Source organism: Polypterus senegalus, chromosome 12 (genome assembly GCF_016835505.1).
Source record: "Polypterus senegalus isolate Bchr_013 chromosome 12, ASM1683550v1, whole genome shotgun sequence".
Classification (NCBI taxonomy): Eukaryota; Metazoa; Chordata; class Cladistia; order Polypteriformes; family Polypteridae; genus Polypterus; species Polypterus senegalus.
This window is the reverse complement of record NC_053165.1, coordinates 156,821,537-156,963,728: the sequence shown is the minus strand read 5'-3', so window position 1 is coordinate 156,963,728 and position 142,192 is coordinate 156,821,537. Positions and strand designations below refer to the sequence as shown.

General features: G+C 41.2%; 3 protein-coding genes across 6 annotated transcripts; 1 reads left to right on the top strand and 2 right to left on the bottom strand.

Annotated features, from left to right (window-relative positions):
* Positions 1 to 7,073: 7,073 nt before the first annotated feature.
* LOC120541211 (C-type lectin domain family 4 member G-like) lies at positions 7,074 to 49,196 on the top strand. Of its 2 annotated transcripts, XM_039772639.1 has the most exons (9): positions 7,074 to 7,205; positions 15,413 to 15,535; positions 16,410 to 16,472; positions 27,169 to 27,246; positions 31,952 to 32,005; positions 35,653 to 35,718; positions 36,241 to 36,392; positions 46,184 to 46,296; positions 48,905 to 49,196. In XM_039772639.1, the coding sequence occupies exons 1-9, from the start codon at positions 7,121 to 7,123 to the stop codon at positions 49,086 to 49,088; spliced, it is 918 nt and encodes a 305-aa protein (XP_039628573.1). In that variant the 5' UTR covers positions 7,074 to 7,120; the 3' UTR covers positions 49,089 to 49,196. The 2 variants fall into 2 exon arrangements, with proteins under 2 accessions (XP_039628573.1, XP_039628574.1); XM_039772640.1 differs by lacking the exon at positions 46,184 to 46,296 and having other exon boundaries at positions 48,905 to 49,003.
* A 16,121-nt stretch (positions 49,197 to 65,317) lies between these two features.
* LOC120539999 (N-acetylmuramoyl-L-alanine amidase-like) lies at positions 65,318 to 85,380 on the bottom strand. The gene is made up of 5 exons (XM_039770428.1): positions 85,144 to 85,380; positions 79,068 to 79,952; positions 74,495 to 74,705; positions 72,825 to 73,119; positions 65,318 to 65,670 (listed from the first exon to the last, which is right to left on the bottom strand). Exons 1-5 carry the CDS (start codon positions 85,226 to 85,228, stop codon positions 65,635 to 65,637), a joined length of 1,512 nt encoding a protein of 503 aa, XP_039626362.1. The 5' UTR covers positions 85,229 to 85,380; the 3' UTR covers positions 65,318 to 65,634.
* Positions 85,381 to 94,170: 8,790 nt separating this feature from the next.
* LOC120539998 (C-type lectin domain family 4 member E-like) lies at positions 94,171 to 128,312 on the bottom strand. 3 transcript variants are annotated; one of them, XM_039770424.1, is made up of 9 exons: positions 128,131 to 128,312; positions 114,148 to 114,258; positions 111,315 to 111,377; positions 109,011 to 109,085; positions 108,682 to 108,753; positions 107,326 to 107,406; positions 104,046 to 104,203; positions 102,961 to 103,067; positions 94,171 to 94,922 (listed from the first exon to the last, which is right to left on the bottom strand). In XM_039770424.1, the coding sequence occupies exons 1-9, from the start codon at positions 128,228 to 128,230 to the stop codon at positions 94,760 to 94,762; spliced, it is 930 nt and encodes a 309-aa protein (XP_039626358.1). In that variant the 5' UTR covers positions 128,231 to 128,312; the 3' UTR covers positions 94,171 to 94,759. The 3 variants fall into 3 exon arrangements, with proteins under 3 accessions (XP_039626358.1, XP_039626359.1, XP_039626361.1); XM_039770425.1 differs by having other exon boundaries at positions 104,046 to 104,200; XM_039770427.1 differs by lacking the exon at positions 102,961 to 103,067 and having other exon boundaries at positions 94,805 to 94,922.
* Positions 128,313 to 142,192: the final 13,880 nt, after the last annotated feature.

Genomic DNA, 142,192 nt, shown 5'->3' with positions numbered 1-142,192 from the left:
TATCTATCTATCCTATCTATCTATCTATCTATCTATCTATCTATCTATCTATCTATCTATCTATCATATAGTGCCTTTCCTATCTATCTATCTATCTATCTATCTATCTATCTATCTATCTATCTATCTATATATCTATCATATAGTGCCTTTCCTATCTATCTATCTATCTATCTATCTATCTATCTATCTATCTATCTATCTATCATATAGTGCCTTTCTATCTATCTATCTATCTATCTATCTATCTATCTATCTATCTATCTATCTATCTATCTATCTATCTACTTGAGTAGTCAGCATTATTTATTGGAAAATATTACTGTAAAAAGTAAGAACAAAGGCTAGTTTGCTTAGCCGGTTATAAAGTAGTTCTAATACGTCACCTTAAGATCAAGGTTTGTGAACACACATCAGACAAAGTTAAAAAGAGATGAATTTCCTTTGTTAAAATTTGGGGTAATTTGGGGGGAAAGGTTTGAATGTTTTAAGAGTAGGACAATCTTTACCTTACACTCCTGAATATGCTGGTTCTTTAATGGAATTTTATGGTTCTTTACTGGGTTGTATGGTTCCTTGTAAAACTATGGCTTGACAAAGCACCATTTCATTCTGGGAAAGTTTCTCTGAATATGAATTTGGTTGTTTGTGCTTTGACAACTTAGTAATATGTAGGACAAAACTGGAATTTTTAATGTATATTACAGGCTGCAGGACATCAGCAGAATAAAAGCCCGAACTTAGCCTGTGTTCCACTATGCAGCAATAATCCTTTGAAAATCATGAGCCATGAGTATTTCATAATCATTTATCCATGGTTATTTATTGTATTGAGCTGGTTACGCATAGAAATAAATAAAGGTTCTTTCTGAAACCTTCTTGTGGATGTGTCTTTCTGGAACCAAAAATGGTTCCCCAATGGCATTGCTCTGGCCCCTTGATTGTTAAGAGTGTAGGTATGGGGGGTAAGTTATTTTACCCCAAAATATGGGAGTAGAATTATCAAGCTGACTAATCAAAGAACAACCCAGGCTGCAGCCCTGTGATCATACATTACAGACTGTCTTATCTATTTTTTGGCCGATTACAGAAACATTTTTAAGAGTGAAGGAATCTTTAATGTATAGTACAGTAGACTATGGGGTACAACCAAAAACCTAAACTTAGCCCATGTGATTGTATGCAGCAAGAGTCTTTTTAAAATCAGGAACTCATCTGTTATCATGACGGCTATTTATGGAGCCCACTACTGATCTAAATAAATTAAAGGGTCTTTCTGGAACACAGATAGGTCTTTTTGAAACTTAAAATGTTTCCCCGTGGCATCACTCTGAAGAACCAGTGTGACACCTTTATTTTTAAGGGTTTGGAATTAAAAGTAAATCATCTATCAGGGATGCCTGCATTATTAACTTGATTATAGAACATAAGAAATTTGACAAACAAGAGCAGACCATTCAGTTTGTTTAGATAATAGCTAAAACTTACATCACGACAACGCAACGTATAACTGCCTGTGAATGGATATCGTTTCTTTCTCTCTAATAAATAAAATAACTTTTTTAAATGTTTGTCCATGCTCTTCTCTTCTTCGCTTAGTCGATGACGTGTCATATACAATGTATACAATTATTGTCCTGATAAAATTTATAAGAGCTGAGAGCGCAGGAGCGGTGTCGGACAAAAGCATTCACACGACTGAGGTTAGATGACGGTGGTTTGAAAATAGTTGTATGTTGGGCGCGACTTGAAAGAATCTCATATTAAAAGTCTCCATCTCACGGGACTTCATACCGTGCCAACATTCTTTGAATCTTTTAATTCTCACTGGCAACACGAATTAGACGATCTACAAGTCTCCGACTTAAAGTTGAAATCCAAACAATATATTTGTTCTCTTTTCGCTGTTCCGTTATTTCGCCGTGTAATAATTAGCGGTAATGCGATCTTTCCTTCCCTTTTTTTGAAACTTTGGAATTTTCATACTTCCGTTATCTCTAACCTGCTGTACATGTGAACCGCGCCAACATTTTTGAATTCTTTATAATGTTCTATTTTGTCACGTACTCTTTGTCCTTTATTTCCTGCCCTGGGCTTGGTTAAATCTTTTTCTTGTGGGTCGTATTCCGCTTCTCGCGTTATGCAGGTGGGGCTGTATGCACACTAAGGAGATACGGTCAGATCATCTGCTGTCTTACTGCTGCTGCTTGCGAGTTGCGTTTTCTTCTTTTCATGCTGCGCACCGATCATTTATAAGCCTGTACAGCAGCTGTCCTTTTGCCACTTTGTGTCCCTTAGGCATGGCGAAGGGCTGATTGCACGCTAAGGAGATTCGTTCAGATCATCTGCTGTCTTACTGCTGCTGCTTGCGAGTTGCATTTTCTTCTTTTCATGCTGCGCGCCGATCATTTATAAGCCTGTACAGCAGCTGTCCTTTTGCCACTTCGTGTCCCTTAGGCATGGCGGAGGGCTGATTGCACGCTAAGGAGATTCGTTCAGATCATCTGCTGGCTTGCTGCTGCTGCTGCTGGCAAGCTGCGTGTCGATCATTTAAAAGCCTGTACAGCAACTGTCCTTTAGTCTCGCGGGACGTCAAAGTGTCTTCCGAGAAGATCACGTCTCGTCTCCCTCATCTTCCTGCCAAGATTTTTTATTTAATAGAGAAACATGTCTTAGTACGGTACATCTGACACTATCCCTTTAGGTGAGGTAACATACTGAATGGTTTTACGTTCGTTCACAGGTCAAGAGATATTGGTTCATCTTCAAACTGCTTCTAAAAATGTGGGTGAGTTTTACATTCTTAGAGGTGCTCATATTAAACATTAGAAAATAATCCTGTTCAATTATTTAAGTAGGATAACATACTTCTTGTTCATAACTGTTTATTTATGAGCATGTATTGTTTCTGGGGAATTTTTATTTAATAATTGGTGCCCAAAACTAACACTTGTGCACTGAAAAAAGTCTAACATTGATGTTGTTCATTCAACATAAATTTTCTCTTTGAAGCAACTTAAGATTAGTCATTTAGTGTTGTAGCCTGAAATATTTGGTTTCAGATCTCAATCAAAGTAAAAAAAATTGTTATGGTGGAGGGAAGAAACGTAAAAATCCTATTTCAGTTAACCTAATATTTTCGGTTGTTCGTGTGCTGTGTGGGAGGCCTGTTTGTAGTTTCTTCCGGTCGAACTTTCCAGCGCGTTGGCTTTCCAAACGGCCAAAAAAGAAGAAGACTTTCCTGAGTGGAGTGGACGTGGCTGTCCAGGTCTGGTCATCTTCAGCAGCAGATTTTCATAACGGAGGATTTCTGGTAAGTAACCCTGTTTGTCAACTGTGAAATTTTAAGTATAAGAGCTCGTAATAAAACCTACTTTCAAGAAAGCTGTAGAAACGTTTAGTAATTTTTTGTTTTATATGTAAGATTTACACTACAAGATGCTTGTGTATTTGCACTAGATTTTTAAATAAATGTAAAACGTACAGCATTGGAATGTGTTATGTTCATAATATTTCTAATAGCATAAAAACTGGTTACGACCAATAAACCATTTGAAATTGTAACAACTTAAAAAATAGATTTACTTCAGTATAAAACAAGTGAATTACACCCAATGACTCTAAATGATTTGCCTCAACTTAAACATTGTGGGTTTAACAACATAAAAATAATTCTATTGGTTCATATTGAAAATATTAAGTGTGAATCATTACCTTAATTATTTTAAGTTGAATGGAGGTTATACTTTTTTCAGTGTAGTAAGTGTTTCATTTCTGCAGTGGGTTGGCACCCTGCCCAGGATTGGTTCCTGCCTTGTGCCCTGTGTTGGCTGGGATTGGCTCCAGCAGACCCCCGTGACCCTGTGTTCAGATTCAGCGGGTTGGAAAATGGATGGATAGATGGAAGTGTTTCATTTACCTGCTAAACTCTAATAACATAATTACGTAATGGTGACAGGTACATTTTTTTAGTGAAGTAATAAGTAAAGCTTGAAACTCAAGACCCTAAGTAATCATTAGAGCCATTGTAGGATTATAACAGTTAATCAGGCTACTAATGATCTGGCAAATCCCTAAAATATTACATTTTTCACAGTATGTACATTCTACAGTTATAAATTGCTGGTAGCAAAGTTGCCAATAAATATTGTAAAGAATTACAATAAATAGCAGTCCATTACTGTAATTACCGTACAATACACTACTGCATAGTTCACAGTAAACTGCTGTAAACATCTCTGTTAACTGTAAATTACTGAAAAATAAACTCTTAACAATCACCTCACAATGTAAAAAAAAGATTGTTAAACTTTAATGTTTTTTTTTATTCCAGAAAAATCAAAGAAGTTAAAATTAAAAGCCTATCATTAATATTTGATCAAACTATTACTCCAACACACACGTGTACAGTATGTCAATGGTTAATATTAAATCTAGGTAAAATGTATAACTTTTAATGACGATGTTAGTTGTCTCACTTTCAGAAATTAAAATAAATTTATTAGGTTGCATGCATGTTGTGAGTAGGGGATCGGTGCGTATACTCTGTATGACGTAGGGTATGTGGCAGGGTTACTAGTTTATCAGAAACAACCCACCATAAATTATCTTCCACCATCACACAAAACATGCAGCACTCAGGAAAATAAAAAAGTTTCCCAACTCTGTTTCTTTGCCACTGACCAAGCATGTGAGGTTACAAGAAGTATTTGCAGCTTTACACCATATTGGTTCCACTAAGGACATACATACAGTGGTGTGAAAAACTATTTGCCCCCTTCCTGATTTCTTATTCTTTTGCATGTTTGTCACACAAAATGTTTCTGATCATCAAACACATTTAACCATTAGTCAAATATAACACAAGTAAACACAAAATGCAGTTTTTAAATGATGGTTTTTTTTATTTAGGGAGAAAAAAATCCAAACCTACATGGGCCTGTGTGAAAAAGTAACTGCCCCCCTTGTTAAAAAATAAGCTAACTGTGGTGTATCACACCTGAGTTCAATTTCCTGATTACTGCCACACCTGTTTCAATCAAGAAATCACTTCAATAGGAGCTGCCTGACACAGAGAAGTAGACCAAAAGCACCTCAAAAGCTAGACATCATGCCAAGATCCAAAGAAATTCAGGAACAAATGAGAACAGAAGTCATTGAGATCTATCAGTCTGGTAAAGGTTATAAAGCCATTTCTAAAGCTTTGGGACTCCAGTGAACCACAGTGAGAGCCATTATCCACAAATGGCAAAAACATGGAACAGTGGTGAACCTTCCCAGGAGTGGCCGGCCGACCAAAATGACCCCAAGAGCGCAGAGACGACTCATCCGAGAGGTCACAAAGACCCCAGGACAACGTCTAAAGAACTGCAGGCCTCACTTGCCTCAATTAAGGTCAGTGTTCACGACTCCACCATAAGAAAGAGACTGGGCAAAAACGGCCTGCATGGCAGATTTCCAAGACGCAAACCACTGGTAAGCAAAAAGAACATTAGGGCTCGTCTCAATTTTGCTAAGAAACATCTCAATGATTGCCAAGACTTTTGGGAAAATACCTTGTGGACTGATGAGACAAAAGTTGAACTTTTGGAAGGCAAATGTCCCGTTACATCTGGCGTAAAAGGAACACAGCATTTCAGAAAAAGAACATCATACCAACAGTAAAATATGGTGGTGGTAGTGTGATGGTCTGGGGTTGTTTTGCTGCTTCAGGACCTGGAAGGCTTGCTGTGATAGATGGAACCATGAATTCTACTGTCTACCAAAAAATCCTGAAGGAGAATGTCCGGCCATCTGTTCGTCAACTCAAGCTGAAGCGATCTTGGGTGCTGCAACAGGACAATGACCCAAAACACACCAGCAAATCCACCTCTGAATGGCTGAAGAAAAACAAAATGAAGACTTTGGAGTGGCCTAGTCAAAGTCCTGACCTGAATCCAATTGAGATGCTATGGCATGACCTTAAATAGGCGGTTCATGCTAGAAAACCCTCAAATAAAGCTGAATTACAACAATTCTGCAAAGATGAGTGGGCCAAAATTCCTCCAGAGCGCAGTAAAAGACTCATTGCAAGTTATCACAAACGCTTGATTGCAGTTATTGCTGCTAAGGGTGGCCCAACCAGTTATTAGGTTCAGGGGGCAATTACTTTTTCACACAGGGCCATGTAGGTTTGGATTTTTTCTCCCTAAATAATAAAAACCATCATTTAAAAACTGCATTTTGTGTTTACTAGTGTTATATTTGACTAATGGTTAAATGTGTTTGATGATTAGAAACATTTTGTGTGACAAACATACAAAAGAATAAGAAATCAGGAAGGGGGCAAATAGTTTTTCACACCACTGTACATGCAGTCACTTCTTGTGTGTTTCCTTGCACCCCCCAAACACACTGCACTATGTCATAAGACCCATTACTAAAATGGTGGCAGAAAAAGCTAAACATTAAACAAAAAAATAACAACAATAAAATCATTCGACAGGTCATGACTGGAGGTTAGCACTGGTGCCTCACTGGTCCCTAGGCCTGGATCTGAATCCTGTTTCGGTCTCTTTGTGATATATTCACGTTTTTCTACATATTCTTGGGATTTTAGGCTTTCCTCTCCGGTTCCAAATGGCGCATGTTATATTAATTTTCAATTTTACGTGGGAGCGTGCGAGTCTGTTTGAAGACCGCAGTTTTCGGCTTGTCACTTACACCCTAAACTCTGGCCCCCCAATAATCCTCAGCTGGACAAAGTAAAAACAGAAAATGGATGCATGCTGTGAAGTAGTCAGAAAATTAGAGTTCTGTTACTAAAATGCTTTTCATTTGCAAATAATTGTGCAGTGAATGGCATCAAACATAACCACAAGTACAGTCTTGCATCTTCTAACCATAGTTTTCAAAACGGATATTCACCTCAGTGCCGTATCTGCTGCCGTGATCGCTGTGAGCCGAGAGTGTCTATGAGAAAATGCCGCAGTCTTTGAGCCATCAATCAGCGATTGGGTGGGCCGAGAGTTTAATTCTTTGCTTTTATGTTTCCTCTCAGTAACAAAATAAAACAGGCAGTCGACATCCAGCAACTTGCTAGATTGTGTCATTGTAAAGAAAAACATCTTCTAAGTTCTCCATGGCTTTGGAGCATCAGCCTGGTGACATTTGGTTGAAACCAAGACGACAGCCACTCTGGACCTTGTCCTTAACTGACAGTACAGGTAAGAAGAGTCTCAGTATGAGAATTTTTGGGTAGGATTTAACAGTGGATTAGAAGAGCAATCAGTCATATCAGGATGTTAGCCAGTAACCATATTATTCATACTGTAACAATGGAAAACAGAGGAACACTTCAACTGATTGGCAGTTTAGTTCTTCTTTTAATCAGGCATGTCCATCCATCCATCCATCTATTATCCGACCTGCTATGTCCTAACCACAGGGTCACACAGGGTTATGCTGGAGCCAATCCCAGCCAACACAGGGCGCAAGGCAGGAAACAAACCCTGGGCAGGGTGCCAGCCCACCACAGGGCACACACTCACACACCAAGCACACACTAGGGACAATTTAGGAATCAGGCGTGTTTGTTGTTTTATTAAAAACTCTGAATTCCAGTGCAAAGTTTTAGTTGTTAGGGCTATCGGGAATATTTACAAAGGAACAGATATGAAGAGGGCAGTTTCTAGGCATAAGTGGGCTGTGCAACCGCTTAGGACCCCATGGCCAGTTGAGGGCTTCCCAACCATCATACATCCATCCATTTTCTAACCCGCTGAATCCGAATACAGGGTCACAGGGTCTGCTGGAGCCAATCCCAGCCAACACAGGGCACAAGGCAGGAACCAATCCTGGGCAGGGTGCCAACCCACCGCAGGACACACACAAACACACACCAGGGCCAATTTAGAATCGCCAATCTGCCTAACCCGCATGTGTTTGGATCGTGGGAGGAAACCGGAGCGCCCGGAGGAAACCCACGCAGACACGGGGAGAACATGCAAACTCCACGCAGGAGGACCCGGGAAGCGAACCCTTAGGGTCTCCTAACTGCGAGGCAGCAGCGCTACCACTGCGCCACCGTGCCGCCCAACCGTCATACAAAAGAGGATAAATAATAAGTGGAAAATTGTTGCTTAAAAGAAAGATTCATCAGTCAGTCAGTATCCAACCCGCTATATCCTAACACAGGGTCACAGGGGTCTGCTGGAGCCAATCCCAGCCAACCAAAAAGAAATTAAGGGGGTCTCCTTTTTGATTTTCCATCCCTATGGGTTGTACTAAACCCTCTCCCTTCACCTTGTCACTAGTGATCCTTTAAATTATACAAGTAAAAACTGAAATAAATATCTTTATATTAAATGACACCCTAAATAACATTTACCACATTACATATTGTGCATTAATTGTGATTTACATTTCAATGTTTTTAAAACTGAGCTAGCACTTGCTGTGTTAAAAACATCTTTTTTAAAATGTAACTGCGTTAATCAATTGAGGAGAACAAATGAAAATGTAAAACAAATTATAAAATGATGTTCAGGGACTTTGTCTGATTTAAAAGTTGGAGAATTTTTTTTTTAACTTATTTCGGAGAGTCAGTTATCACATTTTTGTTTCTTAAATATTTTTCTAATAACGAGTCATATTCAAAAATAACAGCAACAATAGAATGTAATCATATGCTTTAATAAACTACATTAAATCCACGCTTTTTGGCAACATTTTACAATGTCATGCCTGCTTATTTTGGCTTGGTAGCTTCCATAGACAGCAGAGTCCAACACAGTCAGTCGGTATCCAACCTGCTATATCATAACTACAGGGACATGGGGGTCGGCTGGAGCCAATCCCAGGCAGCAGAGGGCGCAAGGAAGGATCAAACCCCGGGCAGGGTGCCAGCCCACCGCAGGACACACACACACACCAAGCACACATTAGGGACAATTTAGGGTCGCCAGTGCACCTCACCTGCATGTCTTTGGACTGTGGGAGGAAACCCACGCAGACACGGTGAGAACATGCAGACTCCACGCAGGGAGGACCCGGAGAGCGAACGCTGGTCTCCTTACTGCGAGTCAGCAGCGCTACCCACTGTGCCACCCTTAAATGAGCGATTCTTCTGAATTTTTTATTTCTGTTCAAAGCCCAGTCTTTGTGCTTTTAATGTGTAAAAGCGTCAAACATTGAACTTGCAGCAGCAGCTGAGCTCTAATTAGAAAAGAAACCTTATGAAATGTTGATTAAAAATTAAAGCAAAGAAACTTTATTAACTTGTCAGGATGACTGTTTATGACAGGCTCTTACTTTCCCTCTTTAAAACTTTTCTCCTTTGAGTTTTGAACCTGAAAGCTTCATTTTATGAGTTAGGTGGTTTATCTCTCTATTTTTTAATGGCCCTTTACTGGGGTGTGTGGTTCCTCATTGCCTAACAAACAAACATTTCATTCTGTGTAGGGTTCTTCACATAGGAAATTGTGTCCTTGGGTTTTGACAACCGTCCTAAAATGCGGACAAAACAAAAATCTTTAATGTATGATAGGTTACCTAGCTGGATGCAACAGAACAATAAAACCTGAACTGAGCCGAGTGATTGTATGCAGTAAATTCATCATAAAATGAATCATAAATTCAATGGGATTTCACAAATCTGTTATTATGTTCTCTAATGGCTATTTATGGATCCCATTACAGATCTAAATAAAATAAATGATCTTGCTGGAACCTTCATGTGGTTTACTCACCCATGGCGTTGCTCTCAATTTTTAGAGTACATTTGCAGGCGTCTGTAATTTTTAACATCTGAAATGTATGAAGTCTTCAGTAAAGAAATGAATACTAAATCTACATAGCTACACGTTAACAGATTCCACAATTCATTGTTCAAATTTAGTTAAAAAAATTAAGCCCAACCATTTTATATTTTAGTCACATAAAATTACTAAATATTATTCTTAATTGATTTTTCTTTAAAGTGGACTAACATATGAAAAAATACATTTCAGAGGTATTGCTTCTTGCATTTATTTTGGTGGATTCCTATACTCTACTGTAGTCATGTTCTAAACTGGGTGAAAGTTGAGTACTAGACACAGCCGATTTCTCTTTATGTGATCAACCATTGTTTATTGATCAATTCAAGAACCAAAAAAAGCAAATAGTACTTTATCGATATTTTTCAAACAATTTACATCAACCGATTATTTTTGGTCTGGAACAAAATATTGATTGGAACCTACGTAGACGTCTCAGAAGGAAAATGACTGGATAAACACTTTAGGCACCTATGACCCAGATGGACTGAATGAAAAACGATCCAGTTTGGGTATAGGGCTTTTAGTTTTTTAACAATTTTAGGGGATTAGGTACTAGGATACATATTTATTAACTAGGTAGGAATCTTTTATTATTTTTATTTATTTGATTAATTTTTTTTTTTTTAGATTAGTTCTTCCAGGTAATTGATTGGAAACTATAACAAATTATGATATAAATGAGAGCGTAGCGAGCCAGGGCCAGCAGTATATCCCCTACCCTAAACCTAACCCTAACTACTTTTATTTGAACATTAGAATCTAAGCTTAAAATAGCAGTGTGTTTGCTAAAATGGTTTTATTAAATAGAAATATGCTGCATTTTATTTATTTTATCAACAATCTTTTTTGTCAATAATGAATTCAATTTTGAAATATAAGTCAATGAATTCGATTACAGTTGAACACAATCTTTATTTGATCCAGGTGATCAAAGATTTGAAACCTTCGTTTCTTCAGATGAAATTGTTTGTTGATTTACTCTACTTAAAAACAAATGAATTGCAATATTCTTATTTTTCTATTGAACCGTCTATTGATTAATCAATCAAAATAATTAAAATAAATGAAATAATTACTTCATATTATTTCTTTTTAGAAATTAAATTTGCATAATCTGTGGTTTGAAAACCCCACAACCCTGTTCAGGACTAAGCGGGTTAGACAATGACTCAGTGATTGGTTTTGAAAACAAGTCCCCTCTGATAAAAATGTCATTTTAAATTGTATTCTGTTCATTTAGATAGTCTACCACCTGATTTCAGTCAAGTTAACTTAACAGATTAATCAATTCATAAAATCGTTATTGGAAAATGGAAATATTTATTTGAATTATACAATTGACACTTTATTACACTTTATTAAGATAAAGTTGACATTTCTGATCAAATCTAAATATATATATTGAATTGTGTTTATTATTTATTTAATCAATCATCCATTATTTAATAATCTTAATTTTAATGATTTAATATCGTAATATTCTAACCGGAGCAGCCAAAAGAAGAAGAAAAAGAAGAATGCACTTATTTAGATAGATAGATAGATAGATATAGATAGATACTTTATTAATCCCAAGGGGAAATTCACATAATCCAGCAGCAGTATACTGATACAAAGAAACAATATTAAATTAAATAGTAATAAAAATGAAAAGAATTAAAATTAAAATTAATGTTCGCATTTACTCCCCCGGGTTGGAATTGAGGAGTCGCATAGTGTGGGGGAGGAACGATCTCTTTAGTCTGTCAGTGGAGCAGGACGGTGACAAAAGTCTGTCACTGAAGCTACTCCTCTGCCTGGAGATGATCCTGTTAAGTGGATGCAGTGGATTCTTCATGATTAACAGGAGTTTGCTTAGTGCCCGTCTCTCTGCCACAGATGTTAAACTGTCCAACTTTAATCCTACAATGGAGCCTGCCTTCTTAACAAGTTTGTCCAGGCGTGAGGCGTCTTTCATCTTTATGCTGCCACCCCAGCACACCACCGCGTAGAAGAGGGCACTCGCCACAACCGTCTGGTAGAACATCTGCAGCATCTTACTGCAGATGTTGAAGGATGCCAACCTTCTCAGAAAGTATATCCCAACACCGAAGGCACTTTCCATAGATTTCACCACATATTACTAAACATGTAATGCAAATACTTCCAAATTGTGAAAAAATGTCAAAACACTATTTGAAAAGTCTTAACCCATCATTTGACTTTGGTGAGATCTTTCCTGAAACTCAAAAGGAGACAAAGCAAAGGTGAGAATATTTTCCGTCAGGAGAAAAGTCCGTGAAGCATGAACTAAAAGAACATGTCTCCATTTTATTTCTCTATGATCTCATTGTTGTCTAGGAGAAACCAAAAAAGAAATTAAGGGGGTCTCCTTTTGGATTTTCCATTCCTATGGGTTGTACTAAACCCTCTCCCTTCACCTTGTCACTAGTGATCCTTTAAATTATACAAGTAAAAACTGAAATAAATATCTTTATCTTAAATGACACCCTAAATAACTTTTACCACATTACATATTGTGCATCAATTGTGATTTACATTTCAATGTTTTTAAAACTGAGCTAGCACTTGCTGTGTTAAAAACATCTTTTTTAAAATGTAACTGCGTTAATCAATTGAGGAGAACAAATGAAAATGTAAAACAAATTATAAAATGATGTTCAGGGACTTTGTCTGATTTAAAAGTTGGAGAATTTTTTTTTAACTTATTTCGGAGAGTCAGTTATTATATTTTTGTTTCTTAAATATTTTTCGAATAACGAGCAACAATAGAATGTAATCATATGCTTTAATAAACTACATTAAATCCACGCTTTTTGGCAACATTTTACAATGTCATGCAGGCTTATTTTGGCTTGGTAGCTTTCATAGACAGCAGAGTCCAACACAGTCAGTCGGCATCCAACCTGCTATATCATAACTACAGGGTTACGGGGGTCTGCTGGATCCAATCCCAGCCAACACAGGGCACAAGGCAGGATCAAACCCCGGGCAGAGCGCATGCCCACCGCAGGGCACACACACACACCAAGCACACACACCAGGGACAATGTAGGATCGCCAATTCACTCAACCTGCATGTCTTTGGACTGTAGGAGGAAACCCACGCAGACACGGGGAGAACATGCAGACTCCACGCAGGGAGGACCAGGGAAGTGAACCCACAGGTCTCCTAACTGCGAGGCACCAGCGCTACCCACTGTGTCACCGTGCCGCCCTTCAGCCTGGGTTGTTGTTGATAAATTGTTCCTCCTCCTTTAATTCCTAAATGTGTTTTATTGTGATTACTGAATTTAAAACTTATTTCTGCAGTTTGAATGTTGGTAGGTGTTGCTTGTTGCTCAGATATGTAAGAATTTAATTGTGAGGTGGATTATCCAGTGGTGGCTGGGTGCTCTTTTGGCCTTTAACTCCTGCTCATTTTTTTTCTTCTCTCCACCTTAATTTGATTTTTATTTTGTTTTGTTTTTCTGTCCTCCCCGCCATCTGACCTTATCATTATACTCATCAGTAGAGACTTACAATATCATACAGTAGATAAGGACGCTACTTTTCTATTAATGTGTTAAATAACTCCATATGTGCATATTTATTTAATTATTTGTTTCTTATTCATACTTACAGTTCGGTCCATAAATACTTGGACAGAGACAACGTTTTTCTAATTTGCTTCTGTACATCACCACAATGAATTTGAAATGAAACAACTCAGATGCAGTTGAAGTGCAGACTTTCAGCTTTAATTCAGTGAGGTGAACAAAACAATTACATAAAAATGTGAGGCAACTAAAGTATTTTTTTAACACAACCCCTTCATTTCAGGGGCTCAAAAGTAATTGGACAATTGACTCAAAGGCTATTTCATGGGCAGGTGTGTCGTTATGTCTTCAATTAAGGAGATAAAAGGCCTGGAGTTGATTTGAGGTGTGGTGCTTGCATGTGGAAGATTTTGCTGTGAACAGACAACATGCGGTCAGAGGAGCTCTCCATGCAGGTAAAAGAACATTAGAACACTCTAGACGAGAACAGGCCATTCAGCCCAACAAAGCTCGCCAGTCCCATCCACTTATTTCCTCCAAGAAGCCATCCTTAAGCTGCGAAAACAGAAAAAACCCATCCGAGAAATTGCTACAATATTACGAGTGGCAAAATCTACAGTTTGGTACATCCTGAGAAAGAAAGCAAGCACTGGTGAACTCAGCAACGCAAAAAGACCTGGACGTCCATGGAAGACAACAGTGGTGGATGATCGCAGAATCATTTCCATGGTGAAGAGAAACTCCTTCACAACAGCCAACCAAGTGAACAACACTGTCCAGGGCTTGGTCAGCGTATCGATATCCAAGTCTACCATAAAGAGAAGACTGCATGACAGTAAATCCAGAGGGTGCACTGCAAGGTGCAAACCACTCATAAGCCTCAAGAATAGAAAGGCTAGATTGGACTTTGCTAAAGAACATCTAAAAACGCCAGCACGGTTCTGGAAAAACATTCTTTGGACAGATGAAACCAAGATCAACTTCTACCAGAATGATGGCAAGAAAAAAGTATGGAGAAGGTGTAGAACACCTCATTATCCAAAGCATACAACATTTGTAAAACACGGTGGAGTCAGGCAGTGTGATGGCTTGGGCGTGCATGGCTGCCAGTGGCACTGGGACACTAGTGTTTATTGATGAGGTGACACAGGACAGAAGCAGCCGAATGAATTCTGAGGTGTTCAGAGACATACTGTCTGCTCAAATCCAGCTAAATGATGTCAAATTGATTGGGCGGCGGGCGATTCATGATACAGATGGACAATGACCCAAAACATACAGCCAAAGCAACCCAGGGGTTTATTAAAGCAAAGAAGTGGAAAATTCTTGAATGGCCAAGTCAGTCACCTGATCTTAACCCAACTGAGCAGGCATTTCACTTGTTGAAGACTAAACTTCGGACAGAAAGGCCCACAAACAAACAGCAACTGAAAGTAAAGGCCTGGCAGAGCATTAAAAAGGTGGAAACCCAGCATCTGGTGATGTCCAGGAGTTCAAGACTTCAGGCTGGCATTGCCAGCAAAGGGTTTTCAACCATGTATCATAAATGAACATTTGATTTCCAGTTATTTAATTTGTCCAATTACTTTTGAGCCCCTGAAATAAAGGGATTGTGTTACAAAAAACACTTTAGTTGCCTCACATTTTTATGCAATCGTTTTGTTCACCTCACTGAATTAAAGCTGAAAGTCTGCACTTCAACTGCATCGGAGTTGTTTCATTTCAAATTCACTGTGGTAATGTACAGAACCAAAATGAGAAAAAAGTTGTCTCTGTCCAAATATTTATGGACCGAACTGTATTTGCTGGTTAGTTGCTTGTTGATTATCTTACCTCATTTTCCTTTCAAATCTTTGAGCTCCATTTTCTGTATGAAATTGTGCTACAGAAAAAAATGTAGTTGTTGTACTCTGCATACATGACAGCAAGTTTAAATTTAAATTTGAAGTGACTTACTCATGCTCACACACCGGGAGTCAATGTGGATTGAACCAGGAACTTCTGTGCGGTGTAGCCACTAGGGGGAGACATCTATTTAAAAGAATTCTGCCGTGATGCCTGTCTCATTTTTAGGAGCTAATCTCCACTCTCAGTCTCCTGATTCACCACCAAGACGTCCTCCTCGTTGCATCTCCTGGGCACTTCTTCTGATCTTGTTCTTGGATGTGTTTCTGTTGACAACTGCTCTTGCATTATGTGAGTAAGACATCTTCAGTTCAATTTATCTTTTTATAAAGGTCTTCATGTTTGGTTGTCCTAGAGCACTGTGTGAAGGTATAATGAGCAACATAACTACTCATGCCACCTCAGCAGTGTTTGTGTTTATTTATCCTTAGTTTAACAATATCAGTCTATTAAAGGTGTTTTGTCCACAGTTGCTGCGTGTTTTTCTATTTCTATGTAATCAGACAAATAGGAGGTCTAACTTGAGTGGAGGTGGCGAGCTGACCCTTAAGGAAAGCAAAACCTCAAGGGTGGAAGGACAGCACAAGCCACTAGAGGGAGTCCTAACCTGGTGTCCCTGTAACAAATTGAAAACCGTACCTTACCCTGGAGGTGATTCTAGGGCTTGTCTGGAAGTGACCTCTAGATGGAATTGAAAGGTGACTTACCAAAAGAGGGTCAAGATAGAGAAAGATAAAGAAAGGAGAGTAAAGTGGGTGAGCCATCCCACCACAAGACCTGAGGAAGGCAGTCTCAGGCAGGATCCATGGTTTTGGTGTCCTTGCTATTTATCAGTACTTTGAGTGCTGCGTTTTGTGTATCCCTCCCAATACTCATTTTGGTAACAGAGGCAAAATATTCATTTTCATTGTTAGTATTATTCCTAGATATACAGTGCTTTCAGAAGGTTCACTTCCTATCATAGTGTATTTGCATGGCTCTGTGTGAATGTAATTTAATCATGTTCTCTTCAATGGGAGTCCTCAAACTCTCCCATTGGGATTAGCTAATTACTAGGATTATTTCAAGTGTTGAATGCATGTCACTTTGCCTTTATCAGTTCTGCTTGAAAGCTGATGAAATGATTAATGAAGTGTTATTTATTTTTGTATTTATTTTTTGCCAGTGTTATGTCTATCCAATGAGCAACGGACCATGCAGAAGAATGTCTCTGATTCAATAGCGGAAGGTGAGCTACTCACACACCTCTGAAAACATTATGTAAGAGTTAATGGTGTGCAAAGGAAAGATGGCCATGTGGATAGCACAGGTTAGGGAAGGGCACAGCAGGAGGCCATTCAAAGATAGAAGAATGTGCAAAGCTAAATGAATGGCATCTCTGCATGTTGGTGCTGGTTGATGGGAAACACCTTGAAGGGGCAGCTTCTGAGACCACAGATCAGAAGGGGTTATGGAACGCCTACAGATTTTGGGGTTTTTTTCTCCAGCTTAACTGCAGTTTTTTTTGACATCTGACCTTATCATTGGACTGTCATTTAGAAACATTAAAAACAATGGACTCTACTTTTATTAATTGTATATCTTTCATATGTAGGTGTGCATTATTTATCTTTCATGTACTATTTATTCCTTATTATTCTTATCTAAATTTCATTTGTGTACTAGGGCTGGACCCCTAGTAAAAGATCAAAAATAACATCATAGTTGTGATAAGTGACTTTGAAATACAGTAATCTAAAATGATGCCCCACATGCTTATGTTTGAAATTTGTCATTTGTAAACTTCTGGGACTGGCACTTACGACAGCAACAACAACAATATTTATTTCTATAACAGATTTTCATACAAATGATGAAGCTCAAAGTGTTTTACAGGATGAAGAATGAAAAACAATGAAAAAAATATCAAAATAAAATCAGGCAATACTAATTAATTAAATTATGTGAAATTCCCCTTGTGATTAATAAAGTATCTATCTATCTATCTATCTATCTATCTATCTATCTATCTATCTATCTATCTATCTATCTATCTATCTATCTATCTATCTATCTATCTATCTATCTATCTATCTAGCTATCCCTATCTATCTATCTATCTATCTATCTATCTATCTATCTATCTATCTATCTAGCTATCCCTATCTATATCTATCTATCTATCTATCTATCTATCTAGCTAGCTATCCCTATCTATCTATCTATCTGTCTATCTATCTATCTGTCTATCTATCTATCTATCTATCTATCTATCTATCTATCTATCTATCTATCTCTCTATCTCTCTATATCTCTCTAAACATAGAATAAAAGTAAGGACCGGTGGCCAGGACAAAAAAAAACAAAAACAAAAAACTCCAGAGGGCTGGAGAAAAAACCCCCAAAATCTGCAGGACTTCCGAGGCCATAAGACCACCCGGCCCCCACAGGGCATTCTGCCTAACATCAATGATCTCAACCAGTCCTCATGGTTTTCAGGCTTCACGTCAAGGAATTAGACAATGCTGGTAATGTGGACCTCTGGCCTTCAATCCATCAATGTATGGACTGCATGGCGCCCTCATCAGGTGGTGGTGGCACAGATCGCCATCACAGAAAACTGGAAAAAGAAAAGCAGAGAAAGTAGGGGTCAGTACAGATTTCGGAGCCATGATAAAAATGACAATTAAAAACATATACAGAATATCAGGGGTACACTAAAATAAAGCTATAAGAAAGCCATGTTAACATTATTCGTTTTTAGCAGTTTTTTAAAGTGCTCTACCATATTAGCCTGGCAAATTTCTATCGGTAAGCTATTCCATATTTTAGAGGGCTAGGACCACTGATAAAAAATCAAATATCAAAAATATGATCATATTAATGATTAGCAACCTTGGAACAGCATAAAACAACACTCCACCTGTGAGTAATACTGATTCTCATTTTGTTTTAAGTTTTGTGAAAAGGAGTAACTTTAACCACTTTTATCCCATTAGAGGGTGAACCTCTGGGTCGGCTGTTGTGGCACAACTTCAGGTCCTTCTGATCCTTACTACTGACGACTCCTATTGGTTTACTCTTTTATTATAAGGGTGTAATTTCCAGCATAAAATTATGGCACAAAAATGGCTTAAAAACAATGGCTTTTTGGGTTGAGAGGGACAAAAATAGAGGAGAACCACATAAAGCTTCATGTCTTGCCATATGTGTATTGATCTCTGGGCTTGTTACTAACACATGGCTGACGTCTGTTCAAAGTGTGATGTCATCATGATGTCATCAGTCTGAGAGACTATTTGGATCAAGTTTTACAGGACAAAGGTACAAAATTGAGAGTTCCATAGGAAAGTTTTCCTGCTCAAAAGTTGATTGTTGATGGCTCGTGAAACTTTAAAGAGATTCTCAGTTAGGTTTCATTTAAGAATCTAGTTTGTCACAGATGTTTCTCCTAACATTCCTTCAGGAAAAAATGAAGACATGAGACACAACTGAGATAAAAGGAGTGAAAATCGAGAATTTGGTTTGAAAAAGCATAATATATTTTGTGAGTTCTCTTTCTAGTCCTGTTTTAATCTCTTTCAAGATTTCATATTTTAACTTATTATTGTACTGATTACTTTATTCAAAGTGACTTTCAACCTTTGAGACACGATTGGTTATATTTCTTTTGTTTTTCCAATTGGAGTACCTGGCAGATGAAGTGACTGGGTCATGGTGTCATTAGTGGGATTTGAATCCACAAACTCTGGGCTTGACATCTGTTTTATCTTGGTAGAGTAATATATGACTCTGCTTTCCCCCTTTGTATTATTAATATGTAGCCTTTGTCAGAATGCTTCAAATCTCACAGACTTACCACTGTTTATAAGGTATTATATTATATAACTTCTCCCCACTTTCCCTTCTACATCTATAACCTCTGGCAATTAGGTGTAGGAAAAAGACAAGCAGGAGTTAAGTTACACATAAAATAATGTATTATTAATAATATTCATAAATAATAACAATATGCAAAGTACATTTGAATATTGGCAACCATACAACCTGATTAAATGGTGATGTGTAGTTCAGGTGGCACACAGACTTGTAGATACTTCAAATGTCTCTAGTCAAGGTATCATTGGCGCTCAGCTTTCAGCCACATGTCTGTTCAATATAGCTGCCATATTGTGTTGTCTTCATCATCAGAGGTTAGTAAGAGAGAGATAGTGTGAGGTTAAGCAAGTAAATTTATAGATGTTCTGTCCAACCCCTAGAGCCAATAGGGAGTCATAGTACTTAAAGGCCTCTGAGACAAGCCAATTCCAAACAACCATACCTCAGACCAATGGGGGGATAGAACATCTTAACACCTGCCATCCCCCCAAAACCATTTGTTGAGCTAAAGTTTGCCAGTTAGGCAACCTGGCTTTTTGTGGGGGTTGAAAGACTTTAGCAGAGAAACACTCGGCAAACTGGTTTAAGGCACATCCCCCAACTCTGTCGTAAAATTACAAAGAGAGACTCAGTCGTAAAGGGGGACATGAATGCTTCTCACTAAAGTAACACTAAATTACATTGCTTTGCCTAAAATACAAATAAAGACATACAAAATATTTATCAAGTTATATGCAAAATCTCACATCACAACATCCAAAGTCTTAACCAGTATGCCACCCTGCCTGTCCTTTCTTCCAGAATGATTAAGATCTTAATTGGAGCACAGCAATATAAATTAGACCAAATAATAGTGTTATTCAGAAGCAAGGATTATAGCTTTATTATCAAAACAAAGTGTTTTATTACCAAAAACAACTGTCCACACTTCATCCCATATTACTAATCATGATATGAAAATACCTTTAAAATGTAAAAAAATGTCAAGACATTATGTCATTACATTTTGCCTGAAGAAGGCGCCTGAGTTGCCTCGAAAGCCTGCATATTGTAATCTTTTTAGTTAGCCAATAAAAGGGGTCATTTTGCTTGACTATTCTCTACATTCATAATGGCTAACATGGTACAACACCCTAGTACTAAAGACATTACTTAAAAAGTCTTAATCCATTGTGTGACTTTGCTGAGATCTCTGCTGAAACTCAAGAGGAGACTACTGGGGTATGCGGTCATGGCCAAAAGCTTTGAGAATGACACAAATATATAGAAAAAAATATAAAGTGGCCTCGCGAAGTCCAACGTTTTCCTAAAAGTGGAAGTGCAGCTTCACCGCGTGCTCGTGTCGGCGGGGGTGCTGCTTAAGCACGAGCAGGCAGACTCAGACAGGGCCGATTTGATTTGACGTTATTTTTTTCCCAAATACAAATAATTGGCAAAAAATTCATACAAAATAAATATTCGTAAATATCCATTATTTGTGCTTATCCGAATGCCGTATTCAGATTCGGCTCCACCCCTACATTACAGGGTAAGGCAAAACGTTTCATCTGCACCTAAACCAGATCCGAAATGTCACCTAAAACTGAACTAGCTCACGTTCGAGTTCTTCACCTGTGAATACGTTACGTTAAGTTCACCGCTCTGAGACAAAGGAGCTTGTTCGATGAAGGCGCTCTTTTGGACCTGTTCATGCACGGCACTACTGGTGCACAGAAGCTGGAGCCAATTCCAGCCAACACAGGGCGCAAGGCAGGAATAAACCCGGGCAGGGTGCCAGCCCACCGCAGGGCACACACACACACACACACGCACCCACACACCAAGCACACATAAGGAAATGTATACGTGCATATTTCTTCAGAACAGTTGACAAAAATACAATAATACATTTTTATTTATATAGCGCCTTTCCCATGCTCAAGGCACTTACAGAATATAAGAAAGAACGGCAGGGTATACAGTATATAGCATAGTACAAAGCAAATAAATAAATAAGAAGATTAAGACAGTAAACTCAGAGAAATCCTAACAGACAACAGAACTGATGGTCTAGCACACACACACACAAAGGTTACATGAGAGGTAAACTGAGAGAAGGGTAAAAAGTCAGGTGGAGCTAAAAGCCTTCCTGAACAGATGAGTTTTGAGTTGTTTTTTAAAAGAATTCATGGAGTCGGCTGATCTGATTAATTTCGGTAGGTCATTCCAGAGTCTGGGCACTCGCTATACAGCTGAAGGCCCTGTCACCCATGGAGTGTAGATTAGTGGGGGGCACAACAAGATGGCCAGAATCAGAGGACCTTAGTGGGTGGGCAGGCACATAGTGATGGAGAAGGTCACTGATGTAGTTTGGCGCGAGGTTATTTAAGGCTTTGTAGGTTATTAGTAGGATTTTATATTCGATTCTGTAAGACACAGGGAGCCAGTGAAGACGGAGCAGGATGGGTGTGATGTGCTCGCTGCTGCTGGTTCGAGTGAGGACTCTTGCAGCTGAGTTTTGAATAAGCTGGAGCTGTGATATAAGATTAGAAGGGGCACCTGCCAGCAGCGAGTTACAATAATCGATGCGGGATGTGATAAAAGCATGGACAAGTTTCTCAGCATTAGAAAAGGAGAGGAAGGAGTGAACAGGATATGTTATGGAGGTGAAAGTAGGAAAGTTTCTTAATGTGATTTATGTGGGTGGAGTAAGAAAGGGAGGAATCAAAAATGACACCAAGATTCTTTGCAGTAGAGGCAGGTCTGATGAGATCACCACCAAGATGGACTGGGAAGGAGCTCATTTTATTAAGTTGCATTTTAGTCCCAATTTGCAGGAGTTCAGTTTTGTTGCAGTTTAATTTTAAAGAGTTCTGCTCCATCCAGGTTTTAATTTCACTAAGGCAGGTTGTGAGCTGAGAAAGCTCTGATGAAGTTCCACTTTTAACATTGAAGTAGAGTTGAGTATCATCTGCATAAAAATGATAGCCCAGTCCATAGCTACGAATAATATGGCCAAGGGAAGCATATAAATACAGAAGAGAAGAGGGCCGAGGACAGAGCCCTGAGGAACTCCTTGTGTGACTGGCGCCGAGCTGGATCTGCTGTTGCCAAGACTAACAAACTCTTGCCTATCAGTCAGATAGGACTTGAACCACTGGAGGGCAGTGCCAGAGATACCCAGCATGTTCTCCATTCTGGACAGTAGAATGTCATGTCTGACAGTGTCAAATGCTGCACTGAGGTCTAACAGAATTAATATGCTGGTTTGTCCAGAGTCTGCTGCCATAAGCAGATCATTGGTTACCCGTAGCAGAGCAGTTTCACAGCTGTGCTGCACCCTGAAACCAGACTGAAAGGGTTCCATCAAATTATTAGATGTTAAGTAATTGGTGAGCTGGGAAGCTACAACATGCTCAAGAGCTTTTGACAGGAAAGGTAAGTGGGAAATAGGCCGGGAATTGTTAAGATTGTCAGCATCAGGACCAGACTTTTTAACATTGGGGTTACAGAAGCGATTTTAAAAGTGAGCGCACAGAGCCAGTGTCAAGGGATGAGTTTATTATTGTTGTAACAGTCGGGATTATGGCATGAAGGCAGGATTTAAGTAGTGTGCTGGGGATGGGGTCCAGTATACAAGTAGTTGGCCTCATCTTACAGAGCAGGTTATTAACAAACGCAGATGTGACTGGTGAGAACTTAGAGAAGGAGCTGGATGGAGTGGGAAAACAGGGAGAGATATAAACAGATGATGTATTTACATTAGTTGAATTTTGTTACGGAAAAAGTGGAGGAAATCCTCACAGACTTCAGTAGAAGAGGTAGTTGGGCCAGATGCAGGTTCGAGTAGTTTATTAACTACAGAAAACAAAACCCTTGGGTTATCGTGGCCACTTTCTATTATTCTGCCATAGTGGGTGTTCTTAGCAGCAGTTAGTGCTTCTCTGTAAGCTCTTTGGTGGTCAGAGAAAGCCTGGATGTGCACGTGAGGCCAGTCTTACGTGACATTCTCTCAAGGCGTCGGCCAGCTGCTTTCATAGATCGCAATTCTGAGTTATACCAAGGAGCTGAACGTTTAAAGGAAACCTCCTTATGTTTTAAAGGAGCTGTTTTATCTAATGCTGAATGAAGGGCTGAGTTATAGTGGTCAACAAGACTATCTAGTGTTGACGGAATAGGTGCAGACAGTAAAAGATCAGAAATGGATCCAGAAAGGATAGAGGGACAGATATTTTTAAGGTTTCTGTAAGAAATTTGTCGTTTACAGGTAAGAGGAGGTAAAGGCAGTGAGACAGTAAAAAATACTGCTTTATGGTCAGAGAGTCCCAAATCAGTGCTGTAAATATTGGCAACAGATAGTCCAGAAGTGCAGATCAGATCCAATATATGACCACCAGAGTGGGTGGGAAAATCAACATGTTGTGTCAAGTCAAAACAGTCCAGTAAGGATAGGAATTCATTTCTCAGTTTAGATGTAGTAATGTCAATATGGATGTTGAAATCACCAAGAAGGATAATTCTCTGAGAGTAAGAGCTTAGGTGGGTTAAAAGTTCAATCAGATCAGATAAGAAGGATGCATTGTATTTTGGGGGACGATAAAGAACAATGAGTGAGACAGGACCTGTTTCCGTTATTAGTTTAAGAGCCAGGCACTCAAAAGACAGTGGACAGTCAATTGGGATTCGTTTGATATTTAAGTCTGCTCTGATAATTACCGCTAGCCCGCCTCCTTGTCTAGAGCTGCGAGGTTCTGTATGGAAAGTGAAACCAGGTGGAGTCGCCTCCGTGAGAGACGTCAATTCGTTTGGTTTTTGCCAAGTCTCCGTTAGACACAGTATATCAAGTTTGGTGTCAGTGATGAGTTCTGACAGCACCAATGCTTTGCCATTAAGAGATCTTGAGTTAAACAGAGCAATGTTAGTCAATGAGGCATCTTTTGCACAGAGCTGTGATCAGGGTTTATTTCCACACAATGTAAATTTGGCACACTGACACTTGTATTTCCAGGGCCATGAGAAGGAAGGCTTATTCCTGAGCAAATGCTGCCGGTTGTCTTTTCATTCGCAGCCCGGCGGTGGCGGCGACCTGACCCGCGATGTATATATTTCGGGCGCTGCAAAATACCGGCGTCTTTTAGGATGTTCCAATCAGACCATTTGCTCTGGACAAACTGTTTAATAAGAAGGAGTTTGTCATGAGAGTATTTTAGCATGATACTTGGCAATACTTATCTAAAAAAGCAGTGGAGAAGCAGCGCAGCATAGTGGAACCATTTGGATTAGATAGATAGATAGATGTGAAAGGCACTATATAATAGATAGATAGATAGATAGATACTTTATTAATCCCAAGGGGAAATTCACATAATCCAGCAGCAGTATACTGATACAAAGAAACAATATTAAATTAAATAGTAATAAAAATGAAAAGAATTAAAATAAAATTAATGTTCGCATTTACTCCCCCGGGTGGAATTGAAGAGTCTCATAGTGTGGGGGAGAAACGATCTCTTTAGTCTGTCAGATGAGATGAACGGCGATAGCAAAGCAGCAGAAAGCATAGCAGGAGGAGGTAGCAGGATTTGCAGGTTCCAATACACAGCCACAAACAGTAACGCTTGGTAAATTCATGCGTGATCGCCCCGGAGCCATAAGCCAGGTTAGTATGAGCATCAGATCAGATCCCAGTCGTACAGTACTGTAAAATGAATCGGGAGCAGATCAGCATAGCGAATATAATCCCGGAGACAGATCATCCCGAGGTCATAGATCGCCAGGTACAAAGAAATGTTCGTAGGTCTCGTCCCGCGATCCACAGACTCAGCTGTTCCCAGTCAAAGTAGAGTCCATAAAATCTGTAAATATTAAGCCAAATCCATGCAATTCAAGTCGGCTGTATCCACGAACTATACGTACAGTAAAAGAAATAAAACAAGCGTGAGAAAGTGTAGAATAAAGGCGAATTTTGTGAAAATTGTTGTTAACAGGGAGGAGCGGCAGCAACTTGCGTGCGCCAGCGTCCCCTCACCTGCCAACTACTACAATGAAATAAATCAAGTATTCTGTTATCCTAGCTCTCTTTCTCATGGGTAGGGTTGATCTGATGTGAACTTAGTTTTGTAAAATTTGTAACTTCCTTGTATGAAATGTTATTTGCTTTTAACAAATTCAATAAAGTGCTTTAGAAAAATAAAGTATACAATGCTTAGCAGACAACATAGATATATAATTCTATACACTATGTATTTGCAACTATTATATACCAGCTGTGTAAGCCCATGCTGCAAAAAGCCCGGGCTCCTAGAAGCTATTGAAATTGTCAGAAAAAAAAACTGAAATGCAGAGTCGGCGGTTTCATTTTGTGGACATGCTCGGCCCCCTTGTCTATCAAGCGAGTTTCTCTCTCGTTTGTCTTTCGTCAGTGGTTTCACTTTGGTGACAGGCTCGCCAGCCAACACAGGGCGCAGGGCAGGAAACAAACTGTGGGCAGGGTGCCAGCCCACTGCAGGACACACACACACACACCAAGCAAATACTAGGAACAATTTAGGATAGCCAATGTACCTAACCTGCATGTCTTTGGACTGTTGGAGGAAACCCACGCAGACAACACGCAAACTCCACGCAGGGAGCACCCGGGAAGCGAACCTGGGTCTCCTAACTGCGAGGCAGCAGCGCTACCCACAGCGTCACCGTGCCGCCTCTATCTAACATAGATGTTCTAAATCAGCTCTCATGGTTTTCAGACTTCACATGGAAGAAATTGATGATGATGGTCATGTGGACCTCTGGGACACCCGCCATTCAATCCATAAACACTGGGGGCAGTATGGTATCTTGATCAGTTGGTGGTGGCACAGATCGCCACCATAGAAGAACTGGAAAAGACAACAGAGAATAGTACAGATTAGTGTAGACATCCATCGACAATCAAAAGACATCAATCGATTGCAACAAGTGCAGAATGCAGCTGCTAGGATCTTAACTAGGAAAAGAAAATCCGAGCACATCACGCCAGTCTTAGCGTCGTTACACTGGTTACCTGTGTCATTTAGAATTGAATTTAAAATACTGCTGATGGTTTACAAAGCCTTAAATAATCTGCTCCATCTTATATATCAGAATGTCTGACACCTTACACTCCAAATCGTAACCTTAGATCTTCAAATGAGGGTCTGCTTAGAATTCCAAGAGCAAAACCTAAAAGAAGTGGTGAGGCGGGCGACCTTCTGCTGTTATGCACCTCAAATCTGGAATAGCTGACCGATAGGAATTCACCAGGTTAATACAGTGGGGCACTTTAAAAAAACTGCTGAAAACACATTACTTTAACATGGCTTTCTCACAGCTTCATCTTAGTTTAATCCTGATGCTCTGTATATTCAATTAATTATCATTATTATTCATGGTGGCTCCAAAATCCCTATTAACCCCTACTTTCTCTTCTGTTCTTTTTCTGTTTTTTTTTGTGGTGGCGACCTGCACCACCACCACCTGATCAAAGCACCGTGATGTCCCTACATTAATGGATTAAAGGCCAGAGGTCCACATGCCCATCAACATTAAGTTCTTCCATGTGAAGCCTGAAAACCCTGAGGGCTGACTGAGAGTATTTATGTTAGGTAGAATGCCTAGAGGGGGCTGGCTGGGTGGTCTCGTGGCCTTGGACCCCCTGCAGATTTTATTTTTTTCTCTAGCTGTCTGGAGTTTTTTTTTTCTGTCCTCTCTGGCCATCGGACCTTACTTTTATTCTATGTTAATTAGTGTTCCCTAATTTTAATTCTTATTTATTTTGTCATTTTTTCTCTTTTCTTCATCATGTAAAGCACTTTGAGCTCCATTATTTGTATGAAAATGTGCTGTAGAAATAAATGTTGTTCTTGTTGTAGTGAGGAATTGGAGAACCCAGAGGAAAATGATAATTCAATGCCCATACATTGTAAAAGGGATACAACTAAAATGTAGCTACGATAAAGCCGTATTAAGCAAGTGAATATTTCTGGCTAATATGACCAAGGCTTCACAAATTTACTTTTGGCACCAGTTTTAGGATCTTCTGCTAACCCCTCCATATTTCCTGATTTCAGTTCAAGCCATGCTTGCAAAATCGGAAGCAGAAATCTTCCCTGGATTAAGCGAGCAGCTTTTGTTACAACAAGAAAACAGTAAGTTTTAATTCCTTCATGCTATTATACACAGATTTAGGCCATTGGAAACTATTTTGTAATTGTGGGGATGCTTCCAATTTTTGGGTGCACAGAAATGACTTTGAGGGGGCCCAAATGTGGCACATTTTGTGTTTTAGTTTGCTTACCATTCCAGGAACCTGCGCACATGTCTTAGTCTGGTAACTTCATATTCAGAGTTTGCTCATTCCCATTTGGGCCGTGAGTGTTTTCTCTGCTTTTTTTTTTTTACTTTTTTATTCCATGTTCCCAACCTGTGTATGTTAGGTTAGTGTACAAATTTAAATAAGCCCCGTGCGAGGGAATTTGGAGTGGTGCACATGTTTTCCTGTCAGTCAGTCCTGAATATCTCTTTGCTGCTGCTGTACAATCTGACCGTCTATGACCCTGGATAGATGTATTACCTGGATCGTGAAAAATTGTAAGAAACAGCAAAAGAAAATGAAACAGCACAAGATGAGAGATAGAGTGTCCATGTGAGAGAATGTGAGCTCCCCTGGTAGACAGGATGAAACAAGCAAGTCATGTCTCTACTATTGTCATCTAGTCTTGCACGCCTTTTTATTATTCAGTCATTTGTTTTTCTTCTTGGACCAGTTAAAGTGTTTGGGACCAGCAGCTGGAATTTCACCCACCAACTCACTCATTTTCCTCTTTTCAGCTTCCTACCTTCTCAGAAATCTCAGATCTCGTCTGTAAGTCTAAGCCATCCACCTGTCAACTGGACCCCCTCCCTACAGTTCTGCCTCCCCTCTCTGGTCCCCCTTATCTCTGCTATAATCCACTCTTCTCTCACTACTGGTCCTGTTCCTTCATATTTTAAAACTGCTGCAATAACCCCAATACTGAAAAAACCCAGTGCCGATCCGACTAATTTCAGTAATTTTCGTCCTATTTCTAATCTACCCTTCATTTCCAAAATTCTTGAAAAAATAGTGGCTATTCAACTTCTTTCTCATTTATCTCAAAATAATCTGTATGAGCAGTTCCAGTCTGGTTTTCGTCCCCTCCACAGTACAGAAACGGCACTTATAAAAATGACTAATGACCTCCATATGGCAGCTGATTCTGGTTTCATTCCTATTCTCATCCTCCCTGATCTGATCTGAGTGCAGCCTTTGACACCATTTGTCACACGACTCTTCTCAGTAGATTACCTTCGATTGGCATTACCCACACTCCCTTAGACTGGTACAGATCCTACCTCTCAGGCCGCACTCGGTTTGTTCAGCTTAACATTTTCACATCCCAACCCATCGCTGTTTACTTCAGGTGGGCTCTGTCCTGGGACCCCTTCTTTTCATTACTTACCTCCTTCCCCTTGGCAGTATCTTTCGTAAGTGTAACATTAGCTTCCACTGTTACACTGATGACACCCAGCTCTACCTCAGGAGCAAACCTACTTTTTCCTTTCCACCCTCCTTGCTTATTAATTGCATAGCAGAAATCAAATCCTGGTTTTCTTCAAACTTTCTTAAATTAGATCGTGACAAAACTGAGGTGCTCCTCATTGGTAAAAAATCAACATTATCTAAAACTGATCATTTATCATTTGTTAAATGATAATTCCTCTGTCTCCCCTTCCCCACAGGTTAAGAGTCTGGGTGTCATCCTTGATAGGACTCTGTCTTTTCAGTCCCACATCAATAACATCTCCCGGTCTGCGTATTTCCATCTACGTAACATTAATCGTATTCGCCCCTCCCTCACTCCCCACACCACGGCTATTCTTGATCACAGCCTTGTCACTTCTCGTCTAGATTATTGTAATTCCCTTTCCTTTGGTCTTTCTCGGAAATCTCTTTATAAGCATCAACTGAATTCAGCACGCCCGCATTCATTTCTAGAGCCCCCTCTATTCACCATATCATTCCCGTCTTGCAGCAGCTTCACTGGTTTCCAGTTCAGTTCCGAATTCAATTCAAAAGTCTCCTACTAACATTTAAGGCTCTCCACAACCTCGCCCCTCCATATCTGTCCGAACTCCTCCATGTTGCCATTCCCTCCCGTACCCTTAGATCCTCTTCATCCACCCACTTGACTGTCCCCTTTGTCCGTCTTACCACCATGGGGGGCACAGCATTCAGTTGCTCTGCTCCCCAGCTCTGGAACTCACTACCACCTGAGCTTAGAAATATTGAATCATTTTCACTTTTCAAATCTAAACTTAAAACTCATCTGTTTAAGACGGCTTTTTCTTTTTGGTTACAATTGCTCTGTCTGATTTTAACTTCTGTATTATACTTTTGTTTATAATCTGTGTCTTGTCTATTGTTCGGTGTCCTTGAGTGTTTAGAAAGGCACCTACAAATAAATAAAATGTATTATTATTATTATTAAACATGATTCACAGCATGATTCAGCTTAACACTTTCACATCCCAACCCATCGCTGTTACATCAGGTGGGCTCTGTCCCGGGGCCCCTCCTTTTCATTATTTACCCCTTTTCCTTCGGGAATATCTTTCGTAAATAGAACATTAGCTTCCACTGTTACGCTGATGACTTGTGAACCTGTACATACTAAAACAAATTCCAATTGAAACACAGCATATACCGTATGCTTATTGGATTCTTCTCTCTGCGGTGTTGGCTCTGGGTGTCACACTGGTGCACTGGTTAGCACTGCTGCCTCACAGCTTTTGGCTTGCATTCCCAGTTTGGTCGTAGTCTGTTTGGAATGGAATTTGCATATCTACCTGTGCCTGTCTGGGTTTTCCCCCAGGTATTCAAGTGTTTCTCCCAAATCCCAAAGTCCTGGAGTTATGGATGATTGGTGAATTCAAACCAGCCCCATAAGAGTGAGTGTTAGATTGGTGCATCATGTAGTTTTGGTTCCTGCCTTGTGCCTACTGCTGCAAGGGTAGGCACAGACCTCTTGTCACTCTGTTTGGTGCCTATAATAAAAAAAATAGTGCTGCAAAAATAAATGAAAATATACATCTTAAGAACTTTTATCATTAAAGTGGACAGTTAATGTAAAAAAAAGAGAATATAGAAATTAAACCCTAAATCATAACAACCTGAACTGGAATAGGGTGGGTGGTTGGGTAGGATCGCTGGGTGCTTCACTCCTCCTATCAAAGAAGTAGCTTCAGTTTTCTGTCTAGAACAGGGGTCCCCAACTCCAGTCCTGGAGGGGCGCAGTGGCCGCAGGTTTTCATTCTAACCCTTTTCTTAATTAGTGACCTGTTTTTGCTGCTAATTAACTTCTTTTGAATTCATTTTAAATGACTTGTTTTTTTAAGATTTGTTCCCCCGAAATTTCTTCATCGTTCCTCTGAATTTCTTCACATCTCCCCTTAACTTTTTGAGGGCTGAATACTTTTTTCCAAAAAACACAAAAATCACAACAAAGTATCTGTTGCTTTGTGCTTTGGCTGCCAGTTCACCAGGAATGCGCAGCTGTGTTTGCGGGGTGTGAGAGCGGCAGTGGCGTTCACGGTGCATCACAATCTGGTTTGCACTTCTCATCATTGTAAGTGGCGGTCCAGGCAGGCGAATGTTGCCGAAGGTGCGTCGGCTACATGAACCCGTTCAGCACCACGACCAGCTGATGCTGGTACCTCACATTCATTTTCGATCGCTTGTATTAAAATCAGAGTCCGACAAGTCAGAATCCAGTTCAGTGATAATATGCAAAACATCGTGCACAGAGCATTGGCCTTGATCTCTCGCCAGATATCGATGCCATTTTTGTCGTTGTTTGTGCCTCGCTACTCACGTGATGGTAGGGGATCTTGGTCAAACCAGTGAAGCTAACTTTCATCCTACCAAAGAGAGTCCAACTAAAGCAATAACGGCGGGATTTGTCTCCGTTTACAGTTGATTACCACCGTCAACCCCTCCTGTTGACAAAAGTCGACATCAGCCCTGAAAGAGTTAAACAGAAATGACATGTGAAGTGACGGAGCCAACAAAAGATCAACTAAATCAGGGCCTCAAACTCCAACCAATTTCACTCCAACCAGTTGCTTAATTAGGCCCTGATTCTTGTCGCTAATTAAACCCGTTCTTTACTTTCATGGCTTGTTGCAATAGGATACATTTTCAAAATTGTTGATTTTATCTTTACTTTTCTAAGGGCACTGTTCAAATGTTTTTGGGCTCCTGAGCAGATCAACATTACTGAGACCTTGACCCTTTTTATTTTCACCACCACCGTTTGCTGGTCATGTTTTGGCTCATTTTATATCTCATTATTGTTTGGCAGCTAATTAAGGAAAAAGAAACAATTGAGGGTTCTGAGTCTTCAAGAGAAAGTCAATTGCAATGAATTAAAAAGAAGTTAATTAGCAGCAAAAACAGGTCACTGATTAAGAAAAGGGTTAGAATGAAAACCTGCAGCCACTGCGGTCCTCCAGGACTGGAGTTTGAGATCCCTGATCTACAGGGTGGTCCAGATCTAATTATGCAGATCCGGATCGTCTAGATGACTTTGATTTATTTGGGGATGATTCCAGTTCGGCGCGAAGATGATTCTTCATGTCGTCAGTTCGCACACTTCTCGATGGTCCGGGATTTTTTGAGTGATTATTTATGTAATAAACTTAATAAGTTATAGCGTAATGGAAATTGGATAATTAGATCTGGACCACCCTATAGACTGATATGTTCATAAGAAATTGTTGATTGATACTGTAAGTTAATTCTTTCATTTAATTATCTTTTACCTCTTTTTCCAGTTTCCTACTACAGGCAGATCCTGGATAATATGTCTGACTTCCGGACTGAAAAAGGTACTGTGGCCTCTGGGAAAATATGGCTAATGCAGTGTTCACCAAAGCAATACATGTCGTTTAAAAATGGTTCTTGTAAATGAGCGATACTTTCTGGTAATAAAGGTGCTCTTAAAGCTTTAAGGGGATCTGGTAATAAGCTTCAGGAAGCAGCCAAATTATTAGTAAGACGAGCCTTGGTCCTGGGAACGATATACACTGTTTGGTAAGGTATTTGGAAAAAAATCCTTTAAGTTTCAAATCTGAGACAAGAAAATGTGAAAATAGTTTAGGTTGCTGACCTGTGTAAAAGTTACATTTCCAATCGCCCTAAGTCAGCCACATTCTTAAAATGATCATACCATAGGCAAATACAAACAATTTCATTTTCATAGAAATCCTCTCAAAATCTGCTCATAATTTGTAAGTATGTAAGCATTGAGAGGCAGACTACATTTTTCTGGGCTCCATGAAAAGAAAGATTACAAGAAAGTTACAACCAATTCAAATAATAACTACAGTTAATTAAAAGCAATTTAAGGCCAGAGCAGGTTGAGGTCCAATGAAACAGGTTATGATAATTTACTATTATCCACCACCATATTTAAAAATGATCTGAAACTTTGCCGAAGCTGCAGTATAAAACTTGTGATGGAGTCTAAAACTATGGATGGACGTACAAACTGTTAAATCTGACAACAGGAACCCCTGCCTTCAAGGACCACTAAAGGGCAGGGTTAGTACCAGAAATCCCACCTGAGAGTCAAAGAAACACGCAAAGTGGGTCTTCAAAAGGAATAAATCAGTCGAGTTAAATAAGCAGTGCAAGACACCAGGGGTCGCTGTCGCTTCTTTAACCCCAACAGACAGACGCTCAGGACACGAGGTAATAGCAACAAGAAGTATTTTAATACTTTTTCTTCTTGAAACTGTGCTGTCACAGTTTATCCACAGTAAACAGGTAATTAAATAAACACAATAAACACAATCCTCCCCTCCACACCTCCCAGCAAGCGTTGTCCACCTCCTCCAGACTCTGGCTCGCTTGCTGGCTTCCCAGCAGTCCTTTAAATACAATACAATACAATACAGTTTATTTGTTGTATAGCCCAAAATCACACAGGAAGTGCCGCAATGGGCTTTAATAGGCCCCGCCTCTTGACAGCCCCCCAGCCTTGACTCTCTAAGAAAACAAGGAAAAACTCCCAAAAAAACCTTGTAGGGAAAAATGGAAGAAACCTCGGGAAAGGCAGTTCAAAGAGAGACCCCTTTCCAGGTAGGTTGGGCGTGCAGTGGGTGTCAAAAGAAGGGGGTCAATACAATACAATACAATACAATACAATACAATACACAGAACAGAACAAATCCTTAAGACAGCATAATAATAAACATTTTAGAAGTACGGTTTAACAGTAGATGATATGACATAATTAGGTTTGGATATTTTAAGAGTCCTGGAGACCTCATCCATCAAGCTGCCTCCCCATTTGGCCATGCCACGGCTGAAATGTTGCTCCGATGAAAGGACCCCTCTTTCCCACGATTCCTGCAATCCTCCATCAGGGATGACTTTACCACAGGCAGGCAAACAACATGGCAGGTGGGCCGTGGCACCAATGGCCACATTTGGGTACAGAGAAAAGAAACAGAATAGGTGAGGGTTAGTATTCAAATATAATTATCATGTTACTTATGTTTTAGTGCTAATGACTAACAACAGAGATGCAGTCTGTTCAGTTAATCAGCAGCTCTAGTCAGGGTGTGCTAAACTGAAGTAGTGAGTCTTCAGCCGGGATTTAAAGGCTGAGACTGAAGGGGCATCTCTTATAGAAGCAGGAAGACCACTCCACAGTTTAGGGGCCCTGTAACTAAAAGCTCGACCTCCCTCTGTTATTTTATTAATCCTTGGAATCCTAAGCAGACCGGCATCTTGAGATTTTAATGTGCGCTCAGGTTTGTAAGTCATGATAAGTTCAGACAAGTAAGCCGGACCTTGGCCATTTAATGCTTTATATGTTAAAAGGAGGATTTTGAAATCTGCCCTAAACTTAACTGGGAGCCAGTGTAAAGATTTAAGAACTGGGGTTATGTGTTCATATTTTCTTGTTCTTGTAATAATTCTTGCAGCCGCATTTTGGATTAACTGGAGGCTGTATAGAGAACAGTTTGAACATCCAGTGATCTCGCAGCATTGCAGTAGTCAATCCTACTAGAGATAAATGCAGGAATTAATTTCTCACAATCCTGTTTATTTAGAAAGCGCCTTAATTTCCTAACATTTTTAAGATGGAAAAAACATGTTTTGGACGACTTTGTAATATGCGCTTTAAATGACCTGCTAGAATCAAAGATAACTCCGAGATTGCGGGCTGATTCAGTAAAATTAATTGGGATTCCAACTGAGTTAAATGACGACAAAATATTGCTGTGATCAGCGTCATTCCCTCCAACAATTAACATCTCTGTTTTATATGTATTTAAAGACAATTAGTTCTCATTCATCCATTCCTTTAATTCACTAACACAACTAATTAAAGACAACATCGGAGAAACTTCATTTGATTTAAATGAAAGGTATAACTGGGTGTCATCTGCATACGAGTGAAAATTAACATTATGTTTCCTAATGAGAGATCCCAGTGGAAGCCTGTAAAGTGAAAACAGTAAAGGTCCCAGTACTGAGCCCTGCGGGACACCATATTGAACTTCTGTGTAAAATGATGGAGTCCTGTCAGCACATTTCTGTACATACTGGAATCGATTTGATAAATAAGAATTGAACCAAGCGAGCACGGGGCCTGTAAGCCCAACATCGTTTTCTAGTCTGTGCAGTAAAATAGAATGGTCAATGGTGTCAAACGCTGCACTTCAGTCCAACAACATAATTACAGTGGAGTTTCCTTCATCAGAGGATATCAGAATGTCATTTACAACCCGTGTTAGTGCCGTTTCTGTACTATGACCAAATAGTTCTTGACCCAGAAGTGCTTCTGTCCTTCCATCCCTGTGACTTGCCAGCACTTCCAGGTCAGTACTTCGGAGCTTCCATCCTCTTGACTTGAGAGTACTTCCAGGCTATGGATGAGGCATGACTCCTCCGGTCCTCTTGCAGCGTCCCCTGGTGACACCCACAGTACCCAGCAGGGCTGTGTTGTTAAACTCCATGTCCCATAATGCACTTCTACAGTCCAGGGAAGCTGCCATCTAACTCTCTGGGGGAAGCAGTGTCTACAAGTAGCTGCCTTCCCAAATCCTTTTATTCTTTAGGCATCCCAGCTGGGTTGAGCTGTCACAACAGGCATGAGTGCTCCTCATTCTGGATACATTCAGCCCCCTACAGAAAAATTTAGAAGAACTTTTAGCCATTAGTATTTTTAGATGAAATACCTTCTTACTTTGCTTTGCTTTATATTGCATTATTAACCCATAAAATGTACACAGATGCTTGTTCTATGAAATCTGCATTCAACAATTCAGTTTGCTTGATTTCTGTGCTCCTCCTCACCAGTTAGCTTGTGTAGAACATCAATGCATACACTGATTGATGAATGTGCATCCATTCAAAATCTGACACTCAGTGCTACTGTGCTAATCTCTGTGCACCTTGGTCTTCTCTTTGTGTCTTGATACGTTCTTTCCAACTGCTCTTTTCTCCGACTTCCTTTTAGATCTGCAAAGCGTAATAGAAATACTACCACGGAAACATACCTGTCAGCAGAACAAGAATGGAGAAGGTAGGATTCTGTACGTCACAAAGAGCAGAGCTCTGAACATTAAACAGCATCGCACTGGGTGTGAGAGTTGTGGTCGACAATTCCTAAATGTTGTTGTCCTCTTTGTTCTTATCGACCTCAAAGTATGCAGTAGGTCTACTAAAATTTCAAAGCTGACTTAGGATTCTACAGGGTGGTCCAGATCTAATTATGCAGATCCAGATCATCTGGATGACTTTGATTTATGCGGGGACGATTCCAGTTTGGCACGAAGACGATTCTTCATGTCGTCAGTTCGCACACTTCTCGATGGTCCGGGATTTTTCGGGTGATTTTCTATGTAATAAACTTAATAAGTTAAAGCGTAATGAAAATTGCATAATTAGATCTGGACCACCCTATAGGTATTTCCATTCGACTGCATTATGTAAAGTAGTGGTAGAAGAACCATATGGCCACTTGTATGCTCTGAGCACACCAGAATAAAAATATTTAGATGGTCCCAGATAACCAGGATACTTAACATGTATAATCCTTTTTCAGTGTCCTCCTGTCTTCCATGCGGTGCTAATTGGCTGGCTTTTAAAGAGAGCTGTTACTACTTTGTATTGGAGAGAAATGACTGGTTCAGTTCCAAAGAGTTCTGTGCAAACCACAAAGCCACACTAGTTGTTATCAACAGTGAAGAAGAGCAGGTGAGTGTCTGCCATTATCATGCAAATCAACGCACGTGACGGTGTTCTCTCACCTTTCTAGTCTCTGTATGTTTCAGGCCTTTTTATGTCACAGATGCAGGAAAAAAAAAACAAAACGCGTCATCTGCATTGTGAATATTTCGTTTTCAGATTCAATGTTCCTCCCAACTTCAAAACTGGATGCAGGGTTTAGAGCATGTCATGTTACCAAAACAGATTTAATATATTCATAAAATCAACAAATCTTCCAGTAGGCCAGTGGTTCTCAAACTGGGGGGCACGCCCCGGCGTCGAATAAATGACATCCATCCATCCATTTTCCAACCCGTTGAATTCAAACACAGGGTCACGGGGGTCTACTGGAGCCAATCCCAGCCAACAAGGGGGCAAGGCAGGAACCAATCCCGGGCAGGGCGCCAACCCACCGCAGAATAAATGAACATGGCATCAAAATTAATTTTTTACATTTTTATTTCAAATTTAAATTGAAGGCAACGAATGCATTATAACTAAAATAAAACATTTCTAAGGCATCGATCTAATGACTAATATGTTTTGAAGTACAGAGCCTGTCCAGGTTTGGTTTGATATTTGAGCTCCTCTTCTATTTGAAGTTTGTTTCTGTGACGTCGCTGCTGCTGCTGCTTTTATAGTCGCGTATTTTCAATCCAGAAAGTTCGAGACGTATCGGTATCTGTCGTGAACATTCGGGTAACCGTAGATCAGGCGATAATGCGGCACGACTGCACCACATTGGCAGCGTAGCCAAACTTCCCAAATTGAGTTTGATAATTTACCGCGTATTGGGTTTTTTTCATGATACAACTAACAGCGGTGTAATATTTGTCGTCTCGTGCAGATTGACTTCATCGGTGTCCTCGTTTCGAGATTTTTTTAAAAATTAAAACATATTTAATCGTTTCTTTACATAAAAAAATAATTAAATAAGAATAAATAATTTATTCTTTGTTTTTGGGATTAGAATTACAACCAAAAACCACACAAGGCATTTCAACTTTACTCACGTTACTAAATGTTACTAACTAACGTTATTAAAACACAATAAAAAAATGAATTGCAAATATTTCATCGAAGTTAGCCGAACACATGCAAATCTTATGAAAGTAAAAATGATAGGATACCGCGACACCGCACGAGTATCACACCTTTGTTAGTTGTATCGTGGGTTATTCTCATCTATCTTATATTATGCAGGGGGAGCAGAATTATTCCAGGTAGAAACGTTTGAGAACCGCTGCAGTAGGCATTCACTGTCAGATTGATTGCTGACTGTATGAAGTCCATCCATCCATCCATTTTCTAACCCGCTGAATCCGAATACAGGGTCACGGGGGCCTGCTGGAGCCAATCCCAGCCAACACAGGGCACAAGGCAGGAACCAATCCAGGGCAGGGTGCCAACCCACTGCAGGCCACACACCAAGCACACACTAGGGCCAATTTAGACTCACCAATCCACCTAACCTGCATGTCTTTGGATTGTGGGAGGAAACCGGAGCGCCCGGAGGAAACCCACGCAGACACGGGGAGAACATGCAGACTCCACGCAGGGAGGACCCGCGAAGCGAACCCGGGTCGCCTAACTGCGAGGCAGCAGCGCTACCACTGTGCCACCGTGCCGCCCGACTGTATGAAGTTCTTCATTTTATTATTCTTGTAAGATAATGGCGTCATACTAAATGCTTTTGTGCCAAATTTAGTTTGCTTCAGGTGTTTCGGCAGACATATCTTTTTCTAGGCCTGTTTATTTATATTTTAAATCAGGATAACCATGACAGATTGTTATGAAATTAAAGGCCAAGTGCCTCCAAGGTTTCCATTTCAATATCTAGGAAAGGTGTACATTCTCCATCCTGAAAATGAAAGTTAATAAACCATTAGTAATCAGATACTGTATGTAGAATGGTTCAGGGTGTGATTATGTACTTATGTTAATTGCGTAGCACCATTCTGCTCTTACTGAGGGTGCTTACCTGAGTTCAGTTTGTGTTCTTCTTTTTTCCTTCTTTAATAACTTTAAATATAACCTTTTACCTTAGCGTTCTCAGCACAACTGTTTCAAGGAACAAACCTTTACTGTTACTAATGTAATTTACATAACTCTACCATTAATTACACAATTTGTTACTAGACCCCACATAAGGATACTATAGTTACCTGCCAAATGTGATTTCCCTTTTTTTTTTCCTTATATGGCTTAGCCTGCCAATATAAAAAAAAAAAACACCAAAGTTCAATGGTTTAGTTTAAATATATTAACCATTTACATATATACAGTACATAACACATCCATACAAAACTATAAACTTAAATAATCCAAGAAATCCATATCGGTGTTGAACCAGCAGTCATTTCTTTGAACGAAAAAAATATCAATAAACAAGTACAATCCCCAAACTAAATAAAAGGAACCAAACAAAAGTCAGGTAAAAGGTACCACAGATAAGCGTTGCAGGCCTGTTACTTGAAGGTGACTGTGATGTTACTCAGCTGACGGTCTCTTATGCTGTAATAGAGCAGACGGGTCTCGTTTTCTGGTTTCCAACGGATGTGCGTCCACTTTCGTTTCTTTCCTAGCGAGTATCAATTCTCAGCGATAGTTGGTCAGCTGTAACAATATCCGATATCGGCAATGTAATCCAATGTCTGCCGACGTCTTCCGTGTTCAGCGTTTCACAAACAGTGCTCCCCAGCTCACAGGTTTGGTGTTCTCGACCAGTCCATGCAACCACCAACACGTCCATATATTATCTGTCCCGACTGTGCTGGAATCCAGTCTTCTTTTATTTTTTTCTCTTTTTGAACTCCTCGCTGAAGTTTACCATGGACCACGTGTCAATCCTCGCTTTCAGCACAAAAGTTCAGGGGCCTCATGCATAACAGCATGCGTAGAATTCACACGATAACATGGCGTGTGGACAAAAGTTGAAATGTGGTTACGCACAAAAAAATCCAGATGCATAAATGTGTGCGAACATCAACTTCCACGTTCTTCTGCTCCATAAATCCCAGTCAGTGTGAAAAGTAACACACGTGCACGCGCCTGCTGTCCCGCCCCAACTCCTCCCAGAATTACGCCTCTTTGAATATGCAAATCAATATAAATAGCCTTTAAGCTCAGCGTTTTGTGAAACGGCAATGGCAAAAGCACGGGGGGGAAAACAGAAGAAGTTCAGCGAATACCAAGTGGAGGCAAAGAAAAACGTACTATTTGTTGGTTTAAACAGTGGGATAAACAAGAAAAGGAAGTTGATCGAGTGACACAGCATGTCAGAGAAACTCAAAAGCTCAAGTTCACAAAGTCGCACTGTGCCTGAAATAAAAAAGAAGTTGTCAGATATCAAAGTCGCTGTGAAAAGGCGAGTCATAGCCCGCCGTCTGAGTGTCATATGAAAGCTTATTAGGGTACAGAGAAAAAAAAAAGGCACACAGTGGGGAAAAAAGCATGAAATGTCAACTTTAATGACAAAATAAACTACGTGATTAAAGTGGAAATTTCGAGATTAAAGTAGAACATCATAAACTTCATCTTAAAATCATTTAATTTACTAATTTCTCAAATCCCAACGTAACTAAAGTAGTACGTTAAATCCTTTGTTTTGTATTTGATTTTCTATGTGCTCTATGTGTGAATCACTACGTGCTTCTGGGCTTTCTCTTCTTCCGACAGGACACAGAATCCAATACATTCGTGATATTACAGCTCTCTGAATAATTAAAATACTAAGATGTATACGTGATATCATTTTCATGATGATTGGAGTTAAAGCACGTTATTAAACATAGGAACAAGGTGGCGGAGCAAATGTGCGCGACATTCGATGAAATAATTTATTGCAGCAGTACTGTGTCTTTCAAATGTACTAACCCCCAATTCCTGTCCTTCCTTTTCTTTCTCCAACAATCAGCTCTGTAATAGACGTTAAGCCATCTGTAAGCTTACAACGACGATTCTTCAAAACATTTAAGGAACATTGAAATATCTTCGTAGTACGGGTTTTGAAGAATACAGCACGAGGCAGGAACAATCCATGAACGGAGCCTGTACCTCGCTAGCGTGCGGCACCGTGTCTTCACATGTTTAATTATTAACAATATAGATTATTTAAATGAAGTTAAAGTTTTATCTGTTTAATATAATAAACATATTTTGCTGCATTTCATCTTAAAAATGATATCGTCATCATATGTAAATGCGCGCTTTATAAAGTGGCTCAGGTTGTGCGATATTATAACTGTAGTGCAAGTTTACAGTGAGGTGATTGTACTTATAAGTCCTAACAGTTCTACAAGGAGCAATTGATTGAGTGCATTTAAAGTTCTTGGGATTAAACTGTTTCTGAACCGCGAGGTCCGTACAGGAAAGGCTCTGAAGTGTTTGCTGTATGGGAGCAGTTCAAATAGACAGGATACAGTGGGATGCAAAAGTTTGGGCAACCTTGTTAATAGTCATTATTTTGCTGTATAAATCGTTGGTTGTTACGATAAAAAATGTCAGTTAAATATATGATATAGGAGACACACACAGTGAGATTTGAGAAGTGAAATTAAGTTTATTGGATTTACAGAAAGTGTGCAATAATTGTTCAAACAAAATCAGGCAGGTGCATAAATTTGGGCACCACAAAAAAGAAATGAAATCAATATTTAGTAGATCCGCCTTTTGCAGAAATGACAGCCTCTAAACGCTTCCTGTAGGTTCCAATGAGAGTCTGGATTGTGGTTGAAGGTATTTTGGACCATTCCTCTTTACAAAACATCTCGAGTTCATTCAGGTTTGATGGCTTCCGCACATGGACAGCTCTCTTTAACTCACACCACAGATTTTCAATTCTATTCAGGTCTGGGGACTGAGATGGCCATTCCAGAACGTTGTACTTGTTCCTCTGCATGAATGCCTTAGTGAATTTTGAGCAGTGTTTCGGGTCGTTGTCTTGTTGAAAGATCCAGCCCCGGCGCAGCTTCAGCTTTGTCACTGATTCCTGGACATTGGTCTCCAGAATCTGCTGATACTGAGTGGAATCCATGCGTCCCTCAACTTTGACAAGATTCCCAGTTCCTGCACTGGCCACACAGCCCCACAGCATGATGGAACCACCACCATATTTTACTGGAGGTAGCAGGTGTTTTTCTTGGAATGCTGTGTTCTTTTCCTCCATGCATAACGCCCCTTGTTATGCCCAAATAACTCCATTTTAGTTTCATCAGTCCACAGCACCTTATTCCAAAATGAAGCTGGCTTGTCCAAATGTGCTCGAGCAGACCTCAAGCGGCTCTGTTTGTGCTTCCTCTTCATCACTCTCACATACAGCATCTCCTTGTGTCAAGTGCGCCCAATGGTTGAACGATGCCCAGTGACTCCATCTGCTGCAAGATGATGTTGTAGGTCTTTGGTGCTGCTCTGTGGGTTGACTCTGACTGTTCTCACCATTCGTCGCTTCTGTCTCTCCGAAATCTTTCTTGGTCTGCCACTTCGAGCCTTAACTTGAACTGAGCCGGTGGTCTTCCATTTCCTCAATATGTTCCTAACTGTGGAAACAGACAGCTTCAATCTCTGGGACAGCTTTCTGTATCCTTCCCCTAAACCATGATGGTGAACAATCTTTGTCTTCAGGTCATTTGAGAGTTGTTTTGTGACCCCCATGTTGCTACTCTTCAGAGAACATTAAACTTACAATGGACCCCCTTAAATACTCGGATTCACCTGTGTATGTAGGTCAGGGGTCACTGAGCTTACCAAGCCAATTGGAGTTCCAATAATTAGTTTGAAAAGTTTTTGAATCAATAAAATGACAACGGTGCCCAAATTTATGCACCTGCCTGATTTTGTTTGAACAATTATTGCACACTTTCTGTAAATCCAATAAACTTCATTTCACTTCTCAAATATCGCTGTGTGTGTCTCCTATATGATATATTTAACTGACATTTTTTATCGTAACAACCAACGATTTATACAGGAAAATAATGATATTAACAAGGTTGCCCAAACGTTTGCATCCCACTGTAGATGAGGCAGCGTGTGCTTGAGGCTGTATACCGGTAATTCTCTTTCCGATCAGCACTCTCAGATGCAGTGATATAAATACTCCGAGTGGTGCAGTGAGAGTAACAACGCTAAAGCAGTTATGGTATTTAGAATAGTTTGACCATTCTGTGGACCATTATATTGTTACTGGTTAATTACAATCAGATGCATTAAACTAATAAACAATTTGCGGTTAATTTCAGTGTATTTATAAAGCCGCGTCAGTAATGTGGATCTGAAAAAGAAAGATAAATCACACAGGAACAGTAGCACTGCTTTGACGCTGGGTGCCGCCAGCCTGCAAAACAGAGCGGAGAATTTGTGTACAACAAGGTATGAGGTACCGTGGAAAAGTGTGTGGCTTTACGCCAAGTTTAGGTTTTATACATCGCGATTTGAGTGTGGGAACGTTCTTACGCAGCATTTTTGTGCGTACGCACCGTTTATGCATGAGGCCCTAGTTCTCCTCTTTCTTTTCTCGCCCCTCCTTTTCTCGTCTCGTTTCTGACCTCTGACCCCCGCCCTTTGCTACTTTCCAAACCAATAAAATAATTTAAAATAAATATCAGCATTTACTTTTTACACTTAAAACCTTAGAACTATACTTACATAACTTTCTAGCAACATGTACAAAAATATATAACTGTATTAATCAAATTTATATTGCACCATTGCTATTACCACCTCATAACTTGTGTTTTGAAGGGCTACAATTGTTTTAAAAGTTTTTTTTCATGAAAGTTTATTATCAATGAGACAGACTTTGGTTTATTAATTATTTTTGTTGCAATCAGTCAAAGGAAACAATAACTGTGACAACATAATGTAACTACTGTGTGAATGCGGCGGCATGGTGGCGCAGTGGGTAGTGCTGCTGCCTTGCAGTAAGGAGACCTGTGGGTTCACTTCCCGGGTCCTCCCTGCGTGGAGTTTGCATGTTCTCCCCGTGTCTGCGTGGGTTTCCTTCCACAGTCCAAAGACATGCTGGTTAGGTGGAGTGCCGATCCTAAATTGTGCTTTGTGTGCCCTGCAGTGTGTTGGCGCCCTGCCCGGGGTTTGTTTCCTGCCTTGTGCCCTGTGTTGGCTGGGATTGGCTCCAGCAGACCCCTGTAGTTAGGATATAGCAGGTTGGATGGATGGATGTGTTAATGCAGTTTGATGTACAGTAATCCCTCGCTATATCGCGCTTCGACTTTCGCGGTTTCACTCTATCGCGGATTTTAAATGTAAGCACATCTAAATATATATCACGGATTTTTCGCTGGTTCGCGGATTTCTGCAGACAGTGGGTCTTTTAATTAAGGTTACATGCTTCCTCAGTTTGTTTGCCCTGTTGATTTCATACAAGGGACGCTATTGGCGGATGGCTTAGAAGCTACCCAATCAGAGCATGTATTACATATTAACTAAAACTCCTCAATGCTATAAGATATGCATCCCGCGCGGAGCTCGATTGTTTGCTTGTCTCTGCCTCTCTCTCACCCTCTCTGACATTCTCTGCACCTGATGGAGGGGCTGTGAGCAGAGGTGCTGTTTGCACAGAAGCTTTTTGCCTAGTGGATACGAACGCACCTCTAAATGCCGGCCGCTTTATTGCGGTGCTTCTAAAAGCACACTTATTGATTTTTTGATTGTTTGCTTTAATCTCTCTCTCTCTCTCCCTCTGAAATTCTCTGCTCCTGAAGAGAAGATCTATTTGCATTCTTTTAATTGTGATAAAGAACTGTCATCCTCTGTCTTGTCATGGAGCACAGTTTAAACGTTTGACTAAAGGGTGTTATTTCATGTCTAGAGGGCTCTAATAATGTTAACAGTGTGGGAGAGTTTATAAGGGCTTAAAATATATAAAAATAACTATACATACATATGGTTTCTACTTCGCGGATTTTCGTCTATCGCAGGGGGTTCTGGAACGCAACCCCCGCGGTCTAGGAGGGATTACTGTATTAGTAGAGTATATAAAATAAATGCTTTTCAGTAGTATTTCATATTGTGTAGTTAAAAACTAAGCCCAAGTAGGCTTGTGGTTGCTGACATAGACACCAAATTCTACCTCAGTTGATGTAATATTGTTAGTTGCTGGATGTGGAAAGCCTATGGATTATTGTAGTTCATATTTCTTGAACATAAAGGTTTTGAAAGAAACATACTATGGACAGTTACAATTGACACCACGCTGTATTCTGCGCCCAGGTGCAAGCAGCAGGAAGTGGTGGTGAGTTTCTGGCCGCATGTGACTCTGCTGACATTTCACTAGCATATATTCTGGATTTGGTTTGCCTTCTGGACTAGCTATCAGACTTGTAAAAAATAAAAATATGCAAAATCTACAAGTTCAAATAACTTCTCTCAAGGTAAACTTGAGAAAATAGGTTAAAGGTGTAGTAAGGGTCACACAAATCACTCCTCTGTTTAAAAAAAAAAAAAGATTATTTTGAAACTTCATCAATGTCTTTTAAAAGAAAGTTTATGAAGTGTCAATAACACTAGACACTGTCCATCCATCCATTTTCTAACCCGCTGAATCCGAATACAGGGTCACGGGGGTCTGCCGGAGCCAATCCCAGCCAACACAGGGCACAAGGCAGGAACCAATCCTGGGCAGGGTGCCAGCCCACCGCAGGACACACACAAACACCAAGCACACACCAGGGCCAATTTAGAATCGCCAATCCACCTAACCTGCATGTCTTTGGATTGTGGGAGGAAACCCACGCAGACACGGGGAGAACATGCAAACTCCACGCAGGGAGGACCTGGGAAGCGAACCCGGGTCTCCTAACTGTGAGGCAGCAGCGCTAGACACTGTGCCAACCCAAATCTAAATTTAGGTGATCGTTTTTCTCATTGCTCTACATTTGTGAAGAAGTTTCCCTTCCTCAAATGGAATGAAGGCAGTGCCATCCACATGTTTATCTAATATATTTTAAAATGAATGTGTGTTTCTTCGTGTACAAATCAACAATGTTGAACCAATCTCCACCAAAGTTTCCACAAATTTCTCATTTGTACAGTGGAAGACAATAGGCTATGTGTTTTCTTGCCAAATGTTTCCTCTTGGGGACTTTATTTAGTAAGCACGCCGGTGTTTTATTCCAACCCAGACAGCTTTGGGTAACCCTGCTGGTATATCATATGGCCACCTTAACATAGCAAACATAAGGACAACACTCTAGTCATTGCAAAGGAACAGACTTGGCAGACCATCACATTACTAACATCATCAACAGATGACACCTGATTGTGCTTTGTGTAAACAGCTAAATGTCAAATCCCACTTTTCAGATCTCAGCACTGTTAACATGATACCATTTTCAAATTTGGATGTAAGATTTCAAAATGAGCTCACTATCTTCTTCTTCTTTCGGCTAGTCCCGTTAGGGGTCACCACAGCGAATAATCTTCTTCCATATCTTCCTGCTCTCGTCATCTTGCTCTGTCACCCCCATCACCTCCATGTCCTCTCTCACCACATCCGTAAACCTTCTCTTAGGACTTCCTCTTCTCCTCCTCCCTGGCAGCTCTATCCTTTAGTACCCTTCACCCATAATACCCAGCATCCCTCCTCTGCACATGTCCAACCAGCACAATCTCGCCTCTCTCACTTTGTCTCCCAACTGTCCAACTTGATGCTCCATTTTTAGAAACACGAGGACCTCCTCCATACTTTATGATCATACTTGACATACTCTCACTTTTCTGTTCACTTCATTTATTACTTTTGTGCATTTTCTTTTTAAAAGGAATTTATCACTGAGCAACACAGCTCTGAGTTTTTCTGGATTGGGTTAAGTGACACTGAAGAAGAAGGAGAATTCAAGTGGGAGGACGGAACAAACTTCACGACCACAGCAACGTAGGTTTCAGTAGCTGTCACCTCACTCCTTGTCATCAGCAAGTTGATTCAAGTGCTTTGGTTACCTCATCAGAAAGTGTGTGGAGTTTCTTGTTTAAACTCACAGTGGAGGTTTTTATGGTATAACTATATACGCAGTTAGAACGTCTTGTGATTGAAAGGGATATTAATATTCTAGAAGGTGCAGCTTTCTGTCAGGGACTGGTTCGACTTCTTTGTTCCATTTAGTCCCTCTTTACTGATATTTTAATTTCAAGCTTTCTGGTTTTCCTAGCATTGTCCTATGAGTATGGTTTATGTTCTTATTTATGTTCTCACTTGCAGCTGCTAACCTGCACCTTTTTCTGATTTCAAACTACTAACCTTAATTTCTTTTGCCTATGGCCTCTCATGAAGGAGCAGTTAAGACAGTGTTCTTCACTATTAGCTGCTTTTTTATTTTAAGTCTTGTCAAGCCTCTTCCTCTTGAAGGAAAGCTAAATGTGATGGCTGAACAGGCGATGAAATGTGGCTTCAGATTGTGCAGTAGCAGCAGTTATGCAACTTTCACTTAAGGATTCCTTTTTTCTTTTCAGTCTTCTTCTTTTGGCTGCTCCCGTTAGTGGTTGCCACAGCGGATCATCTTCTTCTATATCTTCCTGTCCTCATCATCTTGCTCTGTCACATCCATCACCTGCATGTCCTTTCTCACCAAATCCATAAACCTTCTCTTAGCCTTCCTCTTCTCCTCTTCCCTGGCAGCTCTAACCTTAGAACCCTTCACCCAATACACCCCTCATCTCTCCTCTGCACACGTCCAAACCAACACAATCTCGCCTCTCTGACTTTGTCTCCAAACCGTCCAACCTGAACTGACCCTCTAATGTCCTCATTTCTAATCCTGTCCATCCTCGTCACACTCAATGCCAATCTTAGCATCTTTAACTCTGCCACCTCCAGCTCTGTCTCCTGTGCCACCATCTCCAGCCCATATAACATAGCTGGTCTCACGACCGTCCTGTAGACCTTCCCTTTCACTCTTGCTGATGATACCCGTCTGTCACAAATCACTCCTGACACTCTTCTCCACCCACTCCACCCTGCCTGCACTCTCTTCTTCACTTCACTTCCACAATCCCCGTTACTCTGTACTGTTGATCCCAAGTATTTAAACTCATCCACCTTTGCCAGCTCTACTCTCTTCAACCTCACCATTCCACTGACCTCCCTCTCATTCACACACATGTATTCTGTCCTGGTGGTCCTACTGACCTTCATTCCTCTCCTCTGTACAGCAGATCTCCACCTCTCCAGGGTCAGTAGACTGCTACATTTATTGTGTAAATGCATTGCTTTACCAGTGTCTTTTTTGCCTCTTCTTGCTTTTCTTTAGATAGATAGATAGATAGATAGGAAAGGCACTATATGATAGATAGATAGATAGATAGATAGATAGATAGATAGATAGATAGATAGATAGATAGATAGATAGATAGATAGATAGAAAGGCACTATATGATAGATAGATAGATAGATAGATAGATAGATAGATAGATAGATAGATAGATAGATAGATAGATAGATAGATAGTATATATGATAGATAGATAGATAGAAAGGCACTATATGATAGATAGATAGATAGATAGATAGATAGATAGATAGATAGATAGATAGATAGATAGATAGATACTTTACTAATCCCAAGGGTAAATTCACATACTCCAGCAGCAGCAAAACTAAAGATAAAACAGAGTGCAAAACATTAAAAAAACTCTAAGGTGCAAGAGCAAACACCACTATGTACTCAACATCCTCCATCCTTCCATTATGCAACCTGCTATATCCAAACTATAGGGTCACGGGGGTCTGCCGGAGCAAATCCCAGCCAACACAGGGCACAAGGCAGGAAACAAACAAGGGCAGAGCGCCAGCCCACATACACATCCACACACTAGGGATAATTTAGAATCGCCAATGCACCTAACCTGCATGTCCTTGGACTGTGGGAGGAAACCCACGCAGACACGGGGAGAACATGCAAACTCCATGTAAGGAGGACCCGGGAAGCGAACCCAGGTCTCCTAACTGTGAGGCAGCAGTGCTACCCACTGCGCCACCCAGTAATATAACAATATACAGAAATACTGTCCCTATGCCAATGTGTACTTCATAACAGGCTAGGGTGAAGACGGGCACCATGGACGGAGTCATTATAGGGTTTGATGGCTGGGAGAAACACGAAGTTCCAACAACACTTTCTGGGACAGTCTGCTGGAATGCCAGTGGTGTAAAGTGGTGTAGGATAACACATTGTGCAGAGTATGGCTTCTCATTTTGCATGATTCTCTTTTTTTCATTTATTCAGGATGTCTGGTGTTAGTCCTCCAGTAAACCACAGTGTACAGCAGCACACTGACCACAACGGACTGGCATAACATCCTTAGCAGATCGTTCCACATACTAAAGGACTCAAGGCTTCTCTGAAATGTTTTGCACACAACGTGGGTGGTCCATTGCTAGGGGTGGGGAGTTTGTTATTAAGTGTGTGTGTGTGTATCACTAAGATGGAAAGACTTTACAAACTTACACTGCATTTGTTTTGTTGATTTTCTTTTTCTACCCGGTAGGTTCTGGAGGTCAGATCAACCAGATGATTACCTTAATAACGAAGACTGCATCGCACGAGATCCTAAAGTAGGCACCTGGAATGATGCACATTGTAACAATTACAAGTATTCCTTCATCTGTGAAAGGACAACCCTTTCACTTGATGATATAAAAATGCAGTTAACAGCGACACATAATATTTAAGGCTGAATTATGCTGAAAAAGTTGAAAGTTAAAAATCACCATCTCTCCTGCTGATGTTGTCACTGAAAAATATTTCTGATAGCAAAATACCCGCGCTTCGCAGCGGAGAAGTAATGTGTTAAAGAAGCAATGAAAAAGAAAAGGAAACATTTTGAAAATAACGTAACATGATTGTCAATGTAATTGTTTTGTCACTGTTGTGAGTGATGAGTGTTGTTGTCATATATATATATATATATATATATATATATATATATACATACACACACAAACATATATATATACATATCTATACATACAATACACACACATATATACACACACATATATTTACACAAATATATATATATATACACATACACACACACATATATAAACATATATATACATATACATACATATCTACATATATACACACACAGCTATTTCGTATCAGTGCAATACGCTGCTTGTTAAAACGGATGACTCCCGCTCTTACGTGCAAGTCTGCGTGGATATTATGAACTATCGTATTTGTTCAAGTTCTATTTAAATTTTAAATAGAAGGAATTTTTATTTAGTCGACAGAAATATGTTTGGTAGGAATGGTAAAAACAGACAGGAATATTATTCGTGAATAAATCAACTCAAACCTTAAACAACTTATAATATTTTGCTCTCAATAAAAATTTATCCTGTCTAAATTATACAAGTTAGAAATAAAGTAAACATTAAAAGAACAAACATTCAAATTTCTTTACTCTTATGTAATTTTATATAAAAATAAACTTAGATTTTAAATATCCCAAAAGATTTTGCTCTCCATAAAAATATATCCTGTCAAAATTATACAAATTCAAATATGAACATGCTGCATAACAAAACCTGGAAATATAAATAAAATGTGTTCCTTTCAGCAATAACAAATCAAATCATTCAGTTGTCTTTGCTCAGATGTCATTTTAGAGCTGGACGCCTGGCATCTTTTTTTGGCCACAAGTTCGTTTCTGTTTGCTGTGAGGTTCTGTGTTGTGGAGATTCTCAGGATGGATTGCAGGTGCTCATCAGTGAGGCGACTCCTGTGTGCTATTTTGTTAGTCTTTATCACTGGGAAGAGCTTCTCACACAGATATGTGCTACCAAACATGCACAAGGTTCGAGCCGCATGTAGACGGACTTTTTTGTTCTTCAAAGTCACCAAAGCGCCGTGCAAACTCAGTGCGCTCAGTTTATCATCAAAGTGCGTATTTGGGAACACCGTAGTGACGACTTGGTTTAGCATTACTTGGCAACAGGGAAAGTGGGGCAAGGTGCACTTGGTGCATTTGTGTCTCCCATAAAAGCAGCTTCACTTGAAATCACTTTGTGATTGTGCACGGGTTAAAACGTCCGCTGAAGTGTCAGATTCTTATTTAATTATGCTGCTTTCTGTATCTTCTGCATTGCATTCAGGTTAACCTGATGTTTTGTCTCATAGTGCCGTCTTAGATTAAATTCTGTAATTACAGCCACATTAGCTCCACAAATGAGACACACGGGTTCAGTAAACATATACTCAGCCTCCCATCGGTTTTAAAGGCTCTATTTTCAGAATCAACTTTTCTCTTCAGCATCGTGTGAGCTAGCTTCGCAATAACTTGCAGCATCATAAGCTAGACTTGATTAACTCGGTAAGTGTTCGGCAAGCCAGCTGAAGCGCTGCATTATGGGATCTGTAGTTTATTGTGTTACCAGCGCTTCATATACCCGGGCTTTAATAACAATAATACAGTATATAAAATGATCTCACAGGCGGATATAATTACGCTGGTCGGATGTGGCCCGCGCCCTTGAGTTTGACACATATGGACTAAATAGAACTTGAAAAGATATATTTTTTCAAATGTGATCGCGCAATTCAGATAGAGTTGACGCGCACTACAGCCTGCATGCCTCAATGAGTCATCCTTCCCTCGCTCTTACTTTTTTACCGTTCATCTAATGAATACACTGAGTATGGCTTTACCAAAACAATCATTGATGGCGAATAAAGTATCCATTATTCGAGTATGTAGATCGGAATATATATATACATATATATATACCCCGCGTATCAGCGAGAAGTAGTGTGTTAAAAAGGTAGAAAAAGAAAAGGGAACATTTTAAAAATAACGTAACATGACTGTCAATATACAGTATTTGTTTTGTGAGTGTTACTGAGTGTTGCTGTCATCAAGGATTTGATTATCATTATTTCTTTCAATCAGGTTCGTATTTGTAGGATGTGTTGTGTTCAAGTTACATTCCGTGTTTGTCAATCGTTGTAAAGATGACAGGTTTCATTAATCGATTCGTTTCTTACTGCATCAATAAACAGCTCGTCTTCTTCTTTATCTGAGACCTGACACACTGCATGCACGGGTTTTTTACACTGTCTTCCTTTAGCGGGACATTGACTTTTTCCACCGTGTGCTTTGTTTCCACAGTAGCTGCATTTATGAATATGCTTATCAGACGCTTCATATTTTTGCTGCCTTTTCAATTGTGTAATTCGGTTTTGTTCAGCTCTTTGGAACTGTTGCTTTTATCTGTGCACTGCGTCCAGTTCACGTGAGCCTCGGTGTACATGCATCGAAGTTTCCCAGCTGTGCTGGTGCCATCTCGTGCTATGTCCATAGCTGTATTTAATGTTACCTTAGTCCTGGCACTTACAACTTTCTCTCGCAGTTTCGCTGAGTTTGTGTCAAACACCACCCTGACCATCTCATCTTCCTCTCCATAAGCACAGTCCTTCACCCGTGAATATTTACCCGTGGCAGTTTGCTATTGGATTGCGCTGACGGACGGCCTTATATGGGCAGGCACTAAATTACAAACGCCAGCGGCAGCCTGTCTATGAACTTAATTTAAAGTGTAGGTTTACATCGTGCTTTGTTTCCGAAGTAGCAGAACTCATCAATATGGTTGTATATGTCACTTTCCGCTTCTTATTGTTTCGCTGCCTTCTCAATTATATAATGCATGTTTTCTTGAGCGCTTTTTTGAGGTCTTCCTGGTTTTCTATGTACTGCGTGATTACGTGGGAGGCGTGATGATGTCACACGAAACTCCGCCCCCACGGCGTTGAAGCTCATCTCCATTACAGTAAATGGAGAAAAACTGCTTCCAGTTATGACCATTACGCGTAGAATTTCGAAATAAAACCTGCCCAACTTTTGTAAGGAAGCTGTAAGGAATGAACCTGCCAAATTTCAGCCTTCCACCCACACGGGAAGTTGGAGAATTAGTGATGAGTGAGTGAGTGAGGGCTTTGCCTTTTATTAGTATAGATATTGCATACTTCAATAAATGGCTTGTGAATCCTTCATATTCATTAGTCATTTTGCCAACATATTAAATGTCGCAATGCACACAGATGACTGGATTACTTATTTATTGGTGCTTTGTAAATGTCATTAACACCAAAAGAAGCCTTTGTTAAGATCTTGTTACATAAAACTAAATGAGTAATGGATGCGTTTTTGGAGTACTCAAACTAAAGTGTTACCAAAGTTAAAATACACCATCTCTCTGTAATCAGAATATAAGTTTAATATGTCACTGTGCTCTGTGCAAATATTTTAAATCTTCTTTTCCTTTCTAATAACATGTACAGCTAACACAAAGCCAGATTTAGCACATAGGAGTTCACCGTATAAGAACTGCTTGGCAAGCTTTTTAAGACGAGACAAGTTAAAGACAAAGTGCAAAATGGGCAACGTGGGCTATTTCTGTGTGTCAGAGTCAGCATGACATTGGATCTTCTTTTCCTTGTTTGGAATGGCATGATCCACCTAAGTGGGGGCCTGCACATGAAGAAAGAGTATAAAACCTTGGAACATTGCCCGGCACACCTTTGAAGCCGATGGACAGATGGGAGATAACGTCACCAAATCCTGAAAATCCTTTTACTGCATGGCGAAAATGGCAGACTCTACACAAGGCCTTGTCATGGCTTCCTCGTTTGTTATGATGCATAAACAGTCATTAAAGAAAGAAAAGTTATTTCTCCTATGTGATTTCTTACCGCCGTATCACTAAGGGAGGGGTATCGCCTTTTTATATGTCTGTATAGTTTTGGGTTATGTAACATGCCACAATTACAAAAGAACTTATTCCAACCAAGGAGCTAGCACCCCCTGCTGGATACACTCTCCTGCAGGTGTTTCAACTGCAAGTAGAAAATGAGCCCTTGAGACATCAACAACAACAACAAAAACGCCTGGGCTATCTGTATGTTTTCTGTGTGTTTTTTTTTTGGGGGATGCCAGGAGTCTGTGACAGTCAAACAACAACAACTCCCGTTAGGGGTCGCCACAGTTCATATCTTTCTGTCCTCGTCATCTTGTTCTGTTACCCCCATCACCTGCATGTCCTCTCTCACCACATCGCTTGGGCCTTCCTCTTCTATTCTTCCCTGGCAGTTCTATCCTTAACATCCTTCTCCCAATATACCCCTCATCTCTCCTCTGCACGTATCCAAACCAACACAATCTCACCTCTCTGACTTTGTCTCCCAACCATCCAACCTGAACTGACCCTCTAATGTCCTCATTTCTAATCCTGTCCATCCTCGTCACACTCAATGCCAATCTTAGCATCTTTAACTCTGCCACCTCCAGTTCTGTCTCCTGTGCCACCATCTCCAGCCCATATAACATAGCTGGTCTCACGATCGTCCTGTAGACCTTCCCTTTCACTCTTGCTGATACTCGTCTGTCACAAATCACTCCTGACACTCTTCTCCACCCACTCCACCCTGCCTGCACTCTCTCCTTCACTTCTCTTCCACAATCCCCATTACTCTGTACTGTTGATCCCAAGTATTTTAACTTGTCCACCTTCGCCAGCTCTACTCCCTCCCCTCACCACTCCCCTGACCTCCCTCTCATTTATGCACATGTATTCTGTCGTGGTGGTCCTACTGACCTTCATTCCTCTCCTCTCCTGAGCATATCTCCACCTCTCCAGGGTCTCCTCAACCTGCTCCCTACTATCGCTACAGAACACAATGTTATCAGCGAACATCATAGTCCACGGCAACTCCTGTCGAATATTGTCTGTCAACCCGTCCATCACCTCTGCAAATAAGAAATGGCTCTCGTCCGATGCGAGAGATGGACGTCTGAAGTGGAGCTCCGCTAGCAGTGGTGCTATTTTTCATATTATTTGCTTATTATTCTGAGATATCCTGTATTTATTCAACCCGAGAGGGACCGCTACAGTATATGTAAACACATATAAACATGGCCAAGAAGAAGGGGGGTCCGAAAGAATCGAAGACTAAAGCTACATCCAAGCTGCGATCAGCAAGCCCTAGTTCGAGATACGGCCTCTCAGAGACAGACCTGGATCAGATGGGCGAAAGTACAGACTCCTCGGGACCACGGTCCGCTACGTCGTCGCCGGCTGAGAGCGAAAAGGGGAGCGAAGGTGCGATCGTGAGTGCAGATGTGGATAGCTCGCCGATTGGAGAGGATTACCTGAAACTGGAAAAGGCCGGGAGGTCCGCGGCTTCAGTTACGCAATCGCGGACTGGAGCAGAGGGACACCGGCTTCAGCAGAGTCTGCTGCTTCATCTACGGCACAAGAAGGCACATTTGAGCTATCTGAACTGAAAGTGTTGCTCGCTGAGCTCAGGCAAGATATAAAGAAAAGCGAGAAGGCTAATGAGAAAGCAACGGCAAAGGCACATGAGAGACTGAAACAGGAATTAAAACAGGAAATCCAACAGGCAAATGAAAGGCTGCGTCAAGAGGTACAACTTGAACTTCGACAGGTGCTGGGTAAAATTGAAGAGCGCATTGAGAAAAACTCGATTAAACTGAGCACGCTTGCTGATCGATTGGAGCATCTTAGTGAGACATTCACGAATCGGATCGAAATAGCCGAACATCTAGCTGCCAGTGCCGAGGAAAGAGCAGTAAATGTCAGTTGAATGTAAAAACTCGGAGAAAAACTTGGAGACAGACTGGCTGCTTTAGAAGATGGGAATAGAAGGTATAATGTCAGAATTGAAGGCCTGCGGAGAATCGAGAAAGTTTAAACCCGTGAAATTCGCAACTGAACTTTTTCTAAAATAATCGGGGGCGACTTTAAAGCAGAATCTGAGATAGCAGCGGCTTACCGCGTACGCGGATCAAACACCGTCAGACCCCGACCAAGATCTTTTATAGTTCGTTTTGAGCGATTATCATTTAAGTTAGAGGTGATGGAACTCCTCAGGAAAAAAAGGAAGATATTATATATGAAGATTGCCACATTCGCGTCTTCCCTGACTTCTCTCCAGCAACAGCTATCAAACGCCGCCTTCTATAATATTAAACAGCGGCTACGGCAAGCCAATGTCAAATCGGCCTCCTGTATCCGCAAAACTGAAAGTGGAATGGCAGGGTCATTTCTATGTTTTCGCTAGCAAGGAGGAGGCAGAAAATGAGTTAAGAAAGCTGATCCGGGACTATTCTGATACATAATTGTGAGTCATGGCGGTAAATGATAAAGCTAGGATTAATAATCTACTGTCTGATCTATTTGTTTTAAAATACGGGTTTTTTTTTTTATCAGCATATATTCTCATATTCTTATATTATTATTACTTACTTATTACTTATCATTACTTAGTATTACTAGGGCTAAATGTTTATGTTTTATTGTGCTTAATTACGTTTTCCTCCTCTTTTTTCTTTTCTAATTATTTCATGTGTACCCTAAATGAGACTGTTCAATATCATACCCTTGGTTTGCTGTTATTGCTATTACTGCATTAAGACTTGTTATGCTTGTTTTGGACACATCTTTAACACCATCACCTGGGTTTATTATCTGGGGATATCATCTTAATGCACTAAAATTGATGAAGATTATATGTATATGTATGTATGTGTATATGTATATATATATATATATATATATATATATGTATATATATATATATATATATATATAAGTGCAAAATTCTTTTCTTTTTTTTTCTTTTTCCTCTTTTAAAGACTATATTGGTAACAGATATCTCTATCTTTTAACCTTAAAGCGCCACTGCATGGGGGCTTGATGTGCTTTGGACGTGCTCTGTCTCTGGGTATGTCAGAGGACTGGGACTGCATGAAGTGGGTTTTAGCCTCACCTGGGGAGGCAAAAAGGGAGGGTGGGGGGTTAAGGGGGGAAGAGAAAGAGAGCAGGCTTGATCTATATCTAATCTATCATCTCAATCTTTATAATTATAACTATCAACGTAATAATAAGCTGCATGGCAACAACTCTTGGGGGAATAGGAAATTAAGACCTAAACTATTTCACTTCCAGTTAAGACTATAATATGACACCAAAAACTCAGAATCAGTGTCTCCATGATGGGACAGTTAACTTCGTAAGCTGGAATGTTAAAGGCCTGAATCACGAATTAAAGAGAAAGAAAGTACTTTCTCACCTAACAGGTCTAAATGCTAAAATAGTATTTTTACAGGAAACCCACTTACTAAGTAAGGATCAGTTCCGGCTGCAAAAAGACTGGACTGGCCAAATGTTCCATTCTAGTTTTACAAAGAAAACTAGAGGGGTGGGAATTCTCATACATAGAACAGTACCATTTGTAGCATCAGATGTAGTATTGGATCCTGAAGGGAGATATGTGATGGTCATGGGAGACTTATCTAACTGTAAAATGATTTTGATAAATGTTTATGCACCTAATGTTGATGATAAGGAATTTATACAAAATTTATTTGCATCCATTCCCAATCTGAACACTCATAAACTTATAATGGCTGGGGACTTTAATTGTGTTCTAAATCCACTTTTAGATAAGACTTCCTCCACAGGGGAACGCAACTAACACCGCAAAGATAATTACAAAGTTTATAACTGATCACAACTTATCAGATCCCTGGAGGTTTTTAAACCCAAATTCAAGAACATATTCTTTCTACTCACCAGTACATCATTGCTACTCAAGGATTGATTACTTCTTTATAGATAATAACTTCTTGCCTAAGATTAAATCTTGTAAATACGATGCTATTGTTATTTCAGACCATGCTCCGATGATCTTGGAGCTGAAATTACTAAGCCCCATACACTCACCCGCAGATGGCGTCTCAATCCGCTTCTATTAGCTGACGAGAATTGTACTGAATTTATATCCAAACAAATTGAATTCTTTCTAGAGACAAATACATCCCCTGAGATCTCTGCAGGAATACTCTGGGAAACTCTTAAGGCCTTCTTAAGAGGACAGATTATCTCATATCTTTCCCACAGAAATAAATCCGAAGAAAGTAGCAGAGATAAAAGCGAAATTACTAAAATAGATGAAGAACATGCCAGACTACCAAGCGAGACTCTACATAAGAGGAGGCAGGCTCTACATTCAGAATTAAACCTCTTGACAACTAAAGAAACCGAACAACTAATTTACAAATCCAGACATCATTATTATGAACATGGAGAGAAGCTAATAAGCTTTTAGCGCAACAAATTCACAAGCAAGATGTGCATACGCAATCTCGTAATTACTAACACGAATGGAGATAAAATCATCGAACACAAAAATATAATGTACACTTTTAGAGACTACTATAAATCCCTATATACTACTGAGTTTAAAGAAGACAATATACAATCTAATGCATTTCTGGATAAATTACAGATACCACAAATTGACGCTATTAGTGTGGAGGAGCTCGATAAACCTCTGTCATTATCAGAATTACTGGATGCTATAAAGTCACTCCAAGGTGGAAAAGCAGCAGGCCCTGATGGCTACCCTGCAGAGTTTTACAAGAAATTCTCCGCTCAGCTAGCTCCCTCCTATTAGCAACATTTACAGAAGCCAGAGATAACCAATCTCTTCCACAAACCTTTGCCAAGCACTAATCACTGTCTTTCCAAAACAAAATAAGGACTTATTACAATGTGCATCATACAGACCAATTTCACTTCTGAATAACGACGTTAAAATACTCTCTAAAATCATAGCTAGAAGGATGGAGAAAGTGCTCCCTCAGTAATATCACAAGACCAAACTGGATTTATTAGGGGCCGACACTTATCTTCAAATCTTCGACGCCTGTTTAATGTAATATACTCACCAACTAAATCAAACACCCCAGAAATATTATTATCATTGGATGCAGAAAAAGCATTCGACATGATTGAATGGAAATACCTTTTACTATTTTGGAGAAGTTTGGGTTTGGCCCAACATTTGTGCATGGATTAAATTACTGTATACTAACCCAGAAGCTTCAGTTTGCATCAATAACATTTGCTCAGACTACTTTAAACTAGAACGTGGCACAAGACAAGGATGCCCTTTGTCACCACTGCTGTTTGCAATTGCCATTGAACCACTGGCAATACATTGTCGAAATACTGATCAGATAAAGGGGATTAGCAGAGAAGGACTGGAACAGAAAATCTCATTATATGCAGATGACATGGTACTGTATATATCGGACCCAGAAAATTCTGTGCCTGCAGTCTTAGCAGCACTCACAGAATTTCAAAAGCTCTCTGGTCTCAGAATTAATCTGAATAAAAGTGTACTCTTTCCGTGAATTCGCAAGCATATAATATTAGATTAGACACCCTTCCTTTTATCATTGCAGAACAGTTTAAATACCTCGGGTAAACATCACAAGTAAACATAAAGCTCTTTATCAACAAAATTTCGTCGTCTGCATGGAAAAAATTAAACAAGACTTGCATAGATGGTCAACCCTTCATCTCACACTAGCTGGAAGAATTAACACTGTTAAGATGAATATTCTTCCTAAGCTCCTTTTTATTTCAAAACATACCAATATACATTAATAAATCGTTCTTTAAGCAATTAGATTCAACAATAACCTCATTTATTTGGAATTCTAAACATCCACGCATCAAAAGAGCGACCCTACAAAGACAAAAGGCAGAAGGCGGCATGGCTCTACCTAACTTCCAGTTTTATTACTGGGCAAATATACAGTCGATAAGAACCTGGACACAAATAGAAGAACATACACAGGCATGGACCGCAATAGAAGTAAAATCCTGCAGTACTTCTTTGTATTCCTTGCTTTGTGCTCCAATAAACACACGTTATCGGCAATACACTAATAACCCAATTGTGCTCCACTCACTTAGAATCTGGAACCAATGTAGAAAGCATTTTAAGACGGAGAAGCTTCTTTCTGTGGCACCCTGCAAAAGAACCACCTCTTTCAACCCTCACAAACATATGCAGTTTTAATATCTGGAAAAATTTGGAATTAACTTGCTTAGAGATCTTTATATAGACAACGTCTTTGCATCCTATGAACAATTACATTCCAAATTTAACATTCCAGCTACAAATTTCTTTCACTATCTTCAAATCAGGAACTTTGTTAAACAGAACCTTCCAGATTTTCCTCATCTTGCACCCTCATCCACGCTGGAAAAATTATTGCTCAATTTCAAGGAGTTAGACTCCATCTCTACAATATATAAAATCCTTTTACAATCCCTTCCTTTCAAAGATCCAAGAGGACACTGGGAAAATGACCTCTCAATTAATATATCAGAAAAGGAGTGGAAAGTAGCAATGCAGAGAATTCACTCAAGCTCCATATGCAAAGCATACAATTATACAACTCAAAATTATATATCGAGCATATCTGTCTCGACTAAAACTCTCCAAAATGTTTCCAGGGCATGATCCAACCTGCGAACGTTGCAACCAAGCCCCAGCCTCACTAGGTCACATGTTCTGGGCCTGCTCCAAATTAACATTATTCTGGACAAAAATTTTTAATTACCTCTCAGACAGTCTTGGACTCACAATCCCTCCTAACCCATTAACAGCTGTGTTTGGGGTTCTTCCAGAGGGTCTTAAAGTGGAGAAAGACAAACAAATTGTGATTGCATTCACTACACTGTTGGCACGCAGACTTATTCTGATAAACTGGAAGAACCCAAACTCTCCTCTTTAAGTCAGTGGGAAACTGATGTGTTATATTATTTAAAATTGGAAAAAATCAAATACTCAGTTAGAGGATCTGTACAGACTTTTTTCAAAACATGGCAGGATCTAATCAGTAATATTTTGAAATGATTTTATAAAGCACAGAGAATTTGTTGATTTAGGTATTTTTAAAAGCCTTAAATTTTACACCGTTTGGCTTGCTCTCTCTCTCAAGGGTGGGGATCGATCTGTTCTTAGCATAATTCTTTTTTTTTGTAAAACTTGATTGCTATGTATTGATTGTAATAAAATTAATAAATAAAAAAAAAAAAAAAAAAAAAGAAAGGGCTCAGAGCCGATCCCTGATAGATAGATAGATAGATAGATAGATAGATAGATAGATAGATAGATAGATAGATAGATAGATACTTTATTCATCCCAAGGGGAAATTCACACCTCCCACCTTGAATGCATCCGTCACTCTTACCGCAGACCTCACCATAAAGAAGAGGGCTCTATTGTAGGCACGGAGCTGGACAGTTTGATAATCTGTGGCAGAGCGACGGGCGCTGAGCAGACTCCTGTCAGTCATGGAGAATCCACTGCATCCACTGAACAGGATCATCTCCAGACAGAGGAGCAGCTTCAGTGACAGACTGAGGAGACACTATGCGACTCTTCAATTCCATTCATTATACAAAGTTATTGTCTGTTATACCGCCATTGTTATCATTCTTTAATTTAATATTGTTCTTTATCAGTGTGCTGCTGCTGGAGTATGGGAATTTCCCCTTGGGATTAGTAAAGTATCTATCTATCTATCTATCTATCTATCTATCTATCTATCTATCTATCTATCTATCTATCTATCTATCTATCTATCTATCTATCTATCTATCTATCTATCTATCTACTTCTCTGTCACTCCTGGCCTCCTCATACAACACCACAGCTCCTCTCAGTCACCCTGTCATATACTTTCTCCAAGTCCACAAAGACGCAATGTAACTCCTTCTCCAAACATCTCTCTGTATCCCAAAATAAATGTCACAATTTCCTGGACAGTGGCTGAAGTAATGCCATGCAATGATGGTATTTGGGTCCTGTTACAGTCATTGTGATATCTGCTCACATTTTAGTCTGTTAAAGAATACTGTCTTTTTTAACGGAACATGCAGTAAGGGTGCTACCTGGGACACTCCAACATTTACATTCCCAGAAGGTTCAGGGGGCTGTGGCACTATGGGTCAACTAGAGGGAGTTCTAGCCTGGAGTCTCTGAAGCACAAGCCGTGCCATCCTTGACGTAACACAGGGGTTGACAGGTGGTTCATGGCCAGATGTAACTTGAATCTGGATTTGTGAATACGGTTTGAGGCAAAGGATGAAGAGGGAGTTGTGTGTATGAGAGAGAAAGAGAGATGGAAGATGAGAAGAGCTGTTCTGCAGCGTACTTGTTAGGTGAGCAAGTGGATGAAGTACCTCATCTGTTAGGGACGAACTCATTATATGTTTTATGAAGTCCTAAGACAACAGTAGACATTCTCTTTTTTGTCGTTTACTTTGTACATTTGTGTTCTCCATCTTGCATTTAATTAGCTAACAAAAGGTCCCTTTTTTCTTTCTTTTGGGTGATTATTAGATTGCACTGAATCAATATTATGTTCAATTTCTTTTGTTTGGACAAGATATGCTTTATCTAAAGTTTGCATCACATATGAGTTGCATTTATTAGTCAACTGATCTATATTATTATCAATCTTCAAGCACAGATTTGATTTTCATTCAATTAAGATATTATTTCAGTTCTTATTCTTGACTAAGCACTGCTTGGCAAGGGCTGGAGGAAATGAAAAATAATCAAAAGATGATATGAAATGCTTGCACTGATAAGAGAGAATAATTCAATTTTAAAAGTTAAAACCATGCATGATAATTAATGTAAATTATGATTAATGAGTATTTATGATCTTTCACAATTTGGAGAAACTCTGTAGATTTGATCAGAGATAGAAATCCTTAGCTGAGGAACAATGCATTTCTACATGTTGTTACCGACGTGCGCATGGCGGACAGTTTACAGGCTCAAACCGCGTTATTTGTCAACCATATTCAGGGGTTGGCGCTCTCACCTGATCCTCTCTTCTCTTGTTCCTCTGCAGTTCAGCCAGAGGCCCTGCCTCTCAGTGTCATCACCACCGGTCCACTCTCTGTTGACATCACTTCCACATATCCCTGATGACATCATTTCTGGTACCCAGAATCCACCTTCCTGTCACCATATTTATAGAGCAAACGCAACCTGCTAGTCAGTTCACTTGTGAACTCTGCTTATGTAAAGACGTGTTTCTTTTCTTTTGCTGATTTTTCAGGATACAGGTTGGCCATCCTCAAAACTTTTCCAGTCTGCTGCTTAATTTTTTAACACAATATTTATATATATGCCAAGCACACGTTTTTTAAACACCAAATAAGTCCTACACAGCACACAGTGCCCCCAGCACCAATCACCCTCTCCACGGGTCTCTTTTCCAAATGTCCCTCTTTTATTCCCACCCGGATGTGCTTCAGGTGCTCGCTGACGTTCTTCTGGCAGTACTTCCTGGTGTGGCGGAAGTGCTGCCCTTGCACCCGGAAGTACTCCGGGCATCCCTGGAAGGTCCTTCTTCCACCCTCCCAGGTGTGACTGAAGTGTCGATCTCCCAGGCTCCACGACGCTCGGGGCGCCCCCTGGTGGTGGCCACGGGCTCCGTTGGGCTTGAGCCTCCTTGTTCCTTCCCCATGGTCCCCTCAACATCCAGGGCGGTTGCCCCCTAGTGGCCCAGGGGGTTTATAGACCACCTTCCAGGCGTCCTGGCTTAGTCTGACCCCCAGCCTCCTGTAACAATATATATATCTGAATTACTATAGAAAGAAGGATGTATCCAAGAAAGGTAATGTATCTTTCACAGATAACATTAGACACCAAAGGAGATCTTGATATGCCATTTGTATACAAACATTAACAGTTTTGTGTTAGAAGAGCTTTTGCAAAGAATATTAACAAATTACAGAGACAAAGATTTGAAAAAAGGTATATATATATATATATGTGTGTGTGTATATATATATATTTATAATGACAGGACAGGGGCCCTGTGATGTGATGAGCCCTTCTGGACTTGTATGGTCATGCATTGTACCTGACGTTTAAAAGCAGGAGAGAGCCGCACCCTATTCAGCACAGGTGATGTGTCTTCAGTGTCTAGCTGGTTGGCGATGCTCATCTTGTAGATCTCAAATGTCATCATGAGGCAGAAATCTTCTTCTGTGCTTACCTGTACACACTAGCTGTGCAAATGTGTCCTTCAAAATGTAAAATTTGTTATATCAGGTAAAGTCCAGACTTTAACACCACTAAGGTGGTCCCAGGAAAGAGTCAAGAGTGTCCGCAGCAGAGTTCAAAGCATACTGCAGAATGAGCCTATGCAGGACCCTCCCCACCTTAACATATGGGCACAGTGGGCACTGGACGGGGGTCCCAGGAGCATAGGGGCTCACAATGTTTCTGATGCCTATGTATGTTTCTGTGCACTACTTTTCCCAGGGGCCTAGAAACAAGAGCGTCATTTGGCAAGTGGCAAGTGGGGTGACCGCATCAGGGGACCCCGCTATTGAGGTCCGCGTCTCCCGTTCAAGCGGATTTATCAAGTTATATTTTCCAGTATATATATATATATATATATGCTCAGCAAAAAAAGAAACGTCCTCTGACTTTCAACTGTTTTTACTTTCAGTAAACTTAATATGTAAATATTTGTATGAACACTAAAAGAGTCAACACCATAAGACATCAACTAAAAATGTTTCACAGTGTGTCCCTGAATGAAGGGAGGCTCAAAATCCAAAGTACCAGTCAGTATGTGGTGTGGCCACCAGCTGCTTGAAGTACTGCAGTGCATCTCCTCCTCATGGACTCGACCCGATTTGTCAGGTCTTGCTGTGAGATGTTACCCCACTCTTCCACCAAGGCACCTGCAAGTTCCTGGACATTTCTGGGGGGAATGGCCCTAGCCCTCACCCTGCGATCCAACAGGTCCCAGACGTGCTCAATTCCTTTGACGATAAATACGAATCCGTCCATCACCCCTGGTGAGACAAAACCGTGACTCATCAGTGAAGAGCACTTTTTGCCACTCCTGTCTGGTCCAGTGAAGGTGGGTTTGTGCCCATAGGGGAGTTGTTGCTGGTGATGTTTGGTAAAGGACCTGCCTTACAACAGGCCTACAAGCCCTCAGTCCAGCCTCTCTCAGCCTATTGCGGACAGTCTGAGCACTGATGGAGGGATTGTGTGTTCCTGGTGTGACTCGGCAGTTGTTGTGGCCATCCTGTACCTGTCACGCAGGTGTGATATTCGGATGTACCGATCCTGTGCAGGTGTTGTTACACGTGGTCTTCCACTGCGAGGATGATCAGCTGTCCTTCCTGTCTCCCTGTAGCGCTGTCTTAGGCGTCTCACAGTGCGGACATGGCAATTTATTCAGCAGTCCTCATGCCTCCCTGCAGCAGGCCTAATGCACGTTCACGCAGATGAGCAGGGACCCTGGGCATCTTTCACAGTCGGTAGACAAGTCTCTTTAGTGTCCTGCGTTTTTAGAACTGTGACCTTAAATGCCAACTTTCTGTAAGCAGTCTTAATGACCTTTCCACAGGTGCATGTTAATTCATTGATTATGGTTAATTGAACATGCATGGAAAACATTGTTTAAACCCTTTACAATGAAGATCTGGAAAGTTATTTGGATTTTTAAAACATTATTGTTGAAATACACAGTCCTGAAAAAGGGACGTTTCTTTTTTGATGAGTTTATATATATATATATAAATGCTTCTAAGAGGAACCCTTTCAAAATCCCTCTTCAAGGTCAAGTTCCATCCATGTACAACTTTGAAAACATTTCATAGTCCACCTTCATCACCCAAAAAGGGTTGCCAGTGTAATCCCTTCCTAAAATAGGTAGAGCCCATTAGTCGCTGGGTTGACTTCTGTTTTCACTTGGGAATAACTGATTGCTTGTCACTTATGACTCCTTCATGTCCGGAGAGCCAACCATCGTTTCTTAGTCGACTCTTTGGTTCATTTTGCTACGGTAGGCCTCGTTGAAACAGCGCGGGAAGTGTTTGGTAGTGGAACGCACAGCAACGTTTGATTACTGGTTTAGCCGTATCGCTGTCGACGCCATGAGTGGAAGAGATCACGGCACACTTTTTTAATAGATTATATCGTTATCTTGCAAAAATGTAGCTGAATACTGTAATGAGAAAATCCGGTGTATGTTAACATTATTTTTATTAAAATTGTGCGCAAGTTTATACTAGTAACAGCGTTTGACGTAACCAGCCCTGCGTGTTGTTGGTCAGCTCTAGGCCAAACACACCCCTAGAATGCTGGTAAGATGGCCCTGCCAGGCTTCACGGCCTCTCCATATTTGCCATGTCCTCGTTTACTAATATGAAATTAGCGTTTACTGCAGGACCACATTTCTAAATTTCCACTTTTTTTATTACAACTTTGAAAAGACCAGAGAGCTCGTAACCGTCTAGAAATCCTGTCCATCTGATGCAGGCTTCATTGCGTAAACGCTTTCTCTATTTAGACTTCTGCTGGTGAATCTTCTGGACATCCTGGGAGAGAGAAAGAAAAAAAAATAAACAATAAAACAGTAATAGAGTAAAAAATAAACTTATTTCATGGTCCTGTAAGTACAATCCATTTTAAGAGAATGTACAGTCGATGTTAACATTTTGGTTTGCTCTGCGGTTGACGCTGCTGCCTAACAACTTCAGGTTCATTTCCTCCCAAGTCCTCTCTTTTGGTTCTTCAGAGTCTTCATGGGGTTTCCTCTTTGGTCTTCTCAAACACCCCAATAAAGCATGCATTACATTCAATGAGGAGGTATGGGGGTCTGCATTACTGTATGGTCTGCTATCTCATTAAGATTCGATGGCAAGTTTGCGTCTGAAATTAAGAGGCAGTCTCCTTCTCCCTGTTCCTCTGTAATTGAAAATTACAAACATAAATACATAAATAGAGTGACTGCTTGGTTTTCTATCATATTTTCACTCACACCTTTGAGAAAGTAGTTATCAGGCAAGTGTTGAACTGTAATTTAAAGTATCTGAAACCCGCAACTGGACCTCACAGAGTAGAAATGGAAAAATGGACGGAAAGGTTTCCTATTGTCTGCTTTATAATAACATCTCTGTTACAAAGCAGACAATCAGAAATAATCTTTCCATCCGTTTTCCATTTCTACTCTGTGATGTCCACTTGGGGGTTTGTATAAAGGAAGGCGTTATATCACATTTTAAAGAATAATGGTTAGGGATTGATGTTGTGTACACCGTTGGTTCCTCACTTTAGTCTGTGAGTTTATATCTGAATGGAAAAAAAAAAACGTTGGCCAATTATTTAATAAAAACTATATTTATCCCAAAATGCTCCTTAAGTCAAGATTTATAGGCATCCTAAAATGATAATAAGAATTCAAACACATTAACTCTTTGAGGGCTGAATATTTTTTCAAAAAGCAGTTTCTGAAAAGCAATGGTTTCACACAGAAATCAAAATAAGACGTCTGTTGCTGCACGCTGTGGCTGCCAGTTTGACAAGAATGTGCGGCAGGTTTGTGCCAGGCTGTCTTCGCATGCAGGGCCAGATTTAGATGAGAAGAGGCCCGAGGCTATTCCACTTATGAGGCCCTTTCACCTCCCATTTTTAAGTTTGTTCAAATTGCTACCAATTTGATTGTAGGCCCCTCTTGATCTTGAGGCCCTAAGACTGAAGCCTAGTTAGCCTATAGGCATGGCTCGGGCAGCAGCAGCAGCGGTCACGGTCGCAGTGCATTGCAATCTAGTTTCTTTCTACCTCTTATCATCGTTAAGTGGCACTCCTCCCTGGCGAACATTGGCATAGGTGTATCAGCTACATGCATGAACCCGATTAGCACCATGATTAGCTGGGGCCCACTCAACTGAAGCTGGAACCTCACAATCGTTTTCGATCACTTGTATCAAAATCGGAGCCAGACAAGTCATAGTTCAGTTCAGAGATACAGTAATCCCTCCTCGATCGCGGGGGTTGCGTTCCAGACCCCCGCGATAGGTGAAAATCCGCAAAGTAGAAACCATATGTTTGTGTGGTTATTTTTATATATTTTAAGCCCTTATAAACTCTCCCACCCTGTTAACATTATTAGAGCCCACTAGACATGAAATAACACCCTTTAGTCAAACGTTTAAACTGTGCTCCATTACAAGACAGAGATGACAGTTCTTTCTCACAATTAAAAGAAAGAAAACATATCTTTAAAGGAGCTCCGACAGGAGCAGAGAATGCCAGAGAGAGCGCTCGCTAAGAAAAGCAAACAATCAAAAAATCAATACGTGCTTTTACGTATACAGAAGCACCCGATAAAGCGGCATTTTGTAGAAGAGCGTCCGTGTCCTCTGTGCAAACAGCCCCTCTGCTCACAGCCCCTCCGTCAGGCAGAGAGAGTGAGAAAGATAGAGAGAAGCAAACAAGCACAGCGCGGTAAGCACATCGTATAGCATTGAGGAGTTTTAGTTAATATGTAATACATGCTCTGATTGGGTAGCTTCTAAGCCAACCGCCAATAGCATCCCTTGTATGAAATCAACTGGGCAAACAAACTGAGGAAGCACGTAACCTAAATTAAAAGACCCATTGTCTGCAGAAAGCGGCGAACCAGCGAAAAATCCATGATATATATTTAGATATGCTTACATTTAAAATCCGCGATAGAGTGAAGCCGCGAAAGTCAAAGCGCGATATAGCGAGGGATTACTGTAATCGGCAAAACGTCGTCCAACACAGTAGTTTGCTTTATGCAATCACTTTGATCTCTCACCAGATGTCAGTGCCATTTTTGCTGCTGTTTATGCCTTGCTACTCACATGACCACAGGAAATCTCGGTCAGACCAATGAAGCTAACTTTCCTTCTAGCAACGATAGTCCAACTAAAGCATAACAGTTGTTTTTTTCACAGTGTACAGTTGGTTACCATCGTCAACTCCTCCTTTTGACAATGCAATACAGACAATAGCAGAATGCTCATCTTGAGGTAAAGTCTCTCGGGGTTCAGAGACGTTATGCTTTGAACTAAAATGACATAAATCTGAATGATAAAGCAGATGGCGTATTTGTGAGGTGCAGCTGTGTGATGGCTTGAAAAGACAGAGACTCTCCTTTAGAGTGGACACTTTTTGAAGGGGTGTTGGTGGCAAAAGCTTTGCTGGGAAAAATTCTCTTTATTTCCGAAATGTGCAGCTCAGATGATTGAAATGTGCTAAGAAAGTGATTGTAATATTTTACATTTCTATAATACACTCAGTGCAGCTTAATCTGTATTAATGTCGCCGGAGGGTCAAAGTCTATCCAGGCAGCCCTGAGCTCAACGCAGGACCAAAACTCAAACAAGGCATTTATTCTTCAGAGGGTTCACTCACAGACACACTCATCCATTCATTTTCCAAACCTCAACACGCATGTGCACCTGGGCCGATTTAACATCACCAATCCACCTGACCAGCATATAATATACAATGGTTAGTGCATTCTAATGCTTGTTAGTGCCTTAACTATAAAAATAATTTTATAAAGATGGACCATAGTATTCATTCATTTATTTTCCACCACTTATCTGAAGCCGAGTTCGAGTGTCAACAGTCTTAGCAGTGAGAGCCATACGTCTTTTTCCCCCAGTCACACTCACTAACTCATAGTGTGGGATCCCAAGGCACTCCTAGGGCATCTGGGGTCTCCTCCCAGCGAGTTGTGCCCGTTAAACCTCCACAGGGAGGGGTCCAGGAAGCATCCATATCACCCATCCATCCATCCATTTTCTAACCCGCGGGGGTCACGGGGGTCTGCTGGAGCCAATCCCAGCCAACACAGGGCACAAGGCAGGAACCAATCCTGGGCAGGGTGCCAACCCACCGCAGGACACACACAAACACCAAGCACACACCAGGGCCAATTTAGAATCGCCAATCCACCTAACCAGCATGTCTTTGGATTGTGGGAGGAAACCCACGCAGACACGGGGAGAACATGCAAACTCCACGCAGGGAGGACCCAGGAAGCGAACCCGGGTCTCCTAACTGCGAGGCAGCAGCGCTACCACTGCGACACCCGCATCCATATCAGATGTCTGAAATCAGATTGTACCTGGCTCCTATTCCTCCTACACGTGATGGGTGGTGGTGGGCCCGCAGGGGAGCAGTCTCATGTGGCAAATTCGGGCTGTCCCTGACCAAGCTCTGTGGCAGGCCCGGCCACCGGACACTCTCCCATACCAGGTGGGGTACTCTTTTTAAATTTATGGCTTTGCTTGAGTCAGGGGGCTTTTGAACCTGGGACCAATTTGCCTTGGGAAGCCCATAGAACATAACTCCAAGGGTCACAGGGTTACACAGACCTCTCCACCACGATCAGGTGGCCATAGAATCAATGGTTCTAAATGATCTACGGCTGAGAGCACGTTATTCACTCGTCAGAGCACAGGAGCTTAGTGAGGCAAAGAGATTTCAGAACTTCCTATTTTTCTTTCGACTGACGGTGCATTCCTTGTTGTTGTAGTCACTTTTGCAATTTATGTGTGAATGAGACCAGAGAAGAGTAGCAGAGGGCACCTCTCTTTATTGTTGAAAAAAAAGTTCATTAGTATTTAGATACATCTCTGGATGCGCTGGGACACATCATCAGTGATGTTTCCTGAGATCATCAGGTGTTTCGGGTCTCACAACATCAGACACCCTCTCTCAGGTGACCCAGCCGGGGTTGATCACACCCCAACTTGTGTCCCAGCAGCACTGGCCCACTTTGCGGACCTCTTGATCCAAATCCACCTCGAGACTCTTTCTGCGGCTTCTGTGATGGACTTAATGGCTCTCCTCTTTGCAGCTCCTGTGATTCCAAGCCTGGCAAAGATCTTACACAGGGATCGAGCGGCAAATCCTCTGCACCCTACTTCTATGGGCTCACAGCAAGCCTTCCAGCCCTTCCTTCGGCAGTCCTCAATGAGCTCCTGATACTTGAGCCGCTTACGCTCATTTGCCTCTTCCATGCGGTCCTCCCATGGGACTGTCAGTTCCAGCAAAAGGACTTGCTTGGACGATCCATCCATCCATCCATCCATTTTCTAACCCGCTGAATCCGAATACAGGGTCACGGGGGTCCGCTGGACCCAATCCCAGCCAACACAGGGCACAAGGCAGGAACCAATCCTGGGCAGGGTGCCAACCCACCGCAGTGCTTGGACGATGCAGATGTTAAAACTATATCGGGTCTCAATGAGGTTGATGTTACAAATTCCGGGAACTTGAGCTGCCTGCCCAGGTCAACCCGCAGCTCCCAGTCTGCTGAAGATGAAAGGAGGCCTTGCTGCTTGCGCCTGCTCACCAGCCCTTATGAAGGCAATTCTTCATATTTGTTGTTGGCCACTGCATGTGAAATGGTCTCTGCTATACACTTTAGGACCCGATCGTGTCGCCAACGGTATCAGCCCTCTCCAAGGGCAGATGGGCAGCTACTCAGAATATGGTCCAGGGATCCTCGTCCAGGACAGAGTGGACACGTTGGAACTTCACTCTTACCCCAAACATACACAGCTTGGACCAGGAACTTAATACGCTGTGGCTCTGCCTTCCAGATGTCGTTCCAGGTAAACTTCCTCTCCAGCGCTCCTTCCCACCTCGTCCATGCCCTTTGCTGCCGCATGCTCGTCGCCCTGCTGGTCCTCACCTCCTCAACACCTGCTCGCACTTCCTCTAGGACCAATCCTCGTCTCGCCTTGCCCTGAGCCTTGTTGTACTGTGGCTTTAGGATTGCTCCCAGTCCTGCTCGCCCCGTTGCCACTGTGCCCACAAGTGCCTTGTGTCTAAGCCGAGACTCTGCCACCTCCAGTCCCTCTTGTGCTCTCCACTTCCTTCCTGTTCGCACTTCAATACCTACTGCTGTTACTCTAGAATCTCCAGAGCCTTGGTAGACTAGGGCCTCTCTTATACGAGAAACCCTGAACTCCTCCTCCAGGCTGCTGATAGGAAGCTGAAGCTTATTACTCCTGCCATATAGTGCTACACTCGTTAGACTGAGAGGCAGGCCAACCCATCTTCGAAGATGACAGCTGATCTTCCTCTCCAGGGCCTCTACTGTAGACATCGACACTTCGTACAGCAACAGCGGCCAAAGAATCCGTGGCAAGATGCCATGCTGGTATATCCATGCCTTAAATCTGCCAGGTAAACCAGACTTATCTACATTGAGGCCTAATCTGTAAAGAGAAAGCAACTTAACCTTTTAACATAACAGTGAATTTCATACGGGCGGCACGGTGGCGCAGTGGTAGCGCTGCTGCCTCACAGTTAGGAGACCCAGGTTCGCTTCCCGGGTCCTCCCTGCGTGGAGTTTGCATTTTCTCCGGCCGCTCCGGTTTCCTTCCATGATCCAAAGACATGCAGGTTAGGTAGATTGGCGATTCTAAATTGGCGCTTGGTGTGTTTGTGTGGGTTGGCACCCTGCCCAGGATTGGTTCCTGCCTTGTGCCCTGTGTTGGCTGGGATTGGCTCCAGCAGACCCCCGTGACCCTGTGTTCAGGTTCAGCGGGTTGGAGGATGGATGGATGAATTTCATACTTGATGACACCTAGTGGAGACAGAGAGAATCGCATTCATGGTAATAATGCCAAGTAATACAAAGGAATGGAATCCTCTTCCAACTATGTACTCAACTTTTTAAAGCCATTGTAATTGCATTCTATGCAGTATGGCATAGAGGACACTGAACAAGTCATTCAACGTTCTTTTGCTCCAGACGTGAAGAGTGAATTTAGAAGATGCGCTAATCATCTACGAGTAAAGCACCCCTGAGTGGTGTCTGCTATAAAAAAAGGTGGGTGATTATTAAGTGTTTTTAGATAAAGTTGTTTACAGCTTAAAGTAATCGATTTACTTCCCATCAAACTCATTAACGTATTCATTTTCTGTGCCCTCCTTTGTAACTCTGATGGTGTCGGGTGGGGGCTCAAGCCTATTGTGGATCTAAAAGAAGGAATCAAGATTAAAATCACCCTAACTAAGACAAAGCCTATTTAGAGCAATCAATCAATGCACAATGCACATATTGGAGTGAGTTAAGGAATATCCATCCATCCATCCAGTATCCAACCCACTATATCCAAACTAGAGGGTCACGGGGGTCTGCTGGAGCCAATCCCAGCCAACACAGGGCGCAAGGCAGGAAACAAACCCCGGGCAGGGTGCCAGCCCACCGCAGGGCACACACATGGGACAAATTAGATTCGCCAAGGCACCTAACCTGCATGTCTTTGGACTGTGGGAAGAAACCCACACAGACACGGGGAGAACATGCAAACTCCACGCAGGGAAGTGAACCCACAGGTCTCCTAACTGTGAGGCAGCAGCGCTACCCACTGCGCCACCGTGCCGCCCAAGTTAAGGAATATCCAGAGGAAAATGCATGCGGACCCCTCCGGTAGAAAATCAAACCATTGTTGTGGGGCACAAGTATTATCGACCCCATTAAAACCATATTTACATTTTGTCAAAACTGATATTTTTGGAGTATTTGAGGACATTGTAAGCTATGATTACAATAAAAGTTTGATAGATGCTTAAAAATTCATTTGCTTGCCATTCCGTGGGGTGCTAGCGACAAAGTGTCTTGTAGGTGGCAGCAGCGTTTCACTTATCACAGACGCTAAGTCCTGAACCCCGCCAGTCTCCTGTGCCTTCTTACCTTGAAGTGTTTCCAGGTGGATATCTCTGAAAATAATGCGTCACCCGGGCAGCTTGTAGCCACCAGCTGTCGGTGGCCATGTATAGTATAGTTGGGGACGAGGTGACCTTTTCGAACTGCACATGTAGTAAAACTGTCTCTGACCAGAGAAAGAGTAAAGCCTGCTGGAATCTCTTCCATGTAGTTGCCAATAAAGCTTACTCCATAACCCAAAGAGTTGTGTCCCTTTGTGTGGGCACCCACCCAGAACCATCCACGCCCCTCATAGAGATAGCCGTCGGAGCCAACCACAAAGCTGCAAAAAAAAAAAAAAGAGACATAAATGGGTTAGCATGGCCTAATAGCTAAACATCCATCCAACCATCCATTTTCTAACCCGTTGAATCCGAATACAGGGTCACGGGGGTCTGCTGGAGCCAATCCCAGCCAACAAAGGGCACAAGGCAGGAACCAATCCTGGGCAGGGTGCCAACCCACCGCAGGACACACACAAACACACCAAGCACACACACTAGGGCCAATTTAGAATCGCCAATCCACCTAACCTGCATGTCTTTGGACTGTGGGAGGAAACCCACGCAGACACGGGGAGAACATGCAAACTCCACGCAGGGAGGACCCGGGAAGCGAACTCAGGTCTCCTAACTGCGAGGCAGCAGTGCTACCACTGCGTCACCATGCTGCCCTAATAGCTAAACATTTACATAATAATATGGCTGAAAGATTTAAGGATTTTTATTTCAGTGCTGGTTCACACAGCAGGTGTCTAAGTACAAAGCATGAAAAAAATTTCAACACAAAATAAAATGATAAAACAGAACATGATATAAATATATAAAATAAATTGATTTAAAGATTTCTTTAAGAAAGAAATGCCACGTCGCTTTCCAACCCACTTAATCCAGACCAGGGTTGCAGGGGTGCTGGAGCCTCTCCCAGCCAGCACAGGGTGCAAGGCAGGATCAAACCCTGGAGAGGGCACCAGTCCATGGCACACTTACACACCAAACACACACCAGGGCCAACTTAGCATTGCCAACCGGAGTGTCTTTTGGACTGTGGGAGGAAACCCACGCAGACACGGGGAGAACACACAAACTCCATGCAGGGAGAACCCGGGACACGGACCCTGATCTCCATACTGGGAGTCAGCAGAGCTACCACTGCACCACCGTGTGTCCCAATAAATACTAAAATATTTGTCGTAGCCGTTCTTGCTTCTTACTTCATTGAGCAAAAAGTAGCAGACAGTAAAACACCATCTTGATTATTAAGACGGACACTACTGCTTGTGTTATGATCGACGGATGGTCTCATTATTTCCTGATGAGTTTCATGTTGTGTGAAGTCAAACAAATTGACCCCTTTTATTGGCTAACTTAAAAGGTTACAATATGCAAGCTTTGAGGCAACTCAGGCCCCTTCTTCAGGCGAGATGGAATCAATTGATTGTATATTGTAATCGTTCTAGTTAGCCAATAAAAGGTGTCATTTTCTTGACCTCTCACTACATCTACAATGGCTAAGATGGTACAACACCCTAGTACTACTGATGAGTTTCATGAAATCTCTGACACCTCTTTCACTTGAGTAATCTTTCTTTCTTTCATTACTGAATCATTTACAAGTTGTCACTTATGGCCTGGACATCAACAGTTACACCAAGTCACCTGTAGCCGATGTCATCCCACTGACGGTCATTCTGGTGGAACCTCTGCATGCTCCTCATGTCTGCGGCACATTGTTCAAACGTGGTGCAGGGCTGGCCGGGCTCATATGTATGGTGGATGTAGACAAACTTGAGAGGCAGGGTCAGATTGGTCGGGGTCCCTTTGTAGGGCTGAGCCCCCCACATGCAGCGGGGGATAATATTAGGACATTCTAGAGATTAGAGAAAAAGGGTGCACAAGTCAGGCAAAGGAAAAGGAATCACAAAGGACGTCACGTGTGCAGGAGAACGTTCCAGAATTAGAATACAGAGCAGCTCGTCCAAGTCACTGGCTCTAAAACTCAGCAGTGGGGCCGACAGGGGGCTTCAGTTTTCTGCTCTAACCAGTTTCACAATCTGAGTCATTTTATCTCTAATTGATGTCACTGAATTAAGTTTTTTTTCCCCTTCTGCATTCAGAAAAGAAGCATCAGTGTGATTTTTATATTCCTAAGACATTTAGAAATATTTATATTTCTGCTATAGTCTTAACTCTTTCAGGACTGATGTTGACTTTATCAAAATTCAGGGATAGAGGATGGTAATTAGCTGTAAGCTGTGGCAAAACGTGCTCTTATGTTTAAGTTTGACTCTCTTTACTAGAAGGAAAGTTACATAGCTTTGTTGATTTGACCTCGATTTCCTACGCATGTGTGAGCAGCGAAGAGCAAACAACCTCTAAAATGGCATCGACATCTGGCGAGAGACCAAAACAAATGTGCAAAGCAAAATACTCCATGGAAGTTTTACTTAGTTTCGTTTAAAACAAGTGATCTGGAGATGGACAAAAGTGAGGTGCCGGTATCATCTGATCGGTCCCCAGCTGATTGTGGTACTGAACATTTTCATGGAGCTGATGCACCTACAGCAGCATTCGCCTGGGAGGACCACCAGATATTGCGTTACACTGCGACCACCACCAACCACCCACCTGCTGTGTAAAGACAGCCAGGCAGCAGGCCCACCATGCATGCCTGCTGTCCATTGAGGTGCCCCATGCAGCCATTGCCGCCAGAGATGCAGAATATGCACCAACAGCAACCACGACACGTAGCAACAAATGTTTTCTGTTGATTTATGTGTGAAACGATTGCTTTGCGTGCTTCTCAGAAAACTGAGTTTTTTAGAAAAAATATTCAGCACTCAGAGAGTTAAACAAGGGTGGCACAGTGGCACAGTGGGTAGCACTGCTGCCTCGCAGTTAGGAGACCTGGGTTCCCTTCCCTTGAGTTTGCATGTGGGTTTCCTCCCACAGTCCAAAGATATGCAGGTTTGGTGAACTGGCAGTCCTAAAGTGTGCTTGGTGTCTGTGTGTGTGTGTGTGTGCCCTACGGTGGGCTGGCACCCTGCCCGGGGATTTGTTCCTTCCTTGTGCCCTGTGCTGGCTGGGATTTCTCCAGCAGACCCTCGTGACCCTGTGTTAGGATATAGCGGGTTGGGAAATGACTGACTGACTATACAGTAGTCTTAAACACTTAACTCTATTGTTGTTTTCCAATTAATTTGGACTTTTTTTCCGTGTGGCTACTTCCTTAATTGTATTCTAATAGTGACAATTAACAACAAGAAGAGAAGGACCCCAGCTGGGGCAAAACAACAATGAAAGGCTCAGCCCCTTCAGCGCCGGACCCACCAAAGTGCTCATTTGGAAATAATGAGGTAAATGACCAGAATGTCTGGAAAAGTAAAATGAAAATCATGATGATGGTGAAAAGTCAAAAAATGGAAAAACTCAATACCTGTTACATTCTAATAAAAATAGTAATAATAATTCTTTACATTTATATAGCGTGTTTCTCACTACTTAAAGCACTTTTCATAGTGAGCGGGGAGTCATTTCAACCACCACTAATATGTGGCACCCACCTGGCACCATGCAACGTCAGCCATTTTTGTGCCACTGATGCTCACCACAGTAAGTAGTAAAGGGGGTAAGAGAGAGAGCCCATTAGAGACAGGGGGTGATTATGGGGCTGAATGAGCAGGCCGTGGTGGGCAATTTATCCAGGAGCCTGAATTTCTTCAACATGTTGAATTTATTGGGCACCAGGGAAAGGGTTACTATTTTAATACTTGTTAAAATGCCTTATGTTCCTCTTTAAAGTTTTGACTCTAGAATTTCCACAAAGATTTAATCAAAACATACCTTGCGAGTATTAACAATAAAACATTCAATTCTACTTTGAGCTGATTTGAAGAAGCACTTGGATGTTTGGGGCTCTGGGTAAAGTGCCATAGTTTGTGCCCATCTTACCTGAAATGAAACTGGAGTATAAAGAATATTATGAAGAATAAGAGCACATTGGAGGGAAGTCAGAAGTGAACAAATATGAGAATGCAGAAGAAATACAAAATAGGAAGGTATGAGCAATGGCAGAAATAGAAGAAGGAGTAGAAATATGAAAACAGTCGAAAATAAAGACAAGTGATTCACATAAAGACAGATATGATAAATGTGAAGGCCATGAAGGAACTGGAAAACGTGTGAAAGACTAGGGGGCTCTGCCCTCTGATCGCTTTACTCGGCAACCCCCTGGGCGGGCGCTATGCACTAGCCACATCACGGATCTGCCACTCGCATATGGGGAAGCGGAGGTACAATTTAAACAGATTGTTATTTTCATGGGAATTGTTACATATTGTGGTCGGCGGTTTTGGGGTTGTGTCCAGCCGGGTTTGTGTTGACTACGCCATCTCCTCCGGACCACGAGAAGGCAGCCACCCTGGTTTGTATGGGGGCCACGGGAACGGAACATGGAAGCTCAACCCTATAGGGGCCAATGGTCACCGCCAGGGGGCGCCCTGACGCCTGTGAAGCCCTGGACGTAAGCACTTCCGCCACACCCAGAGGTGCTGGCTGAAGGAATACCAGGGACGCCCAGAGTGCTTCCGGGTGCTCATGCACCACTTCCGCCACACCAGGAAGTGCCGCAGGAAGCTCGTCAGGAGGCACCTGGAGCACGTCTGGGTGGGAATAAAAGGGGCCGCCTCCCTCCGTTCGGGAGCTGCAGTCGGGAGGAAGAGGACTGAACTTGGCAGAGAGGAGTGGAGGCAGTGAAGGACCTTTGGAAGGACTTGAAAGAGGGTGATTAGTGCAGGGGCACTGTGTGCTGTGAACTTTAATATGAATAAAAATATGAGTTGTCTGTCTGTCTATCTGTCTGTGTGTGTCCGGGGCTGGCTTCCACAATATGCATAATAGAACTAACTATTTTACATTACATCAAGTAATTAACCATAGTAAAAAAAATAGTAAAACGTAATATATTGAAAGAAAATTCTGTTTCATGTTGCGTTAGAGTTATTCGTTACGTTATACGTTTTTGTTCTGTTTGGCTTTGAAATTAACAAGCAAATACTTTTTAAATTTACGCTTTTACAGTTTTTTAAATTAAATTTTCTTCAATATCGCAATAAATTTTGATTCTGTGTTTGGACTTTCATCGTGATAACACAACGTATATCTGCCCGTGAGTGAATTCCGTTTCTTTCTCTCTAATAAACAAACCGACTTTTTCGAATGTTTGTCCCTGGGATTTGTTGTCCCAGCAAAAGCTCTTCTAATGGGAAACTGTTAATGTTTTAATACGAATGGCATATCGAGATCTCTTTTGGTGTCTAATGTTATCTGCAAAAGATGTACTACATTACCTTTCTTGTCTGCTGTTAAATACAACTAATCTCGTCCTATTCTATAGCTCATCACTCAGACATAAATTACACAATAACATTACGATACATCCTTCCTTCAACAGTATTCCGGACGGTGTTAATGGTTGTAGATTTTCTTCGTGATGTTGTAAGTTGATGTTTTCATCTTCTGCACGATCACCACCAACTGTTTCAGCGAGTCTATTGATACGCATTTAACCAATTTGCCGTGTAACCAATCGACAATTTTCATGTTAATTTGTTTGACTTCATCGTTTCTCGGTGCTAGGATTGCCTGTGTACTCATTTGAAGTAATGTGAAGAATACGAGGAAAGGCAAACCTGAAGATTAAGCAAATGGCAGCAGTAAGACGTAAGGGGGAGGACAAAGCAAAGTGTACGTCAAATGAATGAGGTGGGAATGTTTGTGTGTACAAGAGACAGACGATCAAATAGTCCATTTGAAGGATGAGGCGCTAAATGAGGAGCCACCTTTGCATTGCAGGATGCCCAGATATTCACAACAGCAGAACAATTAAACATTTATTATCTAACAATGGAGTTTTATTGGAGAACAAATGGAGAAACGGCTTGACAATAGAATCAAGGTGTAATAGAGAATACACATGTGGTAAAGGAGAATAGAAGACAGGAGCACAATGGACTAAGGAGTAACGGAGAGCAGGATTCACTGATGGAAGGTAAATTAGTGAAGAACATGGAAATGGCCACCACATCTCTACATAGAAAGGACATGCAAGCATAATGAAAAGGAAGAAAGTTTGTAGAAGGCAGAATGATAATAGAGAATGGGGAAACAAAAGGAGAAGCAAGGTGAAGTCACCCTGTGGATTTCCTTTGAGGGTCTTCACCTGTCAACTTACCAACGTATGTTTCGTAGAACTCCTGTACGCCTTGCTTCACTGGGTCATGCAGACGTGTTTCGTTCATAGCCACCAGATGAGGATCACTGCTTAGGTTCTTGTACAGAAGGACAGACGTTAGAGCCTGATCTTGCAGGACACTGACATTGACCAGAGCGGCGAAAAGGCTGCGTCTGAAATTGCTCCTCAGCTCCACGTCACTCTTTGGCTTCTTTGTCCCACTGGAGACGTAGTAGTCCTTCAACAAGGCACTTAGTTTGTAAGAGTTGGGCTTGTCAGGTTGTGAAAGGTGGGCACCCAAAACCACTCCGTCCATTGCGCCATTTATAAAGGCATCGGTCACTGGAGAAGGATCATCCAGAAGGACATAAACCTGGGCCCTAGAAATATTATCCCAACAGCCATTGGGACCCAATGCTTTGCTCTGAAGACCATTGTGGAAATTAAGGAGAGACAAGCCAAGATCTTTCCCAAGAGTTGCTGCAATCAGACTGTCCAGGCCTGTTATGACACAGGTGTTTCGTTTCAGGCCAGCTTCTAAGCCAATTATGAGAGGTGCTACAGCCACAGAGGTTCCATCTGGTGTTAAAACCACACCACTCTCCACATCTCCAATCACCTGGTGCTTTAAGACCTTCACAAGGAAACGAGAATAACTGGGGCTAAATTTCGGGCCCATCGGGTTGCCTTGAGGCTCTTCAGGATCTTGTTTCAGGCCTGGACTGGCAGGGGACAGCTTGCCCAGAAGATGTTCCAGGTATGCGTTGTTGTAGTCATGCCATTGACGAAAGTGCTGCACGGTGTGGAGGATCTCCCATTGCGGGTGGAGGCGCTCAAGTTCTTCAATGATCTGGATCACGTTGTCCATATGGAAGGAGGGAACACCTTGAGATAGCAAATGAAAAAAGCAAGGAGTCTTAGAAGAGAAGCACAACAGCATCACATGAGACCTCGTGACCTGTAAGTCTAACCAGGGGGCCTATTATGGACACATTTCATTTCTCGCACTTCCTAAGGGCTCGTTTATACTTCACGCTCAGAATGCGTACGTGCACACATCACGGCTGCCACATGTTCGCAGCGTTCATTTGTCGCGTCCTCTGCACAGACATATATAGATATTCTACTTCATCTCAAGTTCATCGCCAGGAGAAGACAGAGCCTAACCCAGTAGTACCACATGCAAGGAGGGAGCTAAGGCTGGAGAAGAAGGCCCTGCTCACGCACAACACCACAACAGTAGACGCCGCATTCACTGTGTTGCCCAGTCGACACGATAATTCAGCTCATCCACCATATTGCGAGTGGCAAAAGTGCCATTTAAACTAAAACAGGTAGACGTGGAAACTGGGTTTTCTGATGAAAAAACAATAACGTTTCAAACAGTATCGTTTACATACAACAGATTTTGTCGAATCGTTTAAATGCAATTATTTATATCCATTCATACACTAATAATGGCAATTATTAAATAATAATAATATTATTATATTATTATTATTAATAATAAATAATTCCTCCCATATAAGTAACATTTGTCGGACTGCCTTCTTCCATCTCTTCGTCCTGTTCTTACGCAACACTTTACTTTTTCGGCCTCACTCCGCACTGTCCGTGCAACGCGGCCGCAGAGAGCTCAAACAACTTGGCACATCCATATAAAAACGACAAGGGTGAGCTTTCTTAAAGGCTTTTACTGGACGTACCTCGTTGTGAACTGAAATATATACAAAAGAAACGTACAGGTATTTACAGGAGTACAACTAAAGACAATAAAGAATGATTTACAAAGCAATACATAGCAGGCAGTACACATTAAACAATAAAGCCTTAAAAGACACTTACAAGGCGAGTGATTTCCATGGTTGGATCGAGACAAAGAGAAGCGCGTAGACAGAGGTTCAAACTGCTGCGTACCACAACTAACCAGACCCAAGAGTTTCTATACCCTAAAGATATGCTTTGGACGTGAGCGAAACAAGAGATAAAGGGGTGCCTACGTGAGACTCATGCGATGTATTGTATTCAAATGTTTATTATGGGACCTACGTGCTTTACGTGAGTTGCACAGACTTTTATAGCACCACTGTGAGTGTGGGACGTGACTGACTGGTGTGTTAATAAATGAGAAGATAAAGGGGGAGAACAGTTCAACTAACAGCTAACAACATGTGGGGCAGAACAGTCCTGAAGTATCGGTTAATGCCCGAGTCACCTCACGTACAGATTACTGTAATGCGATTCTATCTGTCATCCCACAAAAACGTATCCATCGCTTACAACGTCTTCAAAATTCTGCTGCCAGGATGATAACCTGCTGTTCTAAATCCACTGAACATATCACACCGATTCTCTCTCAACTTCACTGTTCACTACTGAATACGATACTAAACACCGCTCTGAACATTTAAAGCTCTCCACACCTCACTGATCTCCTCCAGACTGGCACTCAGATCCTCATCTGCAGCTCGACTTTCTGTACCGCACGTCAGACTCAGTGCTATGGCAGCTCGAGCGTCTCTCCTGGTGCTCCTCGACTCGGGAATTCTCTTCCCGCTCATATCCGTCAGCTCGATTCAATAACACATTTTAAAACTTATCTTTTCAAACTGGCATACCAATTGTGAATTTTGCACAGTTACTGCCCGTTATCTTTGTTTGTCTTTCTTTTAACAGTAAAATGATACACTCAATGATAAAAAGAAACAATTTCATTGTATACAAATTGGCTTAATAATTTCTAAAAACGTTTCACTCATTCCTCTCTCAATCTCTCTCTTTCACACACACACACAATGTAGTTGCCTAAATATATACAGGATAGGATCTAAAATCCTTGAAACAGACCTGTTTCCGTGTGTTGCCACTCTAATTTGTGAGTATTCAGTCTGGCAATACGGTGCAGCCTTAGTTTGTAGAAGACAGACAGAACTGAAGACATGAGCATGAAATGATGGTTGTCAACTTCAAACTGTGTTTCCTTGATGTGCTACTTGAGAAAAAACACATCATCTGAACCAAACTGATTGATCAAAGATACACTGACAGTTTGTCCTCATGTCGACTGTCAGATAACTCGCTCAGATACTTTGACCACCTTGACTGGACCCTCAGAAAGAATCATCACACCTCCTTTGTTTGTTAATGTGAGCGAGTGGTAGCTTTGATCATATGATGCCGGTACAGCGTCTGTTACCAAACTAGCATGGCACACATCGCAGGGCAGCTTTCTCAAAATCCCGTCTAAGGGCTACCTGACCTCCCACTGCTTCCTGAGGTGGATTTCTTTGGGAAACCTTCAAAGTTTGAGAAAAGTTAACAGCTAACAACAATCTACATAGTTAGTGACTAAATACGATTAGCCAAAACGTTGTTTGGAGGCTCACTTGAGCACATAAATGCATAGCTTTGCTATTTTGTGATTATACTGGAAATTTTGGCTTTAATCTCAAAATGTCCACTTTAACCTCGTAGTCTACTTTATCATTAAAACAGACGGTCGTAAAACGTCATACCAGTTTTTAATCGCTACGAACTTCTTGGACTTCTTCCTGACCTGACAGGAGTAGCAAACATCAATGGATCGCCACACAGAACACATTAAATGTCTGATATTCCAACTCTCTGCACATTTCTACTTGATATCACTTTCATGATGAAATGCATTAAAGTGTGTATGTCACATTTTACAGATAAATCGTTAATTTCATTTAAATATTGAGTACTGTTCACACACATGGGGGTGACACGGTGGCAGAGCGGTGGCGCTGCTGTCTCGCAGGGAGTCACGTCGCTGGTATTCCCTGCCTGGAGTTTACATGTTTTCCTGCTGGGTTTCCACAGTGGGCTCAGATTTCCTTCCAAAGATATGCAGTTTTGGTGACACTAAAATGACGCCAGTGTGTATGTATATGTATGTATACACTGTGTGCACAATTATTAGGCAAGTGAGTATTTTGACCATATCATCATTTTTAATGCGTATATTCCAACTCCAAGCTGTATTAACTTGAATGCTTATTGGATTTAAGCACGTCAGGTGATGTGTATTTGTGTAATGAGGGAGGGTGTGGCCTAAGGAGATCAACACCCTATATCAAGGTGTGCAGAATTATTAGGCAGCTAGTTTTCCTCAGGCAAAATGGGCCAAAAAAGAGATTTAACTGACTCTGAAAAGTCAAAAATTGTAAAAAGTCTTTCAGAGGGATGCAGCACTTTTGGAATTGCTAAGATATTGGTGTGTGATCACAGAACCATCAAACATTTTGTTGCAAATAGTCAACAGGGTCGCAAGAAACGTGTTGAGAACAAAAGACGCAAATTAGCTGCCAAAGATTTGAGAAGAATCAAACGTGAAGCTACCAGGAACCCATTATCCTCCAGTACTTTCATATTCCAGAGCTGCAACCTACCTGGAGTGCCCAGAAGTACAAGGTGTTCAGTGCTCAAAGACATGGCCAAGGTAAGGAGGGCTGAAACCCAACCACCACTGAACAAGAAACATAAGTTGAAACGTCAAAACTGGGCCAAGAAATATCTGAAGACAGATTTTTTTCAAAGGTTTTATGGACCGATGAGATGAGAGTGACTCTTGATGGACCAGATGGATGGACCTGTGGATCAGTAATGGGCACAGAGCTCCACTCCAACGTGGAGGTGGGGTACTGGTATGAGCTGGTATTTTTAAAGATGAGCTAGTTGGACCTTTTTGCATTGAAGATGAACTCAAAATCAACTCCCAAACCTACTGCCAGTTTTTCGAAGACACTTTCTTCAAACAGTGATACAGGAAGAAGACCATGATTTTTATGCAGGCCAATGCTCCATCACTTGCATCGAAGTTCTCCACTGCGTGGCCAGCCAGTAAAGGCCTTAAAGATGAAGGAATAATGACATGGCCCCCCTTCCTCATCTGACCTAAACCCTATCGAGAACTTGTGGGCACTTCTTAAACGCTAGATTTACGGGGGAGAAAAACAATACACCTCTCTGAAGAGTGTCTGGGAGGCTGTAGTCACTGCTCCACAAAAAGCTGATCGTCAACAGATCAAGAAACTGACAGACTCCATGAATGGAAAGGCTTATGACTGTTATTGGAAAGAAGGGTGGCTATATTGGTCATTGATTGATTGATTGATTTTTTTTGAAATGTCAGAGATGTTTATTTGTAAATTTTGAGGTGTTTGTTTATTATTCTCACTATAACAGATGAAAATAAACAAGTGAGATGGGAAAATTTTCATTTTTCCTTTAGTTGCATAATAAATCTGCACACTAATAGTTGCCTAATAATTGTGCGCACATATGTATTCCCCTGATGATGTTCACACTCACATTTCCGTTGTGAAACATTCAGGTTTATTAACATTTTGGATTGACTGATAGCACTGTGTTTGTTCCATATTAAAATTAATCCTCAAAAATACAACTTGCCTAATAATTGTGCACACAGTGTATTCACCTTTGCCATGAGCTGATGCCCATCCAGAGATTGTTTCTGCCTCGTGTCCAGTGCTGGATTGCTGGATTGAGCACATCCCTGGATTGACGGATTTAATCACTAAACATCTTTTCAGAGATATTGCGGTATGCTGTCCTCGGAATTTAATGGCTGTTCCAGGCAATTCACAACACAGCGCAGCCGAACCTCTTCTCACTGTGATGATATCTCGCACTGCCACCTGGTGGATTCCTCCAGATTTACAAGTATAAACAGTAAAACGTTTGCATTGCAGGAGCGTCGCGTGAAGTATAAACCCGGTTACACGTTCTCCCTTTCTTTTGTATTGTGTTTATGTTTACTGTGTATGGTGCTCAACCTGCAACTCATTTTGAAAAGCTTTACTGTAAGTATAATAATAATAATTTCTCCCTCAGATATTGTAGCTAACTCTCAAAGCGTTTGTTAATTTTGCTAATTGTCCACCCTGACGCTCCCTGACAAAGCCCCTACTCAGATTACACCGACATGCTGGAAACTTTGAATTTCTTTTGTTTGCTGAGACTCTACCCAGTTCGATAACCCCTCTGATCTGATCACCACTTTTAGGCTGAACAATTCCTAATGGATACTCACCTTCCTCGGTGGGCATAGCTATCCCTGAGGCATGTAGGAGTGACAGCAGCAGGAGCTGAAGAAATGCAAAGTTTGCAGTAATCATCTTGTCTTCAAACCATTCAGTGTTCCTGTCAGACGAATCTACCGCTGCTGGGTTGGCCTTTTCTTTTTTTTATCTGCTGGGCATTTGGCACATTTCAGTACGTATCATGGGAAAATCGGGTATTTTAACAGCGCTGTTTACTTTCTGGTAGTCAAGGGCACAGCTCATACGTGGGCACACATAACTGTGCAAACACTGAGAGAAAAAGGTGGTGGGGTGGAGTGGAGAGTCAGGAACTGCACCATTAGGAAAGCCCGTGTTGGGCAATTCAAACAGGTCTGCTGACCATAGCATCTGAGAGTGAAGCACTCCGGGAGAGTCTGAGAAAAATGAAGCATTTGTTACAGCGCGGAGCAGACCGAGCGCAAGTGTCCAAAGACTTGATCTTTCTTAATAAGAATTCTTTGCATTTATATGGCGCTTTTCTCACTACACAAAGCGCTCAGCAATTGCAGGTTAAGGGTCTTGCTTAAGTTCTTATGTGACCTTCATGTGAAACCCGTGTCTCCTAGGGTGATAGATGAGCGCAATCTTGGCCTCTTCCTCTGCGGAGAACAAGGGGTAGCAGGGACCCCTCCAACGTGAATAGTAGCAATGTGAGCTCGTACCCAAGTCCCTGATTTGCATCCACTTGCCTAAGATTGTTCAGTGTGGCGGACGGCCGGGACCCATGCCCAGCTAGGATGCCCCTTTGACACTGGATCTGGAGGAGCAGTCATGGGATGCACATTACGTCCCCCGGAACACTTGGTGGCAGCCCCCCTGGGTGGCATCGGGGCCACAATTATGTGACGCTGGAGCTCATCCCTGTTGGGCTCAGTGGCCTCTGCCAGAGGGAGCTGGACGGCTTAACGAGTCTGTGTGTGCAGCCACACCCGGAAGTGCAGCCTAATTAGGCCAATTACCACCCTGGAGCGCTTCTGGGCGGGCTATAAAAGAAGCCTGCAGCCACTAATCAGGGCGCCAGAGTCAGGAAGACGAGGACGAGGACGAGGACAAAGCTGAAGCTGCCTGGGAGGAGTGGAGGATATTTCTTTGGTTTTGAGTTGGTGAACTTGGGACTGTGTTGTGCCTGTGGGGGTCACAGGGATGATGTGCCCCACAGGTGAAGAAAAATCAAAGTTTATCTATTCTTATATGTGCCTCCGGTGTGAATCTGTGTCGTGCTAGGTGCCTATATAGCGCCTTTGTTACACCAGTCTCTAGATGTTACCTGTATCGCTGTGAGTGTCCTTCCATTGAAAGTTGCATACCACCACTCTGAGGGATCATGGGGGAGCATTAAGTCTTGCTCCCTGCTTTCTCTTTATGCTTCATATCACATGAGATAATCCATTTCAGAGATGCAAGTTGCAATTAAGCACCTTGAGCACGGGAAAGGCACTATATAATTAAATGTAGTATTATTATTAGTGTTAAAAGTGATGTGTGTTATGCAGTATTAAAAGACACGGGTTCAACAGAGAAAATGTTGGGGAGTCAGGCGACAACCATGTTTAAGTTGGTTATTTTTTTTAAGTAAAGCTACAAGAACAGGCATATGAGGTTGCCAAGGTTTTCAGCCAAGGCTGGCAAAATAATAAACCCGTCTGTGAGGACCTGGAGACCAAGCTGGCGTTGTGATTCGTAATGAACACCAAAGTTCCAGTTGTCGAGGTCCTTTAATTTGATGGCTGCAGAAGGGGCGGGGCTTGGAGGAGGAAACAGAAGTGACACCAATGGTCAGAAGACGAATGCTTTAAAGTTAGCGCCCTCTCTTGGCTCAGGAGCGGAACTGCTTACCTTCTCAGAGCCTTCAAGATGACTCCTATGCGCTTGTACTTGAGAGCAGTTGTATTACCTTTTACAGCATTGAGTAACCAAATGCAATTCTTATCTTTTTGATGTAACACTTGATATGCGTTACTATGGAAGCTTATTCCTGACGCTCAAAAAAGAAAAAAAAAAATGACCACATTATTTCACAGAAGTGTTGTCTTTTTTTTGCAAAGATGTTGCCTGCTGATTTTGGTCTCACATCGTTCACCCGCGTGTTCCAGGTGACGGGTGAAGAAAAGGTTAAGCACATGCCATCAACCCACGAAACCCACAGACTATACAAGAAACTGAGACTCACTAAGATAAGATCACCAGTCCATACCAGTTAGATATCTGACAAGCACATTACGTATAAGATAAAAGCATTAATGCGTGTTTCCTTCATATAACACCTTTCATAGTGTGCCAACATAAGCAATATTAGCAAATGAGTCCATTTCAAACACCACCGTCCATAGTGATCACTATCAATACACTTTCATCCACTTTAATCAATGGACAGGCGTATGTGTCTGTCTGTCTGTCTGTATGTCCATCTGATTGCTGTGTCTCTGCTATCCAACAGATGGTGCGTCACAATCATTAGTGCTGCTTTTAAAAATCCTGCAATAAATGGCATATACCAGAGATAATAATAACTGGATGGACACACACTGTGCAGCAAACATTAATGCTGAATACATCCAACATTTCGGGCAGACACAAATCAGCTTATCCACTCTAATGAAAGGGCAGGTGTCGGTGTATCTGTGAGTCAAATTGCCGTGACTCTGTTATATGCCATTTGGTATGGGGTTCATAAAAGCAGAGTTAATATTTGTGATGCCCCACCTGTTGGAATGACAAATGCAATGCATTTTATTACTTTGAATGTTTGTAATGAGCCACCTGTTGGGATACAAATACAGTGTATTTTATTACTACGTACATTACAAAATACATTGCACTGCAAATATTAACACTGAATACACTACACTACATTGACTATTTAGATTTCGACCCATCTTAGACGGGTCTGCACAGATACTCCATTAATAATAATAGCAACAATACTACATTTTATTTTTATAACACCTTTTCTCTTGGAAAAGTTAAGTTTGGAACTTATTCCAGCTGCACTGACGACAAGGCAGGAGACCAGTCCGTTGCCGGGCACAAGTACATGCATACCCACTCAGGGTCAGTTTACAGCATGGTAAATTTACCACCAGGGGGTACATTTCTTCTACTCCTGGGGGTAAATTTGTTTTAAAAAGCTGAAGTCGTCAAGATCTTGATTAGTTCCCAAAGACGACATGAGACTTGCTCTTTCAACAGCTGTGCCAAGAATATCCAGAATCGTAGATGAAAAGCAAGAAGAAGTGTCTCATGAATTGACATGTTCTCATCAACCTGGTATACTGGCATCAGCTCATCATTAGTTGTTTTTATATAAGTGAAATAGCATTATTATGTGCTATTACTATTGTTATTTAAGCTTAAAATATCAGTATTAAAAATTTCCCCTTTGTCAATCACTTTATTATGATAGAATTAAAAACTCAAATTACTGAACTAAACTGGGTGAGGGTAAATTTACTTCCAAAAAGTTATCCACGGGATAAATGGGGCAAAAAAGTCTGGGAAGCCCTGGTTTAGAGTCGCACACGTCTTTGGGATTTATAAGAAAGTCCAGACTCTGGATCTGTGAGGCAGCAGCACCACCACCGCCCTGTCACAAACAGTCACGACAAATGTTCAGTCAATGGAAAAACTCCAAACAAAAGTGAATGGCTGAAACACAACAGGAATGTAAAAACATTAGGGCTGCCATCTAACCTGGTGCCAAGAATATGGCACACTTGACTGATAACTGTGTGAATATCTAAACATCACGCAGGTGGAAAGCAACAGCTGGGGTAACTCCACAAGCACAAGCCTTGCCCTTTGCCATTTGGTTATCAGCATGTCTCATGGCCAAGGAGTCAGCTCAGAAATGTAAAATGATGAAAACAGATTGGATTTATTTGCCGATATTCAGTTCATTGATCTTCCTTCCTGGCCATAATACTGTGCACCATGTCCATAATATTTAAGGGAGAAATTTAAAACGTAGGGATAGTGGACGGTGCTGCTGCTGCTGCCTGTTTAAATCTCAAACCTGGCCGCTCTATGAGTCGCGTCTCTATGGTGTCCCAGTGGGAGTGTAGATTTTCATCTCACATCCCAAAAGATGTGTTTAAATGGCGATTCTAAATTAATATTACAGTAAATTCGTGGATTGCGAGTAACTTGCTCTGCGAGTGTTTTGCAAAACGAGCAAAAATTTTTAATAAATTTTGACTTGATAAACGAGCGAGGTCTTGCAGTACAAGTAGTATGCATACACTTTGTCTGCTGAGCATCACGTGATCACAACTGATCCGATGGTTCTTCTCTCTCTTTCTCTCGCTGTGGGATTGTGGGTAATCGTCTACCATGCTCGGTCTGAGTCGGCGTGCCCATAGACACAGAATACAAGACGCCGCATGACCAGCAGCATCGTATGTCAACGTCGCTGCCATATTGCGAGTGGCACTGCTGTGGAGTGAAGTAATGAATGATGTGCTGCTTGGGATTGTACAAACCGCTGTATGCTCCAAACCAGATCCGGGGGATTTCACTTCATAGGTCAGGCTGAACAATTGTTTTGGTTATATTTGGCCATTAGAAAATCTCATTTTATAATCTTAGCACTCAAAGTCACCTTACAATACAACTAAACACCATCAGTAAAATTAAAACAAGAGAATGATAAATCAAAAAGAAATAATTAGCAAACAAACAAAGATAACTGGCAGTAACAGTGCAAAATTCACAATTGGTATGCCAGTTTGAAAAGATAAAAGTTTTAAAATGTGTTATTGAATCGAGCTGACGTAGATGAGAGGGAAGAGAATTCCCGAGTCGAGGAGCACCAGGAGAGACGCTCGAGCTCTCATAGCACCGAGTCTGACGTGTGGCACAGAAAGTCGAGCTGCAGATGAGGATCTGAGTGAGTGAGAAGAGTGCCAGTCTGGAGGAGATCAGTGAGGTGTGGAGAGCTTTAAATGTTCAGAGCGGTGTTTAGTATTGTATTCAGTAGTGAACAGTGAAGTTGAGAGAGAATCGGTGTGATATGTTCAGTGGATTTAGAACAGCAGGTTATCATCCTGGCAGCAGAATTTTGAAGACGCTTGTGTTTATGGATACGTTTTTGTGGGATGACAGATAGAATCGCATTACAGTAATCTGTACGTGAGGTGACTCGGGCATTAACCGATACTTCAGGACTGTGGTGCGTAAGAACAGGACGGAGTCTAGAAATGTTTTGGAGATGGAAGAAGGCAGTCCGAGAAATGTTACTTATATGGGAGGAATTATTTAATAATAATAATAATTATTATTATTTAATAATTGCCATTATTAGTGTATAAATTGATATAACTAATTACAAGTAAACGATTCGCCAAAATCTGTTGTATGTAAACGATACTGTTTGAAACGTTATTGTTTTTTCATCAGAAAGCCCGGTTTCCACGTCTACCTGTATTAGTTTAAATGGCACTTTTGCCACTCGCAATATGGCGGACGCGCTGACGTATCGAGTCGACAGGGTAACACAGTGAATGCAGCGTCTACTGTTGTGGTGTTGTGCGTGAGTAGGGCCTTCTTCTCCAGCCTTAGCTCCCTCCTTGCATGTGGTACTACTGGGTTAGGCTCTGTCTTCTCCTGGCGATGAACTTGAGAAAGTAGAATGACTGTCAATTAAAAATATAGGAGAGAAATGAAGCAATGGCTGTTGACGCCTTCTGAAAAGCTGGCGGCTTTTTAAAATGCACGTATGGAGATTTTTAGATGAATGGAATCCCACAGAAACCGATTTCAAATTTCAAAGAAATCACTGATTGCCTGGACCTATTAATGTACATTTTGAAATCCACTTTAGGAAGGCATTAAGTAAATTTTGATGTCTACCTTTAATTTGTGACACACAGGTATCTCATATAATTATCAGTAATATATATATATAATACACTAACTGTCCCAGCGGCTCCACCCGCATAGTAGTGAAATTGGACAAACTTCCAAATCAATAAAACAAAAAATGTAATAATTTGTATTGAGAACAATTCATATTCATAGCTTTAGTATCCGAAGATGTCTTGATCTATACTAACAAAAGGCAAAGCCCTGACTCACTCACTCACTCACTCATCATTAATTCTCCAACTTCCTGTGTGGGTAGAAGGCTGAAATTTGGCAGGCTCATTCCTTACAGCTTACTTATAAAAGTTAAGCAGGTTTCATTTCGAAATTCTACACGTAACGGTCATAACGGTCGACAACGTCTGCCATGTTGAACTTTCTTATTTACGGCCCCATCTTCACGAAATTTGGTAAGTGGCTTCCCTGCGCAAACCAAAACCGATGTATGTACTCATCTCGGTGTTATGACGCCACTGTCGGCTGTCATATTGAACTTTCCAACGGTCTTTGTTACCTATGAGCCCATCGTCAAGAAATTTGGTACGCGGATTCCCAACGCTAACTGAATCCTACTTACGTACATATATACGTCCATAGCCTGCAGCTCAGTCACCGTGTCAGGCGGTGTTGGGTCCCCCATCCCAACGCCTCGCACGTTGTTGGCTGCCTGCCTATATAAGGCCGTCCGTCGCTCCAGTCTCTTCATTCCCTTCCTTGCTTCGCCACGGGATTCACGTCTCCCTGCTGATAACTAAAACCTTTTTATTTAATCCACGGCTTCTCCGCTGTTTTATTGTTCATTTATTACGATTATAGTTATTGTGTAGGTATTTTAGACTTACTTTACATTGTTCAGGTACCCATTTCCTTTATCATTCCAACCGTACCCCCATTAACATGTCTATCGAGGTGATCACCATCGATCAAAGAACTGTCATTTACCGAGTGGTTTCCATGCCCGGAGATGGCGCCTGCCTTTTCCATTCTCTGTGTTACATATTGCACGGCCATATCAGGCTCACTCTTGATATCCAGAGGAACATTGTGTCTTATGTATTGAGTGACTGGACAGGTTCAAGGTGTGGACTGATGACGGTACAGGAGATAATTAGACTACACAGGAGCACTAGAAGAGTGAAATGCTTAAGCCCTTCACTTATGGTTCTGCATGTGAGTTGATGGCTGCCGCTGAATTGTTCGGTTGTCGCTTTCAAGTGTAGCGAAATGGCCAAATATTTTACACCTTTGGACAACCACCAATGCCTCTTAAACATCTTAGACTCACAGGTGACGATTTCAGTAGTGGACACTTTGATGTTTATGAATGTTTAAACTCTCAAAAGCTGGATGTGAAGTTATCGATGAAACTGGTTGTATACTTACAACGCTTGACAGATGCTGAATGTCACTTCAACACAACAAGTCCTACAAATACTGTCATAATTGAAACAAACCATGAAACTCAAACCGATTATGACAGCAGCAATCCAAGCTGTGAGATTTGAGACAAGATTACTGTTCACATGGCCGACTGTACGTTACATGCTCAAGAGTAAGCTCAGCACACAGCTTGGTCATTTACAACCGGAGGGCCGAACTCACAATGTGGTATACAAAGAGATCCTTAACAAATAATTATTGGTAGATTTTCCCTCTGTTTAAAAAAGTTTACTTTTCTTCTTAATCAAAATTTTAAGGCAGTACTTCGCCGCTGCGAAGCGCAGGTATTTTGCTAGTATACAATATTTTTGTTTTTGCTATCAGGGGAGAGAATAGAGCTGTGATGTCTTTGTAAAAAGTTGGCCAAGCGGAAGGCAGGTACGCGCTAATGTCAAACGATGCCATTGTATCTGATCGTGTTCAGCTCTGATGGGAGAGCGTCCCCCTCTAAAACACACGTAACTGTGATCTCTCTTTCTCTCTCTCTCGAAAACATCAAACGTTACTCCTTAACAATCTCTAGATTATAATGTGTGCTGAACAAACAGGCGGCGGGAAGGTGCACCCCAACATGTGGTGAGAGGTACAGCGACTCGCATGGAGGCTGACGCGTGAGTGAGGAGGATCCCGCCCAGCTCCCTACTCCTGAGGTCTCGCCTCCACCTCCCTTCGGCCTGCAGCCCGTCTCTCTCGGATTTGCCACAAGCGAACTATGATACATATATAACCCAGCCACAGGGGATGCACAAATCAGTGTGTTTCTACATGGTGGTCCCAAGCCCGGATAAATGGGGAGGGTTACGTCAGGAAAGTCATCCAGTGTAAAATTTTGCCAGATCATAATGCGATCAACAATACAGATTTCCATACCAGATTGTTCAAGGCCTGGGTTAACCACGGCCGTCATCAGTACTGTTAGCCAACAGGGTGCTGGCGGAAATAATAAGGACCATTTTTGCTTCAAAGTAGCTTTTTAAAAAATGTTTTTGAAACTATTCATTTATGATACTTTATAATAAAAAAAAATATTAGTAATTATCAGATGCCTTTACTTGCATGATGAGCAGGTGGCACAGTGTTAGAGCTGCTGCTGCTTGACAGTTAGGTGATCATGGGTTCGTATCCTGGTTCTTTTGCAAAGGGCTTTAAGTAGTGAGCACTTTGTAAGAATTATTATTATTAGTATATGTGTGTCTGTGTGATCAAATTCAGCTGCGGCATAGTGGGACGCTAGAAGTGCTTGACAATAGGACACATTGATTGGAATCATCACACAGCACACTGGCAATGCAACACAAACACAATGTGTCTATTATTGAAGGAAATGTTCATATAAATTGATTATATAAAATAATTGTTAGTATACAAATTATAACAAATCGAGACTTAAAAACTGGTTATGAATGCCTGAAATTGTACATTCATTACTTTATATTTCACACTAGCCGTCCCCCGTGGCTCCACTCGCGTCAAAGTGAAACAGGACAGTGTGGAGGGTCCTGCCCGGCTCCCGACTCCTGACGTCACACTTCCCCCTCCCCTCGGCCCGCTGCATGTCTCTCGGATTAGCGCAAATACATCACTCCTGCAGGAGAACTCTGATTCTTAGCACGATGACACAAGTTGCAAAATCAACCAGAATGTTCAAGCAAATTCTAGAGAAAAAATCCGTTAAGTAGTTCTCTTGCGAAAAGTGGACAGACGTTGGATTTTATATTTAGAGAGAGAGATGTCCTAGAAGGCTCGAACTGGCATCCTAGAGGTGTAGTTCTGATGGACAGTCCTGTTGAGGTCCTAGGGTATCACTGGTATGGTCTGCTGTCAGGTGGCGGTCCAGCCCGACCCACAAGTTCTTCCTGGCTACGTCAATGATACGTTAGAAGTACTTCTGGCTCAGACTTAAAAAAGAAGCCATCTGCCCCTGCCAGGAAAGTTCATGTTGGGAGAGGAGAAGGACAAAGCTCACCTTTGAGGGATGGAGGTGGAAAATAGAGTAGCAATAGAAATGAAAGAATTGAGTTTGTATGATTGTTCTTATAGTTAGGATGAAGAAGCCCTTATTGTAAAGGCATGAAAGGAAAAAAAAAAACCTGGAAAAGTTATGTCTGAGACACCCCTTAATGGTCATTATATTGTGATCTGCAGAGGGTACAAAGTGATTTAAGGCAAAGCAAAGTGTACAGTACAATTCAGACATTCAAAAGGACACAGTAAAAGGAAAAAAAAAGGCAAATGAGATTTTCTTTTCCAAGCAGCCATCATGCCATTGGGCATTGGTGCACCATGCTACACATTTTGAAAAGCACAACTGAAAGAAGCAGTCTTTTCACACACAAAGTCCCTTTGAAATGCGCATGGCAAGTCGTTCCATGTGGCAGATTCGGGACGCATGCTGCCACAGTCTTCATTCATATCACTGTTATTTGGTTCCCCTTCATTCCAGAATGTTCTGAAAAGAAAAAAGTCCAGATGTATCATATGAATGGTAATATCATGTCAGCCCACCAACCCAAAAAGATCCTGCATTGCCCACACTGCCCAAGTAATCTTTAGTAAAATCAAACCCTTAGACTATAGAAGCAGTGCAAGGATCAATGCCCACTTGTAGTTAGTAGACGTCTAGTTAATATGTCCTAAGGCTCTTCTTGAGGACCCTGAGGACTGATTGAGATCATTTATGTTAGGCACAATGTCTAGAGGGGGCTGGTCAGGTGGTCTCGTGGCCTTTTAAACCCCTGCAGATTTTATTTTTTTTCTCCAGCCGTCTGGAGTTTTTTTTTTTTTGTTTGTTTCTGTCCTCCCTGGCCATTAAACCTTACTTTTATTCTATGTTAATTAATATTGAGTAATTTTATTTTTTATATATCTTGTCTTTCTTCATCCTGTAAAGCACTTTGAGCTACATCATTTATATGAAAATGTGCTATAGAAATAAATATTGTTGTTGTTCTTGCCCAGTAGGCACCACTTACATCAAGCAGCTGTGTACTGTTGGGCATTGCTTTAGGGATGACACTTATTACAGTCTGTCCATACAAGTTACCTGTTTAGGGTCTGCTCACTCACTTCTGTTTGAATTCAGTGGTGGAACGATGAGGGTCTAGCCCAGGGGTCCTCAGTCACAGTCCTGGAGGGCCACAGTGGCTGCAGGTTTTTGTTCTAACCCGGTAGCTTAATTAAAAAGCAATTCTTGCCAATAACTTAATTTCATGGCTTGTTATTGCTTTAACTCTGCTATGTCAACCTGATTTTCTTCCCTCATCTAAGGATATCATCCAAATGGGCTAAAATGGAGGAGTAATTCTCAGTCCTTCACTTTTTTCTCTTCACTTTCCTTCCAAGTATTTAATTAAACCCAGTAGTGCATGATAAACACACACAGAGGTGTAAATGGTAACAAGCTAAATGGTAAAATGCTGGTCTCTTTTGTCATTTGCATGTTATTGCTAATTAGGAGCCATTAAAAACTAAGAATACAGCTGTTTATGACTAAAATAAGCAATAAGGGTTCAAAATCTTAACAAGCGAGACCACTAAAGTGAAGCAGAAGTGTTACTTGAGCAATAAGGGCTTCTTATTAAGCAGTTGAGTTGGAGCAAAAACCTGCAGCCACTGCGGCCCTCCAGGACTGTGATTGAGGACCCCTGAACTAAGGGGTCCGAGTCAAGTTAATTCAAACAAAAGCAAAAGAAGTGAACTAATTAGCAGTAAAAATTGGTCACTAATGAAGAAGATGGTTAGAATGAAAACCTGCAGTCACTGCGGCCCTCCAGGACCGTAATTGAGGACCCCTAGTCGAGGCTCAGACCAAACTTCACAAATCTGATCTGCACAGGTGCCTATGTACTAACTGGTCAGTCACTGGTTAACTGGAGGGGTTTTCCCCTTTTTCGTTTTTTCTTTACCTTTTTAATTAGCACAATGGTGCTAATTCTAGTGTCATGATTTTTAGTGTTTTTAGGTGCAATTCCTTTACTAAATTGAAATATTTTGCAATAAATCCAAAAAATATGTGGACATATCTTTCAATATATTGTAACATACAGTATATGTAGTTCAAATGCATAATTTTAAGATTATGTCTGAAATATAAGGAAACATTATTTCTCTTATTATATTGTAACAATCACATTGCCAGATGTATTGTGTATAAGACATGCAGCATGCTGGGCGTCCAGACCCGTGGCAGACCATTCACGACTGGAAAAAGCTAAAGACAGTCATCCCAAAGATTTCAGTTTACTTTGAACTCAGTAAAAATAGTTCAGGTAGGTGACCATGTCAGCCGAAGAGGGCTGCAAATTACTGCCTTACTTTTTACTTGTACTCGGCTAATAATACGTTTATAACTTGTGGTGTCACAGTGTGATTTGGTCTGGAATGTATTTAAATGTAAGAAACTCTTATGATATACAATCATGGCCGAAATTATCGGCACCCCTGGAATTTTCCCAGAAAATGCCCCATTTCTCCCAGAAAATTATTGCAATTCCAAATGTTTTGGTATACACGTGTTTATTTCCTTTATGTGCACTGGAACAACACAAAAAAACAGAGAAAAAAAGCCAAATCTGACATCATGTCACACACAACTCCAAAAATGGGCCGGACAAAATTCATGGCACCTTTTCAAAATTGTGGGTAAATCGTTTTATTTCAAGCATATGATGCTCGTTTGAACTCCCCTTTGGCAAGAAACTGGCAATATAGCAATCACACCTGAAGCCAGTTAAAATGGAGACAAGTTGACTCAGCCTTTGTGTTGTGTGTCTGAATGGGCCACACTAAGCATGGAGAACAGAAAGAAGAGCAGAGAATTGTCTGAGGACTTGAGAACAAAAATTGTGGAAAAATATCAACAATCTCCAGAGATCTTCAGGTCCCTCTGTCCACTGTGTGCAACATAATCAAGAAGTTCACAACACGTGACACTGTAGCTAATCTCCCTGGACGTGGACGGAAGTGAAAAATTGATAAAAGACTGCAACGAAGGATAGTCCGAATGGTGGATAAACCGCCCCAATCAACTTCACAACATATTCAAGTTGTTCTGCACACTCAGGGTGCAACAGTGTCAGCTCGAACTATCCGTCGACATCTGAACGAAATGAAACGCTATGGCAGGAAAGCCAGGAAGACCCCAACTGCTGACACAGAAGCATAAAAAAGCCAGACTGGAGTTTGCCAAAATGTACTTGAGGAAGCCAAAATCCTTCTGGACGAACGTCTTGTGGACAGATGAGACCAAGGTAGAGCTTTTTGGTAAAGCTCATCATTCTACTGTTTACAGAAAACAGAATGAGGCCTACGAGGAAAAGAACAACCTACAGTCAAACACGGTGGAGGTTCTAAGATGTTTTGGGGATGTTTTGCTGCCTCTGGCACTGGATGCCGTGACTGTGTGCAAGGCATCATGAAATCTGAAGACTACCAAAAGATATTGGGGCGCAATGTAGCACCCAGTGTCAGAATGCTGGGTCTGCGTCAGAGGTCATGGGTGTTCCAGCAGGACAATGACCCCAAACATACCTCTAAAAGCACCCAGAAATGGTTGAAGACAAAGCGCTGGAGAGTTCTGAAGTGGCCAGCAATGAGTCCACATCTAAATCCGATTCAACACTTATGGGGAGATCTCAAAATTGCTGTTGAGAGAAGGCACCCATCAAATCTGAGAGACCTTGGGCAGTTTGCAAAAGAAGAGTGGTCGGAAATTCCATTTGAGAGGCGTAACAAGCTTGTTGATGGTTATAGGAAGCGCTTGATTTCAGTTATTTTTTCCAAAGGGCGTGCAACCAAATATTAAGTTTTGAGTTCTGTGCGACATGATGTCAGATTTGGCTTTTTTTCTCTGTTTTTTTGTGTTGTTCCAATAAATAAACATGTGTATACCAAAACATTTGTAACTGCAACAATTTTCTGGGAGAAATGGTGCATTTTCTTTGGAAAATTCCAGGGGTGCCGATAATTTTGGGCATGACTGTATCGATTGGATGATATTGTCAAGGATGTGGCTAATGGATTTTTAAAATATACTATAGTATACAAAAATGACAAGTACCTTGAAATACAAACTCTGAAATATTTTGTACAGAATATTATACCTACAATTTACAGTATATTTAAGAAGTACATTTTAATAGCTTCTAAAATGTATTATATATGGTTCTTAGTTTGTAAATATATTACGAAATATAATTTTATATTTTGGAAAATATATTACAATATAAAAAAATGTCAGTAATTTACATATTTTACAATACATTCATCCATCCATTATCTAACCCACTATACCCTAACTACAGGGTCACGGGGGTCTGCTGGAGCCAATCCCAGCCAACACAGGGCGCAAGGCAGGAACTAAAACCCCGGGCAGGGTGGCCAGCCCACCGCAGTATTTTACAATACATTTCAGTGCATTTCGAGATAGCATGATATATTTATCCTTAAATTATTTTATGAGATATTGTAATATATATTCACATAGATAGTAATATACAGTAGTTTTAGAAAAACATATTTCATTTTTGTAAGGGATCTGAGGATTTTGTCTTTCTAGTTTTATACAATATTATTCCTAGTTTTTAAAATATATTATGAAATATATTTTTATATTTTGGAAAATATAGCAATATTCAAAAATGACACAAATACATACATATTTTACAATACATTTCAATATACTGCAGGATAGCATAATATGTTTATCCTTAAAGTATATTATAATATACAGTGGTACCTTGGTATATGTCTGCTTTGGAATAAGTCCAACTTGGTATACGTCCTGTTTGGACCCGAAAAATTTTGCTTGGTATACGACCTTTGTTTGGAATACGACTCGCATGCTAACCTTGTTTCCCTCTCTTGAGACAAAGCCACGACTGCCCACGAGCGTTAGTGCGCCAGTTTCTAGCATTCAGTGAACAACCCGCGCTATAACTCTCTGTGAACTTTCACGTGTGTGATATAGCGGGTCCACAGCTCCTGTCAAAGTCCAGCTTTAAAATAAATAATCACCGCGCTCGCAGCTTGGTGAGGGGGCGTGGCGGTTATGTGGCTGGAGGTTGTCAGGGCGATTAGCGATGTGGGCGTTTCTCACCAAAGTGCACTTGTGAGGGACCGTCCGCATTCATGATTAGTTCCTGGGGCTGCTTATCTTGATAAACAGAAGTGCCAGTCAGCTAGAAGGGGAGTAAAAAAGAACGGACGGAGTGAGAGAGTGAGAGAGAGAGAGAGAGAGAGAGCGCGAGTGAGTGAAGTAGGCAGAGTTAACGTCAGCTGCAAGTAGAGCGACTCCCCTTTTGGGAAGCAGGGGAGCCGCCAGGTAAAAAGGCACCGGGCTTCTTCTTGTTTTTTTTTTTATTTTTAAACAATGCTTCCTGCTCTATTTTAACTTTGTTGTTTTTAAGAAGACTTTTTTCTATTGTTTTTAACCTCCACGTTTCACTTCTGATTTTATGGATTATTTATTGGAACTTTGGAGACTGCACTTTAATTTGAAAACCTTGTTTTGTTAGTTGTTTTAATAAAAGCACTTTGCACTTTTTCACCACAGGTACATTACCGACAGTGTAGGGTTCAAGGGCTCCCCGGCAGCAGATGGGAACATACAGCAAACCTGTATCGTCACAACGTGATTTTGTGTTTTTTCGTGTAAATTTGAATTGATTGTTGAAAAGTATGAAGATGGCATGCGTATCCGGGAAATTGGCTGCTGCATACCGTTTGCCGAGAACGACGGTATCTACGATTGTGAAAAACAAAGATGTTATTAAAAAGTAAAGTGAGGTAAAATTTTCATTTATTTCATCTAATTGCTTTTGTATTTATGTATTTTAGTATTAAGCAGTGTTTAAATTATTTTATACAACCCCGTCAATGTATAATATGCCAATAGCAATAGGATTTTTTTTTTCATGGGAACGGATGAATCGTTTTCCCATTATTTCTTATGGCAAAAATTTGTTTGGTATACGTCCTGTTTGGTATAAGTCAAAGGGTCTGGAACAAATTAAGGACGTATACCAAGGTTCCACTGTATTGTAAAATATGTTCATATATGTAGCAATATAGCTTTAAATAATAATCATTCTTTGCATTGATAGAGATCTTTTTTTTCCATGGATGCAAATCTGTGATCTCCTTACTGCAAGGCAGCAGCTCTTCTATATTTTACATACAGTGGTGTGAAAAACTATTTGCCCCCTTCCTGATTTCTTATTCTTTTGCATGTTTGTCACACAAAATGTTTCTGATCATCAAACACATTTAACCATTAGTCAAATATAACACAAGTAAACACAAAATGCAGTTTTTAAAGGATGGTTTTTATTATTTAGGGAGAAAAAAAATCCAAACCTACATGGCCCTGTGTGAAAAAGTAATTGCCCCCTTGTTCAAAAATCACCTAACTGTGGTGTATCACACCTGAGTTCAATTTCCGTAGCCACCCCAGGCCTGATTACTGCCACACCTGTTTCAATCAAGAAATCACTTCAATAGGAGCTGCCTGACACAGAGAAGTAGACCAAAAGCACCTCAAAAGCTAGACATCATGCCAAGATCCAAAGAAATTCAGGAACAAATGAGAACAGAAGTCATTGAGATCTATCAGTCTGGTAAAGGTTATAAAGCCATTTCTAAAGCTTTGGGACTCCAGTGAACCACAGTGACAGCCATTATCAACAAATGGCAAAAACATGGAACAGTGGTGAACCTTCCCAGGAGTGGCCGGCCGACCAAAATTACCCCAAGAGCGCAGAGACGACTCATCCGAGAGGTCACAAAAGACCCCAGGACAACGTCTAAAGAACTGCAGGCCTCACTTGCCTCAATTAAGGTCAGTGTTCACGACTCCACCATAAGAAAGAGACTGGGCAAAAACGGCCTGCATGGCAGATTTCCAAGACACAAACCACTGTTAAGCAAAAAGAACATTAGGGCTCGTCTCAATTTTGCTAAGAAACATCTCAATGATTGCCAAGACTTTTGGGAAAATACCTTGTGGACTGATGAGACAAAAGTTGAACTTTTGGAAGGCAAATGTCCGTTACATCTGGCGTAAAAGGAACACAGCATTTCAGAAAAGAACATCATACCAACAGTAAAATATGGTGGTGGTAGTGTGATGGTCTGGGGTTGTTTTGCTGCTTCAGGACCTGGAAGGCTTGCTGTGATAGATGGAACCATGAATTCTACTGTCTACCAAAAAATCCTGAAGGAGAATGCCCGGCCATCTGTTCGTCAACTCAAGCTGAAGCGATCTTGGGTGCTGCAACAGGACAATGACCCAAAACACACCAGCAAATCCACCTCTGAATGGCTGAAGAAAAACAAAATGAAGACTTTGGAGTGGCCTAGTCAAAGTCCTGACCTGAATCCAATTGAGATGCTATGGCATGACCTTAAAAAGGCGCTTCATGCTAGAAAACCCTCAAATAAAGCTGAATTACAACAATTCTGCAAAGATGAGTGGGACAAAATTCCTCCAGAGCGCTGTAAAAGACTCATTGCAAGTTATCGCAAACGCTTGATTGCAGTTATTGCTGCTAAGGGTGGCCCAACCAGTTATTAGGTTCAGGGGGCAATTGCTTTTTCACACAGGGCTATGTAGGTTTGGATTTTTTCTCCCTAAATAATAAAACCATCATTTAAAAACTGCATTTTGTGTTTACTTGTGTTATATTTGACTAATGGTTAAATGTGTTTGATGATCAGAAACATTTTGTGTGACAAACATGCAAAAGAATAAGAAATCAGGAAGGGGGCAAATAGTTTTTCACACCACTGTAGATTTCATTTTTGTAAGGGATTTGGGTATTTTCCCTTTGTATTATTTTATAATAAATTATTATTAGTTTTTAAAATATATTAGGAAATATATTTTTATATTGTGAAAAATATGTTGCAATAATCAAAATGACAATAATTTACATTTCAATATATTTCAAGATAGCATAATATATTTATGCTTAAAGTATTTTATAATATACTGTAAAATATATTCATATAGGAAATAGTATATTTTTTTAAATATATTGTACATGTGTGTCATTTTTGTAAGGGATTTGTGTGTTTTCTCTTTGCTTTTTTTTTTTTTTTGAAATTTCATTTTTGTCAGTTTGTCTGTTTCATTTTTTCTTCCATGAAGGGAGGCATAAGGATAGTGCTAGAAGACCATGAACAATATAGAATGTGCCATCATAAGGTCCTGGACAGTGAAGTTCTCTTAGAAAAACTCCAAAGACAAGGCCCAGAGGTTATTCCTCACATTTGCAAGTCCTCATTCGGCAGGTCACATCAACTACTTTGGTGGCCTGAATCCGTCGAACGCTCAACTAGTGGCATCCCAAAGACTGAAACTTAAAGACATTCCCTGGACTGACTATGAGCAGGGTCAGAGGTCACTCCCAGAAGACTTTAGCTAGCTCCTCTAGACTTGACGTCAACCAAGACAAACCAGCCAATTAGGTGGTCCTGTTCTCACTTACACTTCTTTTCGAGGGAGACCATCCACCCAGACCCAGGTGCCTTCTGTCTCCAGATCACTAAATCCAAGCCAGACTTCTTTGTTTTTGACCAATTTGTAAATAAAATCCTAAAAATACAAAAAAAGGTATACATTGATGACAGTTCATTTCACTGATGGCATTGAAGCAGAGGACATGCCCTTTAGGCCTGACATGATGAACACTTAATGGCAGCACACACACACATGCTGGTTTATTCTTAGATAATTTAGAGAGAGGTTTGCCATTAGAAGCTTCTCTTTTTTCTTTTTGTGTTGGCACGGCCTGCAGGAGGCACTTACCCTGTGGTCTGTGTGTGGATCCTAAAGCCCCAGTACAGTGACGGGTGACTGTGCTATAAAAATGGCACCGTCCTTCAGATGATATGTAAAACTGAGGTCCTGACTCTTTGTGGGCATCCTTCGTAAGAAGCAGGGTTTATCTTGATGTCCTGGATAAATTGCCCACCGGGGCCTGGTCTTTCTGGCCCCCTAATTATCCCCTGCCTCTAATTGGCTATCTCTCTTACCACTTTACCACCTAATAGCTCATGTGCAGTGAGTGCAGTGATGCGATAATGGCTGTCGTTGCATTATCCAGGTGGATTCTTCATAATAATGGTGGCTGAAGGTGCACCACACTCACGATGTAAAGCGCTTTGAGTAGTGAGAAAAGTGCTATATAAATGTAAAGAATTATATTATGAATTATTAAGATCATTCATCACTTCACTATCCCAGTAGCACCTTCCACAGTGAACACTATCACAAGGAATGACATTAAATACTGAACATCCTTCCATCACTCCGTCCAATACTAAATTCATGGAGTCATGTCGCACTGAGGATGAGGCACCAGTCCATCACATGGCATTCTCACTCCTACTCCCCGGGTCAATTTACAGATGACAATCAACTTATCCTGAACTTCCATAGAATATGGGAGGAAACCCCTCATAGGTAGGACCTGAGCTGAAACGAACCCAGGACTCTCTAGCTGTGAGGCACCAGCACTGACCTTTACCCCCCACGGAACTTGGTACCATCTTTTCTCTTTGTAAGCAGTACCTGTTCTTTCTGGTCTTCAATGATGACGAGGTGCGCTTGTTGAGACTCACAATACATTTTGGAGTTGGTCCAGTTTCTTTGGTCAGTTGACAAATAGTAACAGCTGTGTGTGAATCCCCTGTGCCATCCGTCTGGGCAGAAATGATAGGAGGACTCTGCTAAGAAAAAAGAAAAATCTATCTTTTAGTCACCGTACCTCCTTTTGTAATCGTCTTAAAGCAGCCTTCATGTACGTCATACCAGAATTTCTGGAGATGGCTGTCTTCGCGACACTCTGGTTAAGCAGGCAATCTGAAGCTTTGAGTTTGTCTTTTCCAGGCCTTCACCATTTAAGAGGTTTAAAGATTGTGTCATATCACGTCATCATCAAACCCGATTAATCCAATACAGGGTACTGGGGAGGCCAGATGAGGTCTTACTGTGGTAAAGTGAAGTGTGGTAATGGTAAGAATTGAATTTGAACCCTGGTCCAGTGTGCACCTGGCATGTGTCCGAGTCTCGTATCCTTCTGAGCTTATGCTTAAAAGCCGACACTGTTATTTTATTATTCACTATGATAAATGTATTTCTTGTTATTTTATATAAACCCTTAAGAGAATAATGTTATATTTATGGCATTACGTTTCCTGTTTTTGTACCCAGCTGGAGCATAATATATATATATATATATATATATGCCATTGTTCTTTTCTTTTTGACCATGAGAAACAGTGTGTGTGGTGAAATTCACACATCTCCTAAAATAAGAATAAAAATAATACATTTAAAATGTCACGTACATCCTAAGCAAACAGGACTATCGATCAAATTGTGCTCATCTAAGGTATCAACATCTGGATGCCCTGTTAGCAACTCGGTGTAACCAATCATGTTAAAAGTTTTCTGAATTTGTAATGAATTCCTTTTAAAGAATAGTGACCTAATCAATGGATTGTATAAATAGAGCGAGAGGACACTAATTTGATGCTTTTTGGCTCTTTTGGAGATTTAAATAAAGAATAATGATTGACGCTTTCTCCAGCCTGTGTTTTATTGCTTAAATCAGGGCATTCCAGTGGGGTGGGAGGGTCTGTATTCATAATTTTTTTCCACATTATTACTCTTCACTACTTCTTTCTTTTCCTGAGGGAGAGCCCCAGCGTGACCGCCCTTGTGATTGGGGACCCAACTCTCAGTCCAACAAGGGAACCTGTAGGTAGCCTGGGATGGAAAGCTGCCAGACCAGTTGAAGGTCAACTGCACCTGTGGATAAGGCAACTCCCCTGTTGCAACCTCCCTCCTAATTCCAGATTTAATGGTATTTATGAGATATAATGAAACTCGTAATCACATTTTAGTTTTACTTCTACCAGTCACTGGTTGCTACATCAGGTGGCTAAGCACACAATGTAAACGGACAAGATGGGTCAGTGACAGGTACGAGGTGAGCAAACCCTGCCAGTGCCCTAAGCATTAGTGAGATGCAGTACAGTAAGATGTTTCATATTAACTCACCCATGGCAGCACTCCGCAGGGTCTGCACAATTAGAAAGAACATAACATTGTCAGACCTGCTTAATGTAATTTAGAGTTACAAAAGTCAAGAGCAGAGGTCAAGTCAAGTCACGTCAAGTTGGGGAGCATGCACTGGTACAGGAGGTCACAAGACAAAATAAAAAACAACATCAGCCCTGGACAAGTTGCCCGTCTGCTGCAGAGTTTATTCACGCACACATCCACAAGGGGACGAGTTCAAACTGAAAGTTAACTTAACCTGACATTTTTTGGGGTTGTGAGTGGGAACACCGCCCAGAAAAGGGCAGAATGTAAAAACTCCACTAAGCACAGAATTCCAACCAAGGATGCTAAATCTATGTGTGATATAGCGGCTCCACAGCTTTGAACGGATGGCCAAGTTTTAATAAGTAATCAGTTTGGCGAGCTCACGCAATTGTAGGGAGTTGATGAGGTAGTTGGGGCGAGATGCACCTGCACATGCAATTGCGAGATGCAGTTGCTTCATCGGCTTCCTATGGTGCGTGATTGAGACGCTGCACCCACGGAGCCATATAAATACGGGCCAGCACAGGAGATCACGAGGGAAGAAACAATGATGGAGGTTAAGAACAACACAAGTACAAGAAGAAGAAGAACAAGCACAACAAGAAGATGAAGAACAAGAAGAAGAACAAGCATGAGAAGAAGAAGACAAAGAACAAGCACAAGAACAAAAACAAGCAGAAGAAGAACAAGCACAACAAGAAGTAGAACAAGCAGAAGAAGAAGCAGACGAAGAAGAACAAGCACAAGAAGAAGTAGAAGCACAAGAAGAAGAAGAAGAAGAAGCACAAGCAAAGGAAGAGGAAGCACAAGCACAAGAAGAAGAAGAAGCACAAGAAGAAGAAGAACAACAACAAGCACAAGCAACCAAGCAGGTCAGAAAAGGAAGGCAGCTAGGACGAGAGCCCTGGAAGACTGTTTGGCCGACATTCAGGGCAGAAGCATTGGGCCACTCCTGCTGACCATTTCAGATAAGTGTGAGTGACCAGGATTATAGACGGTCGAGAAGGCTTGGGAGGGAGAGCCCCAGCGTGACCACCCTTGTGATTGGGGACCCAATTCTCAGTCCAACAAGGGAACCTGTATGTACCCTGGGATGGAAAGCTGCCGGGCCAGTGGAAGGTCAACCGCACCTGTGGATAAGGCAACTCCCCTGTTGCAAGGCCCGCATGGGATAAACAGGGGAGCCGCCAGTTTTGAACAGGCATCGGGTTTTTCTTAAAATGACAACTTCCTTCCAGTATTTTAACTTTGTTTTACAGGATTTATTTATTAGGGATTTTAACCTTCACTTGTCACCTGTTAAAGGATCATTTATTTATGGACTGTTTTTTGTACACTGCACTTTATTGGGGAACATTTGTTTTGATTTTTGTTAACAAAAGCACAGGACACTTTTACACCATCCCTTTGCTCCAAGTGTGATTTGTTCCCATGTGCCCGCTCATCCGGTTATGTTATCGATGGGTCAGTGTCAGGTTCCCGAAACAGGATGAGGGAGCTAGGAGCCAGACCCGCACCATCACACTGTGCTAACCACTGCACCACCATGCCAGTCGAACATAGAAAGTGTGATCACACATCGATCCCAGTAGCTACATTAGGGTCTCTTCCTGAAATGTTAACCCAAGATAGGGCCAGAGCCCAGGTACCACCCCACTCTCTCCCTGGAAGTCCAAAATTGAGTATAATCTATTGTTCTGTAAATATAAAAAGGTAATACAATTATAACTGTTCTCACCTGAGCTGTTTGTTTGATTGGAAAAGACACTTTGGAGGGCTGTCCACACCTCAGTCGACTTGTTAAGGAGCTCTGTGATGTCTGCAGGAAGGTCAATAGTTAGTTTCTATGTTCATTCCTCATTCAGAGTTGTAGTTCAATAAATCAGAAGGCTTTTCCATTTCAGCTGCTATCAAGCCCCCCATTTTAGGCGATGCCCGAGATGAATGGCGCACACACTATTTTAAAAGTATAAATCACATCTGTCTGCAGTGGCATGACGCTCAAGCTTAGAACACCTTTTGTCTCTTCGGTTTTAACCCTCTTCACATTCTCTCATTGACCACCACCCCTGTCTGAGGGTGGGGGGTGAGGGTCTTGTAACTGATTGAAGTGATTTTTGACACTATTTTGCTGAGTGGGTGGGAGGGGAATTCTCTTATCAATTGATTAAAGTGAATTCACTGCATAAAAATAAGATTCTCAAACGTGAGTAATGTAATTCAGGGTTGGCATGGGGGTTGCAGAGCTGCTTATCCCAGAAGCACTGGGGCAGAGTGCCAGTCCATTTCAGGGCCCGCTAACCCACACTGTGGCCAGTTAGATATACAGAGTGAAAGGCACTATATTATAGATATAAATGCTCCCTCAAAACGTTAAGACTTTATATACTGTGGACTCAATTAGAAGAAGACATTGAAAACTCATTTAGAAGGACGAGCGACACACAAAACTGCATGTGGAAGAGTGAGAAGCTTGAGATGCTCGCAATTGGAGCTTCACAGACAAATTACACAATTGAAAAATACACTCTTCTTTCTTTCTTTCTTGGTTGGCGGTGGGTGGCACCTTTTGGCAATAGAACCAAATCAAGCCCAAATGTATGACATAACATTTCCTTGTGTCAAGACACTCGTATTTATTAAAGTAGAGAGGAGCAGAACGAGTGCCATGGGCAGAAGAACATACATCTCCATTCTGGGCTGCTGATTCTGTTCATTGGGTGGGCGTTTGCATGCCTCCCCAAACGAGAATCTTCAGACGTGGGCCTGAATGACCTCACCAATGAAGACATCACTACCAAAGCCATCCTGAGGGTGATGGCCGCTTTTATGGAAAGAAACCCACTGCCTTCAAGCCAGGAGAGCTGGTGGGCCTGAGCTGTCACTTCAGCTAACCACTTATCCATCGTTATGGAGGTGGGAGAAATCCAGGAGAACCAGAAGGAATACCGAAGCAGACACATGGAGAATCTGCAAACTGCACACACGTGATTTATTAGGCGACTTTTCACGTATTGTACATTTATAAGTTTTACATTTTAAATTGAATGACCTCACAGTGCATTCAGGCACGTGCTGATGATGGCTCACTTACTTTTCTGGGATTGTTCAAATCTCATCTGGACTGCATTCTGAAAGTGACTGCTGTTTTTTATAAGATCTGTAACTGAAATAAAAATAAAAGTTATTCAGGTGCCATTATAGTAGTGATCAGAACCTGATTTGTGAACTTTGAGTGCAGCAAATTCAATGATAAATAAATCAATAAAAGTGACAGAACTCATTCGTATCAACCTCAGTTACATGACGGGTAGTGACTAGCTATACGACAGCATGAGGCACATCGTAATGGCAGCACACGTCACTTTGGCAACTTACAAAGCCACTCTTCACGTGTAGGAACATCCACAGTCAGACACTTACTGTTCACTTCAAGCTCACTTAGCTTGCTGACGACTTGTCCTTTAGTCTTATTGATGCTGCCTTGGAGTTTCTTCACTAAAGACAAACAGAGAAAGAGTCACAGACAGGGTCACCTACCAGACGTGGCAGTAAATGTAAAGAATGACACATAGGAAGTCAGAATTTGAGGTTTGAATACACAATGGGCGGTCGGAAAATCGAGAGTCCACCTTATGAGAAGGATTTAGGAGTCGCAGTGGACAGCCAGAAAGTGTTCAGAACCATTAAGAAGGCTAAGAGGATGATGTCAGGTTATATAGCGCCTTGACGTGTGCAGTACAAGTCACAGGAGGTTATGATCAACCTTTATAACGCACTGGTGAGGCCTCAACTGGAGTCCTGGGTGCAGTTCTGGTCTACAAAAAGGACATTCAAGCACAGGAGAAAATCCAGTGAAGAGCAACGAGGCTGATTATGGGGGGTTACAGGGAATGAAATTGAATGTCAGTAAATGTAAAGTACGACACGTAGGAAGTCAAAATGTGAGGTCTGAATACACAATGGGAGGTCTGATGAGTTGTGAGGAAAGATTAGAAGAGCTGAACCTTCTCAGTTTAAGGAAAAGGAGATGAAGAGAAGAACAGATGTGTGGAGTACAAGTCCTATTAATGCTTTATAACACACTGGTGAGGCCTCATCTGGAGTCCTGAGTGCAGTTTGAGTCTCCAGGCTACAAAAAAGGACATAACAGCACAAGAGGAGGTCCAGAGAAAAGCAACAAGGCTGATTCATGGCTACAGGGGGTGAAACTGAATGTCAGTAAATGTAAAGTACGATACGTAGGAAGTCAAAATGTGAGGTCTGAATACACAATGAGAGGTCTGATGAGTTGTGAGGAAAGATTAGAAGAGCTGAACCTTCTCAGTTTAAGGAAAAGGAGATGAAGTGATGTGTGGAGTACAAGTCCAATGTATGCTTTATAAGACACCTTTGAGGCCTCATCTGGAGTCCTGTGTGCAGTTATGGTCTACAAAAAGGACATAACAGCACAAGAGAAAGTCAAGAGAAGAGCAACAAGGCTGATTCAGGGGATGAGTTATGAGGAAAGATTAAAAGAGCTGAGCCTTTACAGTTCAAGCAAAAGAAGATTAAGAGGAGACCTGACTGAGGTGTTTACAATTATGCAGGGAATCAGTGCAGTGGATCGAGACGGTGACTTTAAAATGAGTTCATCAAGAACACGGGGGGACAGCTGGAAACTTATTAAGGGTAAATTTCGCACAAACATTAGGAGGTTTTACTTCACGTAGAGAGCAATAGACACTTGGAATAAGTGACCAGGTAGTGTGGTGGACAGGAGGACTTTAGGGACTTTCAGAATTCGACTTGACTTTTTTTTTTTTTAAGAGAATTAAGTGGGCAGAACTGTTGAGCTTTGTTGAGCTGAATGGCCTGCTCTCGTCTCGATTGTTCTAATGTGTCGGCTGTCACTGTTTACTGCCTGTTGAGATCTGAGGTCAGGGGTCAGTTGGCACACACGTGTGCATGGGAGGCAGCTAAAGAGCTCAAATGAAGGTCATTCCCAGCCAGACCAGGGGGTGGCAGAGTGGGAACCCAGCAAGCAAGCTGGAATCGGGAGGTGTAAGGCAGAGCTTGCTGGGAGGTGTGGAGGAGAGAGTTATACGTATTACTGACATTTGCGTATTGTGATTACTTGCATGTTTACTGTGGCTGTGGGGCTTGGGGAGCACTATTTGGAGAAGAAAATAATTAAAAATACATCCAGGTGCTTTTAACCTGTGTCCTCTTGTGCGTCTATCTGTTGGCTTTAAAGGGTCAACAGCGACTCCTAGCGTCTCACACTCCTTATTAGCCATAAGATGAAAATGACAAAGGAGCCAGCACTTCTCCATCTCATTTGTTTCCATTGACACTCATGTGGGTTCATCATTCATTATCTGGTTTATTAAAACACTTAAGAGAAAAATGTGACAGACTGAAAATTAACAGTTTTAGGCTTCAAATCAGGTGTTTTGAATTCCTTGGAAAGGAACAAAGTCTACGATATAAGAACACGACATTGCATATTAACAAGCTATAAAATTAAATAGGGTCGGAGACTGGCAAAGATTGGTTTCTAATTAAGCAACTGGGTTGGAAGGAAGACCTGCAGCCACCACAGCCCCCCAGGATGGACATTACCCACCCTTGCGCTACAATAAACCTTTGCTTGAGCTCTAAGGCTGTAGTTGGTGAAAAGCAAAATAAAACAGAAAACACACAGAAATGTACAGTTGGCAAGTGGCACAAAGAAAAAAAACTTACCCATAGCATCATACTCTACCAGTTTGTCCTTCAGTCTCTTTTGTTCATGTTTTGCACTAGAAACTACAAGAAACAATTTCTTTAAAAAAAAAATAAAAAATGATATATATATATATGCAGTAAAGGCCTGGCAGAGCATTAAAAAGGAGGAAACCCAGCATCTGGTGATGTCCAGGAGTTCAAGACTTCAGGCTGGCATTGCCAGCAAAGGGTTTTCAACCAAGTATTAGAAATGAACATTTTATTTCCAGTTATTTAATTTGTTCAATTACTTTTGAGCCCCTGAAATAAATGGATTGTGTTAAAGAAATACTTCAGTTGCCTCACATTTTTATGCAATCATTTTGTTCACCCCACTGAATTAAAGCTGAAAGTCTGCACTTCAACTGCATCGGAGTTGTTTCATTTCAAATTCATTGTGGTGATGTACAGAACCAAAATGAGACAAAAGTTGCCTCTGTCCAAATATTTATGGACCTAACTGTGTGTGTATCTACGTATTGTGAACTTGAACCCGGACACACACAGACGGACATCGTAAGTTCAACCAACACACGTTTATTTTTACAATATTCACAGTGCACGAACCCCAGTGCCTCTTGCACCGATTCCCCAAAGTCCAGGCCTCTCCGTCACTATGCCTTTCTCTTGGCCGCCTCCCGTCCTCTCTCCAGCTCTGTCCTCTTCCACCCGACATCCACTAATGACTGGAGGGAGGCGGCCCCTTAAATGGGAACCCGGATGGGCTCCAGCTGCTTCCCGGCACTCTCCTTTGGACACACCCCTGTGTGGCGGAAGTGCCGGTTGTGCACCCGGAAGCCGTCCGGGTGTCTCCTGTTCTCTTCCGCCACACCAGGAAGTGCTGGGCTCCAGTGTTCCTCAGGCACCTGGGCACCGCCCCCAATACAACCAGGGCGATCGCCCCCTCGCGGTCTGGAGGAGGCACAAGCTCTCCTCTGGCCCTCCTGGGCGTCGCCGGGGACCAAGCGGGATATTCCGGCACCGGGACACCGCCTGGCGGTGGCCACGGGTCCCTACAGGGCTGGGCTTCCAAGCCCTGTACCCGAGGCCCCCAACATAACCAGGATGGACGCCCCCTCGCAGTCTGGAGGCTCCAGTCCCGGCCGGGGACCACAGTATATATATATATATATATAAATTAAAGGAACACTTTGAAAACACATCAGATCTCAATGGGATAAAAAAACTCCTGCTGGCTATCTCTACTGATATGGACTGATACGGTGATGTGTGAAAAACGAAAGGATGGAAATGAAAATGATGAACCGACAGAGAGAGGGCTGAACTCAAAGCCACTCCGAAAATCAAAAAGGGAAAAAATGATGCAGCAGGCAGGCAGACAATCCATTAGGCCAAAATTGCATTGCAGCAACTCTAAATTGTACTCAGTAGTTTGTATGGCCCCCCCAATGTCAGGGCATGCTCCTAATGAGACAACAGATGGTGTCCTGGGGGTCTCCTCCCAGATCTGGACCAGGGCATCACTGAGCTCCTGGACAGGCTGAGGCATCGGATGGAGCGAAACATAATGTCCCACCCAGAGGTGTTCCATTAGATTGAGGTCAGGCAAGTGAGCGGGGGGGTCAGTCAATGGTATCAATTCCATCATACTCTTGCCACATGAGGCCAGGGATTGCCATGCACAAGGAGGAACCCAGGAGCTGCTGCACCAGCATAAGGTCTGACAATGGGTCCAAGGATTTCATCCCGATACCTAATGGCAGTGAAGGTGCCTACCGTTGTCTAGCATGTAGAGGTCTGTGTGTCCCTCCATGGATATGCCTCCCCAGACCATCACTGACCCACCACCAAACTGGTCACACTGAATGATGTTACAGGGAGCATAGCGTTCACCACGGCTTCTCCAGACCCTTTCACGTTTGTCACATGTGTTCAGGGTGAACCTGCTCTCATCTGTGAAAAGCACAGGGCACCTGCCAGTGGTGGACCTGCCAATTCTGGTATTCTGTGGCAAATGCCAATTGAGCTCCATGCTGCCAGGCAGGCAGCGAGCACAGGGCCAACTAGAGTATGTCGGGCCCTCAGGCCACCCACATGAATTTTTTGTTTCTGATTGTTTGGTCAGAGACATTCACACCAGTAGCCTGCCTGCTGGAGGTCATTTTGTAGGCTCTGGCAGAGCTCATCCTGTTCCTCCTGGCCCAAAGGAGTAGATACCGGTGGGTCCTGCTGATGGGTTAAGGACCTTCTACGAGGGGCCCTGTCCAGCTCTCCGAGAGTAACTGCCTGTCTTCTGGAATCTCCTCCATGCCCTTGAGACTGTGCTGGGAGACACAGCAAACCTTCTGACAATGCCATGTGCTATTGATGTGCCATTCTGGAGAAGCTGGACTACCTGTGCCAGCTCTGAAGGGTCCAGGTATGGCCTCATGCTACCAGTAGTGACACTGACCATAGCCAAATACAAAATGAGTGACAAAACAGATGAGGAGGGAATGTCAGTGGCCTCCAGCTGTTAAACCATTCATTCCTGTTTTGGGGGTCGTCTTGTAGTTGCCCCTCTAGTGCACCAAAGCAGCTGAAACTGATGAACAAGCCCCTCTGCTACTGAACTGACCAGATCAACTGCCCAAGTTTCATTCACTTGATGCTCTACTCTCATTAAACTGGGTTCCTTTAATTTTTTGAGCAGTTTATAAAACGGTACAACTCAAAAAGCTGCAGGCACTCATTCACCTTTCCATTATAAAAAATACATTTTAAAATCAGACATTATAAAACTATTAACCTGGCAAACACTGTGATTCTTTTCTGTTATAGAACAAAAGAACGATGTGCCAAGTTTACTTACTCTTGTGAAAAGACGTGATGAGAAGTGCTAGGGAAAGGATGAAGAGCAGAAGGACGAAGATATTCAAACACCACGAGCGTCTCTCTGAAGGAGGAATTTGTCTGCTTCTCTCTAAAAAGGGAGACAATGGAAGTCTTGTAGTCATACTCCATATCTGTTTTGAAGAGATGAATAGATTTTTCCCCCCTAAATGATAACATGTCTGTCACTGTTTCCAATGTTCTTATTGTATGGTCAATAATGTAATATGATGAGTGTTTCCATTAATGATTTGCAGCTCTCCAAAGCCTGTATAGCAGGGGTCTCAAACTCCAGGCCTGGTGGGCCGCAGTGGCTGCAGGTTTTCATTCTAACCGTCTTCTTCATTAGTGACCAGTTTTTGCTGCTAATTAACTTCTTTTGTCTTTGTTTTAATTAACTTGACTCAGACTCGTTAGTTGTTTCTTTTTCCTTATTTTGCAAGCAAACAATAATGAGACACAAAACAAGCTGCCACATCACCAGCTAACCACATTATTTGAACATAAAGAAAGGTGAGGGTCTCAGTACGGTTGATCTCTCAGGTCACCAAAATATTTTGACAGAGTTCTGAGAAAAAACAGAAAAATCAACAGTTTTGGAAATGTTTCCTATGACAGAATGAGAGCAGCAACAAGCCATGGAATTAAAGAACGGGTTTAATTAACAGCAAGAATTGGCTTCTCATTAAGAGATTGGTTGGAGTTTGAAGCTCTGATTTAGCTGGTCATCTGTTGGCTCGTTTCACGTCTCATTTCTGTTTGGCTGCCATTTAATGAACAAAAGAATCAACTCAGCGGACTGACTCCTTAAAAACAGGGCTATTAAAATGGAGGGAAAAGAAGTTAATTAGCAGTGAAAACTGGGCACTGATTAGGAAAAGGGTTAGAATGAAAACCTGCAGCCACTGCAGCCTTCCAGTCCTGGAGTTTGACACCCGTGCTGTAGAGCATCAAAGTAGGACACAAGGAAGGACTGATGGGACAGTCGAGCGTCACCTTTCGACTGCTACGTGTGTTTAGAAAGAGGAGGACATCGGAGTAGGTGAAGAAATGCCATACCTACACACAGAGACTCGGACATTGAACCGACCGAAAACCATTTCAAGGTATTTATAGCAGAGCAACCTGCTTAGGTTCACTTCTTTTGAAAGCAGCACTCTTGTCTGTGGCCTGCATCAGGATGACTTGAGATTAATTAATGAATTAATTAATCATTTACTCAATTAAAATTAGGCGGAATGGTGGCTCTGAGGATAGGGATCCGCATTGGCAATTGGAAGGTTGTCTGTTTGAATCCTGTAAAGGCCAGAACGCGATTCCTCCCCATTGGACCCCTTGAGTAAGGCCCTTAAACCTGCAATCATTCCATCAAGGGTGTGACGTCAACTTGCATCCAGCCCTCCAAGTAGGGAGAAGTGTCCAGCTGCAGTCAGGACAGTTTTAAGCCCACTTCAGACACTATGAGGTCCATACATTGACGGCCCCCTTCTCCTCTTTCGCTGGTGACCTGACGCCCCTCATGACGACTTCAATTCCCTTTAGTTCCTGCACTCAAATGTGTATTCAGCATTTACTAAACTTCTAAACTATTGAGGTCTCCCAGTTCTGCAGCCGAAGCAGTTGTTTTGGTGTTGTATATCTGAAACAAAATGAACAAAAAATCTTCACATTTTGTATTTTAAAGTATATGTTTTATTTCTGAGTTTGCCATGTCTCATTCACAAGACGGCACTTTTTAATACATTAGTCTATGCTGCACTCAACGGAGTAATGGCTCTGTGGCTAAGGGTCTACACTGGTAATCAGAAGGTTGACCCCAAATAAAAATGGGAAATGCTAAAGACGAGGAAGAATAAATGATATGCTGCACTCGGCTACACTACATATTCTTATAGACTTTGAATCGAATAAATCATATCATTTGCATAAACAGTCAAAATATTCAAAACTACGCGCCGGACGTTTAGGGGCTCTTTAGAGTACCGTCTTAGTGGTCCTGTCTGTGTTATATCATTAGTACTGTATTACTATAAACATATTACTTTAACATGGCCTTTCTATAACTTCAATTTAATTTAATTTAACTTAATCCTGATACTCTGTATGTTCAATTTCCTCATAATAACTACTCATGGTGGCTCTAAAATCCGTACTGACCCCTACTCTCTCTTCTGTTTCTTTTTCCGGTTCCTTTGTGGTGGTGGCCTGCGCCACCTCCACCTACTCAAAGCTTCATGATGCTCCAACAACGATGGATGGATTTAAAGGCAGAAGTCTACGTGACCATCATCATCATCAAGCCCTTCCGTGAGAACCCTAAATCCAAAGAGGACTGTTTCATTTATGTTAGGTAGAATGCCCAGAGGGGACTGGGTGGTCTCATGGTCTGGAATCCCTACAGATTTATTTCTCCAGCCGTCTGGAGTTTTTTTGTTTTTTCTGTCTCCCCTGCCCATTGGACCTTACGCTTATTCGATGTTAATTAATGTTGATTTATTTTGTTTTATAATTGTGTCTTTCATTTTTCTATTCTTTAATATGTAAAGCACTTTGAGCTACTGTTTGTTTGAAAATGTGCTATATAAATAAATGTTGTTGTTGTTGTATCATTAGTACTGTATTATTACTGGTGTACAAAATTTTTATTTTTATATTAATGATGCATGAATTGTGACTGAGTTTATGCTCCAGAGGAATGATGCACTCGCCCCTCAGAAGCTCAAAAAGGTATTACTAAGATCTTCTCCGTTAGCCAAGTGGCTTTGCGTACCCATTGTTGATGGCTCACGACCTCGCAGCAAGTACGAAGAGACGTTTATCACGTTAACACGACAGTTTATCCCGTTGAAGTTTTTTTTTATCTACATATATATATATATATATATATATATATATATATATATATATATATATATATATATATATATATATATATTTTGCAACACACGTTTAGTTTGCCACCACTACTATAACAGTACATTAGGCACAGAAGTGTACCGCCAACACGTTGCGTGGAAAGTGGGTGGAGTCAAAAGTGCTGGAGCTGAGAGGGGCGTCAGCTTACGGGCCTCAGAATGTCTCAGGTCGTGGAATGTGTCCGTGGCCTAAAACTGTCCTGACTGCAGCTGGACTCTGTTGCAAGTAGGCCCTCCAACCTGCGGGGAAAACTTGGGGACTGATGGCAGAATCGGCCACCGCAAAAAAAAAAAAAACTCATACTAATCTGAACTAGTGTGGTGCTCAGCTGTGCACTCGGGTCCTAATCTGGGACCCTGAGGTGCTTTGTTATGTGGTGGGTGCGACAACGTGCTGTATCAGCGCAGGTTCCTAACCTCTCTCAATTAAAATGAATTAATTTCTTACTTTATGTACTGTTTCATCATGGTTTTAATCATCAAATTAAAAATGACATTTTACCGCCTGCCCGTGTACCTCCAACCAAACCTCACGCGAAAACCACCCGTCCGTGGTGGCGGAAGTGAAAGAGAGCTGTGCCGACTCACCTGACTGGACGTCCTTCATTTCGTTTCAGCCCCCCTATAGATTGATAGATACTTTAAATGGGCATTAAAGGCACTATATAAGAAATGCATAATTATAGAATCAGAGTATAAATAATACTGTCAGGATCTTAAAACTCAAGATGTGGATGATGACTGCTTAGAGTATTAGGACTCTTTAGGACTCTGGTCACCAGGATCAAAAGCACTAAAGTCATAGAAGACATTCTGGGGACAAAATCTCAGCTGACAACATGACAACACGTCACACTCCTACTAAATGATGTCAAGCAGTTTTCTCTGCAAAGAGCTTGTTTGAAAACGCTGGGAAAGTGCTTGAAAAAACACTAAAAAACACACAAAACAAAGCACGAAAGGGGCACGTGAAAGGCCTTTAAAATGGCAGAAAATCGTTAAACATATGCTGGAAATTGACAACACTTAATTGGGAATAGAGTGGGAGCTGAATGTCCAGCCATTCTGGATGGACCATCGCACACGGAATAAAATGGCATTTCAGATTAAAATAAAAACAAATATGTGCATCGGTTGCACGTAATAAAATTGTTTTAATCAAAAATAATGTAATTATGCTTAATGTGCTAAATTAATATTTCCTAGAACAACATGATATTTTTATATAAAATGAATTAAACTTTTAATTCTCTGTTATATTAATTATATTATGGCAAATGAACATGTCAACAAAGCATAACATTTTAATAATTGTTTTATAAACTTTTTAAAAAATGCGCCTCACCGAATTACTTATAGCTATAATCTTTTTTAGGTTGTCAATTATACTTGTTTTATAGTCCATGTTCAAGAAATAAACAGGTTTACTTATACCAAATCTAGTTTTATTTGGTAAAAACAATACAAACCAACAAAAATACGAAAGATTAGTATTCAGAAGTTGAAATGTATACAACAGTTGTACAAGAACACTGCTTCTTGGTCTGTGCCAGAATGCCACGACCAATGTATAACTAAATATGAACACAAAACGCACCTTGGATAGAGTGTCAGTCAGTCATCGTCCAACCCGCTATATGCTAACTACATGGTCACGGGGGTCTGCTGGAGCCAATCCCAAGCAACACAGGGCGCAAGGCAGGAACAAATCCCAGGCAGGGCGCCAGCCCACCACAGTGGATAGAGTGTTATATTATAAAATACATTTATTTATATTTATATAACTGCATCTATTATAGAATAAATGTTAAATATTAGTAAAATAAAAAAGTGTAAAAATTGCTGCTTGGCACCTTTTTTCACAATATATATATATATTTTTTATTTTCAAACGAGCAAATGCAGAATCTGCACTGTATTGTATTCGGATGTATTATTTATTTGACTGTATTAATAGTATTGAGCAATGTTATGATAATTAATACTAATTAACAGCAAGGCTGAAAGTAGTTGACCCGTAACGAAAGTCAGAACATACCTGTACTAAGCGAGTAAATCTAACAACTTAATAGCACATTTACTGACTTGTGACGGTGGTTAGTGAGGACAGTTTGATAAAACATTAAAATACAAGGAAAAACGCAAAACGGAATAACGTTTGTATGAGTGATTAAGTATTTTGAATGAATATCTGAATATTTCTCGTGTGTGTGTGTGTTTTTTTTTTTTACTTTAATTTCACTAACCTTTTGCTCTTAACCGGCGACAACAACTCAAACCCACAATCCGTTGCTTCTTTGAAAGTCACGTGACTTTACCGCCAAGTTATCCAGCCTCCGCTGACGATGAATCCGCTTTGTGCGTATTAATTTGCGGTGAGAACTAAATAGAACTATTTTGACTTCTACCTAAATGACTGAAATTAGTATATTGTACATCCCACAAGATTCAATAAATTAAACATGACCGAGTTATGTTCAAAAGTGGATCATAATCAATACATGAAGTAAATACATATTTGTAAATGCAACAACCTGCCATTTCCCTTTTTTTCAGTGCAAGACATTATTGTTTACACCGGTTGTGTAACGGCAGTCTCCTGGGTTATGTGGTTTCTCCTATGAAGTTGGTTCTTTGGAATCTGAAAAGGATCCTAAAATGTGGACAAAACAGAAATCTTAAAAGTCGATCTTAAATGTATCGATCCTTAACAGATCAAGAAAACCGGAACTCCATCTGTGTTATTTATTGTATGCGGCAAGAGAGCTTATAAGCTCAGACACTTCACAATTCTGTTTGTGGAAAATGTCTAAATAAACGAAGGTTCCTTCTGGAACTTTATATTGACGCGTCTTTTGGGGACCAAAAATTGTTCCCCTGTGGCATCGCTCTGAAGCACTACTTTGGCGCCTTCATTTTTAAGAGTGTTGTTCATTTTTTATTCTTTTAAAGGTATGTTATAAACTAATCTTGCAATTCATGTAGTAAATAACAGGTACCCTCTGCTTTATAACTTCTTCTGTATAATCTACAGTTAGAACACTGAAAATAATTTGCTACCAAAGTCAATGACGGTGGCAGAGGAAACACATCAGGAGATGTGAAAAGTTTATCATTAAAATGTATATAATTATTGTTTAGTATTGTGTGTAGTGAATTAAATATTTTTGAAATATTGAAATAATTTATTATGAAAAAAACCGTAGTACTAGGGTGTTGTACCGTGTTAGCCATTATGAATGTAGTGAAAAGTCAAGCAGAATGACCCCTTTTATTGGCTAACTAAAAGATTAGAATATGCAAGCTTTCGAGGCAACTCGGGCCCCTTCTTCAGGTGAGATGTAATTGATTTGCCTCGAAAGCTTGCATATTCTAATCTTTTAGTTAGCCAATAAAAGGGGTCATTTTGCTTGACTTTTCATTATTAAAAAAGTTATAGTTTTACGCGCATATGGTCGTCCTATATGATCAGGATAATTGCGAAAGTGAACGTTTAAAAGTCAATGTTCAGTTTCCACCTGAGAATGGATCATCCATCCATCCATTTTCTAACCCGCTGAATCCGAATACAGGGTCACGGGGGTCTGCTAGAGCCAATCCCAGCCAACACAGGGCACAAGGCAGGAACCAATCCTGGGCAGGGTGCCAACCCACCGCAGAGAATGGATCATTTTTCATATAATTTTTTCTTTCAATCTAAAATGTAAATTAAATTTTTTTCCCAATCAAAATATATATAAAACACTCAATGTGTTATTATTAAAGACCACCGAGCTGTTTGTTTCACTCCTTATATAACATGAATTGAAAGCGACTGTTTGGTTGGCACTTCATCCCCATGAGGCGTCATCTGAATGCGCTCAGTCAGTTTTTAAGTATAGCAAATCAATGCCTGCCTATTAGAGATCATTAAGCTGCTTATACTGGCTTAGTAGTCATTCAATTTAACTAAAATATTAATAAACAATTTATAGCATTGTTCTTTTATTCATATTCGTTAAAATATAGTGTAAGTGAGGCACACTCTTAAAAATGAAGGTGACAGAGCGGTTCTCTCTAGCGATGCCATAGGGCAGTGATTCTTAACCTTTTTTGAGTCACGGAACTATTTAAGAATCTGATGAAAGCTATGGACTCCCCTTCCTCAGAAATATTCACATAAACACAACTTTGCATGCAATGAATATAAAGTACATTGTATATGCGATGAGACAATCAAATCTCGATAAATAAAGTGTTATTAAACTGTGCACTCTTAGCAGTGTCGGGTGCGTTTTATTTCATTTCTTTCAATGGGAAACCGTTGATTAGGACAAGTGTCATGCGTAACATTTTTCTCGCCGTTATTTTTCCTACGCGTTATTTTTCTCAAGAGTATGTAACTCATACATTGGGCTTAGGTGAGAAAAATAACGGCGAGAGACGTAACGCGCGAGAAAAAAATCACGTGAGAAAGTTCACGTGAGAAAAATCAACAGTACCAGGCTGTATAGTGAATATAAATGTTATTTTTTATCTGACCCTTACGGATCCCCTGAAACCCATCCATAGACCCCCTAGGGGTCCAAAGACCTCAGGTTAAGAACCCATGCCATAGGAGAACCACTTTTGGTTCCCAAAATACCCATCCATGTGAAGGTTCCAGAAGGTTCATTTATTTAGATCCATGACAGGCTCCATACAGTAAATAACCGTGACGGTAACAGATTTGTAAAAAACACCAGTGACTCAGGATTTTAAAACAACTTTTGTGCCGTACAATCAGCTCAGGTTTTCTTAATCGGTTGGTGTCCTGATAGGTGGCCTAGACATTAAAGTTTTTTTACATATTAGGACATTTTTCAAAGCACAAATAGCCTTATACGCAAAAAACCCGTCCCAGAATGAAGTGGTGCTTTGTCAAGCAAGAGGAACCATAAAACCCAAGAACCCTAAAGAACCGACTTTTTAAGACTATTTATATAAATATTAAAATATGACGGGTAACTTCAATATTTTCATATTATTTTTAAAAAACATTCGCCAATATTGTGAGTCTAAGACAATATAACATTTATAAAATACTCGCTCATTTTGAAACAATTGATATTGGCAGATAAAGCACTTCTTTAATGTAAATATGCACATCTCTTTTGCAAAATATGTCATCAATTCTATTACAGTGTTTTTTGCAACAAAAGGCGGCTTTTGTTATGTATTTTGTTGGATTTTTTTTTTTTTTTTTACATTCTCCTCTAACACACTTAATCTAATTCAGAACTATGGGGCGTCTTAGCCTGTCCGAGCAGCGCTGGACGAAAAGCAGGAAACAGAACTGGACAGGATGTCAGTGCACCTCCGACCTTAGTTTTCTTGTCATTTGTTACAATTATCAATATTTTTTAATTGATTAATGAAAAGCAAATTATCAACCCGTTAATTAAAAAGCAAACAATCCATCCAATCAAGTCAAACTTAAACCGAAATACCCCTTTTTAAAAAGATAAATAATTCTGTATTTTCAGTCATCCTATAGACTGTATGCTAAGTGGAGGACCCGTGTCTCTTAATGCATTGTGTAATTACAAATAATATCCAAATCATTTTTCTGAGGAATGATTTTACAGCTGTTCTATTTAAAGCATGTAATCAATTTAAATTTGCTAGATATTTGGCAAAACAATGAAACTCTTTTACAACTGAATTATACTCAAGAGACACTTAACACAAAGTAAAATACTCAATCCATCTCTCCTTTTCAGTGTATTTATACCTTCTATGTTTATATTTGTCACGATATCGCGCTTGCATTGTGCTTTTTAACGTCGGTCTGCCATTTAGCAACGTGAATTACATTGTGAATGATCGCTGAGCAGTTCTTGTTTATTTCATCCTTTGAATAATCATATTATGGTCTATAAAGTGAATTCTGTATTTCAGAGTTTTCCCCACAACCTTGCTTCAGTGCCCCATATCCTTGCACTCGGCTTACCCACAATGATGCCAGGATGAGCTGCGACTTACCGTATGACTCCCCCGTACTCGGCAAAGTTGGTGGGCAGACTGCACGAGTGGGCTTGAATTGCTCCTGAGCCTTTGACGTTGCGAAGGAAAGATTTTGCATAAAACAGACGAATCGTTAAATGTTCATAATGTGTAATTACTGCTTGTACGTGATAGTATGGTATTGTACCGTGTTAGCTAATATGGATGTAATGAGAAGTCAAGCAAAATGACTCTTTTTATTGGCTAACTGAACAGATTACAATATGCAGGTTTTCAAGGCACGTCAGGCCCCTTCTTAGACGACAACTTATACCTGAAGAAGGGGCCTGGAGAGGGCAGCTAGTCTTGAATGGAGCCTGTTCTAAATCAGGGGTCTCCAACCTTTTTATCCCCCCCGAGAGCTACTTTAACTAAATGAAAATGGCCGAGAGCTACTCATGTTTTCTAACGTTTATTCTCATAGCATATTTCAACGCAAACAAACGGAATACGCTTGTTATACCTGAACATTTACAAAATGTTGGTGTCCACAACTCACATTTTGCATTAAAACATCACAAAAAATATTGAGTTCACCTGCAAGTGCATTTTGTATGTCTGTATGGATTTTCTCGTGTATCTCACGCTATTGAATTAAAACATGAATGCTGTCAAAACAAAACAAAGCAATTCCAAATACACAGATACGACTTCTTCATTTGTCATTTTGTCACATGCCACTGTGTCACTTTATTCACAGGTCCAGTCGCATGTGTGACGTGTTTTTTAGTTCGTCAGATGACTGGCGCTGAGGTGTGTGGTGGAGTGGAGCCACTGAGGTTCACTCTTATGGAGTCGTTTAAATGTTCGTCTGTCAGTCTTGTTCTGAACTTTGATTTCATGACATTCACGTCAGACTCACAGAGGTATGGAGACCCAAACAAAGCAGACATTTTCAGAGCTGCTTGGTGAAGATTCTTATAGTTATCTGGCTCTACTAAGCTCCAGAAATGCTGAGAATGCTGTTGAGACTTTAACTGTACGTTATTTACTAATATATAATACAGTATATAAAATCCAATGTCTCTGTCTCTGTCTGTCTATCTGTATGTCTGTCCGCTTTTCACGAGAGGACTACTTAACGGATTTAGATCGGGTTTTTTTCCTATAATTTGCTTGAACATTCTGGTTGATTTTGCGACTACTCTCATTTCGCTTTGTATCAGAGCTCGCTTGCGGTGCCGATTTATTTGCGCGAATCCGAGCAGACCGAGGGGCGGGGCCTTCCCCACTCACTCGCCAGCTTCGGGGCGTGGACCTTAACTCCGCTTAGCTAGCGAACGAGACAACAATCGAATTCAACTTTTTTGATATTTAAAATAAAGTGTTACTTAGGTCTTGATGAGTGTGAGTCCGCAAATTCTCTTAAGTGTCTGCCACATTGAAAAGAGAGATTGCAGTTCAGATTGTGGATCGTGATTTTGTGTTAAAAGGATCGTGATATGATTTTTTGAGAAAGATCGCCCACCCCTAATTTGACTAATCAAGTTTTCAAATTTATGTAGGAGTCATTAACCCTTTGGTGAGCTACTTGGAAACGGATTGCCAGTTACCTCTAGCTCGTGAGCGACGTATTGGAGACCCCTGACCTAAATAAATGAACCTTCTGGAACCTTCACATTTGGAAACCAAAACTGGTTCCCCTATATGGCAGGGATTCTTAACCTGAGGTCCGTGGACCCCGATGGGTTTCAGGGGGTTAGATAAAAAAATTATATTCACCGTACAGCCCGGTACTGTTGCAAATATTTTGTTGCATTTACTGTATCGGACATTCACTTAGAATGATCTTAAATCAGATACATGCAAGGGGATAAAATGTATTTTATTTATAGGTCAGCTTTGCTCTTGCTTTTGTTTTTTGTTTTTTTTTTTGTTCTAGGAAAGGAAGATGATTAAAATCTGCACTTTAAAAAAGAACCACCTTCCCTTTAAAAAAAAGAAAAATCCAAAGCAGGTTGCAAAACAACCAGACTCTTAGAAATAAAGATGCCAAAGCGGTTCCATAGGGGAGCCAAATTTGCTTCCCTAAAGATCTATCCGCATGAAGGTCCCAGAAAGAGCCTTTATTTATTTAGATCTGTAACAGACTCCATTAATAGCCATCAATGGCTGATAACACATTTGTAAAGTCCCTTTGGGTTCTGTGGCTACAGGATCTGGGCTGGTAACTCGAAGGAATCCTACTCCGTTGGGCCCTGGAGACGGCCCTTTACCTGCAATTGCTCCAAACAGCTGACCCTGCGCTCTGACCCCACAAAAACTCTGGAGAGTAAGTGGGGGTCTGCATGAAAACTAACAAATTTATAATACAAGAAACTGTACATGGTGACTGAATAATTAAAAATGTTTTAAAGTATTCTTACTACATCACGGGTGTCAAACTCCGGGTCCTGGTGGGCTGCAGTGGCTGCAGTTTTTCATTCTAACCATCTTCTTTATTAATGAAGAGTTTTTGCTGCTAATTAACTTCTTTTTCTTTAGCTTTAATTAACTTGACTCAGGCCCCTTAGTTGTCTCTTTTTCCTTAATTAGCAGCCAAACAATAATGAGACCCAAAACAAGTGACCTTCACACTTGTGCCCATCACACAATGTCTGAAAATAAAGAAAGGTGACAGTCGGGGCAAGGTTGATCTCTCAGGTCACCAAAACATCTTGACGGTCTTCTTAAGAAAAAAACGAAAGATCAACAGTTTTGGAAATGTGTGCTGCAGCATAATGAGAGCAACAACAAGCCATGGAATTAAATAACGGGTTTAATTACCAGCAAGAATCACATTCCCTTTAAGAGATTGATTGGAGTGAAATTGGTTGGAGTTTGACATTCCAGTTTAGCTGCTCATCTGTCGGCTCGTTTCACATCTTATTTCTGTTTGGCTGCCATTTAATGAAGAAACTAATAAATTCGGAGGACTGAATCCTTAAAAACAGGGCTATTAAAACGAAGGGAAAAGGAGGTAATTAGCAGCGAAAACTGGACACTGATTAGGGAAAGGGTGAGAATGAAAATCTACAGGCTTGGAGATCTGCATAAATAATGCAGGCTGTGTTCAGATTTTCTTGATCTGTTTGAATCCCACCAGGTTGCCTACTAGACATTAAAGATTTCTGTTTTGACCATTAAATTAGGAACCTTTACCAAATCCAAAGAACAATACAATACAATACAATTTATGTTTGTGTAGCCCAGAATCACAAAAGGAGTGCTGCAATGGGCTTTAACAGGCCCTGCCTTTTGACAGCTGTTATACTACATTTTTCTTTATGTCACTATATCTGGACAATACTGTTATGAGTTTTATTCACATGTGCATGTTAAATTTGGCACGCAGGGGCACAGCAGTTACAATTGCTAGCCAAGCATTGGATTAGATAGCCAAAGACAACTGGAGGCTTGTATAGTCAGCTTAAACACAGGATAGGGTATTTCTGTCCTTTGTCAGCACAAATCTTTTTTCCTTATTGGGGGAATGAGAATCGGCATGTAAGCACTATGATATTTCTGTATTTTGTGGAGGAGGAATTCAGCCCTTGTTTGGAGACAGAGAAGACCAGCAAGTGAAGCAAGACATTATAAAAGGCTTGGACAGCAGCCAGACCCTTCGAGGCTGTGTCGACAAAGTTTGAAAAACCTCCCAGCATGGGGACGGAAAAATGGCTGACTGTGTTGATCCAGATTTCCCACCTGGATTAAGTCTGTCCATGCGCCTCTCCGTCTGTAACCGCGTTAACCGTCAGTAAATGTAAGCTAAAAGATATTTTTTCTTGTACCGCCGTAATCACGATGGGAGGGATATCGCCGTTTCTGGTATATTATGATATTGTTTAATTATTTAATATGCCACAATTTCAAAAGAACACATTTCCAAGAGAGCTAATGCCTCTTCGGGAAACAATAGCCACCCTAGCCTTGACTGTCTTAAGAAGAGAAGGAAAAATTCCCAAAAAAAAAATAAAAATAAAATGGAAGAAATCTCAGGAAAGGACATTTGAAGAGAGACCCCTTTCCAGGTAAGCTGGGTGTGCAGTGGATGTCAAAAAAAAGGGGTAAATGCAGCACAGTACACAGAATAGAGTGATCCTCTATACCAGGGGTGTCAAACTCCAGTCCTGGAGGGCCGCAGTGGCTGCAGGTTTTCATTCTAACCATCTTCTTAATTAGTGACCAGTTTTTTGCTGCTAATTACTTCTTTTAATTAACTTGACTGGGGCTCTTTAGTTGTTTCTTTTTCCTTAATTAGCAGCCAAACAATAATGAGACACAAAACAAGCCGCCACATCACACAATATCTGAAAATAAAGAAAGGTGAAGGTCTCAGCAAGGTGGATCTCTAAACTCACCAAAACACTTTGACGATGTTCTCATGAAAAACAGAAAATCAACAGTTTTGGTAATGTCAGTTGTGGCTGAATGAGAGCAACAACATGCCATGAAATTAAATAACAAGTTTAATTAACAGCGAGAATTGGCTTCTCATTAACAAACTGGTGTGGAGTTTGAAGCCCCAGTTTAGCTGGTCATCTGTTGGCTCGTTTCACGTCTCATTTCACGTCTCATTTCTGTTTGGCTGTCATTTAATGAGGAAAGGAATCAATTAAGAAAAATGAATCCTTCTAACAGGGCTATTAAAATGTGAATTATCAGTGAAAACAGGTCACTGATTAGGAAAAGGGTTAGAATGAAAACCTGTAGCCGCTGCAGCCCTCCAGGCCTGGAGTTTGACACCTGTGCTCTACACAGTTAATTAATTATTTACTTTCATATGCAAAGAATCCTTCATGGGGTTCTTGTCAACCACTAGTTCTAAGAAAAACCAGTAAAGAGCCATTACAGAACTGTTATTTTCAGACTGCAGAATAAGACAAAAAATAAAAACAAATACGTGGGACCAACTTGACCATCCAACTGTCCTCATGACCCCAAGCGGTGGAAACTCAAGCCTTATAATAGAATGGGGGTATCTCTAAGTGGAAACTGCCTCCCCATCACCACCTTATACTATAGAAAGCGGTCATTCTTACCGTAACTGTCCGTGCGTCTTTCCTTTATTTTTTCTTTCAGGTTATCTGTACTGTATTCATTAGGTACGGAGCGCATAACATAAAAGTTCTCCTTGGTCATTTTTGTCAGAATATTAATTTAAAAAAAAGAAAACCTGTCAGATATCCTTCTAGGTCTTTGTTTGTGGAGAAGATTAAATTTGTTCCAATAGTCTCGCTGTTTTTGCATTGACTGATAAGGTGAAACCCAGATTACCGTACATTTCCGCAGATCTTTATCGCTTTTCTTTTCACTGCACTTTTCTGCACACATTTACTGTCTCTGTGGTTCATTGCTGGCTTCTACCTACACTCCTGAGTCCCATGTCTACTTCTGCAAAAACTTTATACATAAAGGGGTCAGTGTGGTTAATCAAGCATTTTTTTTAAAGATTTTATGTGGCGGGTGGCACGGTGGCACAGTGGGTAGCGTTGCTGCCTCGCAGTTAGATAGATAGATAGATAGATAGATAGATAGATAGATAGATAGATAGATACTTTATTAATCCCAAGGGGAAATTCACATAATCCAGCAGCAGTATACTGATACAAAGAAACAATATTAAATTAAATAGTAATAAAAATGAAAAGAATTAAAATAAAATTAATGTTCGCATTTACTCCCCCGGGTGGAATTGAAGAGTCGCATAGTGTGGGGGAGGAACGATCTCTTTAGTCTGTCAGTGGAACAGGACAGTGACAAAAGTCTGTCACTGAAGCTACTCCTCTGTCTGGAGATGACACTAACCCTAACCCTAACCCTAACCCTAACCCCACAGTCCAAAGACATGCAGGTTAGGTGGATTGTCGCTCCTAAATTGTCCCGTGTGTGTGCTTGATGTGTGGGTGTGTGTGTGCCATGCAGTGGGCTGGTGCCCTGCCCAGGATTTGTTCCTGCCTTGTGCCCTGTGTTGGCTGGGATTGGCTCCAGCAGACCCCCGTGACTCTGTAGTTAGGATGTAGCGGGTTGGATAATGGATGGATGGGGATAAATTATGTAAGGTGGCATGGTGCCGCAGTGGGTAGCGCTGCTGCCACGCAGTTAGGAGACCCGGGTTCACTTCCCGGGTCCTCCATGTGTGGAGTTTGCATGTTCTCCCCATGTCTGCGTGGGTTTCCCCCCACAGTCCAAAGACATGCAGGTTAGGTGGATTGTCGCTCCTAAATTGTCCCTAGTGTGTGTGCTTGATGTGTGGGTGTGTGTGTGTGCCATGCAGTGGGCTGGTGCCCCGCCCAGGATTTGTTCCTGCCTTGTGCCTTGTGTTGGCTGGAATTGGCTCCAGCAGACCCCTGTGACCCTGTAGTTAGGATGTAGCGGGTTGGATAATGACTAACTGATTTTATATGGCATCTTTCATAGCAGTAACAGCACATGAAGATGCGTTAAAGAGCAACTATAAATATCTTAAAACCCACTTTAGCCAATTCAGGTGTAGGGTCTGGCAGCATTAGGCCTGAAGTAGAAACCCTAACCCTAAACGGGGCACTACACCAAAGGGCTCATACACAAACACCCCCTCAGAGATGTCACTTGGCACCTGAACACTTCCCTCCCTCGGTTGGGATGGGTGCACCTTTAGATGTGCCAGTAGTCACAGGGAAAATAGAAGACCTTGTCCTCCATTCTCATTTAAGTTCATACCTAGTTTTGATTTCAAACTAGTAACCTCTTTCAAAGTTGACTCAAAGTCATGACTGGCATGGCCTTCCTTTAGCTCTTCTAGTCAAACCACAATGAACAGCTGAGATGAGGTTCGGTTATTCCTGTCTGAGTCGGCTGAAAGAGTTTCTAATGTTAAAACAAATGTATTAATGCTGTTTAGAGGTCAAGTCAAGTCAAGTTGGGGAGCAGGCACTGGTACAGCGTGTTACCGCACCCACTACACGACGAAAAACAACTTGGGATCCTGGTTTGCAGCCCCCCAGGCAGACGTACAGTCCAGTCCCACCCTCCGGAAATGACCCTCTATCTGCCACAGCCAGGTGTTACGTGGGTGACCCCTTGGCCTGGTCCAGCCACTCGGGTCCCCAGCAATGAGGATCTTACGAGCCGGATCACCCTCATGGCTACATGGCCGTAACTGACGCTTCCTCACAATGCAGGTCATGTGCCTCATTCGGGACTCCATGAGCAACACAAAGTCAAACCAATGGTGCCCAAGGATTTTCCAGAGAGACACAGTACTAAAGGAGTCCAGTCTTCATCTCAAGTCACAGGATAGCGTCCATGTCTCGCAACCATATAGCAAGACAGGGGGCACCAGGACTCTAAAGACTTGGACCTTCGTCCTTTTGCTGAGATATCAGGAGCACCACACACCCCTTTATGGTGACCTCATGACCCCCGGTGCTCTCCCAATCCGTCTACTGACTTCACAGGAAGAGTCACCAGAGAAATGACTGTCACTGCCAAGGTAAGTAAACCCCTCGACGAGGTCGGCACTCTCTCCGCAGACAGACACACTGCTAATGGCTGAGCCCAATAGGTCATTAAATACGGATAAAAACCAAGATCCAGGCCTGTTTAGAGTTCAGTAGCCACCCCTTCTCCACTCCAGTAGTTGAAATATTGATCAGAACCTCCTAATGAACTTTCCAAACTTGAAGAAAATTGGACGATTTAGAAAATCGCTTAGCTGGACTGTCCTCAAAACTCACAAAAAGACCAATAAGCAAAGGCAGGCAGGAGGAGGAAGTTTAAATCATATACCGCCATCTTTATTACACAGCAACGTAACAAAGAGACTTGACCATGGTGTAAGCAGTTAAACCAGGAAGTGCATCCGTTTATATTACATTTCTTATCGTCTCTGCAAAATATTCTCCTCCTTCTAGTTCTTCCCAGCATTACTTAATGTTGTCACCTGACCATTAATACTTCATACCCAAAACTTATTTAGTGATTAATTCTCACCATGAGAGTCGAGACTAGGAGGACCCACACATAAGATATACGGGCCCCTCAAATGATTAATTAGCGTACAACCATCTCTCAAGGTTAAAGTCTTAGCAGCTGCATTTCTAGCACAATGGCTTTAAGTTTTCTTCTATTACACACGTGTTCTTGACTGGTCATTACGTCACGCGAGAGTCCGAGCAAGCAGGCAAGCAAGCCTTTAATAATGAACACCTATAAAACCTAAAGCTAACGAACACAACACGTCTTGCTTTAACTTGATCGAGAATACATTGATCAATAAGTTTAAATTCTCCGTACAAGCAGCTTATGTAATAATGATATTCTAATCGTCAATACCAATCTACTGGAGCAGAATCCCGACTCCAAGGGGTCTGTTCCTCAGTGACTCACATGGACAAGAGAAATTAAGCAGATCACGCCCATCTGTAATTGATAAAGTGTATTGAAGAAGTGTGGCTGTTAGCCGGTGTGACAGTAGGGGTCGCTGTCGCTCCTCCAAACCCTCAGACAATACGTCCAGACACCAGGTAAAAAGTCCCAGAAATAATTTTAATTTCTTAAATAATGTGCACAAAGCACCTCCACCTCCACAATATACAATAATAAATCTATAATCAACAATAAATCAATCCTCCTCTCCACCCAGCAGCTCCGTCACACTCCCTCCCAACTCCGACTCCGCCTGCTGGGTTTCCCATCGTCCTTTTTATAGTCCTCAACCCGGAAGTGCTTCTGTCCCTCTGTCCATGTGATTCCGTAGCACTTCCGGGTCAGATGAAAACTTATTTTTCTTCAGCCTCGGAAGTGTTTTAGTTCTTCCATCCCCGTGACCGGTAAGTATTTCCAGGCTATAATAGAAACAATCTTCGTGTCTCCCTGCAGTGTCCCCTGGCGGCCCCCACGGTATCCAGCAGGGCTGCGAAGCCGAACTCCGTTGTCCATGATGACCTGCGGGAATTCAGGGCACCTCCATGTTGCAGGGAGTACTCCATCTAGTGGCCTGGGGGTGCTGGCCGGGATAAACCGCCAGCCATCTCTCACACCGGTCATCTCCTTCCATGAACTGAGTGACTCCATGCAGGTGCCAAAATAAAGATATTCTACTCTTGGTGACCATCCACACCCGTATAGCTGATCGCCTTTGAACCATCGTGACTGTGAGCCATACAAGGTGCCGTATGTAATGATTAGCAATACACACTCTAGTACTGAACGGTGGGTAAGCAATTATTTTAATATAAAATGTTTCCTTCCCATTGCCGTGAAGAGCAGAGGGCCAAAATGAGATTATTCCCTTGTCCCCCACTCATCCCCATTTCTGCTCACATCAGATCAGAGTTGTGCTGATGATATTTACAGGAAGCCTTTAAAGAACAGACCCCCAGCCTATAAATAACTAGTTTTTGCCACTAATATGAAAAAAAAGCCTATTTAATGAGATAAAAATCAGCATGTGCAAATTAAAAGATAGTAATTACCACATTTAAGAGAGCTTATCTACTGTAAATCTGCCTCAGGTACATTTTTATATAAACTATGCAGCCTGGGATGAGTCAAAAGTGTTAAAAACAAAGTTTGCGCTTCAGTCAGAATAAATGCTCACCGTAAATGTGCGTAGAATTTGTACACAGGGGCACTCTTATCTTTTTTTTATTCTTGGGAATAAAAACCTGCAGCCACTGCAGCCCTCCAGGACTGTGATTGAGGACCTCTGACGTATAGGATTGAGTAACTCATTTCAATGAAAAAAAAACGTTCAATTGAATGCATTTATTTTGCGAGGGAGAAGTGTGAGGATTCCCACTAAATGCAAACAAAAAGAGAATTAAAAGTCAAGCACGCTTTCATTTTTTTTCCCCCCATAGTTATTTGACTGGAACACATTGTGGCCGTCTTTGGAAATGAGAGCGTACGGAAAGCCTTTTATTTTTTAACTGAAGGGTTCACTTCACTTCTTCATCCCAATAACACAAACAGTAATGCCGGTGCTTCTTTACTTGAAGCTTTTCAAGTCTTCTTGCTGCTCCTAGCATTGTATGGATACATCGTAAGGATAAGATTGAGCAACACATGGAAAGGACAGGAGTTTAACTGGACAGTCAGCATGGGTTCAGAAGAGGGAGGTCGTGTTTTACTAATATGCTGGAATTCTATGAGGTTGCAACAAAAGCATACGATCAAAGTGGAGCTTATGATATTATTTATCTGGACTTTCAGAAAGAATTTGATAAGGTGCCACATGAGAGGTTGGGCATCAAATTAAAAGAAGTGGCAGTTCAGGGTGATGTTTTTAGATGGGTACAGAGTTGGCTCAGACACAGGAAGCAGAGGGTGACGGTGTGAGGAACCTCATCAGAACTGGCCGATGTTAAGAGTGGTGACCAGCAGGGGGCAGTGCGGGGGCCGCTGCTATTTTTAATATACCTGTATATAAATGATTTAGATAAGAATATAAGTAACAAGCTGGTTAAGTTTGCAGATGATACCAAGATGCGTGGATTAGCAGATATTTTGGAATCCGTTATATCATCACAGAAGGACTTGGATAGCAGACAGGCTTGGGCAGATTTGTTGATGATGAAATTTAATGTCAGTAAATGTAAAGAATTACACATAGGAAGTGAAAATGTGAGGTCTGAATACACAATGGGCGGTCGGAAAATCGAGAGTCCACCTTATGAGAAGGATTTAGGAGTCATAGTGGACTCTAAGCTATCAACTTCCAAACAGTGTTCAGAAGTCATGAAGAAGGCTAACAGAATGTCAGGTTATATAGCGCCTTGATCTGTGGAGCACAAGTCACAGGAGGTTCTGCTCAACCTGTATAACACACTGGTGAGGCCTCATCTGGAGTCCTGGGTGCAGTTTTGGTCTCCAGGCTACAAAAAGGACATAACAGCACTAGAAAAGGTCCAGAGATGAGCGACTAGGCTGAGTCCAGGGCTACAGAGGTTGAATTAGGAGGAAAGATTAAAAGAGCTGAGCCTTTACAGTTTAACCAAAAGAAGTGTTTTGACTGAGCACGTATTCAAATGTGAAATGTGAAGTCGTGGCAAAGCATAAACAAGATAAATTGTACTTAGGCTTTTTAATTTGGAGCATGTGAAGGAGCACTGCAGAAGATTTAATAGTGTTTAACATAATTTAGTCCAAATTCATCTTGAAATTTAGAAGCAGTAAGAATTTAAAGAAAACTCTGCAATCTTACTATATAAAAGCGGTCGGGATTAGCCTTCCGTCCCGTGAGTGCTACGCAGGCGCGGAGTTTCACACACGCCCCGTCCATTTTGCAATGCACGATGGGATTTGTAGTTTCGTTTTTCCAGGTAAAAGATGATTTTCTACTCCAGACTGTGCGATATCTTCTTCTTCTTTCTTACTATATAAAAGCGGTCGGGATTGTCCTTCCGTCCCGTGAGTGGAGAGCGTAGCGGTATTCCGCTTATCACAGACTTACTACTTGCAGCTTGCGGTACGAAGCGACATGAAGTGAGCAGAGTTCTGGTGCTCCCATCGTTCCCTTGCTTTTGTGCGCGATGCGCTGGAAAAATAGAAAAAATTATGTCTCTGGAAATAATTAATGGTGATGGAGTACAAATGCCTCACCACGTAGAAAATCTCAGGGGGGTTCAAAAGGGCGACCTCAATATTAGAAAAAAAGTTTCAATTTCATCACAAAAATAACAGAAACTAAATTATTATTAAAGTAATACCGCTCAAATGTAATATAACCAAATTAATGAGTTTGTATACATTATCAAATTGATCTACATATTAAATTGCCTTAAGAAGTGGTCAACTTAAAAGTCGGTCGCCTTAAAAGGCGTGTCAGCCTAGTGGATAAAATAAAAGACTTGCTGTGTAATAAAAGCTTCTGTGATAAGTGAAAATCTGCTGCCACCTAGAGGAGAGTTTGTCAATAGCATCCCACGGAATCGTCTTGTAAGTTATTTTCAAACATTTATTTAGCTTTGTCTGTATTTATAGATTGTAACTTCCTCAGTAACAACAAATCAATTACATTTGAGGAACTGTAAATGTGGCTTTTTTTTTGTTATAGTGCGATGGTTAACATTTTTGCCTCACATCTCTAGTCTGGACTTTTTCTGCTAGAATATTACATACAAGTTTTCCTCTGGATATTCCTGCTTCTGCCCTCATTACATGTGCATTGTACATTGATTGGTTGTTCTAAATATGCTTAGTGTAATTTTGAATGTCTGATTGTTCCATCGAAGTTTGATTCCTTCTTTAGACCCAAGGGTATTAGAATATGCTCAAGCTACCTCCACCCTGTCAGAGTTGGAAAAGAATGTGAGTAAAATGAATATATTAATGGTTTTGATGAGTAGTAAACAATTACATTAAACTGTAAACAACTTATGCTAAAAACACTAAAAAAGGAAATAATCAACTATGTTATTTATACCTGACACCAGTTTAATGGCAGATGCTTAGTTCATCTTCTGGATTCACTTTTTACATTTGGAGCAAAACAGTGTTAAATGACTTGTGCAGAGGATGACTTGTTCAGTGCATTGCCGCACCCACGACACGACAAACCAACTCAGGACCCGAATGCAGCCATGCAACTGGTGACACCACACTAGTTCAGATGGAGTGGAACAGGGTGAGGTTTTTTATGGTGGCTGGAGTGCCAATTCTGCCACCAACCCCCAAGTTTCTCTCTGCAGGTTGGAGGGCCTACATGCAGATTAACGTCATACCCAAGACAGAGCAATTGCAGGTTAAAGGCCTTGCTCAAGGCATTTTTTTGGCATTTTACGGGATTCGAACTGGCAAGCAGATCCCTATCCTCAGAGCCACCACTCCGCCACTAAGCCATACTGCATAAAATGCAACTACAACATCTTCAAAAAACTGACTAAGTAGTTTTTAGAGGATTCCATTTCTTTGTGTTTCCTGGCGTCATCTTGAATGTTTAGTGTGCAATAGAAATAAAATCCTGTAGTACTTCTTTACATTATTTGCTTTGTACCCCAATAAATGCAAGTTACCACCAACATACTAACAACCCAATTGTGCTTCACTCACTCAGAATATGGAACCAATGTAGAAAGTATTTTAAGATGGAGAATCTTTTATCTGTGGCACCTCTGAATGAGAACCACCTTTTTTCAACCCTCTCAAACATGCAGTTTTTTAATATCTGGAAAACTTTTGTGATTAAATCACTTAGAGATCTGTACATAGACAATGTCTTTGCATCCTTAACGAACAATTACACTCCATATTTAACTTTCCAGCAACACATTTCTTTCACTATCTACAAATTAGAAGCTTTGTTAAATAGAACCTGCGCAATTTTCCTCACCTCCCACCTACCTCTATTCCGGAAAAAATATTGATCAGTCTTGAGGACTCAGACAGCATTTCTGCAATATATAAAACCATTTTACAGTCCCTCCCTTTCAAAGATCCAAGAGGACACTGGGAAAAAGATCTCTTAATCAATATATCAGAAAAGGAGTGGAAAGTAGCAATGCAGAGAATTCACTCGAGCTCCATATGCTCAAAGCATGCAATTATTCAACTCAAAATTATCTATCGAGCACATCTGACTCGCTTAAAACTGTCCCAAATGTTTCCAGGGCGAGAGCCAACCTGCGAACGCTACAATCAAGCTCCTGCCTCACTGGGCCACATGTTCTGGGCCTGCACCAAATTAACATCATTCTGGACAAAAATTTTTAAGTGCCTTTCAGACAGCCTTGGAGTCCCAATCCCTCCTAATCCACTAACAGCTGTGTTTGGTGGGCTCCCACATGGCCTTAAAGTGGAGAAGGACAAACAAACCGATTGCCTTCACTACACTATTGGCATGCAGACTTATTTTGCTAAACTGGAAGAACCCCAACTCTCCTCTTTTAAGTCAGTGGGTAACTGATGTTATATACTGTTTGAAGTTGGAAAAAATCAAATTCTCAGTTAGAGGATCTGGGCAGAACTTTTTCAAACTCTGGCAAGATCTGATCAATAACATTTTAGAATAAGCTTTTAAAGCACAGAGGAAACAGATTCTCTCCCCTTTTCTTTTTCTTCTCCATTTATCTTTATTCACTTATTAGTTCATCTATTTATTTATTTTTACTAGCTTTAAGATTTACTCTGCTGGCTTAGCTCTCTTTCTCAGGGGTGGGGGTTGATTTGTTTTCAATCTCATTTTTGTTAAAAATTGATTTATTTGTATGGAATGTTGTGTCCATCCATCCATCCATTTTCTAACCCGCTGAATCCGAACACAGGGTCACGGGGGTCTGCTGGAGCCAATCCCAGCCAACATAGGGCACAAGGCAGGAACCAATCCTGGGCAGGGTGCCAACCCACCGCAGTGGAATGTTGTGTGATTTCAATAAAAGCAAAAAATAAAGAAAACTAACAAACTGCGGTGCACTTGGTTCAGAGCTGGCTGGCAAGAGAGCCACGTCATGCCACTAATGTTAATGCCTAATTTTCCCTTTTCTCTGCTGGGGCTCGCTGTGTCTGTCTGGCCTCTCTCATTGGTCTGTGTTGGCAGCAGTAGTTTTTAATCTGATATGGAATCTTTTTTTTTCCCGGTGCAATTTCAGACTGGGTTGTTGTTGATAAATTGTTCCTCTTTCTACAATTTGTAAATGTGTTTTGTTGTGATTAGTTGTAGTTTGTAGAGGATTCCATTTCTTTATGTTTCCTGGCTTCATCGTGAATGCTTTTCTCCACTAGGTGTCATCAAACAGGAAATTCACCCTTAAAAAGAGTCAAGTTGTGTTCTCTTCACAGATCAGGCTTCAATGAATTCTTTTTTTAACAATAAAAAGTGATGCCCCTGTGGTAATGTGCCTTACTGCCATTACCAGCAATTAAATAAAATTAGTTTAGTGTCCTCTGCAGTGTTAAGAGAGAGGCATTTGTTTGGGGAAAAAAGGACAAAAAGTATAAAGAAAGGAAAGTTGCCTTTTTCTTTTCTTTTTTTTAAATTTCTTTTTATTAATTTTATTGTAACCATCCCATACAAATCAATCAATTTTTACAAAAAGTAGGATTGAGAACAAGTCGACCCCCACCCCTGAGAGAAAGAGAGCAAGGCCAATGGAGTAAAGCTTAAGGCTTGTACACATACCTAAATTGATAAGTTTGATAAACCAATAGAGATGAACGGAGAAGAAAAAGAAATGCAGAAATAATTGCTTCCTCTGTGCTTTAAGAGCTTATTCTAAAATATTACTGATTAGATCCTGCCATGTTCTGAAGAAAATCTGTACAGATCCTCTAACTGGGTATTTCATTTTTTCCAATTTCAAATAGTATAAAACATCGGTTTCCCACTGACTTAAAAGAGGAGAGTTTGAATTCTTCCAGTTTAGCAAGAGTGTAGTGAATGCAATCACAGTTTGTTTCTCTTTCTCCACTTTAAGCCAATCTGGAAGAACCCCAAACACAACTGTTAATGGGTTAGGAGGGATTATGAGACCAAGGCTGTCTGAAAGGTAATTGAAAAGTTTGGTCCAGAATGATGTTACTTTGGTGCAGGACCAAAACATGTGACCCAGTGAGGCTGGAACTTGATTGCAGCGTTTGGAGGTTGGATCTTGACCTGGGAACATTTTGGAGAGTTTTAGACGAGACAGATGTGCTCGATATATAATGTTGAGTTGAATAATTGTATGTTTTGCGCATATGGAGCTCGAGTGAATTCTCTGTATTGCTACTTTCCACTCCATTTCTGATATATTGATTAAGAGATCTTTTTCCCAGTGTCCTCTTGGATCTTTGAAAGGAAGGGACTGTAAAATAATTTTATATATTGCAGAGATGGTGTCTAAGTCCTTGAAATTGAGCAATATTGTTTCCAGCATGGACGAGGGTGCAAGATGAGGAAAATCGGGCAGGTTCTGTTTAATAAAGTTCCTAATTTGAAGATAGTGAAAGAAATGTGTAGCTGAAAAGTTAAATTTGGAATGTAATTGTTCATATGATGCACAGATGTTGTCTATATAAAGACCTCTAAGCAATTTAATCCCAAATTTTTTCCAGATATTAAAAACTGCATATGTTTGTGAGGGTGGAAAAGGTGATTCTCATTCAGAGGTGCCACAGATAAAAGCTTCTCCATCTTAAAATGATTTCTACATTAGTTCCATATTTCTGAGTGAGTGAAGCACAATTGGGTTATCAGTATATTTCTTTTCTTTTAGAAAATGCAGAGAGACGTCTTTGCTGACAATATGGGCACCTTTTGGGGAGTGTCGCGGCGGGTCTCGTGTAGACTGCCTCCCGTGACCTCATGACACCAGAAAAGTGAGAAAGTGTGAAGCGCCTTAGTATTTGTTTACCGCGGTTTAGAAATGGGAACCCGTATTTGCAGTTGCCTGGGCTGTAGCTCAGGGAAGTAGAAAAATAAATGAAAAGTGCTTACCCGCCGGCTGCTCCAACTTTTTACTAATTGTGTGGGGCAGGAGACGTCACTTTTCATAGATGCGTTCACGTCATCGCATGCCTGTGAAGGGATGACATAGAACAGCTTAACTGGTCGGTGCAAGGGCACCGAATACAATATAGAATTATGGCCACTAGAGGCATAGACATAGAATTACTAGACGCCACATGACCAGCTAATCGTATGTCAACGTCACCGCCATATTGCGAGTGGCACTGCTGTGGAGTGAAGTAATGAATGATGTGCTGCTTGGGATTGTACAAACCGCTGTACGCTCCAAACCAGATCCCGGAGGGATTACATTTCATAGGTAAGGCTGAATATATTTTGGTTATATTTGGCCATTAGAAAATCCCATTTCATAATCTTAGCATTCAAGGTCACCTTACAATAAAACTAAACAACATCAGTAAAATTAAAACAAGAGAATGATAAATCAAAAAGCAATAAATAGCAAACAAACAAAGATAAAGATAAAAATAACGGGCAGTAACAGTGCAAAATTCACAATTGGTATGCCAGTTTGAAAAGATAAATTTTAAAATGTGTTATTGAATCGAGCTGACGGATATGAGAGGGAAGAGAATCCAAGAGTTGAGGAGCACCAGGAGAGACGCTCGAGCTCCCATAGCACCGAGTCTGACGTGCGGTACAGAAAGTCGAGCTGCAGATGAGGATCTGAGTGAGCGAGAGGAGTGCCAGTCTGGAGGAGATCAGTGAGGTGTGGAGAGCTTTAAATGTTCAGAGCGGGATTGTGTATTGTACTAGCAAAATACCCGCGGTTTGCAGCGGAGAAGTAGTGTGTTAAAGAAGTAATGAAAAGGAAACATTTTAAAAATAATGTAACATGATTGTCAATGTAATTGTTTTGTCACTGTTATGAGTGTTGCTGTCATATATATATATACACACACACACACACACACTTATAAACATATATATACACATATACACACGTGTATATATATATATACACATACAGTACATATATATATACGCACACACACGTATACATCCACATATACATACATATCTACATATATACATATACACATACAGTATATATATACACATACATATATACATCTCTACATATATTCATACATACATATACACACACACACACACATATATGTATATGTATATGTATATATGTATATATATATATATACACACGCACATATATCTAGGTGAGTCCAGGTGAGTCAGAGTTGGGAGATGTGTCGGACAAAGCTCACCTGGAAGATTTGGAAGAAGAAAAAAGAAAAGGAATAGTTATTGTGTTGAGGAAGAGGCCTGTTTAAGGTATTGGCCACAATGAAAATAGTTTATTTGAACCCAGGACTGTGTATTGTAGTTGTGTGAAGGGTTTGGGGCTTTGAGACACCCCCTAGTGGTCACAATGGCTAATAAGATATTAGGTTATATAGCATCCCCAAAGTGTGGAGTGCAAGTCAAAGGAGGTAATGCTTAACCCTGGGATTCTCAAACTCGGTCCTGTGCCCCCACTGTGGCTGCGGGTTTTTGTTCCAACCAGATTCCTAATCAGTGACAACACCTGATAACACTCATCTCATTTAATTAGCTGGTATTGTTCTCTTATTCTACATTCAGAAAAGCACAACAGCGTGATTTTTACATTTATAAGACATTTAGAAATATTTCAGCTTTTGCTATTGATTTAAATGCTTAACTCTCTTTTGTTGATTTCATTCTATTTTGCCCTTTCTCTGTGCAGTTTTTCCCCTTCGTTGTATCTTATTAATGGCAATTAAAAACAACCGGAGCAGACACGCTGGCAAACAACACTGAATCATCAAAGGCTGCAACTACTTTAGCATCAGACCCACTAATTAGCAAATAATGGATCAATTAAACAATTAGAACACCTAGAAGAGTAGAATGAAAATCAAGATGAAAATATTGTTAAAAAGAAAAAAATACATTATTCCCATTGTGGGGATATGGCCTGCCTTTCATCTCGGCCAATACTCCCAGGCCGCCAGGTGGAGCCCTGCAAGCAACATAGAACTGCCCAGAGTTCCAGCAGGGCATCATAGACAATGGAGTTTTTCATCACAGCCCTGCTGGATACCACGGGGACCTCCAGGGGACGCTGCAGGAAGGCACAGAGACTGGGGTTTCACCTATAACCCGGAAGTACATCTTAGTCAAGGCGACAGAGGGAATGATGTGCTTCCCGGGTGAAGAAAAGGACTTTTTATCTGACCCGGAAGTGACAAGGAATCATGGACTGAAGGATTAGAAACACTTCCGGTGTCAGGGAATATAAAAGGACTGTGAAAACACCAGAGCGTTGAGCTGAGCTGGGTGGAAGGGTGGCAACGCGTCTGGGAGTGGTGGAGAGTTTATTATTGTGATTAATGGCTTGTTTAATGAGTATTGCGGAGAGGAGGGTGCTTTGTGCACTGTTTAATAATAAAAAGTCAATTATTTGGACTTTTATCTGGTGTCTGGCATCTTGGACAAGGGTTCAAGGGAACGATAGCGCCCCCAATATGTCACACCATATAACTGCTTGGTACATTTTATTTAATTTTTTTTACCAAACTTAGTTTTCTAATGTCTATATTGTTCCCAAAACACAGAACTTGAGAAATAACGCATCACTTAATTATTCCAGGAGTCCAATTAAATACAGAAGCTGGTTGGAACAAAAACCTGCA

Excerpts from the sequence above, each read along its gene's own strand:
- LOC120541211 (XM_039772639.1), top strand. The coding sequence starts at position 7,121 with ATGGCTTTGGAGCATCAGCCTGGTGACATTTGGTTGAAACCAAGACGA. Across the intron at positions 27,247-31,951 it reads TTTGTTACAACAAGAAAACA|TTTCCTACTACAGGCAGATC; the intron begins GTAAGTTTTAAT and ends CTCTTTTTCCAG. Across the intron at positions 32,006-35,652 it reads TGACTTCCGGACTGAAAAAG|ATCTGCAAAGCGTAATAGAA; the intron begins GTACTGTGGCCT and ends ACTTCCTTTTAG.
- LOC120539999 (XM_039770428.1), bottom strand. The coding sequence starts at position 85,228 with ATGATTACTGCAAACTTTGCATTTCTTCAGCTCCTGCTGCTGTCACTC. Across the intron at positions 79,953-85,143 it reads AGCTATGCCCACCGAGGAAG|GTGTTCCCTCCTTCCATATG; the intron begins GTGAGTATCCAT and ends TGCTATCTCAAG. Across the intron at positions 65,671-72,824 it reads CCACCTGGAAACACTTCAAG|GATGTCCAGAAGATTCACCA; the intron begins GTAAGAAGGCAC and ends TCTCTCTCCCAG.
- LOC120539998 (XM_039770424.1), bottom strand. The coding sequence starts at position 128,230 with ATGACCAAGGAGAACTTTTATGTTATGCGCTCCGTACCTAATGAATAC. Across the intron at positions 111,378-114,147 it reads CATCACGTCTTTTCACAAGA|TTTCTAGTGCAAAACATGAA; the intron begins GTAAGTAAACTT and ends TGTTTCTTGTAG. Across the intron at positions 94,923-102,960 it reads GGTCTCCCTCGAAAAGAAGT|AACATTCTGGAATGAAGGGG; the intron begins GTAAGTGAGAAC and ends TTTTCTTTTCAG.